This window comes from Thalassophryne amazonica, chromosome 19, assembly GCF_902500255.1.
Source record: "Thalassophryne amazonica chromosome 19, fThaAma1.1, whole genome shotgun sequence".
In the NCBI taxonomy this organism is placed as follows: Eukaryota; Metazoa; Chordata; class Actinopteri; order Batrachoidiformes; family Batrachoididae; genus Thalassophryne; species Thalassophryne amazonica.
The window spans coordinates 2,601,202-2,720,946 of NC_047121.1; the positions used below are offsets into that span (position 1 = coordinate 2,601,202).

The window sequence follows — 119,745 nt, forward strand, 5'->3', positions numbered from 1 at the left end:
AGGTGTGGTTATCAACGAAGGACATCCCCCTCCAAGTGGACTCTCCTAAGTTGAAAGACAGGTACATTGGACCATTTAAAATCCTCAAGATCCTCAGCCCTGCCGCAGTGAAGCTCCAACTTCCAGCTTCACTGCGGATCCACCCTGTTTTCCATGTGTCCAGACTGAAACCACACCACACCTCACCCCTCTGTGCTCCCGGTCTGGCACCGCCTCCTGCCCGGATCATTGACAGGGAGCCGGCTTGGACAGTGCGCCGGCTCCTGGACGTCCGTCGAATGGGCCGGGGGTTCCAGTATTTGGTGGACTGGGAGGGGTATGGACCTGAAGAATGCTCCTGGGTAAAGAGGAGCTTCATCCTGGACCCGGCCCTCCTGGCCGATTTCTACCGCCGTCACCCGGATAAGCCTGGTCGGGCGCCAGGAGGCGCCCGTTGAGGGGGGGGTCCTGTTGTGTGGGCCGCCAGAAAAGGAGGTACTGCTGGCCCACCACCAGAGGGCACCCTGCCTGAAGTGCGGGCTTCAGGCACGAGAGGGCGCTGCTGCCATGGACACAGCCGGGGGTGACAGCTGTCACTCATTATCTCATGACAGCTGTCACCCATCTACACTTCATCATTCCACTCCATAAAAACAGGACATCATCTCCACCTCGTTGCCGAGATATCATCTACCTGTGAAGGTAATATCCTCAGCCAGAATCTAATTGTGTCTTAGTCTGAATTCATATTGCAGCTGCTTTCCTGTGTAGTGCCTTATCAGTGAGGTTGGCGTAATCAGCGACGGCTTCGCTTCACACCCCAACCAGATAAGTGTTTAAGACAGGAGCTGCATGAGTGTGTGTGAGAGGTGGAGGTGGATTCTCCACCTTTGTTGTTACTGGGTGTGCACCAGTAACAACAGCAGTACCAGATCCAACACTCGGAGATGGAGTATTCTCCAGGTTCGGTGGCGGAGGAAATCGTGTGGTTCCGGTTCTTCTCAGGACAGACGTCTTCTATCCTTGAGCCTGCCCACACGTCACCTTTGTGGATTGACTGTTTTCACAAATTCTGTAATCCGCTGTGTTTTGGTTGTGCTCTTTCACAACAGTAAAGTGTTCATTTTCGACTCTTTCATTGTCCGCTCATTTACGCCCCCTGTTGTGGGTCCATGTCACTACACTTTCCCAACAATGGGGGTGTGTTACTGCCCATGACATGGACAACTTACACATCTGTAATGGCAACATCAATGCTGAAAGGTACATCCAGGTTTTGGAGCAACACATGCTGCCATCCAAGCAACGTCTTTTTCAGGGACAACTCTGCTTATTTCAGCAAGACAATGCCAAGCCACATTCTGCACGTGTTACAACAGCGTGGCTTTGTAGTAAAAGAGTGCGGGTACTAGACTGGCCTACCTGCAGTCCAGACCTGTCACCCATTGAAAATGTGTGGCGCATTATGAAGCACAAAATACGAAAATGGAGACCCCAGACTGTTGAACAACTGAAGTCGTACATCAAGCAAGAATGGGAAAGAATTCCACCTACAAAGCTTCAACAATTAGTGTCCTCAGTTCCCAAATGCTTATTGAGTGTTGTTAGAAGGAAAGGTGATGTAACACAGTGGGAAACATACCACTGTCCCAGCTTTTTTGAAACGTGTTGCAGGCATCCATTTCACAGATTTGACAGGATTACAGTCAGCTGAGCCTTTTCCAGTCTGCTCCGTGTCAGCCTGAACCCGTCAGATCTCAGAAACTAAGCAGTACTTGGATGGCAGACCTCTTTGGAACACCAGCGGCTGGGTGTGCTTCTCCGGGTAAAACCGGAGTTGCATCAGGAAGGGCATCCAGCATAAAACTTGTGCCAAATACCAATGCAGATCTGGCTGTATCCGCTGTGGTGACCGCGAATAAACGGGAGCAGCCGAAAGGACGAAAACAACAAAAAAGTCAGCTGAGCCTTTTATCAGCCTCAACAACACAGCTAAAAGTAAATTTGCTGAATTTTGGAGAGAGTAGAGTTTGTCAGGTGCTTAGATCACATCCAGCTCAGGAAGAGAACTGGAGACAAACAGACGACAGGGAGCAGACGTCTGAGGCATGCAACGGTCCGATGACATGCAGGTGGACGAGCTGTTAAGGCAGAGGTGCAGGTCAGAGACAGGCAAAGGGTCCAGCAACCGGCAGCTGGACGACTCGACTCATAACTGGACCAGATGATCTGGTGCTGCAGGAGAGTCTGAGTCAAACAGAGCAGTGGGTGATTATTACACACGTGTCGATGTTGATGGGGGGGTAACCAGAGAGACATGTTGGAGTTGCATTCTTTGAGTTGGCTAATGTTGTGTTTCCTCTCACATTTCTCACATTGAGTTTGGTGTTCCATCACTGATTTTTGGCCCCACTTGATGTCCGGGTTCCAGATACAATGTAATTGGGCCCGACTGCCCAAAACTGTCAGCAGCAATCCTGTGTTAGTCCAATGGAACAGACCACTGCTGAATACAAGTGGCACTGAACGCAGCGCCGTGTGCGTGCACACTAATGGGCCTCTACCGGTGGTTGGCTCTCACTGCGGTATTGTATCACTTCCTGTTCCGGAGCACAGCGGTGTTTTGCTGTATCTGTTAGCTGTTTAATCTGCGCAGTTAGATTGATCTAGTTATCTAGATTACGATTTGTTTCCCAGTGTAATCTTCACGTGCCTTAACTAAAGCACTCCCTCTGCTGAATCACCTCTAAATTATTTACACATTATTCACTTTGCATGTTTTTAGGAGTCCACTAGCTTAGCGTAGCTACTAGCTCTTAGCCGATTTAGCATGGCGGCTTCTCCTGTCTCTCCCACACTTTTCTGCTCTGGGTGTGAAATGTTTAGTTATTCCTCGGCCTCCTTTAGCAGTAATGGTACTTGCAATAAGTGTAGCTTATTCATAGCTTTGGAGGCCAGGCTGGGCGAATTGGAGACTCGGCTCCGCTCCGTGGAAAATTCTACAGCTAGCCAGGCCCCTGTAGTCGGTGCGGACCAAGGTAGCTTAGCCGCCGTTAGTTCCCTTCCAGCAGATCCCGAGCAGCTGGGAAAGCAGGCCGACTGGGTGACTGTGAGGAGGAAGCGTAGTTCTAAACAGAAGCCCCGTGTACACCGCCAACCCGTTCACATTTCTAACCGTTTTTCCCCACTCGACGACACACCCGCCGAGGATCAAACTCTGGTTATTGGCAACTCTGTTTTGAGAAATGTGAAGTTAGCGACACCAGCAACCACAGTCAATTGTCTTCCGGGGGCCAGAGCAGGCGACATTGAAGGAAATTTGAAACTGCTGGCTAAGGCTAAGCGTAAATTTGGTAAGATTGTAATTCACGTCGGCAGTAATGACACCCGGTTACTCCAATCTGAGGTCACTAAAATTAACATTAAATTGGTGTGTAACTTTGCAAAAACAATGTCGGACTCTGTAGTTTTCTCTGGGCCCCTCCCCAATCAGACCGGGAGTGACATGTTTAGCCGCATGTTCTCCTTGAATTGCTGGCTGTCTGAGTGGTGTCCAAAAAATGAGGTGGGCTTCATAGATAATTGGCAAAGCTTCTGGGGAAAACCTGGTCTTGTTAGGAGAGACGGCATCCATCCCACTTTGGATGGAGCAGCTCTCATTTCTAGAAATCTGGCCAATTTTCTTAAATCCTCCAAACCGTGACTATCCAGGGTTGGGACCAGGAAGCAGAGTTGTAGTCTTACACACCTCTCTGCAGCTTCTCTCCCCCTGCCATCCCCTCATTACCCCATCCCCGTAGAGACGGTGTCTGCTCCCAGACCACCAATAACCAGCAAAAATCTATTTAAGCATAAAAATTCAAAAAGAAAAAATAATATAGCACCTTCAACTGCACCACAGACTAAAACAGTTAAATGTGGTCTATTAAACATTAGGTCTCTCTCTTCTAAGTCCCTGTTGGTAAATGATATAATAATTGATCAACATATTGATTTATTCTGCCTTACAGAAACCTGGTTACTGTTGTGTGGGCTGCCAGAAGAGGAGGTACTGCTGGCCCACCACCAGAGGGCGCCCTGTCTGGAGTGCGGGTTCCAGGCACCAGAGGGCGCAGCCGCCTCACAGGAGCAGCCAGGGTGACAGCTGTCACGCATCACCTGCAACAGCTGTTACCAATCACCTGATCAGCAGGGGTACATCAGCAGGACGATGTCTCCACCTCTTTGCCGAGATATCGTTCTACCTGGAAGGTAACGTTCTCAGCTGACCATGAGATCTTTTCGACAGTAACCTTTTGAGACTTTTGTGCATTATATAGCAGACTCTTTCCAACGAGAGGTGGAGGTAGTTTTCCTGCCGTGTGGATTACTGGGTGCAAACGCGCCCACATTTAATTGTTTTTTTGTTCCTCGCCAGCAGTACCAGGTCCGACACGCGGAGGCAGTGGCCACCTGGGAGTTCGGGACTTGGCGGCTCCAGTATTCCCGGGGTCTGGTGGCGGAGGAAATCGTGTGGTTCCGGTTCTGCTTTGGACAGACGTCTTCTATCTTCGAGCCTGCCCACACGACACTTTTGTGATTTGGCTTGTTGTCTATTGTTGTAATCTGTTGTGTTTGTTGTGCCCATTCACAACAGTAAAGTGTTGTTATTTGACTTCCTCCATTGTCCGTTCATTTGCGCCCCCTGTTGTGGGTCTGTGTACCTACACTTTCCCAACAGTTACAGCAGGATGAATATGTTAGTTTAAATGAGTCAACACCCCCAAGTCACACTAACTGCCAGAACGCTCGTAGCACGGGCCGAGGCGGAGGATTAGCAGCAATCTTCCATTCCAGCTTATTAATTAATCAAAAACCCAGACAGAGCTTTAATTCATTTGAAAGCTTGACTCTTAGTCTTGTCCATCCAAATTGGAAGTCCCAAAAACCAGTTTTATTTGTTATTATCTATCGTCCACCTGGTCGTTACTGTGAGTTTCTCTGTGAATTTTCAGACCTTTTGTCTGACTTAGTGCTTAGCTCAGATAAGATAATTATAGTGGGCGATTTTAACATCCACACAGATGCTGAGAATGACAGCATCAACACTGCATTTAATCTATTATTAGACTCTATTGGCTTTGCTCAAAATGTAAATGAGTCCACCCACCACTTTAATCATATCTTAGATCTTGTTCTGACTTATAGTATGGAAATAGAAGACTTAACAGTATTCCCTGAAAACTCCCTTCTGTCTGATCATTTCTTAATAACATTTACATTTACTCTGATGGACTACCCAGCAGTGGGGAATAAGTTTCATTACACTAGAAGTCTTTCAGAAAGCGCTGTAACTAGGTTTAAGGATATGATTCCTTCTTTATGTTCTCTAATGCCATATACCAACACAGTGCAGAGTAGTTACCTAAACTCTGTAAGTGAGATAGAGTATCTCGTCAATAGTTTTACATCCTCATTGAAGACAACTTTGGATGCTGTAGGTCCTCTAAAAAAGAGAGCTTTAAATCAGAAGTGCCTGACTCCGTGGTATAACTCACAAACTCGTAGCTTAAAGCAGATAACCCGTAAGTTGGAGAGGAAATGGCGTCTCACTAATTTAGAAGATCTTCACTTAGCCTGGAAAAAGAGTCTGTTGCTCTATAAAAAAGCCCTCCGTAAAGCTAGGACATCTTTCTACTCATCACTAATTGAAGAAAATAAGAACAACCCCAGGTTTCTTTTCAGCACTGTAGCCAGGCTGACAAAGTGTCAGAGCTCTATTGAGCTGAGTATTCCATTAACTTTAACTAGTAATGACTTCATGACTTTCTTTGCTAACAAAATTTTAACTATTAGAGAAAAAATTACTCATAACCATCCCAAAGACGTATCGTTATCTTTGGCTGCTTTCAGTGATGCCGGTATTTGGTTAGACTCTTTCTCTCCGATTGTTCTGTCTGAGTTATTTTCATTAGTTACTTCATCCAAACCATCAACATGTTTATTAGACCCCATTCCTACCAGGCTGCTCAAGGAAGCCCTACCATTATTTAATGCTTCGATCTTAAATATGATCAATCTATCTTTGTTAGTTGGCTATGTACCACAGGCTTTTAAGGTGGCAGTAATTAAACCATTACTTAAAAAGCCATCACTTGACCCAGCTATCTTAGCTAATTATAGGCCAATCTCCAACCTTCCTTTTCTCTCAAAAATTCTTGGAAGGGTAGTTGTAAAACAGCTAACTGATCATCTGCAGAGGAATGGTCTATTTGAAGAGTTTCAGTCAGGTTTTAGAATTCATCATAGTACAGAAACTGCATTAGTGAAGGTTACAAATGATCTTCTTATGGCCTCAGACAGTGGACTCATCTCTGTGCTTGTTCTGTTAGACCTCAGTGCTGCTTTTGATACTGTTGACCATAAAATTTTATTACAGAGATTAGAGCATGCCATAGGTATTAAAGGCACTGCGCTGCGGTGGTTTGAATCATATTTGTCTAATAGATTACAATTTGTTCATGTAAATGGGGAATCTTCTTCACAGACTAAAGTTAATTATGGAGTTCCACAAGGTTCTGTGCTAGGACCAATTTTATTCACTTTATACATGCTTCCCTTAGGCAGTATTATTAGACGGTATTGCTTAAATTTTCATTGTTACGCAGATGATACCCAGCTTTATCTATCCATGAAGCCAGAGGACACACACCAATTGGCTAAACTGCAGGATTGTCTTACAGACATAAATTTCTAATTTCTAAAAATCTAATTTCCTGCTTTTAAACTCAGATAAAACTGAAGTTATTGTACTTGGCCCCACAAATCTTAGAAACATGGTGTCTAACCAGATCCTTACTCTGGATGACATTACCCTGACCTCTAGTAATACTGTGAGAAATCTTGGAGTCATTTTTGATCAGGATATGTCATTCAAAGCGCATATTAAACAAATATGTAGGACTGCTTTTTTGCATTTACGCAATATCTCTAAAATCAGAAAGGTCTTGTCTCAGAGTGATGCTGAAAAACTAATTCATGCATTTATTTCCTCTAGGCTGGACTATTGTAATTCATTATTATCAGGTTGTCCTAAAAGTTCCCTAAAAAGCCTTCAGTTAATTCAAAATGCTGCAGCTAGAGTACTGACGGGGACTAGAAGGAGAGAGCATATTTCACCCATATTGGCCTCTCTTCATTGGCTTCCTGTTAATTCTAGAATAGAATTTAAAATTCTTCTTCTTACTTATAAGGTTTTGAATAATCAGGTCCCATCTTATCTTAGGGACCTCGTAGTACCATATCACCCCAATAGAGCGCTTCGCTCTCAGACTGCAGGCTTACTTGTAGTTCCTAGGGTTTGTAAGAGTAGAATGGGAGGCAGAGCCTTCAGCTTTCAGGCTCCTCTCCTGTGGAACCAGCTCCCAATTCGGATCAGGGAGACAGACACCCTCTCTACTTTTAAGATTAGGCTTAAAACTTTCCTTTTTGCTAAAGCTTATAGTTAGGGCTGGATCAGGTGACCCTGAACCATCCCTTAGTTATGCTGCTATAGACTTAGACTGCTGGGGGGTTCCCATGATGCACTGAGTGTTTCTTTCTCTTTTTGCTCTGTATGCACCACTCTGCATTTAATCATTAGTGACTGATCTCTGCTCCCCTCCACAGCATATCTTTTTCGTGGTTCTCTCCCTCAGCCCCAACCAGTCCCAGCAGAAGACTGCCCCTCCCTGAGCCTGGTTCTGCTGGAGGTTTCTTCCTGTTAAAAGGGAGTTTTTCCTTCCCACTGTAGCCAAGTGCTTGCTCACAGGGGGTCGTTTTGACCGTTGGGGTTTTACATAATTATTGTATGGCCTTGCCTTACAATATAAAGCGCCTTGGGGCAACTGTTTGTTGTGATTTGGCGCTATATAAAAAAAAAAATTGATTGATTGATTGATTGATAATGTCTGAAGGTCTGAACTGTTTGGAGAAACTCAACTTGGGACTAAGTTCAAATGTCGTCTTTCCATCTTCAGTTCTTTTTGTGTCTAGAGTCTCACTGAGTCCCCACACAGATGCCTGTGGCTGAGCGGATCCTGCTGGAGTGCAGAGGATCTAATTTACAGCCACCAGGAGCTACAAGCTGTGACTGCACAACTCCAGGAAAAGGAAGTTGTTTGTCACAAGGTGTCCACTTCATCACACGCTGACACACTCCGTGTGCACGCCTCATCCCTCAGCCTCACCGCAGAGCCCAACAAACCACAGACACCACTCAGGCATCGCTCCTGCTGCCTTTCTTTGTCTTTATCAACTGTAGTTTAACACTTTTTTACTCTGCTTCTGTGCCTGTTGGTTGTTTTTTTGTCATGTTTGTACTTTCCATCTGTGACTCTTCTGGAATTTACTTACTTGTCCATGAACTTGATTTGTCCTGGAATCTTTGTATGTCTTGCTGTGGAGATGTCAGTAAGTCCCTTCAACTTCTCCCTCACTCAGGGTCACCACAGGAAATCAGAGATGGATCTCCATGTTGATTTGGCAGAAGTTTTATGCCGGATGCCCTTCCTGCAATAAAGCAGTGAAATGGATCGGTTCCGGTGTCGCAGACTGAACAGTCCCCCCTAAAAATCCATCCACCCTGCCGTCGCTGTGCATGTGTCATCAGCTGCGGTTCACTGGTTATCACCTTGTTTCTGCTTCAAATTGCCTCCAGTCATTATCTGTCTCAGCAACAGATATCTGAAGCTTTTCTACAACAATCATTTCCACATAAATTCAGCATTATTTCATCAGAAAAGACAGAGGAAGTGATCAGAGCACCACGGCTACACGTGCTACTAGCTGATGCAGCCGTCATTTCAAAGCATCAGCAGCGACTCAGTGATTATCACCTCGTTTCTGCTTCAAACTGACTTTGGAATGATTTAAGAGGTTTTTTCTTTGTCATCTGATGGTTAATAATCACATTATTCCCTTTGATCGCTTTGGGTGAAGAGAGTCAGACTCAGTCGAGCTGCTGTGGTCCCAAAATGATGCATGCAATGATGAAGGGACACAGCATTTATAGACGACAGGAAATGTCAGCATGTGCACGCAGATGATTCTGCAAAGATCAGCTCAGTTTTTACATCATATAACCATGAACGTTTGGTTTCTAATAAATACGTAATTCAAACATAAAGAGCCGTCGGCGGTTTAACTCCCTTAAAATGCAGCAAGACTGTTATGACATGATAACTATGAAAAACAAAGATGTTTTGTCCTGATGTGGTCCGATGTTGCCTCAGTTTAACGTTTAAAGTGCTGTCAGAATGTCGACTCCATCGTCATCAGAACGGTCGAGTGATACGTGACAGACGGCCTTCACCAAGCACAGTTTGTAAAATCACTGAAAGCTTTTGTAAAATGTGCAATGAAATGAAATATTTTGTGTATTCACACATAAAGATTTGTAAATTTGTTGCAGTGGAAAAATTGGTTTGTGCACAACTGATATTTTGAAAATATGTACAACTTAAAACAACAAAAAGCAGGTTTTGTGCTGCTGTAGTTTTCTGATTGGTTGTTTCATCTCACAAAACTTTATTTGTGTATGTGGCAATCTAATGATGTGGCTACAAATCAATAAGATGCTCGAGACTCTTATTGACACTACAGTTTTTCAATAAGAAGTTGCAGAACTGTTTTATAAACGTGTTCACCAATCAGGAGACAGATCACTGGGATGATTTAATCATACCAAGACAAGAACAAGAAGACAATTCAGAGAGACTATACATAGAAAAGAGTTCAAGATGTTACATTTACTAAAAGCATCACTGTTAGCAACTTGCATTGTTGGAACTATGCACTTGGTTCCAGGATGGAAATGAACCAGGTGGACAACGGGTCCATCCCCACACCTCTAAAACAACCATCCAACTGCCAGTCAGGTGAAACATCTCAGTGTGTGTCCTTGCAAAATGAAATGACATAAGTAGCCCCTTGAAATACAATATGCTGATGACACCCCCCCTCTGGCCTCATGGGGGAGGAGTATGTCAATCTTCATGGTGGCAGTAGTGGGCGCAGGTGCAGTACCTACCTCATGCATGACACAAAAATCCCCCCGGCAAAATAATGAAGCTTGTCCTTTGCCATCTTAAAGACAAATATACAGTATGTATGTATGTAAGCATCACAATGTCACCCCCCCCCCAGCTTCAGGCCTGGAGAATGTTATACAATTACTCTTTGCTGTTGAAAAACAAGGATTCATACACAATAAAAGACCTTAACTCTTGTATCTCAAAGTTGGAGCTGATCTGGGTTGTAATGAACATTTACAGCTTCATATTCTGTTTTTTTGTTTTGTTTTGTTTTTTGCTGTAAGTTGCTGTAACAAACAGTTAAATGATAAATCCACCTGAGTTCCAGCAGCTTTCTGCAGACTCTGTCGGTGAGATAACATGCTGTTTCTGAACTTGGCACATGGGTCTCAAATGCAGCTGCCTTGGACCCTGGTCTCTTGTTTGTGTACCCATTCGCACATGCACGCTTTGGAGTTTTATTTGCAGATCGCTGAGCATCACCGCCGCGTTCGCTGAGCCAGACCACCTGCAACAATTAAAAATCCCTCTGCAGCTTGCTGCTCTCAGCGGGACTCTGAGCAGGATCCCATGAAGACATGTTTTTGTGCCTCTTAAAATGGATTTGGTTTCGACCCCCTGGCTCAGAGTGTTGCTGACGGCCTGCGAACCCCCAGCAGCGTTCCTTCTGACCAAATGTAAACCAACGAGTCCAGTGCGGTGCAGAGGCCAAGTCAGTCCTTTTGTTTTCTTCTTTGTTTATTCATCCACCATGGCAACAGATAAAGCTCAAAGTGACACGATCCAAATGCACATGTGGAACCGAACACAAGCCTCTGAGAGAGGAAAGTACAAACCGCTGTCCCACCACTACATTACAAGGTGACAGTAATGAGTCCAATCCCCACGGTTAAACCCACTCCAATCAATATCAAAATACTTAAAAATATATTTAGTAGATTTGCATAAAATCTCTCAGATAACAACATCTAACGACTTTAGTAGGTTTGATCACAGCACGCGGTGAGTGCAGAAGGTTGCCGGTTCCAGACCACCGAGGCCTGTCCTCCAGGTCGTCATCAGGAAGGACATTCAGCCGCAAACGTGGAGATTTCATATCAAATCTGCTGTTGTAAAAACTCATTAGCATCACATAACAATACTAACAGACTTATGTTAGCATAAAAACTCACTAGCATCACATAACACAATGCTAACAGACTTATGTTAGCATAAAAACGCACTAGCATCACATAACACAATGCTGACAGACTTATGTTAGCATAAAAACGCACTAGCATCACATAACACAATGCTGACAGACTTATGTTAGCATAAAAACGCACTAGCATCACATAACACAATGCTGACAGACTTATGTTAGCATAAAAATGCACTAGCATCACATAACACAATGCTAACAGACTTATGTAAGCATAAAAACTCACTAGCATCACATAACACAATGCAGATAGACTTATGTTAGCATAAAAACTCACTAGCATCACATAAACAGAGTTGTAGTCTTACACACCTCTCTGCAGCTTCTCTCCCCCTGCCATCCCCTCATTACCCCATCCCCGTAGAGACGGTGCCTGCTCCCAGACCACCAACAACCAGTAAAAATCTATTTAAGCATAAAAATTCAAAAAGAAAAAAAAATATAGCACCTTCAACTGCACCACAGACTAAAACAGTTAACTGTGGTCTGTTTGTTGTGTGGGCCGCTGAAGAGCAGGTACTGCTGGCCCACCACCAGAGGGCGCCCTGCCTGAAGTGCGGGCTTCAGGCACGAGAGGGCGCCGGAGCAACCGGGAGTGACAGCTGTCACTCATCAACAGCACCAGCTGTCACTCATCATCACCACAGCACCATAAAAGCCGGGCAGCAACTCCACCTCGCTGCCGAGATATCATCTACCGCTTAGGTAATATTCTCTGCTGTATCCAAACTGTGACTTACGTTTGATCTGTTTTGCAGCCGTTTTTCCTGTGGTGCACTCTCTGCTGGGTTGGCGTCCAGTGAGAGAAGCGACGTCTTCGCCTCTCACTCCATCCAGATAAGTGGTTAACAGGAGCTGCTAGTGTGTTCCTACTTCGGAGGTGGAGGTGCTCCCTCCCGGAGGAACTGTATCAGTGTCTGAGGATTTACTGGGTGTGTATCCACACACCCACCATTAACTGTCTCTGCTTCCCGCCAGCAGTACCAGGTCTGACAGCTGGAGACGGTGGCCACCTGGGGACCCAGGACTTGGCGGCTCCGGTGTTCTTCAGATCCGTTGGGGGTGGAAGCCGTGTGGGGACCCGGCTCTTCTCTGGACAGACGTCTTCTATCCTCGAGCCTGCCCACATGTCACTTTTCGTATAATTGACTGTCATTCTCAAACTGCATTTGTCTGTATTCCGTTGTGCACAATTCGCAACATTTAATTGTTATATTTTGGCTTATCCATTGTCCGTTCATTTACGCCCCCTGTTGTGGGTCCGTGTCACTACACTTTCCCAACAGGATATCTCGGCCAACGTCATGGATCCCGAGGGGCATCAACCATCGGATGAACCACCAATGGAAATGCTAGGTGCACAGGCGCCAGCAGGAGGCGTGTTAGGTGAGCTGCAGCAAATCTTAACCGCTTTCACTGCTCGGTTGGACTTGGTAACCGAGCAGAACGTTATACTCAGTTGGAGGATGGAAGCTCTCACCGCTCGGGTGGAAGCGCACGCACAGGGTGCTGCTGCAGCACCTCCTCCTGCTGACCGAGTGCCAAATACAGGCATTCCAGTGGTCGTTCAACGAACCCCCCCCGTCCTCTGAAGCATACATAAGCCCTCCGGAGCCGTACGGAGGTTGTGTCGAGACGTGCGCAGACTTCTTAATGCAGTGTTCACTCGTCTTTTCACAGCGTCCCGTCATGTACACGTCAGATGCTAGCCGGGTGGCTTATGTTATAAATCTGCTTCGAGGAGAGGCACGCGCCTGGGCTACGGCGCTCTGGGAGCAGAACTCACGGCTCCTAACAACATATGCTGGGTTTGTGCGGGAGTTCAAGCAAGTGTTTGATCACCCCAATAGAGGCGAGACTGCTTCGAACATGCTGCTGTCAATGAGACAGGGGCGTCGGAGTGCAGCCGAGTATGCTGTACTGTTGCACTCCGCGCCACCTTTGTAAACGGACTGTCTCCGGTCCTGAAGGAGCATCTGCTGGCTAAGGACGAACTGCAGGATTTTGACGGGCTTATCGACCCGGTTATACGGTTAGATAACCGATTAGAAGAACATCGTCGGGAGCGGGGCGAAGGGCGTGGCCGGGCACAAGCCGTCCCTCTTCCTTCCGGGTCCGAAAGGGTGCTGCCGTCCCCACGCTCCACAGCCAGAGAGCTCCGTGTGGCAACAGCTCCCCCTGCTGACGAAGCTATGGACACGAGCAGGGCCAAAGTCAAATCAGATAACAGACAACGGAGGCTGGCCCGCAGGGAGTGTTTTTTCTGTGGCTCGAGCGAGCACATACAGAAGAACTGCCCCAAGCGGTTAAAACTACAACGCCCGCCCTTAGAGACTGGGCTAAGGGTGGGCCATAACACTCACGCGGGGAAATCCCGTAGATCCGCACGCATCCCAGTCACGATCCTGAGTGGGGATCTAACCCTTCACGCCCCAGCACTGGTGGACACGGGGTCAGAAGGGAATCTGCTGGATAGCAGATGGGCAAAGGAAGTTGGGCTCCCTCTAGTGGCCCTACCTTCACCATTGAAGGTAGGGGCACTAGATGGCACCCTTCTCCCATTAATCACACACCAGACACAGCCTGTAACATTGGTTGTGTCTGGAAATCACAGGGTTGAGATTGCGTTTTATGTAACACCTTCTACCTCCCGAGTGATTTTGGGATTTCCATGGATGGTAAAACACAATCCCCGGATAGATTGGCCGTCTGGGGGTGTGACGCAGTGGAGCAAAACCTGCCACCGGGAATGTTTAGGATCCTCGGTTCCACCCGGTGTGACAGCTAATGAGGAGGTCAAAGTTCCGCCCAATCTGACGGCGGTGCCTGAGGAGTACCACGATCTTGCTGATGTCTTCAGCAAAGATCTGGCACTCACTCTCCCCCCGCACCGTCCGTACGATTGCGCCATTGATTTGATCCCGGGCGTTGAGTACCCGTCCAGCAGGCTGTACAACCTCTCACGTCCAGAGCGCGAATCAATGGAGACCTACATCCGGGACTCTTTAGCTGCCGGGTTGATCTGGAACTCCACCTCCCCGATGGGTGCAGGTTTCTTTTTTGTGGGCAAGTAAGACGGCGGACTCCGTCCATGCATCGATTACAGAGGGCTGAACGAAATTACGGTTCGCAACCGATACCCATTACCTCAGTTGGATTCGGTGTTCACGCCCCTGCATGGAGCCCAAATATTCACTAAATTGGATCTTAGGAATGCGTACCACCTAGTTCGGATCCGGAAGGGAGACGAGTGGAAGACAGCATTTAACACCCCCTTAGGTCATTTTGAGTACCTGGTCAAGCCGTTCGGCCTCACCAATGCGCCCGCGACGTTCCAAGCCAGGTTAATGACGTCTTGCGGGACTTCCTGCATCGGTTCGTCTTCGTATATCTGGACGATATACTCATCTTTTCCCTGGATCCTGAGACCCATGTCCAGCATGTACGTCAGGTCCTGCAGCGGTTGTTGGAGAACCGGCTGTTTGTGAAGAGCGAGAAGTGCGAATTCCACCACACTTCTTTGTCCTTCCTGGGGTTCATAATCTCCTCCAACTCCGTCACCCCTGATCCGGCCAAGGTTGCGGCAGTGAGAGACTGGCCCCAACCAACAAGCCGTAGGAAGCTGCAACAGTTCCTCGGCTTTGCAAACTTCTACAGGAGGTTTATTAAGGATTACAGTCAGGTGGTTAGTCCCTTGACAGCCCTGACCTCCTCCAAAGTCCCCTTCACCTGGTCGGATCGGTGCGAAGCCGCGTTTAGGGAGTTGAAACGCCGGTTCTCGACTGCGCCAGTCCTGGTGCAGCCCGATCCTAACCGCCAGTTTGTTGTTGAAGTGGATGCCTCTGACTCAGGGATAGGAGCCGTGCTGTCCCAGAGCAGGGAGTCTGATAAGGTCCTCCACCCCTGTGCCTATTTTTCCCGCAGGTTGACCCCAGCTGAGCGAAACTATGACGTGGACAATCGAGAACTCCTTGCGGTGAAAGAGGCTCTTGAGGAGTGGAGACACCTGTTGGAGGGAGCTGAGGTTCCATTCAGGGTTTTCACGGACCATCGGAACCTGGAGTACATCCGGACCGCCAAGCGTCTGAACCCCAGGCAAGCCCGCTGGTCACTGTTCTTCGGGTGTTTTGACTTCCAAATCACCTACCGCCCCGGGACCAAGAACCAAAGATCTGACGCCTTGTCCTGGGTTCACGAAGAGGAAGTCAAAGCCGAGCTGTCAGGTCCCACGGAAACCATCATTCCCGAGTCCACTGTCGTGGCCACCCTCACCTGGGACGTGGAGAAGACCGTCCGGGAGGCCCTGGCATGGAAACCTGACCCGGGAACTGGCCCGAAGGACAAGTTATACGTCCCACTAGAAGCCAGAGCTGCGGTCTTGGACTTCTGGCACGGTTCCAAGCTCTCCTGTCACCCAGGGGTGCGAAGGACCGTGGCAGTGGTCCGGCAGCGCTTCTGGTGGGCATCTATGGAATCAATCAATCAATCAATCAACTTTTTTCTTATATAGCGCCAAATCACAACAAACAGTTGCCCCAAGGCGCTCCATATTGTAAGGCAAGGCCATACAATAATTATGAAAAACCCCAACGGTCAAAACGACCCCCTATGAGCAAGCACTTGGCAACAGTGGGAAGGAAAAACTCCCTTTTAACAGGAAGAAACCTCCAGCAGAACCAGGCTCAGGGAGGGGCAGTCTTCTGCTGAGACTGGTTGGGGCTGAGGGAAAAAACCAGGAAAAAGACATGCCGTGAAGGGGGGCAGAGATCGATCACTAATGATTAAATGCAGAGTGATGCATACGGAGCAAAAAGAGAAAGAAACAGTGCATCATGGGAACCCCCCCACAATCTACGTCTAAAGCAGCATAACCAAGGGATGGTCCAGGGTCACCCGATCCAGCCCTAACTATAAGCCTTAGCGAAAAGGAAAGTTTTAAGCCTAATCTTAAAAGTAGAGAGGGTATCTGTCTCCCTGATCTGAATTGGGAGCTGGTTCCACAGGAGAGGAGCCTGAAAGCTGAAGGCTCTGCCTCCCATTCTACTCTTACAAACCCTAGGAACTACAAGTAAGCCCGCAGTCTGAGAGCGAAGCGCTCTAATGGGGTAATATGGTACTACGAGGTCCCTAAGATAAGATGGGACCTGATTATTCAAAACCTTATAAGTAAGAAGAATTTTAAATTCTATTCTAGAATTAACAGGAAGCCAATGAAGAGAGGCCAACACGGGTGAGATATGCTCTCTCCTGCTAGTCCCCGTCAGTACTCTAGCTGCAGCATTCTGAACCAACTGAAGGCTTTTTAGGGAACTTTTAGGACAACCCGATAATAATGAATTACAATAGTCCAGCCTAGAGGAAATAAATGCATGAATTAGTTTTTCAGCATCACTCTGAGACAAGACCTTTCTGATTTTAGAGATATTGCGAAAATGCAAAAAGGCAGTCCTACATAATTGTTTAATATGCGCTTTGAATGACATATCCTGATCAAAAATGACTCCAAGATTTCTCACAGTATTACTAGAGATCAGGGAAATGCCATCCAGAGTAACGATCTGGTTAGACACCATGCTTCTAAGATTTGTGGGGCCAAGTACAGTAACTTCAGTTTTATCTGAGTTTAAAAGCAGGAAATTAGAGGTCATCCATGTCTTTATGTCTGTAAGACAATCCTGCAGTTTAGCTAATTGGTGTGTATCCTCTGGCTTCATGGATAGATAAAGCTGGGTATCATCTGCGTAACAATGAAAATTTAAGCAATACCGTCTAATAATACTGCCTAAGGGAAGCATGTATAAAGTGAATAAAATTGGTCCTAGCACAGAACCTTGTGGAACTCCATAATTAACTTTAGTCTGTGAAGAAGATTCCCCATTTACATGAACAAACTGTAATCTATTAGACAAATATGATTCAAACCACCGCAGCGCAGTGCCTTTAATACCTATGACATGCTCTAATCTCTGTAATAAAATTTTATGGTCAACAGTATCAAAAGCAGCACTGAGGTCCAACAGAACAAGCACAGAGATAAGTCCACTGTCCGAAGCCATAAGAAGATCATTTGTAACCTTCACTAATGCTGTTTCTGTACTATGATGAATTCTAAAACCTGACTGAAACTCTTCAAATAGACCATTCCTCTGCAGGTGATCAGTTAACTGTTTTACAACTACCCTCTCAAGAATCTTTGAGAGAAAAGGAAGGTTGGAAATTGGCCTATAATTAGCTAAGATAGCTGGGTCAAGTGATGGCTTTTTAAGTAATGGTTTAATTACTGCCACCTTAAAGGCCTGTGGTACATAACCAACTAACAAAGATAGATTGATCATATTTAAGATTGAAGCATTAAATAATGGTAGGACTTCCTTGAGCAGCCTGGCAGGAATGGGGTCTAATAAACATGCCGATGGTTTGGACGAAGCAACCAATGAAAATAACTCAGACAGAACAACCGGAGAGAAAGAGTCTAACCAAATACCGGCATCACTGAAAGCAGCCAAAGATAACGATACATCTTTGGGATGGTTATGAGTAATTTTTTCTCTAATAGTCAAAATTTTGTTAGCAAAGAAAGTCATGAAGTCATTACTAGTTAAAGTTAATGGAATACTCAGCTCAATAGAGCTCTGACTCTTTGTCAGCCTAGCTACAGTGCTGAAAAGAAACCTGAGGTTATTCTTATTTTCTTCAATTAGTGATGAGTAGAAAGATGTCCTAGCTTTACGGAGGGCTTTTTTATAGAGCAACAAACTCTTTTTCCAGGCTAAGTGAAGATCTTCTAAGTTAGTGAGACGCCATTTCCTCTCCAACTTACGGGTTATCTGCTTTAAGCTACGAGTTTGTGAGTTATACCATGGAGTCAGACACTTCTGATTTAAAGCTCTCTTTTTCAGAGGAGCTACAGCATCCAAAGTTGTCTTCAAAGAGGATGTAAAACTATTGACGAGATACTCTATCTCCCTTACAGAGTTTAGGTAGCTACTCTGCTCTGTGTTGGTATATGACATTAGAGAAAATAAAGAAGGAATCATATCCTTAAACCTAGTTACAGCGCTTTCTGAAAGACTTCTAGTGTAATGAAACTTATTCCCCACTGCTGGGTAGTCCATCAGGGTAAATGTAAATGTTATTAAAAAATGATCAGACAGAAGGGAGTTTTCAGGGAATACTGTTAAATCTTCTATTTCCATACCATAAGTCAGAACAAGATCTAAGATATGATTAAAGTGGTGGGTGGACTCATTTACTTTTTGAGCAAAGCCGATAGAGTCTAATAATAGATTAAATGCAGTGTTGAGGCTGTCATTCTCAGCATCTGTGTGGATATTAAAATCGCCCACTATAATTATCTTATCTGAGCTAAGCACTAAGTCAGACAAAAGGTCTGAAAATTCACAGAGAAACTCACAGTAACGACCAGGTGGACGATAGATAATAACAAATAAAACTGTTTTTTGGGACTTCCAATTTGGATGGACAAGACTAAGAGACAAGCTTTCAAATGAATTAAAGCTCTGTCTAGGTTTTTGATTAATTAATAAGCTGGAATGGAAGATTGCTGCTAATCCTCCGCCCCGGCCCGTGCTACGAGCATTCTGACAGTTAGTGTGACTCGGGGGTGTTGACTCATTTAAACTAACATATTCATCCTGCTGTAACCAGGTTTCTGTTAGGCAGAATAAATCAATATGTTGATCAATTATTATATCATTTACCAACAGGGACTTAGAAGAGAGAGACCTAATGTTTAATAGACCACATTTAACTGTTTTAGTCTGTGGTGCAATTGAAGGTGCTATATTATTTTTTCTTTTTGAATTTTTATGCTTAAATAGATTTTTGCTGGTTATTGGTGGTCTGGGAGCAGGCACCGTCTCTACGGGGATGGGGTAATGAGGGGATGGCAGGGGGAGAGAAGCTGCAGAGAGGTGTATAAGACCACAGCCCTGCCTCCTGGTCCCAACGCTGGACAGTCACAGTTTGGAGGATCCAAGAAAATTGGCCAGATTTCTAGAAATGAGAACTGCTCCATCTAAAGTGGGATGGATGCCGTCTCTCCTAACAAGACCAGGTTTTCCCCAGAAGCTTTGCCAATTATCAATGAAGCCCACCTCATTTTTTGGACACCACTCAGACAGCCAGCAATTCAAGGAGAACATGCGGCTAAACATGTCACTCCCGGTCTGATTGGGGAGGGGCCCAGAGAAAACAACAGAGTCCGACATTGTTTTTGCAAAGTTACACACCGATTTAATGTTAATTTTAGTGACCTCCGATTGGCGTAACCGAGTGTCATTACTGCCGACGTGAATTACAATCTTACCAAATTTACGCTTAGCCTTAGCCAGCAATTTCAAATGTCCTTCGATGTCGCCTGCTCTGGCCCCCGGAAGACAATTGACAATGGTTGCTGGTGTCGCTAACTTCACATTTCTCAAAACAGAGTCGCCAATAACCAGAGTTTGATCCTCGGCGAGTGTATCGTCGAGTGGGGAAAAACGGTTAGAGATGTGAACGGGTTGACGGTGTACACGGGGCTTCTGTTTAGGGCTACGCTTCCTCCTCACAGTCACCCAGTCAGCCTGCTTTCCCGACTGCCCGGGATCTGCCAGGGGGGAACTAGCGGCGGCTAAGCTACCTTGGTCCGCACCGACTACAGGGGCCTGGCTAGCTGTAGAATTTTCCACGGTGCGGAGCCGAGTCTCCAATTCGCCCAGCCAAGGCTCCAAAGCTACGAATAAGCTGCACTTATTACAAGTACCGTTACTGCTAAAGGAGGCCGAGGAATAACTAAACATTTCACACCCAGAGCAGAAAAGTGCGGGAGAGACAGGAGAAGCCGCCATGCTAAATCGGCTAAGAGCTAGTAGCTACGCAACCTAGCGGATTCCTAAAAACACACAAAGTGAATAATGTGTAAATAATTTAAAGGTGATTCAGCAGAAGGAGTGCCCCAATCAAGGCACCAAACAGGCCATGAAGCAGCACAGGCAACGCACGACAACAGTGCTAAAAGAGAAAATAAAAAAAAATAAAATAAATAAAAATGAAAGCGTTAGCAAGCTAGTTAGCTTGCCAACGCTGATGAAAGTTAGCTGATAAAAGTGCTCCGTCGCGATGTTTCGACTGTTAGAGGTCTTCCTTAGGCGTTGGAGCACAGTAAAAAAGTAAAAAAATAAATAAATAAAAAAGTAAAAAGTAAAAAAGTCTTGAAAAAGACTGTTAATTCAAGTCCAAAGCAGCAGGTAGCAGTCTCAGTGTAAACAGTCCCAACAGAGAGCCAAAATTCTGATGTGCAGCAGCAGGAAAGAGGAAGTCATCAATGACTGTGGAAATTTACTTGTGGTTCTTTGATGATGGAAGCCGGCGTCCGGGAGTACGTCCAGGCCTGCACCACCTGCGCCAGGGGAAAAGCTGACCACCAACGGGCACAAGGACTCCTCCAGCCGTTACCTGTGCCTCGCCGCCCCTGGTCCCACATCGGCCCGGACTTCGTCACGGGCCTTCCGCCGTCCCAGGGCATGACCACCATCTTCACGATAGTGGACCGGTTCTCCAAGGCGGCCCACTTCGTGGCCCTCCCGAAGCTCCCGACGGCCTAGGAAACAGCAGACCTCCTGGTCCACCATGTCGTACGTCTGCATGGGATTCCATCTGACGTTTTCACACTGGCCGTGGTCCCCAGTTCTCCTCGCAAGTCTGGAGGAGTTTCTGTAGGGAACTGGGGGCCACCGTAAGCCTCTCGTCCGGGTACCATCCCCAGACGAACGGACAGGCAGAGCAGACCAACCAGGATTTGGAGCAGGCTCTCCGCTGCGTGACCTCCGCGCACCGGACGGCCTGGAGCAACCATCTGGCCTGGATCGAGTACGCTCACAATAGCCAAGTTTCATCTGCCACCGGCCTCTTCCCATTTGAGGTATGTTTGGGGTACCAGCCCCCATTGTTTCCGCTCGTGGAGGGAGAGGTCGGGGTGCCCTCGGTCCAGGCCCACCTCAGGAGGTGCCGTCAGGTGTGGCGTACTGCCCGCTCTGCCCTGCTGAAAGCCCGGATGAGGGCCAAGGCCCATGCAGACCGCCGGCATTCCCCGGCCCCTGTATACCAGCCCGGGCAGGAGGTTTGGCTATTCACCAAAGACATCCCACTGCAAGTGGAATCCCAAAAACTTAAGGACAGATTTATTGGACCGTTCCCCATCCTCAAAGTCCTCAGTCCGGCCGCAGTGAAGCTACCAGCAGATCCATCCTGTCTTTCATGTGTCACGGATTAAGCCCTACCACACTTCACCACTCTGCACCCCTGGACCGGCGCCGCCTCCTGCCCGGATCATCGACGAAGAGCCGGCATGGACAGTACGCCAGCTCCTGGACATCTGTCGGATGGGCCGGGGGTTCCAGTACTTGGTGGACTGGGAGGGGTATGGACCTGAGGAACGCTACTGGGTGAAGAGGAGCTTCATCCTGGACCCGGCCCTCCTGGCCGACTTCTACACACGACACCCCAACAAGCCTGGTCGGGCGCCAGGAGGCGCCCGTTGGGGGGGGTCCTGTTGTGTGGGCCGCTGAAGAGGAGGTACTGCTGGCCCACCACCAGAGGGCGCCCTGCCTGAAGTGCGGGCTTCAGGCACGAGAGGGCGCCGGAGCAACCGGGAGTGACAGCTGTCACTCATCAACAGCACCAGCTGTCACTCATAATCACCACAGCACCATAAAAGCCGGGCAGCAACTCCACCTCACTGCAGAGATATCATCTACCGCTTAGGTAATATTCTCTGCTGTATCCAAACTGTGACTTACGTCTGATCTGTTTTGCAGCCGTTTTTCCTGTGGTGCACTCTCTGCTGGGTTGGCGTTCAGTGAGAGAAGCGATGTCTTCGCCTCTCACTCCATCCAGATAAGTGGTTAACAGGAGCTGCTAGTGTGTTCCTACTTCGGAGGTGAAGGTGCTCCCTCCCGGAGGAACTGTATCAGTGTCTGAGGATTTACTGGGTGTGTATCCACACACCCACCATTAACTGTCTCTGCTTCCTGCCAGCAGTACCAGGTCTGACAGCTGGAGACGGTGGCCACCTGGGGACCCAGGACTTGGCGGCTCCGGTGTTCTTCAGATCCGTTGGCAGTGGAAGCCGTGTGGGGACCCGGCTCTTCTCTGGACACACATCTTCTATCCTCGAGCCTGCCCACACGTCACTTTTCGTATAATTGACTGTCATTCTCAAACTGCATTTGTCTGTATTCCGTTGTGCACAATTCGCAACATTAAATTATTATATTTTGGCTTATCCATTGTCCGTTCATTTACGCCCCATGTTGTGGGTCCGTGTCACTACACTTTCCCAACACTATTAAACATTAGATCTCTCTCTTCTAAGTCCCTGTTAGTAAATGATATAATAATTGATCAACATATTGATTTATTCTGCCTTACAGAAACGTGGTTACAGCAGGATTTAAATGAGTCAACACCCCCGAGTCACACTAACTGTCAGAATGCTCGAAGCACGGGCTGAGGGGGAGGATTAGCAGCAATCTTCCACTCCAGCTTAACAAAAACCCAGACAGAGCTTTAATTCATTTGAAAGCTTGACTCTTAGTCTTGTCCATCCAAATTGGAAGTCTCAAAAACCAGTTTTATTTATTATCTGTCGTCCACCTGGTCGTTACTGTGAGTTTCTTTGTGATTTTTCAGACCTTTTGTCTGACTTAGTGCTTAGCTCAGATAAGATAATTATAGTGGGTGATTTTAACATCCACATAGATGCTGAGAATGACAGCCTCAACACTGCATTTAATCTGTTATTAGACTCAGTTGGCTTCGCTCAAAATGTAAATGAGTCCACCCACCATTTTAACCGCACTTTAGATCTTGTTCTGACATATGGCATAGAAATTGAAGACTTAACAGTTTTCCCTGAAAACCCCCTGTTGTCTGATCATTTCTTAATAACATTTACATTTACTTTAATGGACTACCCAGCAGTGGGGAATTAGTTTCATTACAGTAGAAGTCTTTCTGAAAGCGCTGTAACTAGGTTTAAGGATATGATTCCTTCTTTGTTATGTTCTCCAATGCCATATACAAACAGTGCAGAGTAGCTACCTAAACTCTGTGAGTGAGATAGATTATCTCGTCAGTAGCTTTACATCCTCACTGGGCACAACTTTGGATGCTGTAGCTCCTCTGAAAAAGAGAGCCTTAAATCAGAAGTGCCTGACTCTGTGGTATAACTCACAAACTCGCAGCTTAAAGCAGATAACCCGTAAGTTGGAGAGGAAATGGCGTCTCACTAATTTAAAAGATCTTCACTTAGCCTGGAAAAAGAGTCTGTTGCTCTATAAAAAAGCCCTCCGTAAAGCTAGGACATCTTACTATTCATCACTAATTGAAGAAAATAAGAACAACCCCAGGTTTCTTTTCAGCACTGTAGCCAGGCTGACAAAGAGTCAGAGCTCTACTGAGCCGAGTATTCCTTTAACTTTAACTAGTAATGACTTCATGACTTTCTTTGCAAAATTATTCATAACCATCCCAAACACATCTTTATGTTCGGCTACCTTCAGTAATGCTGGTATTTGGTTAGACTCTTTCTCTCCGATTGTTCTGTCTGAGTTATTTTAATTAGTTACTTCCTCCAAACCATCAACATGTCTATTAGACCCCATTCCTACCAGGCTGCTCAAGGAAGCCCTACCATTATTTAATGCTTCGATCTTAAATATGATCAATCTATCTTTATTAGTTGGCTATGTACCACAGGCTTTTAAGGTGGCAGTAATTAAACCATTACTTAAAAAGCCATCACTTGACCCAGCTATCTTAGCTAATTATAGGCCAATCTCCAACCTTCCTTTTCTCTCAAAAATTGTTGAAAGGGTAGTTGTAAAACAGCTAACTGATCATCTGCAGAGGAATGGTCTATTTGAAGAGTTTCAGTCAGGTTTCAGAATTCATCATAGTACAGAAACAGCATTAGTGAAGGTTACAAATGATCTTCTTATGGCCTCAGACAGTGGACTCATCTCTGTGCTTGTCCTGTTAGACCTCAGTGCTGCTTTTGATACTGATGACCATAAAATTTTATTACAGAGATTAGAGCATGCCATAGGTATTAAAGGCACTGCGCTGCGGTGGTTTGAATCATATTTATCTAATAGATTACAATTTGTTCATGTAAATGGGGAATCTTCTTCACAGACTAAGGTTAATTATGGAGTTCCACAAGGTTCTGTGCTAGGACCAATTTTATTCACTTTATACATGCTTCCCTTAGGCAGTGTTATTAGAAAGCATTGCTTAAATTTTCATTGTTACGCAGATGATACCCAGCTTTATCTATCCATGAAGCCAGAGGACACACACCAATTAGTTAAACTGCAGGATTGTCTTACAGACATAAAGACATGGATGACCTCTAATTTCCTGCTTTTAAATTCACATAAAACTGAAGTTATTGTATTTGGCCCCACGAATCTTAGAAACCAGATCCTTACTCTGGATGGCATTACCCTGACCTCCAGTAATACTGTGAGAAATCTTGGAGTCATTTTTGATCAGGATATGTCCTTCAAAGCGCATATTAAGCAAATATGTAGGACTGTTTTTTTTTGTATTTGCGCAATATCTCTAAAATTAGAAATGTGTCTCAGAATGATGCTGAAAAGCTAATTCATGCATTTATTTCTTCTAGGCTGGACTATTGTAATTCATTATTATCAGGTTGTCCTAAAAGTTCCCTGAAAAGCCTTCAGTTTATTCAAAATACTGCAGCTAGAGTACTAACGGGACTAGAAGGAGAGAGCATATATCATCCATATTGGCCTCTCTTCATTGGCTCCCTGTTAATTCCAGAATAGAATTTAAAATTCTTCTTCTTACTTTTGGTAAGGTTTTGAATAATCAGGTCCCATCTTATCTTAGGGACCTCATAGTACCATATCACCCCAATAGAGCGCTTCGCTCTCAGACTGCAGGCTTACTTGTAGTTCCTAGGGTTTGTAAGAGTAGAATGGGAGGCAGAGCCTTCAGCTTTCAGGCTCCTCTCCTGTGGAACCAGCTCCCAATTCAGATCAGGGAGACAGACACCCTCTCTACTTTTAAGATTAGGCTTAAAACTTTCCTTTTTGAAAAAGCTTATAGTTAGGGCTGGATCAGGTGACCCTGAACCATCCCTTAGTTATGCTGCTATAGACTTAGACTGCTGGGTTCCCATGATGCACTGTTTCTTTTTATTCACCTCTTTTTGCTCTGTATGCACCACTCTGCATTTAATCATTAGTGATTGATCTCTGCTCCCCTCCACAGCATGTCTTTTTCCTGGTTCTCTCCCTCAGCCCCTACCAGTCCCAGCAGAAGACTGCCCCTCCCTGAGCCTGGTTCTGCTGGAGGTTTCTTCCTGTTAAAAGGGAGTTTTTTCTTCCCACTGTAGCCAAGTGCTTGCTCACAGGGGGTCGTTTTGACCGTTGGGGTTTTTCTGTAATTATTGTATGGCTTTGCCTTACAATATAAAGCGCCTTGGGGCAACTGTTTGTTGTGATTTGGCGCTATATAAATAAAATTGATTTGATTTGATTTGATAACACAATGCAGACAGACTTATGTTAGCATAAAAACTCACTAGCATCACATACTGTGATGCTAACTAGTGTCACATAACAGAATACTAATGGGCTAATGTTAGCATAAGTTGAATGCTTAAAACAGGATGTGCTTTTAAAAAAACATTTCTTAGCAAAATCCAGAGGTGGATCTTTGAGCTGAAGAGTTGAACTGATTACAATTAGCCGGTTTAGTGGGTCGATGGAACATATGTGGTCGTATTTTTCCTCGCTGAAGTCGGGATTCATCACCTCTGGAAAAATGTGTCTGCACGTCTTCAGGTAATTTTACGTTACCTGAAAAAAATGACAATCTGTGTGGTTTTTGAATATTTTTCTGGACAGAGTAACTAACATCCAAGAGAAGTCAGACGAGTTGAATGGGGAGATGTTTCTTGGCACAGCTCTTTCTACTGAGTTTGGTGGCTCCTTTAGCAGGGAAGTTGTTCATCTAGCCCGTCCTTTAAATGTATCACTGCTGCATACTCGGTTGTCCCGTGTCCTCTTGCAGATCAGAATCAACCCCACAGCCAGAAACCTTTCTTTTCTTCCTTCTTCCACCAGTTTTGTGCACTCTTTCAATAACTGCTGACCACCTTCATCAGTAACATCAGCTGTGTTCCTGTGCTTCAATATTCTGTCCATCTTTCTTTCCTCACTGTCCTACATGTACAGAGTTAAACAACATAACTTAGCTGGTGTTGGCTTCTTCAACAGATGACCAGCGAGACCTCCTGCTTCTCTTTCCTGCTCTCACCTGCTCATGCTCATCTAGGGCTTCAGAAACCAGGGACTCCTTCCCCTTATTCTGGAGCTCCTTAGCCTCTGTATTCAGACTCAACAATCCAGCTACATGTCTTTTGTGGTCAATCATCATTTCTGCTAACTTTATTTGGAGTTTGTTACCTTTGAATTACCACCTGAGACGTCTCCTGCAGCTTTAGCTGCAAGACATTTCGGACTGCACCGTCAAACTCCTCAGGTGCTGGTTGTCCTTTTTCCGTACAGCCTATATGCCATAACAATGTTGATGACTTTCTTTCCATTTTTGGGTACTCGAGAAAATGTGTCCATGTTGAAAACTATGCTAGATCAGTGCAGCAATACCACAATATATATATATATATATATATATATATATATATATATATATATATATATATATATATATATATATACGAGGTCTATTAGAAAAGTATCTGACCTTATTAATTTTTTCAAAAACCATATGGATTTGAATCACGTGTGATTGCGTCAGACAAGCTTGAACCCTCGTGCGCATGCGTGAGTTTTTCCACGACTGTCAGTTGCGTCATTCGCCTGTGAGCAGGCTTTGAGTGAGGAGTGGTCCAGCCCCCTCATCGGATTTTCATTGTCAGGAAATGGCGGAATGATTTGGGCTTTTTTTCCATCAGAATTTTTTCAGAAACTGTTAGAGACTTGCAGCTGAAAACCATTAGAAAAATGTATCTGGCTTTCGGTGAAAATGTTACAGGCTTGGTAGAGAATAAGGAGTGTTACTGTCGCTTTAAGGACGGCCCCCAGCGGCTGTGGGGCTTGCTGCGCTCCGAAGCCGCCATCGACAGGCTGAACGACCATTTCATTTCTAAACGGATGGCTGTCTGGATCCGTGACCATCGTGTGCCATTTCTCTGGTTATCACAAGAGCTGGGCATCAACGATTTTCCGGCATATTTCACTTTTAACAAGAGATTTTGTCATGGAAAGCCGAGCGGAGGGTTCGCATGTCACGATAGATTCGCTAGACAAAACCACCTCCGTTTTGGTCTCACAGGACGGCTTTGAGATGGCGTTCAGACAGCTGTCGGTGGTTTTTCCCTTGAGTGATTATCCGAGAAATTGTGGATGTGCCTGGACATGCCAGAACATGTCCCGTGAGGCTTCATCACGGCGTTGCTTTGCGTCATGCGGCACCGCCGCGACGCATGAAGCCTCCGCTCCTCTATTCATGACAAAAACTCCTGTAACAGTGGAATGTGCCGTTCATTTCCAAACTGGACGCTGTGTTTTATCCGGGACGTCGTCTGACTAGCACAGGACTTGTGAAAAGACGTGGACATCAGCACTTTTTCGGCACATTGAGACAGACGTGCGGAGGAATTCCGCGTGTCGCTGCGGTATATATATATATATATATATATATATATATATATATATATATATATATATATATATATATAGATAGATAGATAGATAGATAGATAAAAACACTCCATTTCAGAGCGAACCAAAGTGGTGGGTGGATAATGGCATGATTGTCCCGCCTTTGGCAAACCGTTTCAGAGTAATGGCATACATGCAGTGTTGCCACAGTTACTTTGGAAAAGTAATCCAATTACTGATTACTCCTTGAAAAAGTAACTTAGTTACTTTACTGATTACTCAATTGTAAAAGTAACTAAGTTAGATTACTAGTTACTTTTTTAGTTACTTTCCCCAGCTGCCTACAACAACCCACCTCAACATGACAATGATACCTGTTTTGCCAAAACTTACTTTATAGTCACCCTTTCTTGACTTCAATGAAAATAAATACTTGTTTTATAAAAAGTAAAATAAAGACCTCTTTGTTGACCTCATATTTAACTGTTGACAGCACTGTAACAGTAAAACTTGCAATTTTGAACCTACATTGTTTATAAATGTAACTATTAAATTCATTCTAGTATTTTTCTAACATTTAAATTCTCTCTAAATATTTTACTTGTCAAAATTAATATTATTTTAAGTAGTATTAGTAGTTGTAGCAAAAAAAGGCTTCAAATCTGGACCTTTAATCTAGGGGTGTTGTGGGGGGGGGCACATCCTTGCCCCACGCCCCCATTCCATCTGGATTCGCCCCTGCTTTGGCGTTTGAGCACAAAGAATGGATAACATTTATTTATGCAGAAAACAGGACCAGATTTACACGTAAGAAAATTTTATTGCGTTTTCACATCATGTGGTCCTCAGAAAGAGAGTTTAGGTGCATTTGAGTGGAAAATAGTGTTAGTTGTTGACGCGTCGCGGAGGATCAGCTGTTTTTAACGAGACGATACGGAGCAGCTCAGCTCAGAATTCTAAATAAAGGAGGAAAAATAAAGTATAAAAATGACTTTGTAAAGCTCAGTGCAGGTGTGCTGATCACCGCGCTTTAAGAGGTGAGGACGAGTCGAGCAGCTGCAAAAACCGTGGATGAAAAGCTCACAGCTCACTGAAAGTGGGCAGTTCAGTCGAACCCCGACCTCCTGCCCACAGACCAAGTTTAATGCTGTTATCGACCCACAATGAAAAATAATAGTAACACACAGTGACATGGAGAAGTAACTTTAATCTGATTACTGATTTGGAAGGATTAACGCGTTAGATTACTCGTTACTTAAAAAAGTGGTCAGATTAGACTAAGTAACGCGTTACCGGCATCACTGTATACATGTAATAATTGTTGTTAGTGGTGGTAAACAAAAAAAGAAAAAATACTAACATTTCACTCACTGGAAATACTAATACATAAATAAAAAGAGGACACTTACTGCATTACCAGGGCCCAGTCGCACACTGGTGCATTATTTATCCTAAAATAATCATCATTCTTAATTAAAATGTTATCTAACCAGGCTGTTAACTGGTTCTCTAATTATTCATCAGCTAGAACACAGGATTTTCTTCCTCTTTCCTCCCTGTTCTAAAGGGCATGCCTCAAGGCTTTATATTAGGGCCTCAATTTATGTGAATAATCTGTGTGATAATTTTCTCAGGACATCATACAGTTGCAGGTCCTGAGAGTCAGAACCAAACTGGGCAAAAAGGCCTTTAAATTTTCTGAACGTCTTCCTGGAATGATGTGCAGAAGGACTTGAAATTTAAAAATTTAGAGCCCTCAATGGCCCCAGTGTATCTTTCTGAGTTTCTTTTTCCTTACACCCCAAACAGAGTCTTCAGGTCTTCTGACCAACTGTTGCTGGAGGTCCCTAAAACCAGATTAAAGACTAGAGGCGGCCCCCAGACTCTGGAGCAGTCTCCCCTTCAATATTAGCTCAATCCTCTTTAAAAACCTACCTCTGTCGTTTCCAAAATGACCAATTGCATCTTTATTTTAATCTTTATTTTATTTTGTCTTTTATTCATTTTATTGCCTCGTGCAATTTTACTGTTATTTTGAATGTATTTATTTATGATTGGGGTAACTTGGTGGCCATATTTTGTATAGCACTTTGGTAGAAATAAAGGTTGAGTTGAAGTTGACACATCTTGTATCTCTGGGGAAATTTAAGACCATTATAAAGACAGAGACATGAGCTCTGTTGGATCTTGTGGCTGCACTGTGTATTTCCACTCTTGTTCTTCTGTAATATGTGAAGCTGAGACTGGATTTTATTTGTGTTCTGTGTGTTTGCTGTAATCTGATTTGTGCTGCCCTTTTGGCCAGGTCACTCTTGAAAAAGGTTTTAAATCTCAGTTAGTTTTTTTGTTTTCCTGGTTAAACAAAGGACACTGATTGATTGAAATGTCATTACAACTCCATGTAATGTGGAATTGCATCTGGCATAAAACGTGCCAAATCAACATGCAGATCCACCTCAGATCTGCTGTGGGGACCACAAGTGAAAAAAAGGAGCAGCCGAAGGGTCTCACTTCATTAAAATGGGATAAACACGAGGTTCCCTCCAGGTGTCTTTGTGAGAAACATCCTTCACTGAAGTCCAAGTGAGACAATGTGATGAAATGTCCTTAAAGCAACATACAGCAAAAACTCCAGTGAAGAAAAGATGAAATGCAGTGACCGCACCAATGCGCCCTCTAGTGGCATTAGTGTAGGCTGCCAGGAAATACTGTGATAAGGTTTGGAATTTACCTCTTCAACCTTTACTTACTTTCAAAACACATTTTTTTGGCCACTAACTAATCTTTTCTTAGTTTTGGTAACACATGTAAGTTAGGATTTGGTTAAATTATGGAAGGTGATACAGCAAGTTGTTTTAACGTTAAATCAGCCGTGGAGATCACATCTGATCAGATCCGCTAGGATTCTTTTCAAACCAGGAATTCAGGGATAAAGATTCAGGAACAGATCCAGGATTTTGTAAAGGGGTGGTGGATTTGGTAGGGAGTAAGGTGTGACTAAGGCGGTGGAGGGCAGTCTGAGGGGCATCAGGGAATTTTCTTTGGTGCCATTTCCTGCAATTTTGCACATATTTTACCACAAAATACACCACAGAAAAAACAAAACTATGACCTGTTTTTATTAATTTGAACTTGTACAATCATGAATGTGATGCTGTGGCGTTACGTTGACAAAGTAACAGAGAATGTATGAAATGTCGGTGAATTATAAAAGTGAACACCTCACTGGTCTCTTTTCTGTGCTCTCCTCAGGAAATAAGTTATACGAGTATTTTCGTGACACGTTTTTTACTTTAATTTTTCTATTGCTAACACTAACCTAAACTCCCTCCCCACGTGTCACCACGCATTTCGTGCTTTTGTCATAACGTTTTTCATGACAGGAGCACAAACCAATAGATTAATGTACTTTGTGATCACGAAATGCTGTGAGACAGAGTTGGGTTTAAAAGTAGCTGAGTCACTTGTTGCTGAACAGAGGGTTCCGAACCAGGGTGTTTTATTTTTTTGGTCCATGAAAGGTGGGGGTCGGGGTGGGGGGGATTGGGAGCATGTGCGCCCCTGGATTTGGCCCTGAAATTTTTGTAGAGTGTGTGTGTGTGTGTGTGTGTGTTTGCGTGCTGAACTCGAACTTCAGTGGGCTGGCCCGTGGGCTGGTTCTCTGACGCGCCTCTGCAAAACGCAATAAAGACCGGGAGCCGCGGAGCCGACACTGGGACTGCACAGGATCTTGGTCCACGGAGGGACCAGGGCTTCAGACGATCCGGATCTGCAGAGGATCCCGGTGGAACCCGGTGAATCCTGTCGGAACGTATCTTCTCTTTGGCGTTAGTTCGACCTACGAAGGGGATTTAAAGCGCGTTCTCGGTGAGTCAACACGTGTTACGTTTTAAGCAGCTGAACGAATTATTTCATTTTTATGTCAGACTTTTCAAATTAAAATGACTGACCATTTAATACATTACAATTATTATTACTGCAAAGAAAATCACCTCAAGTCTTCCTCTTATTTCAGCCGCTGCATTTTCTGTTAAACTCAGGTTTTGACAGACACATTTTTGGGGTTTGTATTATAAACTAGCACTGATAAAAATAATGTCAATTAATTTTTAAATTACAAATTCTTACATACGCTTTTTTGTGGTCAATAAAATGGAAATACCTGTTTAAATTAAGCACTACATCCTGCTAAATTACACATTAAATCTTGTTTAAATTATCCAGTAAATCCTGCTTAAATTACACATGAAATCATGTTTAATTTAGACATTAAAAACTTTTGAATTACACAATTACACATGTTTGAGTTGCACATTAAATCCTGCTTACACATGAAATCATATTAAATTACACATCAAATCATGTTTAATATATGCACTAAATCCTTAAATTACACATTAAATTCTGCTAAAAATTACACATTAAATCATATTAAATTATGCATCAAAACATGTTTGAATTGCACAATAAATCCTGCTTGAATTACACATCAAATCATTTTGAATTACACATTAAATCATCTTTAAATTACACATAAACCATGCTTGAATTATGCACTAAATCCTGCTTAAATTACACATTAATTCATGTTTGAATTACACATTAAATCCTGCTTAAATTGCACATTAAATACTGCTTAAATTACACATCAAATCATATTTAATTTAGAGAATAAATAATACTTAAAATACAAATTAAATTGTGTTTAAATTACACATAAAATCACGTTTAGACAGTAAATAATCTTTGAATTGGAAATTAAATCATACTTAAATTACACATTAATACATTAAATCATATTTAGATTAGACATTATGTCATGTTTAAATTGGACATTCAATCACATTTAAGTGACACATTAACTCATGTTTCAAATGGACATTAAATCACGTTTAAATTACACATGAAATCATATTTAATTTAGACATTAAATCATCTTTGAATTGGACATTAAATCATACATAAATTACACATTAATTGATATTTGAACACATCTCATTTTTAAATTAGATATTAAATTATGCTTAAATCGGACATTAAATATATTTGAATTTGATATGAAAGGTCTTGAACGCTGCTGGAAGGACACATGTTGGCTTTAAAACGGTTTCTGACTTTACCTATGTGAAGTGTTTTGGGGTGACTTTACTGTGATTTGTTGTGATATAATAAAATTAATCGAATTGCTTTTATTCAATCAATCAATCAATTTTTTTATATAGCGCCAAATCACAACAAACAGTTGCCCCAAGGCGCTTTATATTGTAAGGCAAGGCCATACAATAATTATGTAAAACCCCAATGGTCAAAACGACCCCCTGTGAGCAAGCACTTGGCTACAGTGGGAAGGAAAAACTCCCTTTTAACAGGAAGAAACCTCCAGCAGAACCAGGCTCAGGGAGGGGCAGCCTTCTGCTGGGACTGGTTGGGGCTGAGGGAGAGAACCAGGAAAAAGACATGTTGTGGAGGGGAGCAGAGATCGATCACTAATGATTAAATGCAGAGTGGTGCATACAGAGCAAAAAGAGAAAGAAACAGTGCATCATGGGAACCCCCCAGCAGTCTACGTCTATAGCAGCATAACTAAGGGATGGTTCAGGGTCACCTGATCCAGCCCTAACTATAAGCTTTAGCAAAAAGGAAAGTTTTAAGCCTAATCTTAAAAGTAGAGAGGGTGTCTGTCTCCCTGATCTGAATTGGGAGCTGGTTCCACAGGAGAGGAGCCTGAAAGCTGAAGGCTCTGCCTCCCATTCTACTCTTACAAACCCTAGGAACTACAAGTAAGCCTGCAGTCTGAGAGCGAAGCGCTCTATTGGGGTGATATGGTACTACGAGGTCCCTAAGATAAGATGGGACCTGATTATTCAAAACCTTATAAGTAAGAAGAAGACTTTTAAATTCTATTCTAGAATTAACAGGAAGCCAATGAAGAGAGGCCAATATGGGTGAGATATGCTCTCTCCTTCTAGTCCCCGTCAGTACTCTAGCTGCAGCATTTTGAATTAACTGAAGGCTTTTTAGGGAACTTTTAGGACAACCTGATAATAATCAATTACAACAGTCCAGCCTAGAGGAAATAAATGCATGAATTAGTTTTTCAGCATCACTCTGAGACAAGACCTTTCTGATTTTAGAGATATTGCGTAAATGCAAAAAAGCAGTCCTACATATTTGTTTAATATGCGCTTTGAATGACATATCCTGATCAAAAATGACTCCAAGATTTCTCACAGTATTACTAGAGGTCAGGGTAATGCCATCCAGAGTAAGGATCTGGTTAGACACCATGTTTCTAAGATTTGTGGGGCCAAGTACAATAACTTCAGTTTTATCTGAGTTTAAAAGCAGGAAATTAGAGGTCATCCATGTCTTTATGTCTGTAAGACAATCCTGCAGTTTAGCTAATTGGTGTGTGTCCTCTGGCTTCATGGATAGATAAAGCTGGGTATCATCTGCGTAACAATGAAAATTTAAGCAATACCGTCTAATAATACTGCCTAAGGGAAGCATGTATAAAGTAATAAAATTGGTCCTAGCACAGAACCTTGTGGAACTCCATAATTAACTTTAGTCTGTGAAGAAGATTCCCCATTTACATGAACAAATTGTAATCTATTAGACAAATATGATTCAAACCACCGCAGCGCAGTGCCTTTAATACCTATGGCATGCTCTAATCTCTGTAATAAAATTTTATGGTCAACAGTATCAAAAGCAGCACTGAGGTCTAACAGAACAAGCACAGAGATGAGTCCACTGTCCGAGGCCATAAGAAGATCATTTGTAACCTTCACTAATGCTGTTTCTGTACTATAATGAATTCTAAAACCTGACTGAAACTCTTCAAATAGACCATTCCTCTGCAGATGATCAGTTAGCTGTTTTACAACTACCCTTTCAAGAAGTTTTTGGTGACATTCAGTGATGTCACCAAGTCCGTCCTTGGAATTAAACATCTCTGCGCAGTTTGAACGTTTGCTTTGGAATTAGGAGTTCTGAATAAATCCACTTCCCTGGAAGTTCATATGAAGTTCTGTCATGTGGAAGTATGAGTCCTGTGGAACTGTTTGGGTTCCAGTTAAGACAGAATGAGATGAGGATGCGTGCATTTCTAAGTGGATATGTGACAGTGATCAGCATTCTGTTTGTAATCACACAAACTCTGAGACAAACCTGTGTGTCCATCACACAAAGTTTAATCACGTTTTTACACCCAACCGGTGTTGGATCAGTTCTGGTTTTGAAGCCGGGTTTGGGAGCCGTGGTCGGCACTTATTAAAGAGGTAAAGGTGAGACAGGGCTCAGAGGCCACAAGAAGTCACAGTGCTGCTCAGGCCGCTCAGTCCGTCAGCCCGCTCAGTCCGTCAGCCCGCTCAGTCCATCAGCCTGCTCAGTCCGTCAGCCCGCTCAGTCCGTCAGCCCGCTCAGTCCATCAGCCCGCTCAGTCCGTCAGCCTGCTCAGTCCGTCAGCCCGCTCAGTCCGTCAGCCCGCTCAGTCCGTCAGCCTGCTCAGCCCGCTCAGTCCGTCCCAAGAATTCAGCTCCACCTGAAGAAACTGTCAAAAAGTCTTCAGAGACACAAAGCTGCCGTTGTTCCTCAGACTTCAGGCTTTTAATTCCAGCTGTCACTTTTAGTTCCATCGAATTCGCCTTCTTGAATGACGAATTCTAACCACTTTTTTTTTTTACCTCCTCTGTGTTCATTGTTTTCTTTCATGCACCAGTTTCTTTTTCTGTCACTTTGTCTCAATACAAACACTTCGTGTTCACCACGTTGTCAGTGGATACTTGAGTCTGCACCTCACACTGACGTTTGCACCGCTTTTGTTTTGTTTTCTGTCTTTTTTTTAAATGTTGATGGACACTGATCAGATGTGCGATTGTGACCACTGACAGGTGAGTAACACGGATTGTCTCGTTATGTCAGCGGGTATCAGGAAGCACATTAACATTTAGGCCGCACGGTTGATGTTTCAGAAGCAGGAAACATGGGGACACATGAAGACTTCAGAGACTGTGACAGAGACCGCACTGTGCTGACGGGACGACCCGAGCATGTCCAAACCTGCCGCTCTTGTCTGACATTTCCAGGTTTGGAAAAAGAGTTGAACCAATTTAAATGAATTGTTTCAGTGGGTTACATCTAAATGAATTAAGTTGTCTGAACTTACGTTTGTAAGTTACAAACGTAAGTTCAGACAACATAATTCATTCAGGTGTTAACAATTGAAATAACTTTTTAAGTTGGTTCTATTTTTCAGAGAACCTACCACATGTGGTACACGGAAGGAAAACAGGTGAGCCACATGACCACATGGTGCCTGCATCATCACCAGCCTTGACATAGATACTGTGAGCACTGTACAAAGTGGAGGCAGAGACTCTGAGGTTTACTTTGTGAAAATTGGTGTTCCTCAGGGATGTGTTCTTGTTCCTTCACTGTTCAGTGCTTGTATGGACTGGGTGTTGGTTCAGGTTGTGGAAACAAGTGACTAAGGTGCTTTTGTTGTTGTTTACTGACCTTGACTTCACAGATGATGCTGTGAGAAGCTGAGTGAGGAATCAGAGTGTCTGGGTTTGTGTTTGTCCTGGATTCAGACTAAGATCCAGGCTTTCGGTGAGTTCTTGGACTCTGCTATCAGAAGTGTATCTGTATGAGGTGAAAGTGTTGAACTTGTAGAGACATTCACTGATCTCAGCAGTGACATTCATCTCTCTGCACTCCAGCTCTATGCTGGATCTCAGACACAGAGAGCATCTGAGGTCTAGAGATGTCTGTGAAGGACGTATGAAGAGGTGTTTAGTGATGCTGATGTCTTTATGGAACAAAGATCCAAGTTTTTGATACTGTCTGTAGAGGAGAACTGGAAAAGTCTAAGGGCATGCCCACGTTTCACTTGGGTGTGGCTGATGGATGCACTTTTTGATCTACATCTGAGAGATAGAGATGGACCGATTGTCTGCCTGAGTGGTTGGCATCCAGAATAAAGGTGGTCCCATTATGTGATGGATGTGACAACGTGCAGCATCAATCCACGTTAACCAGGCCTGACTGAGAACTGTCAGGTTTTCTGGTGAAGTAACCACTATGTGTGGATGGTGTGCAGTGGTGGCCACCATGTGGTGCTGTGCAGTCAGTAAACCTCACTTTTCAATCCGAAAAGACGACTTAGCGACAGAGGCCTTGGCTTTTAGTGTTATGTTGAGGTTCAGACACCTGCCTGTGGTGCTGCTGGTTGTGAGTTTGAGCCCAGTGAGGGACACAGATCAGGTCACATGCAGCAGGCAAACAGAACACAGGAAGTGAACTCACTCCTCTGACCACCTCACTGGAGCATCCACTGCTGCGTATGAAGATATGTTCACTGGCAAAGGTGCAGCTGTTTCGAGGTTTGACATGAACTTCACACACAAATTCCTCAGTGAAGCAAAGAACTTTCATTCCCTTTTTAAGGAAAGTGGAAAACTTTTCCATCTAACTTCAACTGAACACTTAATAACGTGTGCTAATGTGCGGGCTTTTGTGTGTGCTACCCTGCGTGCTGTCGTGCACACACTGCAGTGTGCGCTGTCATGTGAACTGTTGTGTGTGCTGTTGTGTGCACTGAGCATCTTGTGTTGGGTTGTGTGATTTGTGTTTTAATCTCCATTATCAGCAGTATGTTTTGGTTTAAAACCATGTTTAGTCCAGACCTCCTATGGTTATATGGTTTCATATGATTGGTGGATCATATGTCATGTGACATATGATCAGAGCAGCAGAGGCTCTTGCTTGCCTCTACTGGTGGTTGGCTCTCACTGCGGTATTGTATCACTTCCTGTTCCGGACCACAGCGGTGTTTTTCTGTATCTGTTAGCTGTTTAATCTGCGCAGTTAGATTGATCTAGTTATCTAGATTACGATTTGTTTCCCAGTGTAATCTTTACGTGCCTTAACTAAAGCACTCCTTCTGCTGAATCACCTCTAAATTATTTACACATTATTCACTTTGCGTGTTTTTAGGAATCCGCTAACTTAGCGTAGCTACTAGCTCTTAGCCGGTTTAGCATGGCGGCTTCTCCTGTCTCTCCCACACTTTTCTGCTCTGGGTGTGAAATGTTTAGTTATTCCTCGGCCTCCTTTAGCAGTAACGGTACTTGTAATAAGTGTAGCTTATTCATAGCTTTGGAGGCCAGGCTGGGCGAATTGGAGACTCGGCTCCGCACCGTGGAAAATTCTACAGCTAGCCAGGCCCCTGTAGTCGGTGCGGACCAAGGTAGCTTAGCCGCAGTTAGTTACCCTCTGGCAGATCCCGAGCAGCCGGGAAAGCAGGCCAACTGGGTGACTGTGAGGAGGAACCGTAGTTCTAAACAGAAGCCCCGTGTACACCGCCAACTCGTTCACATTTCTAACCGTTTTTCCCCACTCGACGACACACCCGCCGAGGAACAAACTCTGGTTATTGGCGACTCTGTTTTGAGAAATGTGAAGTTAGCGACACCAGCAACCATAGTCAATTGTCTTCCGGGGGCCAGAGCAGGCGACATTGAAGGAAATTTGAAACTGCTGGCTAAGGCTAAGCGTAAATTTGGTAAGATTGTAATTCACGTCGGCAGTAATGACACCCGGTTACGCCAATCGGAGGTCACTAAAATTAACATTAAATCGGTGTGTAACTTTGCAAAAACAATGTCGGACTCTGTAGTTTTCTCTGGGCCCCTCCCCAATCGGACCGGGAGTGACATGTTTAGCCGCATGTTCTCCTTGAATTGCTGGCTGTCTGAGTGGTGCCAAAAAATGAGGTGGGCTTCATAGATAATTGGCAAAGCTTCTGGGGAAAACCTGGTCTTGTTAGGAGAGACGGCATCCATCCCACTTTGGATGGAGCAGCTCTCATTTCTAGAAATCTGGCCAATTTTCTTAAATCCTCCAAACCGGGACTATCCAGGGTTGGGACCAGGAAGCAGAGTTGTAGTTTTTCACACCTCTCTGCAGCTTCTCTCCCCCTGCCATCCCCTCATTACCCCATCCCTGTAGAGACGGTGTCTGCTCCCAGACCACCAATAACCAGCAAAAATCTATTTAAGCATAAAAATTCAAAAGAAAAAATAATATAGCACCTTCAACTGCACCACAGACTAAAACAGTTAAATGTGGTCTATTAAACATTAGGTCTCTCTCTTCTAAGTCCCTGTTGGTAAATGATATAATAATTGATCAACATATTGATTTATTCTGCCTTACAGAAACCTGGTTACAGCAGGATGAATATGTTAGTTTAAATGAGTCAACACCCCCGAGTCACACTAACTGTCAGAATGCTCGTAGCACGGGCCGAGGTGGAGGATTAGCAGCAATCTTCCATTCCAGCTTATTAATTAATCAAAAACCCAGACAGAGCTTTAATTCATTTGAAAGCTTGACTCTTAGTCTTGTCCATCCAAATTGGAAGTCCCAAAAACCAGTTTTATTTGTTATTATCTATCGTCCTCCTGGTCGTTACTGTGAGTTTCTCTGTGAATTTTCTGACCTTTTGTCTGACTTAGTGCTTAGCTCAGATAAGATAATTATAGTGGGCGATTTTAACATCCACACAGATGCTGAGAATGACAGCCTCAACACTGCATTTAATCTATTATTAGACTCTACTGGCTTTGCTCAAAAAGTAAATGAGTCCACCCACCACTTTAATCATATCTTAGATCTTGTTCTGACTTATGGTATGGAAATAGAAGACTTAACAGTATTCCCTGAAAACTCCCTTCTGTCTGATCATTTCTTAATAACATTTACATTTACTCTGATGGACTACCCAGCAGTGGGGAATAAGTTTCATTACACTAGAAGTCTTTCAGAAAGTGCTGTAACTAGGTTTAAGGATGTGATTCCTTCTTTATGTTCTCTAATGCCATATACCAACACAGTGCAGAGTAGCTACCTAAACTCACAAACAAAATTTTAACTATTAGAGAAAAAATTACTCATAACCATCCCAAAGACGTATCGTTATCTTTGGCTGCTTTCAGTGATGCCGGTATTTGGTTAGACTCTTTCTGTTATGTGTCGACGCGGGTTGAGGAGCGGACCTGCGTCAGACGGAACCCAGCGCTACAAATAACCAGAAAAGCGGTTCCAAAAACAATATATTTATTTCACCCGCTGTGCATAAAAAGTGTAAAAACAAAAATAGCGTCCTTCTGGTGGAGTGAAGGCTGGCACGCTCTCCAGCGCCCAAAAGGATCGAAGCCCGGCGCTCCTGGACCCACTACCACCGCCAAACAGCCCCCAGGTGGACACGACAAACCGACTCTCTGCAAAGCATAGAAGAGGTGAGGTAAGTTAGCAGTTACAACTAATATCCTTCAAAAGACACACACTATCAGCAACACATGCAGGTCTGTATTTCAACCTTTATGCAAATGAGCAGCTTCTCACAACAGGTGGAGGACCACTTGTCCGCATGCCACAGCAGTGAGAAGCGAGCTGCACAATCCTCATCACAATTCAAGTATACTGCATAACAAAATACCAAGTTACTATCAACAATTAGTCAAACACTTAATCACCTTTGATGTGTGCTGACAGCATGTGTCCCTCACCCTTCCTTGCTTCACGGGCTCGATGTGTCAAACCCAGGCGCGGCCCTCAGCGTCTCACAAACGAACATCACAAGGTCGAGTTCCCGGCAGTTCTGCTTGAATCACACATGACTTAAATGCAGAACGCCATCCAATTATCTGCTTCAGCTGAAAGTCTTTAAGGTTGCATGTGCAGCACCATTCACAGGTGCTGCACATGATGTTGATGAGGGTGAAGGATTCTTCAGCCAGCACCTTCTCCACAGACAAATCAGTTCTCATGCCACCTGGAGAGCAAAGAAAAGAAAAGAACACCAAAATATCCAGCCACACCCCCAACACACAACACTTTCTCTCCGATTGTTCTGTCTGAGTTATTTTCATTAGTTACTTCATCCAAACCATCAACATGTTTATTAGACCCCATTCCTACCAGGCTGCTCAAGGAAGCCCTACCATTATTTAATGCTTCGATCTTAAATATGATCAATCTATCTTTGTTAGTTGGCTATGTACCACAGGCTTTTAAGGTGGCAGTAATTAAACCATTACTTAAAAAGCCATCACTTGACCCGGCTATCTTAGCTAATTATAGGCCAATCTCCAACCTTCCTTTTCTCTCAAAACTTCTTGAAAGGGTAGTTGTAAAACAGCTAACTGATCACCTGCAGAGGAATGGTCTATTTGAAGAGTTTCAGTCAGGTTTTAGAATTCATCATAGTACAGAAACAGCATTAGTGAAGGTTACAAATGATCTTCTTATGGCCTCGGACAGTGGACTCATCTCTGTGCTTGTTCTGTTACACCTCAGTGCTGCTTTTGATACTGTTGACCATAAAATTTTATTACAGAGATTAGAGCATGCCATAGGTATTAAAGGCACTGCGCTGCGGTGGTTTGAATCATATTTGTCTAATAGATTACAATTTGTTCATGTAAATGGGGAATCTTCTTCACAGACTAAAGTTAATTATGGAGTTCCACAAGGTTCTGTGCTAGGACCAATTTTATTCACTTTATACATGCTTCCCTTAGGCAGTATTATTAGACGGTATTGCTTAAATTTTCATTGTTACGCAGATGATACCCAGCTTTATCTATCCATGAAGCCAGAGGACACACACCAATTAGCTAAACTGCAGGATTGTCTTACAGACATAAAGACATGGATGACCTCTAATTTCCTGCTTTTAAACTCAGATAAAACTGAAGTTATTGTACTTGGCCCCACAAATCTTAGAAACATGGTGTCTAACCAGATCCTTACTCTGGATGGCATTACCCTGACCTCTAGTAATACTGTGAGAAATCTTGGAGTCATTTTTGATCAGGATATGTCATTCAAAGCGCATATTAAACAAATATGTAGGACTGCTTTTTTGCATTTACGCAATATCTCTAAAATCAGAAAGGTCTTGTCTCAGAGTGATGCTGAAAAACTAATTCATGCATTTATTTCCTCTAGGCTGGACTATTGTAATTCATTATTATCAGGTTGTCCTAAAAGTTCCCTAAAAAGCCTTCAGTTAATTCAAAATGCTGCAGCTAGAGTACTGACGGGGACTAGAAGGAGAGAGCATATCTCACCCATATTGGCCTCTCTTCATTGGCTTCCTGTTAATTCTAGAATAGAATTTAAAATTCTTCTTCTTACTTATAAGGTTTTGAATAATCAGGTCCCATCTTATCTTAGGGACCTCGTAGTACCATATCACCCCAATAGAGCGCTTCGCTCTCAGACTGCAGGCTTACTTGTAGTTCCTAGGGTTTGTAAGAGTAGAATGGGAGGCAGAGCCTTCAGCTTTCAGGCTCCTCTCCTGTGGAACCAGCTCCCAATTCAGATCAGGGAGACAGACACCCTCTCTACTTTTAAGATTAGGCTTAAAACTTTCCTTTTTGCTAAAGCTTATAGTTAGGGCTGGATCAGGTGGCCCTGAACCATCCCTTAGTTATGCTGCTATAGACGTAGACTGCTGGGGGGTTCCCATGATGCACTGTTTCTTTCTCTTTTTGCTCTGTATGCACCACTCTGCATTTAATCATTAGTGATTGATCTCTGCTCCCCTCCACAGCATGTCTTTTTCCTGGTTCTCTCCCTCAGCCCCAACCAGTCCCAGCAGAAGACTGCCCCTCCCTGAGCCTGGTTCTGCTGGAGGTTTCTTCCTGTTAAAAGGGAGTTTTTCCTTCCCACTGTAGCCAAGTGCTTGCTCACAGGGGGTCGTTTTGACCGTTGGGGTTTTACATAATTATTGTATGGCCTTGCCTTACAATATAAAGCGCCTTGGGGCAACTGTTTGTTGTGATTTGGCGCTATATAAAAAAAATTGATTGATTGATTGATGTAAAATATGGATGTGTCTGTGTCCAGGTGAAGCATGGATGTGTCCTTGGCCAGGTGAAACATGGACATGTTCTTGATTGTGTGAAACATGGACATGTCCTTGGCCAGGTGAAACATGGATGTGTCCTTGATCTTGTGAAACATGGATGTGTCCTTGATCTTGTGAAACATGGATGTGTCCTTGGCCAGGTGAAACATGGACATGTTCTTGATTGTGTGAAACATGGACGTGTCCTTGATTGTGTGAAACATGGACATGTCCTTGGCCAGGTGAAACATAGATGTGTCCTTGATCTTGTGAAATATGGACATGTCCTTGACCATGTGAAATATGGATGTGTCTGTGTCCAGGTGAAGCATGGACGTGTCCTTGGCCAGGTGAAACATGGACATGTTCGTGATTGTGTGAAACATGGACGTGTCCTTGATTGTGTGAAACATGGACATGTCCTTGGCCAGGTGAAACATGGATGTGTCCTTGGCCAGGTGAAACATGGATGTGTCCTTGATCTTGTGAAACATGGACATGTCTTTGACCAGGTGAAACATGGAAGTGTCCTTGATCTTGTGAAACATGGATGTGTCCTTGGCCAGGTGAAACATGGACATGTTCTTGATTGTGTGAAACATGGACGTGTCCTTGATTGTGTGAAACATGGACATGTCCTTGGCCAGGTGAAACATAGATGTGTCCTTGATCTTGTGAAATATGGACATGTCCTTGACCATGTGAAATATGGATGTGTCTGTGTCCAGGTGAAGCATGGACGTGTCCTTGGCCAGGTGAAACATGGACATGTTCTTGATTGTGTGAAACATGGACGTGTCCTTAATTGTGTGAAACATGGACATGTCCTTGGCCAGGTGAAACATGGATGTGTCCTTGGCCAGGTGAAACATGGATGTGTCCTTGATCTTGTGAAACATGGACATGTCTTTGACCATGTGAAATATGGACATGTTCTTGACCATGTGAAATATGGACATGTCCTTGACCATGTGAAATATGGATGTGTCTGTGTTCAGGTGAAGCATGGATGTGTCCTTGGCCAGGTGAAACATGGATGTGTCCTTGATCTTGTGAAACATGGATGTGTCCTTGATCTTGTGAAACATGGACATGTCTTTGACCATGTGAAATATGGACATGTTCTTGACCATGTGAAATATGGACATGTCCTTGACCATGTGAAATATGGATGTGTCTGTGTCCAGGTGAAGCATGGATGTGTCCTTGGCCAGGTGAAACATGGACATGTTATTGATTGTGTGAAACATGGACGTGTCCTTGATTGTGTGAAACATGGACGTGTCCTTGGCCAGGTGAAATATGGACATGTTGTTGATTGTGTGAAACATGGACGTGTCCTTGGCCAGGTGAAACATGGATGTGTCCTTGATCTTGTGAAACATGGATGTGTCCTTGACCAGTGAAATATGGATGTGTCTGTGTCCAGGTGAAGCATGGATGTGTCCTTGGCCAGGTGAAACATGGACATGTTCTTGATTGTGTGAAACATGGATGTGTCCTTGATTGTGTGAAACATGGACGTGTCCTTGGCCAGGTGAAACATGGATGTGTGTTATATGGCTGGGGGGGCCTGGCTGCCGGTTTGTTTGTCTTTTTGTTTTCCTCCCAGGTGGCGTGCATTTGGCATTGAGTGGCTGTGTTGCTGAGGCTGTCAGGACCTCACCCTGATCACCTGCGACTCGTCAGGACTCACAGCGGAGGTGCATCTGGATGGATTGGAGCATGTTGGCATTTAAGACTGGAGTGCACAGTGTGTATTTGCCAGAGACTCGACCTTGTGACCAGACGGGTGAGATCGTCGTCTCGGGAGCCATCTCATCAACAGCGGATGCTGAGAAACGTCCAGGTTTGATGCACAGTCTGTGAAAGAGGAGGGGGTGAGGTCTCACGCTCGTCAGCACACTTCCTGAGGTACGTTAGATTTTGTGACTAACAGTTATACAGTCAGTAAATGTGGTGTCCCTCACACCTTATTGTATTGAGCTGTTTGTTAGTCATGTATCAGCTTCCACTGCGGTGGAGTTTTGTGAACTGGATGTTCCATGCCTGCAGGTTGGAAGCTGATCAGCAATCAAGCCAGGAAGTGTTTGCTGTTTGTACACCTTTAAGTGTTCTGTGTGTAGAGTGTGGACTCACATAATGGTTCCTTCTTTCACAGACTCGGTTGTTGCGGCCACCTGGGGGGTGTCGGCGGGGTCCTTGGGTCCGAAACAGCTTCTGGCTCCGGACCGTTAGCGCTGCTGGGAGCGCACCACGCCAGACCGCACCTTTCTGTATTATCACTGTTATGTATTAAATTCAGTTAGCCTTTGTACCGTGCTCTGCTTATTTCATACTGGGTCCTTCAAACGCTGGTCGGTTCTCCGAGCTGCGTCCGACACATAACAATGTGTCCTTGATCTTGTGAAACATGGATGTGTCCTTGATCTTGTGAAACATGGACGTGTCTTTGACCATGTGAAATATGGACATGTCCTTGACCATGTGAAATATGGATGTGTCTGTGTCCAGGTGAAGCATGGATGTGTCCTTGGCCAGGTGAAACATGGACATGTTCTTGATTGTGTGAAACATGGACGTGTCCTTGATTGTGTGAAACATGGACGTGTCCTTGGCCAGGTGAAACATGGATGTGTCCTTGATCTTGTGAAACATGGATATGTCCTTGACCAGTGAAATATGGATGTGTCCATGAGCAGGTGAAACAGGGACGTTTCCTTGGCCAGACGAAATATGATGTGTCCATGACCAGGTGAAACATGGATGGCTCCTAGGCCAGGTGAAATGTGGGCATCTCCTTTGCCACCATTGTGGCTCTCAGACACTGAGGTACTGTACCTGTGTGCTGGATCATCCAGAGAAATGAACCAGTGACCCATGGAATTGTTTTCAGTCCTGTGTGTGTGTGTGTGTGTGTGTGTGTGTGTGTGTGTGTGTGTGTGTGTGTGTGTGTGTGTGTGTGTGTGTGTGTGTGTGTGTGTGTGTGTGTGTGGTTTTCTGAAGCTGTTTCAGATGACGTTTGCAAGTTGGACAGAATCCTTGGTTCAGTTTCTTGTTAGACCCAAACGTCATGAACCTTCACGCTGGAGCACGCTGACATCACTGAGAGTGAGTGTGAAAGGGTGAATTCAAGAAATCACTGAAAAGTGCTTCAGATCATTTATTTGTGGGCATGTTAGTGTTAAAACAGGGTGGGGTTAGAGAGTTTTTCTGCTGTCGCAATATTGAGAATAAAAGTAAAAACTAATGGAAACATAGAAAACATGAATGACTCTAGTGTTACGTGTGTCTTCCTGCCTGGGCTTGAAGGCACAGAGCAGCAAGATGAGACGGGTGTAGGCAAGGTCCAGGAGCAGCAGCAAGGTGTGACTGATGAGATACATGTCTGATGGACAGAGCTGGAGGAGACCAGGCAGATCTCCTAGTACAGACCAGGTTCCACCTCAGACAAGGTGCCAGCTCAGACCAGGTTCCACCTCAGACCGGGTTCCACCTCAAACCAGGTGCCAGCTCAGACCAGGTTCCACCTTAGACCAGGTGCCATTTCAGACAAGGCTCCAGCTCAGACCAGGTTCCACCTCAGAGCAGGTTCCACCTCAAACCAGGTGCCAGCTCAGACCAGGTTCGACCTTAGACAAGGTGCGTGCTCAGACCAGGTTCCACCTTAGACAAGGTGCCAGCTCAGACCAGGCTCCACCTCAGACCAGGTTCCACTTTAGACCAGGCTCCAGCTCAGACCAGGTTCCACCTCAGACCAGGTTCCACCTCAAACCAGGTGCCATCTCAGACCAGGCTCCACCTCAGACCAGGTTCCACCTCAGACCAGGTTCCACCTTAGACCAAGTCCCATTTCAGACCAGGCTCCAGCTCAGACCAGGTTCCACCTCAGACCAGGTTCCAGCTCAGACAAGGTGCCAGCTCAGACCAGGCTCCAGCTCAGACCAGGCTCCAGCTCAGACCAGGTTCCACCTTAGACCAGGCTCCAGCTCAGACCAGGCTCCAGCTCAGACCAGGTTCCACCTCAGACCAGGTTCCAGCTCAGACAAGGTGCCAGCTCAGACCAGGCTCCAGCTCAGACCAGGCTCCAGCTCAGACCAGGTTCCACCTTAGACCAGGCTCCAGCTCAGACCAGGCTCCAGCTCAGACCAGGTTCCACCTCAGACCAGGTTCCACCTCAGACCAGGCTCCAGCTCAGACCAGGCTCCACCTCAGACCAGGCTCCAGCTCAGACCAGGCTCCAGCTCAGACCAGGTTGTTGTAGTAAATGACAGATGACCTCTGATTGGTGTAATTTGTGTGTCATTCAACACACTAAATCAGACTCCATTGTGCCGTACTTTGGACTCAGTAATTGGACACGCCAGACTGTGGACTGTCCTGAAGATAGCACGAGTCAGCCCTGTGTGTTTTATGGAGGTCTTATGATGAGGTCACTGGATGTGATGAGTTTGTCTGGGATCCAGCCTTCAGGTGTCTGAGCAGCAGGAGAAGGTCAAGGCCACACCAACATTACACCTGGCTGCTTCAGAACTTGGGAGAGGTGGGATGGACCGCGTGTCTGGATGGACAGCATGTCTGGATGGACAGCGTGTCTGGATGTGCCGCGTGTCTGGATGTGCCGCGTGTCTGGATGGACAGCGTGTCTGGATGGACAGCGTGTCTGGATGTGCCGCGTGTCTGGATGGACAGCGTGTCTGGATGTGCCGCGTGTCTGGATGGACAGCGTGTCTGGATGGACAGCGTGTCTGGATGTGCCGCATGTCTGGATGGACAGCGTGTCTGGATGGACAGCGTGTCTGGATGTGCCGCGTGTCTGGATGGACAGCGTGTCTGGATGTGCCGCGTGTCTGGATGGACAGCGTGTCTGGATGGACAGCGTGTCTGGATGTGCCGCGTGTCTGGATGGACAGCGTGTCTGGATGTGCCGCATGTCTGGATGGACAGCGTGTCTCGATGTGCCGCGTGTCTCGATGGACAGCGTGTCTGGATGTGCCGCGTGTCTGGATGGACAGCATGTCTGGATGGACAGCGTGTCTCGATGTGCCGCGTGTCTGGATGGACAGCGTGTCTGGATGTGCCGCGTGTCTGGATGGACAGCATGTCTGGATGGACAGCGTGTCTCGATGTGCCGCGTGTCTGGATGGACAGCATGTCTGGATGGACAGCGTGTCTCGATGTGCCGCGTGTCTGGATGGACAGCGTGTCTGGATGTGCCGCGTGTCTGGATGGACAGCATGTCTGGATGGACAGCGTGTCTCGATGTGCCGCGTGTCTGGATGGACAGCGTGTCTGGATGTGCCGCGTGTCTGGATGGACAGCATGTCTGGACGGACCGCGTGTCTGGATGGCACAGACGCTCCACCTGACTGGACTTTATATGTTGTGATATTTGTGGAATGGCGGTTTTGAGGAATTCTTTACACTCGTGGTTATGATGAAACACTAATGTGAGCTCACGTTACCTATATTTTGGTCACATGACTGCTGCTGTTAAAGTGATCAGTGTCTGTCTCTCTGCCTGTCTGGTTGTCTGCCTGGCTGTCTGTCTCTGTCTGTCTGTCTGTCTGTCACCTTGATGTTGGTCACATGACTGCTGCTGTTGAAGCGATCAGTGTCTGTCTTTCATGATTTTTAAATTTCGGTTTAATTGAGCTGATGTCAGGAAACGTGGACTTTGTGTTCTGAAACATACAAAGATGAGGGGGCGGAGTCAGACCTGGAGCTGCTGTCAATCACAGCCTTCCTCACACAAAGACATGTTATTGTCTTTTGTTGGCATCTCTCACACAGCTCACAGGTATGTGGGCAGATCACTGCCACAACCGCCCCGGGCACCTTTCAGGAGCAGGAAGAACGGCCTGTCTGTCTGTGTGCGTGACTGTCTGTGTGTGTCTGTCTGTCTGTCTGTGCGTGACTGTGTGTGTCTGTGTGTGTGACTGTGTGTGTGTGTGTGTGTGTGTGTCTGTCTGTCTGTGTGCGTGACTGTCTGTCTGTGTGTGTGTGTCTGTCTGTGTGTGTGTGTCTGTCTGTCTGTGTGTGACTGTGTGTGTGTGTCTGTGTGTGTGTGTCTGTCTGTGTGTGACTGTGTGTGTGTGTCTGTGTGTGTGACTGTGTGTGTCTGTCTGTCTGTGTGCGTGTGTGTGTGTCAGCTCTACATAAGCTCACGTACACACGAACTCACATTCATTGACACATTCACCATCTTGCTTTTAAGGCCTGAAACACATTCCAAAAACATTGGGATGTTAAACATTTTCCACTTTGTAATGTTTGAATTCCTTCTCACCACACAAGGTGTTATTTTGTCCCGTTGTTCTTACAAACATGTCTTATGGTCTGCAGCAGCACAGGTTGCATTTTTCATTCCAAAATTCTCCACAAATTCTCTGTTTGGGACAGATGAGGACTACAGGCAGGCTAGTCCAGTACCCATTTTTGGACTTTTGGACTTTTAGCTCATAGCAATCTGAGTGGTCCTTTTTAGTCTTTGGTCCAGAGTGCATGGCATCCATTTCTGGAATACTGATTCTTCTGACAACACGTTTCCACTGTGTGATGGACCAACCGAAACCCTTTAGAGCCCATAGAAGATGAGGCTTCTATTTTGCACAGTAAAGTTTTACGTTGTATTCGTTACGGTAACTCTGTATTGTCGTGCTTCACAAAGATTTCCTCTGTGGTTATATCAGCTATCGATGAATGTCCTTCAGATTCCTTCAGTCATATCATTGATATCATGAACTGTAGAGGGAGAAATATGCAAATCCCTTCCAATCTTTTTTAGAGGAACATTGTTTTTCAACATTTCAGTCATTTTGTCACACATTTCTGGATGTCCTCGACTCATCTTTGATCCCCAGAGACTCAGACTTTCATGGATACTGTTTTGTACTAAATCATGATTACAATCAACTGTTTGTCACAACATTATTGTTATTTTATTTTTTAACCTCATTATTAACCCTAAATTGCCTAATCACAATTTTCTTTGGGGGGGGGGGGGGGGTGTTACAGGCCTGAAAGGCAGGAAGTGAATGTGAAATGAAGCTGAACAGAAAACATGAAATATCTTTATCTGCAATGACAGAAGTCAAATCAGTGAAGGAATCACTGTTGTTGTTGTTGTTGTTGTTGCATTTTCCAAATCATCCCAGCTTTTTCTGATTTAATCAGAGGTTAATTTCCTGAACACCTGCTCTCAAAAGTACAACAACAGCAAAAAAACAAATCTACTGAAGTACAACTATAGTGCATCACTATGAACTTCTGTGTCCATGTTGGTAAACAGTCTGTAGCTGCATCCTTCTTTAAGCTTTACTTCTTTATGCTGTCACGAATGCCATGAAATACACATTCTTGGCCGCTGATCACGAATGTAATGATTTGAGGCAGAGGTGTCAGGTGTCCTCAGGAACTGTTGCAACCTGTTGCCACATGTTATGATTAATGGCACGTGTTACTGGCGAATTATTCAGGAACCATTATGCACGGTCAAGAATAATGTTCCGCGCTGTTCCACGCTAATGCGCGTAACAGCGCAGCGTTACGTTCTGTCACGTTGTGAATAAGGTGAATTGTATCCACACACACACTCATATTCATCCATCAGCTGCTGAACAATTCAGATCACTCCAGTTTGCTCCTCAAAATCCACAGCAGAAGAACTTTGTGACTGCATGCTTAGTTGGGCTCTGTGCCATGGAGTGGCGCAGAGAGGAGGAGGAGACGGAGAATGGCTCCACGCGGCTCTCATCTCACTCGTTTTCCCAAACATCAGGCGCAGCAGCAGCAGGTTGAACACCTGCAGGAGCGCACTGAGGAGCATTAGAACAAGACTTTTAGCTGACTTGACATCATTGTCCTTCTTAAACATACTGCAGCAATGAAACTGAATGCGGTGCAGCAGGGTTTAATTGTGCCCACGTCAGAGACGAACGCTGTCACACTCTATTAAGGATCACCACTAATCAAGATGGATCAACACACTCAGTTGAGACCTCTACAACATGAAACGAAATGAGGGTGGTGCGTGACATTCGTGGAAGATTTTTTTGACAGCCAAAAACATGCTCCACAAAAACCACAAATATCACACACTATTAAAAAAACCTATTCAGATGCGTTAAGTCACGTTAAGAATGTCAGGAATGTGCCAAGAATGATGCAAATATGACATTCGTAATGCGTCCTGCCTATGTTTAAACGCACCATTACTCTTTAAACTCATGTGCTGATGTTCTCTCTGTCTTCCAGACGACACCTTGGATCTCAGTGGAGCAGCCATGGGCAGTAAGACTCTGCTCGCACCCATTCCTCTCCATCCTTCACTGCAGCTGGCTAACTGTGCCTTTGTCCAAAGCTCCACGGGCCTTCAGGTGCCAGCCGATCACTTCCAGAGCATCTACAGCTTCAGTGCTCTGCACGCCGTACATCTCCACCAGTGGACACTGGGGTACCCGCCTCTTGCCCTGCCACGCTGCACCCTGTCCAAGCTGCCTGCCCACTTCTCCACCATGGCCTCTATCCCCATTTTCCCTCACTTCTTCCAGTCCAAACAGGACTCCGCAGGGTTACTGCAGACCTCCAAGAACAAGCCCCGCTTTGATTTTGCTAACCTGGCAACAGCAGCCACCCAGGATGACCATGTGAAGGCGGAAGACCTGAGCAGGATGGGTGCTGCTAACATTCAGGGTTCATCTCACCGCGCAAGCACAGCCAACCTGGGATGTCTCCTGGATGTGACCAAACTCTCCTCACCAGAGCGCAAGTCTGGTCGAGGCCGGCTGCCATCAAAAACCAAGAAAGAGTTTGTTTGCAAGTTCTGTGGTCGCCATTTTACCAAATCCTACAACCTGCTGATCCACGAACGGACGCACACCGACGAGAGGCCGTACACCTGTGACATCTGCCACAAAGCCTTCAGGAGGCAGGACCACCTCCGGGACCACAGGTGAGAAAAACCAACAGGCTACCCCTTCAATCAAACAGACTACACTGACAAATACTTTGAAGGTGGAGGCTAAAAGTTCATGAAACAGCAGCACGGTCACGACGATCTGACCAACGGCCTGCCGGCGGTACAATGATTGAAAGTCCAATGTCAGAATTTAAATGTCAGCCAATAACCTTGTAATCTGCACTTTCTTAATGTAGTATGATATTTATGGTGTGCAGTGTGGTCCTGCAGGCCTGTAGATGGTGCTAACACAGTGACATTGAGCTGCTTCCTGGACAGTTCAGTGGGTTTGACTAAACAGAACACACATGACCAAAGTCCCTCATCACATATGCACGCAGTCATAGGGAAAGAGGCAAAGTCCACCCTGGACAGGACGCCAGTCTATCGCAGGTCCACCTTCAGACAGACAAACACATTCAGACCTACAGCCAGTTTAGACCAGTGGTGTCGAAAGTATTCCAGAAAGGGCAGAGAGGGGGCAGGTTTTCTTTGCAGCCACTGACTCCAGCAGGTGACTTCACTGATTAACATCACTTTGTGCAGAAGGGACGAGTTCATCAGTGACGGGACAAGTTCATCAGTGATGCTTCTGAGCTTTCATTCAAAAGGGATGGCTCAGATTTATGGAGGATGTACAGAAAGGAGACGACAGACTTCTTCACCCTGATACTCTTAATTTTTTAAGTTTTTTAGATTTTGGATCCTAACATGTGCTGACTCTGATGTCTGCTGCAGGACACTATTTTACTGCCGGTGCGTACACGCATGTGGAGCATCTCCACAGTGCTGTTTTTACAGGCTGCCTGTACATGCAGATTTATTTATGTTGAAAAAGTTGGAATGCGTTACTTTCAGGAGATAATGGACTTTCTAGGTAATGTGCCAGAATCATGAGAGAACTTTGTGAAGAGCTGCCAGTCGGGACGTCTTTGATGGAGTGAAAGTGGACATTATTCTCCGGCTGGTGATCATGTGTGATCCGCACATGACAACTTTTTTGATGGTGTGGACTTTATATATTTAATCTTGGAAATCATTCTACAAGTAGGTGAGTGCCCTGTTCCATTTTTTTTCCTTTTGTATTTTGTTCTCCTCAGTGGAGCTGGTAGGCTTTGTATATTGGTGACAACACTTATAAGCATGCACAAAGCTGAGCATCTAGCAAACGGGCTGATGATGATGAATGTGCACGTGCACTAAATCTTCTCACAGTGGCGAGTGGCTGCTGCCTTTACCGTGCCTGCATCAAAATTGTTATCTCTTAAAAACGTGTCATCATAACACAACACCACACTTATGTAAACTTTGCAATTGACCTGTGGCTCCATTCTTAATTTTAGCAGCTACATTCTGTTCAACTGCGCACTGGGACATTTTCCTCAAAGCTACGTAAACGCTATCAGAAACACGGAAAAATGAGTACTCACAAGTACTTTGTTTTCGGCAGTCTCCATAACTGTTTGTTGCCAATGCTGTATACTTTGACTCACATTGGGCCACCTACTTTGAGTTGTTGTATTGGGTCTTGCTGGGATGTTAGAAATTTCTGGCACCAAGGTTCTTGGAGCTGATTCTCCAGTCATCTCTGAACCACCAACTCTTGGTGAGATCACAAAGGTTGTGAAACAACTTAGGGTGGCATTGGAGCTGAGCTCCTCCAAGTGAGTGGAGATGCTGTTCTCCGGGCATTGCAAACAGTTTTTGTTTCAATCCCTTGGAGACTCAACTCAGGTCAACTCAAACTTTATTCTAGAGCACATTTAAAATGACAGCAGTTGAGCAAAGTGCTTTACAGAATTGGGCACCGGGTTATGCCCAATAAGTAAATAAACAAATACAGTAATAATAATAATAATGACAATAATAAAATGATAGCAATCAGTACAGCAATAAAGCACTTTTGCATTTGCTCATTTATGAAACACCAGGGAGAAGAAGTGGGTTTTTAGGGAGGATTTAAAAGTCTCTAGGGTCTGGGACAATCTAATATAGAAGGGATGACTGTTACAAAGCCTGGGGGCAGCCGCCACAAAGACCCAGTTACCTGTAGACTTCAGTTTTTGGCACTGCCAACAACAGTTGTCAGAAAACCTTAAGGCTCTGGTTGGGGTGCAGGAAAGCAGACGTTTGGAGAGGTACACAGGGGTCAGACCATTAAGGGCTTTAAAAACAATTAGTAGAAGTTTAAAATCAACGCAATATCAGACAGGGAGCCAGTGGAGGGAGGCCAAGACTGACATGACGTGCTGGCGCTTTTTCTGGCCTGAGAGAAGACGAGCAGCTGCATTCTGAATGAGCTGAAGGTGGTTGAGAGAGGTCTGGTCCAAGTCAACATACACGGAGTTACAATAATCCATCCTGCTTGTAAGGAAGGCATGGATAACCTTCTCCAGGTCGATTTTAGAAAAATAGCACTTGGTCTTGGCTAAAAGACAGAGTTGGAAAAACCTCGTTTTAACAACAGCACCAGTCTGCTTATCAAATTTAAAATGGTTGTCAAAAATCACCCAAGGTTCCTCGCACAGGAATGAATGTTGGAACACAGGAGGCCCAGGATATCAGCAGAGCAGCCTGTGGAAGTGTTTCCACCAAACAGGATAATCTCCATCTTGGGTTCATTAAGATTTAGAAAAGTAGTGCTCATCCATGATTTGACATCACTCAAACCATCAAATAATGGCACATTGAGTCACTGCCTATCGACCTTAGTGGCAAGTAATTCTGGACATCATCTGCAAGTCAATGAAGATGAATTTGATGAGACAGGTGTCATCCCTTCAGATTATAGGAGAGGACTTGCTGTCCCAATCTGGAAAGAAAAGGGAGATCTCTGTGCCAGGGAAGGTGCTTGCAAGGATCATTCTTAATAGGATTCAGTACCAGCTACTTTCTGCTCAACTACCAGAGCAGTCTGGCTTCACACCCAAGAAGTCAACTACTGACTACATTTTAGTCCTGTGGGGACTCACGGAATGCAAGCATGAGTGTTGTATTCTGGCAGTGCTTCTATGCAGCCTTTGTGGATTTTCACTAAGCGTTTGATTCAGTTGACCAAACTGCTTTCTGGGACATTCATGGGATCCTCAAGAAGCTGCTGGACATCATAGCCAGCCTAGATACAGATACTGTGAGTCCTGTGTGAACTGGAGGTAGAGACTCTGAGTGTTACCCAGTAAAAACTGTTGTTCATCAGGGATGTGTTCTGGCTCAAACACTGTTCAGTTCTTGGATGGACTGAGTGCTGGGCGGGGGTGGAAACCAGTGACTTGGATGCTTTTGTTGGTCGAGGAAAGGCTTACTGACCTTGACTTCACAGATGATGATGGTGTGATCTTTGCTGAATTAGTGGATAATCTGATTGCAGCACTTGAGAAGCTGAGTGAGGAATCAGAGTGTTTGGGTTTGAGATTGCCCTCGGCCAAGACTAAGATTCAGGCATTTAACATCTTCCTGGACTCAGTCATCAGAAGTGTATCTGTATGTGGTGAAAGTGTTGAACTTGTAGTGGCCTTCACTTATCTCAGCGTCAGCGTTCATGCCTCTGGGTCATCTGCCTTTAAGATCAAGATGAGCCCGGGAAGAACTTGTGGAGTCATGAGTTCACTGGACAGAGGTGTTTGGCGATGCTGGTGTCTTTGCAGAGTCTTTAGGGTCCTAGTGCTTCTCTTGTTGTATGGTTGTGAGACTTGGATGCTAACCTGTGACCTCACGTGATGAGGTCACATGACCTGATGTGACTTACTAAGACAGACTAAGAGGAGGAGGATCACTGGCATTGTGAGGGAGACAATTTGGCCATGTGGCCGTTTCTTTGTGCATGATCCTGCATGCAGGTGCCTGAGTGCTGAGGACCCCAGTGGCTGGAGAGGTTCAAGGACACGTTCACCTGGCTGCAGCACATAGATTGTTATTTTAGAGACGTGTGAATAGACCCAAGACAGTTCTGTGGTGATGTGGATACGACAAACCGCAGCACCACCACGTGCTCCCAGACAGGGGCGTAGCAACTTCAGCACAGGGCCCAGTAATATATTGATGGGCCCTACGCACATGTTACTAGTTATTAGACGTATGTATGCAATCACACACATCCATACACGTGCCCACCCACACTATGAGGTCTGATTTTTACCAACAGCGTGTTGAATTGAACAGTAAAATAAATGACTTGTATTATTGTATTAGAAATTTTTTTAAGAGGTCAAGGATCTAGATTTAACACCCAGCTCTGAATCATGTACACAACAGTCAACAGACCTCATCATGACATCAGACAGCAGGGGAGGAGTTGTCTAATTCATGGCGGTGCTGAAATGACTGCAAAATCATTGTTCATTGCTCTTGCTGCACTGTCCATCCCCATGTCATTGCTCCCAGACTTGAATTGCTGTCAGCAGAATTGTCAACATGGATATTGTAGAAAATATATGCACTGAAAACTCCAATTTTTTATCAAAATTTATTTTTTGATGTTATCAAAATATCATAATGAGTAGAATATGTCATTCTGACCTATTAGTTCACATGTTCTTCTAATTACCTCTGCCAAGGAGGTTATGTTTTCAGTCGCATTTGTTTGTCTGTTTGTCAGCAGGATAACTCAAAAAGGTTTGAACAGATTTTGATTAAATTTTGTGGAGTGGTTGGAAATGACAAGAGGAACAAGTGATTAAATTTTAGTGGTGATCCGGATCCCGATGCTAACGCGTTAGCATGTCTATGGCATTTACAATGTTAAAAGTTAGCATTAAGCAGTTGCAGCTGTCATCACATTCGGGTGCATTTGTTTTCAAATTGTAATATTTCTTAAATTTAATTTTGTTTATATATTAATAATCTAATGATTATTATGTACAATTTTAGAGAAAGAGACAAAAAGAAATAGATCACTGTGCCAAGGAGGGAATCTCTTTAGGGTCAGTGAACCTATGGCCTTGTTTAGAGAAGTGTTTCATAAATGTTAAAAAAAAATTAATATATTTGCAGTTTAGTTGAATAATAAATTGAATTTTGTCTCTTATTTGTTTTTGTCTATAAGCGCATGCAATATCAATATCAGATGACAGTAGCTTCTGGGAAAGGTGCAAGTTGCAATAAACTGTGATGCCGAGCACTAAGGATACATGCTATCCAGTCACAGCAGATGGAACTTTTTTTACTACTGAGCAAACATCATTGTTAGACTTTTTTAGGTTCAATGATTCCACGGCGTGTAGATGTTATGGCGTCAGTGACCCCATGGCCTTGGCGGAGGTTTGCACTCTCTGAGTGCTTCTAGTTTTTATATTTTGGTAGGAGAATATGTGAGTCAGACCACAAAAAAGCAGTTCAACTGAAATGGTGCTGTGAGTGGATATATTTTCCACAATATGCATGTTGACAGTTGTCACCATGTGCAGGTCCATCATCTAAAACCACGAGCATAGCCCCCCCGCCATGTGACAGTGGCCGTGACCGGTCTCAGGTGCTGCTGATTCAGGCGCGTCCTTAAAGACGCTGAGTAGCCTGTGTGTGTCGACCTCGAACCCTTTCTTGCACTACTTCCTTCTGAGTTAAATCCGAGTTTTGTTGTGAGCATTCTTAGCTGAAGATTACCAAGTGATTCCTGAAGCCATGTTTGATCTCTGTTTGCTCTTTGACCTTAATTCATCCTTCAGTCTGGGTCACTGTATTTTGGACTGATGCTGTTATTGAAACTCAGAGCTTTTCAGACATTTTCCTCCTCCTCTGTTTCCTTCAGATGACTTACAGCTGCTGACTGCTTTCTGTTTTTGAAACTTCAAATCTAATGCACAGTTAGATGTTTTGGAGAAGCAACTCTAACCCTAAACCAGTTTCCATGATTGTATTATCTGCTTAGAATTATTTCAACAAGGTAGTTTGTTTGAGTTGTTTGCATGCTTTATTCTCACCTCACTCACTCACTCACTCACTCACTCACTCACTCACTCACTCACTCACTCACTCACTCACTCACTCACTCACTCACTCACTCACACCCACCCACCATTTGACTCCTTCTTTCTGTACACATTAGCTCATGGCAGTTTTTTTTTTTAACAACAAAATATGCAAGAATAATTCAGTCATAAGTGAAAGGATCAGAATTCTACAGTGTCACAAAAAACATGGATGCAGCTCAGGATGCAAAACAAAACATGTTCCAACTCTAACAACTGTCAGTAAACACACACCTCAACCTTTTAGTCCAATTAAGGGTCGCGGGGGGCTGGAGCGTATCCCAGCAATCATAGAGCGTGAGGCGGGGTACACCCAGGACAGGACGCCAGTCTGTCTCAGGGCCACAAACAGACAAACAAACACATTCACACCCACTCACACACCTACGGACAATTTAAATATTCCATTCCACCTAGCCCGCATGTCTTTGGATGTGGGAGGAAACCAGAGCACCCAGAGGAAACCCACACAAACATGGGGAGAACATGCAAACTCCACAGAAAGGCCACAGGCAGGAATTGAACCCATGACCCTCTCGCTGTGAGGCAACAGTGCTACCCACTAATCCACCGTTCTGCCCCTGTCAGTAAACACTGCAACTGATTTATCACAACCATTTTACAGCATACTGAGTAAAACATCATGTCCTGAATGTGACCTGTAATGAATGTGACATGTAACCTGCAGTCCGTCACCCACAGGTCGGGCGGCAGTTCCTACTGAGTGATTAACATTTTACATATGTATTACAGGCTCTCTAAATGGCATACAGCAGGCTAAAATGTGATCATTTCCATCTTCTCTTGTTCTCTCCCTCAGACACACATGGGTCAGAGAGTGCGCTCTATGCTGCTTGATATTATCTGGATTAAGTAGTTTAACCTACAGCTATGGTGGAAATCCTTCTGGTTTGTATCAGTGTCTATCCTTTTTAAAATGTGGATCAAAGAAGAAAACTGTTGTGATCCACAGATTGTCCTCTTGTTGTTCTTGTCTTCTGTTTTTGGAGGGGGTTTGTTTTTTTGTTAAATGCTGTTGCTTCTGGGGGTTTTGTTGCCATTTTTCCTTTGATTTATACTTTAGCCATTTTTGAGTTCCAGTTTAGTCCCTCTGCACTGGTTTTGTGTCAGATATTTCTTTATGATTTGTATTCAGTTATACTGACTCCAGGTTCGTTGTAGCTGTGTGTTGGTCTGTTTCTGTTTGTGGGCGTGGCCTATCACCTGGTGGACGTCACAGCTGATTCACGTCACAGTCACCACACCTGTCGCTGTTTTCCTGGTTACGTGTCACTTTTGAACTTTGCCTGTGAGTGATGTACGGGGAGGGCGAACAATTTCTGAATTTTTGGCGTTTATCAGGAATGTATTCTGGTTCTTACACAGCTCAATGCTGAGTGAACAAGGAACAGTGGCCTCTAGTGGCCACCAGGACCCTACAGCTACTAACAAGGCTTCATAAATATAAATCACATGCAAACAAAAGGCTTTCTTTACGCATGCCTGCATGAACAAGCCCACACGTTCTTCTTCATGTTTTAAGTCATTTATAAAATAACGGTGAATTATCCTCATAAATGCCAAATACGTAACAAAACTGGAGGTTCACTGGAATCCAAACTTTTGTCGTGGCTCGTCTTTAGTCTTCTCGGGATGTCGTCTTTTAAATAACACAAACTAATTGCAAGTGATATGCTAGAAAAGGACACAACACTTTAGAATAATTCAGCCTTAAGCAAGATAAAATGCACAGTTTTTAAGTTTATTTAAGCCTTCGACACAGAGCTTAGACAAACTGAGTCCTCTAGAGAGACTGAATAAGTGACAACCGCGCTCATCTATTTATTGGAGACCCGCGGGCATCGCTCCTCCTTCGACTTTTTTATTTATTTCATTCCCAAGACATGGTTTTCTATTGGAAGCGTCCTCTAGTGAACCCTAAGCAGGTGTTAGGCCATTATTTCAATGTGACAAACGCTCCCATTAAAACGTGAAGGATTTACAACTGATTTTTTTAAAAGACCTTCAGCCACAGGTGCAGCTGGCCTGATGCCCCCCCCCCCCCCCCCCCGCACGTGGCCTCAGCCGCAGGTGCAGCTGGCCCGAGGCCCCTGCACGTGGCCTGCGGGAAAGCACCTAAAAGGCCTTGGAAAGCCCCTGACAGACTAAATGACTAATAGAGCCCTTTTTTTGGGTTGAACACCTGCTAGTTCAACCAGAGGACATACAGTTCGGATCAGGACACTTGATAGTTCATCATAGTTCAAATAAGGACCTAAAAATTCTTCTACAGTCCCTCCTCTGGGACTCGAAAGAGTCCCATTACTTCAACTATACTCTTGGGTTGTTTACTGACAAGACATCTTCATTTGTGCATTGCAATAATAAAAAAGAAAAACACATCACTCGACTTACTGATAACTCTGGTGCGGATATGAATATCAGTGATATTTCACACGGTAAATATATTGAAGTGCAGGTGAACCTACATACTAAGGCACAAGGTGAGCAATTAGCTGGATTATATCAACGCAAGGTGACATTCAAACATTGAGTTTTGGTGTAATTCAAGGCACTTAAAATGGCCACATAAAACAAGTTACAGCAACCTCTTAATCATGGCAAAGTAAAGGCTTTACATTGACATCAGTGCAACCAATCATCTTCTGGCATCTATTGTCTCACTCAACCAGAGGCTCCAACCCATTATACTTGGTTCTACATATTATTTTGTTAAAGAGTCACACATTTATTACTTAAATGCATCAAATAACCCCTACGTTACCACTATTTAGTCAACCAATCAAGAAACTATTCTAAGGTTAGCGCAGCTATGTCTAGTTAAATGATAAACACAATAAATGGTTTCCCTTCATGTCCGTCCTTAAGTCATTTGCCTTAGTCAATCATATAATGGTTTTCATTATAGGCCATTTCTCAACATTTTCCACTTTGTTTTTCTTCTTTTTCAGCTTGTTTTCTAATGCCCTTTTTGGCCAGACGCCAAATTTAGGCGATGCATGTCTCTTGAGGCATGCTATAATTTAAGAAAAAGGGGTCCCTATGGTGCATCTTTACTACTAAATCTACAAACACGCCGTGTAAGGGTCCCCTTTTTATAACTTTGCAATGTGATATCTATGTGTATGCATTTAGCTTTATCTGTGTTACGCAGATGATGGTAAGGACAGACATTTACCCAACCTTCGTTACTAACATATATCCTTCTTTGTTTTATTTACACTCAGATTTCTGAAACCAGTCCGCAATTCAAACTCAAGAACCAAGATCATAGTCCGTGTTCAGTGCCATTACGTCAGTCCGCGCTCCTCAGCATTTACTCAGCGTCTGAAGTTTTGGGAGAAGTTGGGGAATATGGGGAGGTTGGCCTTTCAGGGGTAGTGGGGGAAGGATCAGGAATTCTGGCTTTCAGACAGTCGTGCAGTTCTCTGATGGATCTTTCCAGCTCCTTGTGCTGCAAGGCCAGGTTGTACAGGGCCCCCAGAGAATTCTTGCCCACATTCAGGGTGGTGGTGGCCAGCCCTAGCTGTTCCCTTTCCATATGCTCCATCATGCTGGCTAGCATGTCCATACTAGACTGAAGACCACACAGTTGAGTATGGAGGCCCTCCTGAGCACAAGAGATGTTGGCATTGTCACGGTGTATCCTTAACAGGTATGCAGCTGTCTGACTCAGTTGTGGCATGATTTCCTCAAATAGCTCATGGGGAATGTGATTTGTGAGGGGCAGGAGCTGCTCCAAGGTTTTTGGAACAGACTCTTGTGGAAGACGAAGCTCTCGAACCAAGATTGCCATGTCCAGTGGGGTGACCATGACCAGATTAAGGTTGTGCAGTCCAGGGGACAGGAAGTACAAGGGGGAAGGCATTTCGTGTGTGGGGGGAGTATTGTTGATGTCGCACAGGCAAGTGGTTGGGACACTCTGGGCATTTAGCAGCCTGTACAAAGCTCCCCTCTGCCCTGGTGGGTGAGTTCGACTAAGGTCCACCCCTGCTGATCCTCCTCCAGAGGCACTGGGCTGATCAGAATATCTCTCCTGCCTTGGGGGTGGAAAGCTGGGGACAGGTCCTAGCAGTGAATTGGGTCTAGGATGCACTCGGGCAGTTGCTGCATATGGCCGACCTTGGCTGCCTCCCCTGGAGGGTATCGTTGCCACTGGCACATGTGACTGTCTCCATGGCATCTGCGGAAGGGGTGTGTTCCTGAGTCCAAAGGGTCCTTCAGGTGATGGTGGAGTCCTTGGGCCGACTCTTGCTGCAGGCAGATTCTGTGAAGCCGTCATCGCCAGGTGCTGGAACGATGAAGATCCTTCTGTTGCCAACTGGTTTAGCTGCTGGATGGATGGCGGCTGTGGTGACCAATCATGTCTCGACCATCCCTCCTGTATATCCTCTTCTCCAAACAGTTCTGAGAGTCCAATCAGACTTGATAGAGGCAGATCAGGCATAGGTCCCTGATCAGGGGAGTCTGGTCTCTCAGCCATACTCCTGTGTCCTAGTAATATACATATACATTCATTATTACAGCTCCATGTCATTCTTTCAGATATTGTCTATCCTATCCCTCATTTTTGTGGGTGCATGTGTGTGAATGTAAATGTGCGTGCATGTCTTCTTCCTCGTCTACAATATCACCAAGCACGGTCCGTCCCAGTCCTCCCTATCTGGGGTATACGCCACAATATTAGGGAGCTGGGGGCTGTCGGGGAGGATAATTGGTATTTCATCCATTTCCATATATTCTGGTTCTCTGTCTGTTTCGTTTGTGCTTTCTTCCAGGGCTCGGATGGCTAACAGTGGGAGCTGTCCTACTGTGGATGAAATCAATTTATTGACCAGAAATTTTATCAAGGGAATACCACAACATATTACCAGCAAGACCGCCACCACTGTTAGTGCCAAGATTACACCTATCTGATATAACCAGTCTTTCCATGATATCCACCCTCTCCTTAGAGTCCCAAACAGTGAAAACAGTGGGCCAATATTCATTCCATTCCCTACAATGTATCCAGAATCGTCAGTTTCATTTCTCCCTCCTATGGAGTTACTTAACAGTTCCTGTTGCATCTCTTCAAGTGTGATTAAGAGCTCTGTCAAATTTCCGTCTTCCCCTGTACGCATGGGAATAGCTGTGCAACATTCGGTAGCTTTGATCATAATACAAACTCCTTGTTCATCAGCCATCATCATCTCGATAGCTAATCTATTTTGCATTGTCATTAGCGAGGTGGCGTGCAGTTGTTCGGTTAAGGCTCCTACTGCTGCCAATGTCCAGTTCAGGTATCTTTGCTGATTATACCACAAGTAATTAATCCACTGCACCTCCTGGAACCTAGAACGGATTTTTGGAGTAACCCCGAACAGAGCCAATGCCCATCCCCATTTATCTGCGTCTTCATCTGCTTTAACTCTGCTACTGTCTATGGCTTCTAACTGTCGGGGTATTCCTTCTGGTATCCCGTTTCTTACTGTGATGTTGTAGTCTGTTTTAAACGTCATTATTCCTCTTTTCTTATGAAGTTTCTGTGGCATGGGTTGTATTGCATTTGGCATTTCAATTACTGTTATAGCTCCTGTGAGCATCACAGGAGCACAAAGGCCTTTCCAATTAGGGGACAGCGATGACAGGAGTTTCCTTCTTTGTCCGCATATCCAAAAGATGTCAGCTAAGGGTACCGTTCCCTTAGCTAAATTTGGAGTAGATACCCATGAAGCATGGGTGAGATTCAGTCCAATTACAGACCCCCCTGTGGCCGGTACTATTTGTTCACACTGTATGCCTGCTGCTGGCAGGGTGTGACAGACGGTAATGTTCCATGCTGTTTTGGCCGGTTTGTATTCTTGCTGCTTTTGCATACACTGTATGTGGTGTTTTGGCTGGGTCGTCCCTACCTGCCAATCGCTTATGTATTGTGCTACTAAGCCTTTAGCTATACAGAATGGGTGTATCATCCCTTTCTCTATTTTAATCATAGGTGGAACGGTTCCTTCTGTACTTAGAGGCACTGGACAAAGTTTACTGTCGGCAGCATATTTTTCATCACCTACTGCCATTTTCATTTTCATTTCTCCCTAAGTGACTGCTTGTTTCTAGGCTTCTAATTGTCCTCTTTTTCCTTGGTTTGATTTTTACCCATTTTGTGGCTTCATGTACTGTAACAGTTACGTCTTGCTTGGTTTCCCTGCATCCTCTTTTATCACAAATTACCTCTATGTTGAGTGTTCCCTCCTCTTCACATTTGATGCTAATGGCTTCGCCTAATATGTAATCCCCCAGCTTTCCCTGTATTCCTATGTTCTTGTAGGCTTTTGATTTAATGTATACCAAATTATATGTTTTTCCTGTGTTTAGAATGCCTTGTTTAGCTGCTATTGCGGCCATGGCCACGGCACAGTCCGTTGTATGTTTTGGATGTCTATTTTCTCCCATACTGACCACCAGTAGTATTGCCAATCCCTTGAATAATTCCTTAATCATTGCTCTGATGACTGTTGAGATGTGCTACTAGATGTGCTACTGAGTGAGCCGTCACTAGATGAGCTGTCACTAGGGATGTGTGGTGTATCTGTGCTTTGTCTGGGTTGTACTTCCTGCGGTTCTTCTGTCGGTAAATCTACTGAGTTGCTGTCCGAGTCTGATGTCTCCTGTGGCCTGTCTATCTGTCGGTCTGTATTTCTGTCTGTCTGTTGGCCTGCGTCTCCAGTTGTTTCTGAGTCTGCATCTGAGTCTGTCACTGCTCTATCTGGCAGGGATCCACTACTCTCTGAAGCTGTGCGTCGTCTTTGTTCAATCAGTCTCTGTGAGCGCCTTGGCCGGTGTTCGTCTGGCTGCAGGGAGGCGTGGCCTTCCCTCGGTGCTTCTTCTGGCTGCAGGGAGGCGTGGCCGTCCCTCGGTGCTGCTGTAGGGTCTCTGGCTTCTCTTGCTTCCCCCCTTGGCCCGGCGGCTCTGCCAAGACGAGCTTGCCGAGGCCGCAGGGGCGCTGGGCCACCAACCCTACAGCAGTGGTTTAAATGAAACCAAGTGTCCTTACCGTCTACTTTGACTGCTGTACGTGAGGCAAGAATAACTTTAAAAGGACCTTCTCGGCGGGGCCTGTCCCACTTCTTTTTGAACACCTTGACGTAAACCAGATCACCAGGCTGGATGCTCTGATTTTCGAGTGGAATCTCTGCTTCTCTGTCTTCTGTAGCACCTTTGACCTGCAAAAAGATAGTTTTGTGTATTTGGGTTAACTGTCTCAGATAATTATGCCATTCGACTTGTAGCTGCTCCAGCGATGGTCCTTCGTAGGGTCCTCTCAGGTATGGAATAGGCATCGGCCGACCTGTAAGAGCTTCAAATGGTGTCAAATGGGTTAGTCGGTTAGTTTGTGAGCGCATTGACAATAAAGCAAGCGGCAACGCATCCAGCCAGGTTAGTTTGCCATTGCTGTCTGCTATGATTTTTGCTAGTTTGTTCTTTAAAATGCCATTAGCCCGTTCCACCGCCCCATTTGATTGAGGGTGATAAACACACCCAAACTTCTGTTTGATACCCAATTGTTTGAATGTTTCTTGCGTAACCTTGGCTACAAAAGCCCTACCGTTGTCAGATGAGATAGTATCTGGAATGCCAAATCTTGGAAAGACATCTCGGCACAAGAATTTGGCTACCGTTTTATGGTCTTGATTTGCAGAGGCTACTGCCTCAATCCATCGGCTGAATCTGCATATCACTACCAAAACATATCTCATTCGTTTAACTCGGTTTTCAGCTCCCATGTCTATGAAATCCATCATAAGATGTCTGAATGGCCCATCAGGGACCGGAATGTGGGCTAAAGGGGCTGTGAATGATTTCCGGACATTGTACTGTGCACATACCTCACACTCATTCAACAAACGGTCCACTGTAGCTGCCATATATGGTGACCACCAGACAGCTTTTAGTTTGTTCATAATTTGGACTTGCGAACAATGATCGGGTCCGTGGGCCCAAATGATTGCATGTCGTAATAAATTGGTGGGTAACACAAAATGTCCATGACTACTGCGCCACAGCTTGTCTGCTGGCCCCTGACTGCGTGTCTCAATAGCGCCTCGTTTAACCCACATTCGTTTTTCTTCTCCACTGGCCCTACTTTGAGCCACTATCAGTGCGTCAAGTGAAACCAGTGGGGCACAATCTTGGATGGTTAGCAGGGGAAACATATTTTCTCCTTGTGCTCCTTTGTGAGCTGCGTCATCTGCTAGGTTGTTACCTTGAGCTATGATGTTATTATTCTTTTGATGACCTGCACATTTAATGATGGCTACCTCAGACGGTAATTGGAGAGCTTGTAACAGTTGGGAAATCGCTTCTCCATGAGTGACAGGGGTGCCATCTGCTCTCAGGAATCCCCTTTGTTTCCAAATGTTTGCATGTACATGACATACGCCATAAGCGTAGGCTGAGTCTGTGTAGATATTAACACGTTGATCTTTAGCTATCTGGCAAGCCATAGTTAAGGCTTTGATTTCTGCCAGTTGGGCGGAACAAGGCTGATCAATTCCTTGGGACTCCAGTAATTCAAAGGTCTCGCCATCCGTGTTTAGTTTAACTATCCCCATACCCGCATGCAATCCCGCGGCATCCCGAAAGCATGAGCCGTCCACGAACAGGGTTAGATCTGCATCTATGGCGTGATTATACAAATGTTCTCTGGCTCTCAAAAATTTCTCTGTCTCTGCCACACAGTTATGTGGAGTACCATCTAACGGTGTGGTCAATTTGGTGGCGGGATTCACCGTGTGACAACGTTGTATTGTTATTTCTGGAGCGGACAACACAACTTCATATCCAGTGCGTCTAGCTTGTGTTAAGACAAAACGTTGACTGGTTAGCAGGGCATGTAACTGATGCGACGTGTACAACGTTACTGCATGTCCCATGATTATGGATGATGCTTTTTGAAATGCAAAGGCAGCTGCTGCTAGACCCTGATAGCATGGTGGCAATCCTGTTTCAATGTTGTCAAGCTTTGTACTATAATAGGCCAATGGTTGTTTTCCTTCATTTGTTTCCTGCATTAGTACAGCACAAGCATAACCAGCTTTTTCAGTAACATACAAATGGAAAGGTTTCCCATAATCTGGGTTACCTAACGCAGGAGCAGATTGCATGTCTGTTTTTAGGGCCTCAAAAGCTCCCGTTGCCTGATCTGTCCAGACGAGGAGAGCTGCATTGCTTGTTTGCCCCACTGCTCTAATCATGGCACGCAAAGGTGCAGTTTTTATAGCATAATCACAAATCCACGGCCGACTGTACCCTGCCATCCCAAGGAATGAAAGCATCTGTCCCACTGTTTGGGGTTTGGGAGCCTTGATTATAGCCTCCACTTGGCTTGGGGCTATACATCGCGTGGTCCCACACAACTGTCTTCCCAAGTATTCTACTTGTTGTTTGCAGAACTGCAATTTGTCCTTACTGACTTTATGACCTCCATCTGCCAATGCATGCAATACAATTAATGAATCTTTTTCACACTGTTCTTGAGTCTCTGATGCAATAAGGAGATCATCCATATATTGCACCAATGTACTGGGTATGTCAAGGTGTTGTAAATCTTCAGCCAGGACTTTGTTAAAGATGGCTGGGGACAGGTTCAGTCCCTGAGGTAGCCGTGTATACGTTAGCTGTTGTCCCAGAAATGTGAATGCAAACAAATGTTGTGAGTCTGGGTGCACAGGCACACTGAAATAGGCTGAACACAGATCGATTACTGTGTACCATTTTGCTCCAGCAGGGATGCTTGATAGTATAGTATGCGGATCAGGTACTATAGGTGCATCCATTTCTATTATTGCATTGATAGGACGCAGATCATGTACCAGCCGATACTCTTTGGTATTGTTTTTAGGGATAGGATAGATAGGAGTATTGCATGGGCTTGCAGTTTTTATTAAAACTCCAGCTGCCATTAGTCCCTTAATTACTGGTTTTATGCCTTCAATAGCCTGAGGTTTTAATGGATACTGCCTTTGGTGAGGCAGTTTTGCTCCCGGTTTTACTTTTATTTTTACTGGTAAGGCTGTTTTTACTAGTCCTACATCCGTTTTGCTTTTGGACCACACCACTGGTGGTATTTGCTCTAACAATTTCTCTTGTTGGGCCGATAACACCATCTGTCCCTCTGGTCTAGGATTGAGCTCCACTTTTTGAGCTATAGCCTCATCATTTACTTTTAAATTAATTCGTATAAACTGCTGGTCTTTTGACAGATGTACTTGTGGACTTTCCATGTTTTGCCATTCTTCAACTTCTGAGGCTGTCTTTACCATTGGACCTAGGTCATGGGATTCGTACTTTTCTGAGACTAAAAGGGTCACATGAGGCGTGGCATTCGGCACTTGATACCATTGTTGTTCAGCCGAAGTTAGCTTGACAGAAGCTGCGGCCCCTTGGGGGCCTAAATAAATTTCTGTGGTGGTTATGTGAAACAGCCGTTGATTCATCAATACATCCCAGCAGCATGCATAGTCAGTTTGTTCTTGTTTGGCATCGAACATCAGAGTGACATGTAAAGGTAAACTAGGTGTATATACTGCTGCATAGTGTTGTTCTGCCCAGGGCTTCCATTTTTCCCATTCCAGTTGAAGATTTGAATTTTCTGGTTGTAACTTCAGCCAGTATACCATGGGTTGCACAGGTCGGACCTTGTTTTCCATGTCCATAAGCACCATAATGTTGGCGAGTGCTTCGTCAGGAAAGTGTATTTGCAGTCCTTGATGGGTACACATTATCTGGGTTTGTAGCTTACATAAAATGTCTCTTCCCAGCAAATTCACAGGTGTATTTTGTGAGTATAACAGGGGTGCTTCAATTGTTTTTCCTGCAATCGTTACAGGAAGTGGGCGTGTAAAAGGTATTATTTGAGGTTTCCCAGAGAAGCCGATGGTCTTAATTACAGACCCAGAGAGGGGGAGATGAGCGCCCATTTTCCCTATGCAAGAGTATGTTGCCCCTGTATCCACCATGAAAGGGAAATCTCTGTTTTGTATATTAACGGTGACGGTTGGCTCTTCCTTAGGTATCATCGAAATAGCCAATGCCACCGTTTCCCCCTCTGTCTTCTCTAGGCCTCCCTATTGCCAATAGGCAGAGGGTCCAACCCAAGGTCGGGCCGGACAATTTCTCATTCGATGTCCAGGTTGTCCACAGCTCCAACACTCATTAGAGGGTTGATCCCCTATTGGGGGTGTTGATCCCATAGGCGGTCCCGCTTGACTGTTCCTGGGAGCTGAGTTCTGGAATCTGCTTCCAAATGAAGGTTGGCGAGATCCTCTTCGCCACCCTCCTCTTTGACCTTGAAAGTTCCGTGACTCTCCTCTCCACCCATGACTGTAGGTGGGTCCATTTCCGGGTGTGCCAGTGCTATGGTAGTGATAGTGATGCTCCACTGGTGCTGAGACTTCTCCTGTAGGAGTGCTTCCTGCTGCTCCTTGGGGGCTCTGTGTGGCTGTTACCACAGGTGCCTGTATGGTGGCAGCAGTGTTTGCCGTAGGGCCTAGGCTTGCCGGCTCAGAAGGAACAGGGGTCATCATTGGTGCCTGGGTCTTTGTTTTTTCTTTCTTGACTTTGGTTAGCTCTCCCAACTGCATCTGCACCAATTTTTTCGTCAGGGATTTTGCTGCATCTTCTTCTTTTTGTTTTTCTTTCTTGTAGATTTCAAGATGGTGACAAATATGCTCAGAGTATAAAGCCCAATTCATTTTTGATAGTCCCACGACTCCATCTAGGGCTTTCTGAACCTCATCTGGTAGAGCCTTTTTTACAGTTATTTTAAACAGGATTTCAGTTGCTGGAGAATGGTTCCATGCATTTCCTGTTTCCTCCGCCCATCTCTTCTGGAATCGGTGCAGGAACTTCTTTGGGCACTCTTCAGGTGTCCACTCCTCATCATCCAGTTTAGAGGGATCCAAGACCTCAGGGTACTTTCTTCTCAGTCCTTCCCACATGGAGTTTCTATAGCGATTAAAGGGGACTTCATCATGTTGATTAGTGCCCATCATTTGTGTTAGTCCAACCTTTCCTGCTAATTCTTCAGTGTCATGTTTTCCCATGGCATGCATTAGCAAGGCTTTTATGTCACCTAAAGACAAGGTTACCCCTGCAGTGCCCTCTTCTAAGGCAGTTATCCATCTCCCAGCTCCTTGGGTGATGTCTGGCAGCCTGTTGGCCAGCCCCACCATGTCTGTCCAGCTCCATGGGGTATACACATGATGACCATTTCTAACCACCAATGGGCATATGAGGTCTTCGTCCTCCTCTTCTTCTGTGGGGGCTCCATACTGTCTTCCAGATCGAGTGCGACTGACTGGTTCCAGGCAGTCCATCCAGTTGGTTATATTCTGTTCTAAAGTCGCTATGTCTTTGGCTACACATTGTTGTCTTTGCCTGAGTCGGGCCTCTTTTGCACTCTCAATGATGATCTCACCAGAAATCTTTCGGGTGGGTGGCTCTATAATGTGATTCCCTTGATTGGGCGTCAATTGTTGTAATATTCTTTTTTCCTCGGCGTCCCTATGTCTTTGTATTCTTTCCTTCGCTAGCCGAAGTTGCTCAGCTAGTTCTTCATTATCTCTTCTGGCCAGATCCAGTGTGTCACAGAAGCTCTTGTGCCACTCTTCGGAGCCTCTATAGCCTGTGAAGGTCCAGTCGGCTGACTTATGGTGGGAGGGGACGGTTTTCAGTGGACCTCGATGTGCAGGCGGAGCCTTCAGGTCTCTCTCTTTATCCTCGTCTGCCTCCGTGTCACTGTTATTTGTGGCCCCCCCTGCTGGTCGTGGTGAGCGACCACTTACTTTCGGACTTGGAGACCTTGTATGATCCATTTGACAGACTGAGGACCTGTCTCCTTGTGGTTCTCGAGCTTTTAGTGTCAGTGTGAATTTGCCCTCCACATCCATGCCTTGGTCCTCTTCACGAGTTCCTAATACAAATTGTCCAGCTGTCTTTCCCATATCATGACGTTTATATGGGGGTGGCTCTGCTTCCCAGCTCGGTGCACTGGCTTTAGTCTCTTTGGATCTTTCCTCTGTCATTTTTTCTCTTTTCTGCTGTAGCCTCTGTGCTTCCTGCTTGAACAAGGCCAAAACTTCTTTTTCTTCAGTGCGTTTTTTGTTGTTATTTACGTTCTTCTGCTGATCTTTAATTTCTTTTTTCTGTATTTCTACTGCAACTGCTTCACACATCACCGGATCAAATGATCCCTCCAAAGGCCATTGCCTGCCCCCATGTGACTTTTTGTGCCACTTTCTCATACATTGGTTGGCCTTAGTGCGTTTTCCTGGATATTTTCTTAGTACTAAGTCTAGTGGGGTACTTTCCCGACCTTGACCTTGAGAGTTACCCATGTAACCCTGACAAACGCTATGTGAGGTGTTTCTATGGTGTTCTGGTAGTCCCTCAGGGGCTGTCCTGATCCAGACCAATAACTTGCTGGCTGTAACACCTGTTTTGTATTTTAAACCCTTAAAAGGATTAAATTTCCAACTGTTATGCCCGTCTTCTTTTTCTTTAACTAAATACGAAAATTTACCTGTTTCCCACCGAACCTTCCTTGGGACCACAGTCAGAGTCAACCTAGGAAACAGTTCTTCACCTGGATCGGTTGGCAGTGTTATTAAATGATTTAATGGTATGCTAAGTTCTTTATTAGGATCAGCACAAAGCAGCTCCAGCCACGGGGTTAAACCCTGATGCCACAGACGTCTTATCAGCAGCTCCCAATTAATTAGAGGGAATTGTTCTTTCTTTTGCTTCAGATTGATTACCTTAGTAATCTGCCATAATTTCTGATTGATCTCTTGTTCGTCCTGCCAGTGTTCTGCTCCTACCCTGTCAAAATAGGTCCTTTCCAGCCAAAAATGTGTCCTGATTCCCTGGGTTTCGATGTCTCCGTCAGTCAAGTAATGTTCTGGGAGTATTATTTCATCATCACTTAAGTCTCCCATCAAAGACTGTCCCAAGCATTGATCAGTCTGTCAGCTTTTCACTATAATCTAAGCTTTAACTCTTTTGATTTATAACCAACTTTATTTCTTTACTCCTCTTACAACCCTAACACTTCCTAATGTCTTTGCTCCCGACTTTCTATTTTCCTTCTAATTTTTTAACTTTCTGCTTCTCGTCTTTTTCTGCTATGTTTGTTTATTAGTTTTCTTTCTTTGAAATAATATCTACCTTCTCTGTATTTACATAGCACTCTTCTCCTGTCTTTTTATTCACTGTCTCTGTTTCACACTTTCCTCTCTGCCTGTCATGCACCTCCCAAGTCCTCCTGTTGGGTCTAAACACCTCCTCCTTATACCTACTCTTCACATTAATCTTGTATGTCAGCCAGCCTGCAAGCCCTCACAGTTTTGCCTGCAACTCTCCACTCTCCCACACACCAATCTTCAAAAGCTTTATACACAAAAATTATTAAAAACAACTTTCTATATATCTCTATCTAGTCTTCTGCCACCCTTTACTCCGCGGCTTTAAACAACCTTTTTAATCACTTAACACCAATGTGTTCTGTTTAAATATGTATCTCTTCTTCACGTTAGACAGCTTCTCCGGCGCTGCCAGCAACTTCATATATTATTTTTTTCAAGCCCTCTTTGAGCGTACAATATTTCATTTACTTCTACGCCTTACCGCGCCTCGCGTGCGTATCCTGTGCTTAATATATTTTTTCACAAGCTCTTCTCTGAGCATACAATATTTCATTTATTTCTACGCCTTACCGCGCCTCGCGTGCGTATCCTGTGCCTTTCTGCACTTTCTTCTACTTTTTTTTTTCACTTACTGAGCTCCTCGTGAGCTTAATGTGCCTTTGCACTGAAAATACTCTCTTTTTCTTTTCTTATAAAAAAAACTCATATTACTGTGTACTTAATTACTTATTCTTCTCCCACGCCCCACAAGCATGTATTTGGTGCCTTACTGCACTATTTTCTGCTTCATTAATTCTCATGTATTCTGCACTAACTCTTCATTCATTTTTTAATTTTTTTATAGTTTTTTCTCTTTTCTTAAAAAATGACGTCCTTTATTGAGCTCTTTTACTTACTGTCAGCTGTGCTACTTTGCACTTTTCTCTTTAAATCTCTTTATCACGTACGGTATTTCTACTGCGCCCCCTCAGGCGCTTATCTTGTGCATCCTCTGCACGTATTCTCTGTTAAACTCTTTTTCTCACTTATTTCACTTCAGTCTCTGTTAAACTCTTTAAATAACCTTGTATTACCTTGTATCTATTTGTCAGTATACTCCCCTAAATTAACCCCTACAGCGCATGCTATCAGCCGGCACATTAGTAATGAATTTCAACACCAATTATTCCCCAAGCATCCAGGTTAATTCTCCACGCACTCTTTTCTGCACCAGAGTTCATGAACATTCCTGACCTTTCACTCACACAGACATTCTTTTTCCCGGGAACACACACACCTTCTGAGCATTTTATCTACAAGGCCTGATAATTTTCAATCTTATCTTTTTTTAGTCTCTTATCAATTTTCTTAGTCCAGGTTCTTTTGGGTAAGAGGCAATTAAAAAATATCACCTGTCAACTTGGGCGGAAATCCCGACTCACTCCTCCAGATCGTGCAGAAGTTATAAAAGGTTTCTGCTTACCTTTTAGTCGTGATCACTGTTATTTACGGTCTGGAGGGATGAGCTGGACCGCCCCAGGCTGCCGGAATGCCCCTGGACCCTCCTGAAGCTGGCTCGCCAAGTTCTGTCGTGGCTCGTCTTTAGTCTTCTCGGGATGTCGTCTTTTAGATAACACAAACTAATTGCAAGTGATATGCTAGAAAAGGACACAACACTTTAGAATAATTCAGCCTTAAGCAAGATAAAATGCACAGAGTTTTTAAGTTTATTTAAGCCTTCGACACAGAGCTTAGACAAACTGAGTCCTCTAGAGAGACTGAATAAGTGACAACCGCGCTCATCTATTTATTGGAGACCCGCGGGCATCGCTCCTCCTTCGACTTTTTTATTTATTTCATTCCCAAGACATGGTTTTCTATTGGAAGCGTCCTCTAGTGAACCCTAAGCAGGTGTTAGGCCATTATTTCAATGTGACAAACGCTCCCATTAAAACGTGAAGGATTTACAACTGATTTTTTTAAAAGACCTTCAGCCACAGGTGCAGCTGGCCTGAGGCCCCCCCCGCACGTGGCCTCAGCCGCAGGTGCAGCTGGCCCGAGGCCCCTGCACGTGGCCTGCGGGAAAGCACCTAAAAGGCCTTGGAAAGCCCCTGACAGACTAAATGACTAATAGAGCCCTTTTTTTGGGTTGAACACCTGCTAGTTCAACCAGAGGACATACAGTTCGGATCAGGACACTTGATAGTTCATCATAGTTCAAATAAGGACCTAAAAATTCTTCTACACTTTCAACTCTCAGTATGCTGCGATGTTTATGGATCTACTGACAGAAAGTTTGCAGACCCACTGACTGACTCACTGACTCGCTGATGGACTGACTCACTGACTGATCAGTGCACTGACTCACTGAATGACTGGGTCATTGACTGAATCTGAATAACTGACGTACTGAGTGTCTGATTCATTCACTCTGTCTGACTAACTGACAGACTCAGTGACTTATTGACTGACTGGTGCATTCACTGAATGAACGACTAACCGATCAACTGGCTGACTCACTGATCATTGACTTACTCGCTGATAGACTCACTGATGGACTCACTAACTGACTGACTCACAGACGGACCCACTCACTGACTGACTAACTGATGGATTCAGTCACTCACAAACTGACTGACTCCGTGATGCCATGTCGTGCTTATCACAGAGAAAAATAAATGTAATTTCCCTGAAGGTCTAACTGGATGCCATTCTGTGTCCTCTACAGGTACATTCACTCCAAAGAAAAACCCTTCAAGTGTCAGGAGTGTGGGAAGGGATTCTGTCAGTCAAGGACTCTGGCGGTACACAAAACATTGCACATGCAGGTGAAGGATCTGAAGCCAGCAAAGATCAAGTGATGGATTCCACCAGCAGAGAAGAGCCACACGCTGGGACCACATGACCAAAGACTTTGTCCTCCGCCAGGGGACGCGTGACGCCCTGACTCAACAATGAACTACTTCGCCAGCAGGTTCACAGCTGCAGTCCAACCCAAAGGAGGGCTTTGAGATGATGCTGTGTGGATCTGTGGGAAAGAACCAGAAGATCAGGATGCAGAGACACGACACGTTTTATAATCACATTAGACTGATCAAAGCCATTTAAGATGTTTTCTATGATATTCCTCCACAGATAACACTATAGCTACATGTATGTTTGCACTTTAACTTGATTATTGATTATTGACATGTACCACTGGATTTCTAAAACGTATTTTCAAATCAAATAATCATTTCTAAATAAAATAGTTTACCGCTGCAGCCGGTTGTCCGAGTGATGTAATTATAACGTCCAGTCTGACCCAAAAACATCATTTGTGAAGGAAAAATAATCATCTGCTGAGGAAGTGTCAAATCTCTGGTCTCCTAAAAAATATTAACATTACTGAAGGATTATATAGTACATTCAGGACCATATGTATTTGGACAGTGACTGCTCTGTTTCCTCTGTACTGTAACTATCCAATTGAGTGAAACAATCCAGACATTGTGTTTCTTCTTTAAATAGCAAAAATATCACATTAGGCATATTTATTCCCCCTGATATGAAATACTGGGAGATATAGCGACCAGTATGTCCGTCCATCCATTTTCGCTTGTTAGCATGATATCTCAGGAACCACTTGATCAATTTCTTTCATGTTACGCATAAAGGTGTACTTGGGTGATTCCCAACACTTTGTATTACTGAGTTGTGAGGCTTTGTGGGGGAGGGGGGCCTGTACTGTACAGTAAATGTCTCTGGAGGAGGCATTTATGGAGGAGAGTGGCTGTCCAATGAGGACACTAGTGAGGGAAGTCACCAAAACACCGAGACAGCTCTGAAGGAGTTACAGGCTTTAGTATGTGGAAGGAACAAAGGAATATGTTGTTTAAATGATTTTCAAAGGTTGCCATACTTGGCTGACAGCCAAAGGGGCTCATGCAAACATGCAAACTCCACACAGAAAGGCCATAGATGGGAATCAATCCCATGACAGCACCGTGGATTAGAAGGTTGTGGGTTCTGTGTGCAGTTCTCCCCGTTTGTGTGAGTTCCCTCTGGGTGCTCCAGCTTCTAACCACATCCAAAGACATACAGCTTAGGTGGACTGGAAAGTTTATAATTATCCATGTCTCCCTTCTGAAAGAGATCTTGATCTCAACGGGACTAACCTGGTTAAATAAAGGTTAAATTAGCATGGCTAAAGGTCAGTTCACAAATTTGATCTGGTGTTATTGGTGCATAAACAAAAAGAAAAGAAAAAAACACTTCTGTAAGAAGTAAAAGTGTCAAATTCACTGTTGAATAAATATAATGTGGAATGAGACTGTGCAAAAACAGGTGAATGGGGTACAGATGTAGAGTACCTTTCAGTGCAGGAATGATCAATCTGTACTTTGTCATAGGAGGAGACAGGGCAAGTGGGGGTTTCTGCTGTTATTTATTAGTCTAGCTGCAGATGGAAAGAAGCTGTTTTTGTGTCTGGAGGTTTTGGTGGACCTCACCCGTCTTCCAGAGGGGAGGGTGACAAACAATTTGTGTCCTGGGTGAGAGAGATCGGCCGCTATCTTCCCTGCTCGCCCCGTGGCCCTGGAGGTGTTCAAGTCCTGTAGGGATGGCAGACTGCAGTCGATCACCTTCTCTAATGTGTGGATGATACACTGCAGCCTGCTCCTGCCCTTAGCAGTGGCATCAGTGTACCAGACAGTGATGGAGGAGGAGATGATGGACTCAATGATGGCAGTGTATAAGTTCACCATCATTATCTTTGGCAGGTTGAACGTCCTCTGCTGCCGTAGAAGGTACATCCTCTGTTGTGCTCTCTTGATGACAGAGCTGCCGTTCAGCTCCCACTTCAGGTCCTGGATGATGGTGATCCCCAGGTAACGGTAGGACTCCACAATGGTGACTGGGAAGTCACACAGGGTGATGGGGTTGGCCAAGACTGGGTTCTTTCTGAAGTCAACAACCATCTCCACTGTCTTGAGGCCAGTGAGCTCCAGACTGTACTGTTTCAACCAGGACACCAGGTGATTAATCTGGGCGAAGACGACGAAGAAGAGGAGGAGAACGTTTCCACAAACAGCGGGAGAAGAAGAAAACTAGAAGGGTGGAGAGTAGGGACTTTGAATGTTAGTAGTATGACTGGTAATGGGAGAGAGCTGGCTGATATGATGGAGAGGAGAAAGGTAGACATATTGTGTGTGCAAGAGACCAAGTGGAAGGGAAGTAAGAGCAGGAGCATCGGTGGTGGGTACAAGTTGTACCATGGTGAGGACAGGAAGAGAAAAGTGTTGGGGTCATTTTAAAGGAAGAGTATGTTAAAAGTGTGTTGGAGGTTAAGCGAGTGTCTGACAGGGTGATGAGTGTGAAGTTGGAAATTGAAGGGGTGATGATGAATATCATCAGTGCATATGCCCCACAGGTAGGTTGTGAGATGAAGGAGAAAGAAGATTTCTGGAGTGTGCTAGATGAGATGGTGGAGAGTGAACCCAAGCATGAAAGAGTGGTGATAGGAGCAGACTTCAATGGCCATGTTGGTGAAGGGTAGATATGGTATCAAGGATAGGAATGGGGAAGGACAGATGGTAGTTGATTTTGCAAAAAGGATGGAAATGGCTGTGGTGAATACCTACTTTAAGAAAAGGGAGGAGCACAGGGTAACATATAAGAGTGGAGGAAGGTGCACACAGGTGGACTACATTCTTTATAGGAGATGCAAGCTAAAAGAAATCAGAGACTGTAAGGTGGTGGCAGGAGAGAGTGTCACTAGACAGCACAGGACGGTTGTTTGTAGGATGAATCTAGAGATGAAGAAGAAGAGAGTGAAAGCTCAACAAAGGATCAGATAGTGGAAGCTGAAGGAGGAAGACTGTTGTGTGAAATTTAGCGAGCAGGTGAGAGAAGCACTGGTTGGAGGGGAAGCAATTTTGGACAACTGGAAAAGTACTGCAGATGTGGTGAGGGAGACAGCTAGGACAGTACTGGGTATGACATCTGGACAGTGGAAGGAAGACAAGGAGACTTGGTGGTGGAATGAAGAGGTCCAGGAAAGCATAAGGAGAAAGAGGTTGGCGAAAAAGTTTTGGGATAGTCGGAGAGATGAAGAAAGTAGACAGGAGTACAAGGAGATGCGGCGTAAGACGAAAAGAAGTGGCAAAAGCGAAGGAAAAGGCATATTGCGAGCTGTACAAGAAGTTGAATAGTAAGGAAGGAGAAAAGGACTTGTACCGATTGGCCAGACAAAGGGACAGAGCTGGAAAGGATGTGCAGCAGGTTAGGGTGGTAAAGATGCAGATGGTAATGTGCTGACAAGCAGTGATGCCGGTAACGCGTTACTTAGTAACGCGTTACTCTAATCTGACCACTTTTTTTAGTAACGAGTAATCTAACGCGTTAATCTTTCCAAATCAGTAATCAGATTAAAGTTACTTCTCCATGTCACTGTGCGTTACTATTATTTTTCATTGTGGGTCGATAACAGCATTAAACTTGGTCTGTGGGCAGGAGGTCGGGGTTCGACTGAACTGCCCACTTTCAGTGAGCTGTGAGCTTTTCATCTGCGGTTTTTTTGCAGCTGCTCGACTCGTCCTCACCTCTTAAAGCGCGGTGATCAGCACACCTGCACTGAGCTTTACAAAGACATTTTTATACTTTATTTTTCTCCTTTATTTAGAATTCTGAGCTGAGCCGCTCCGTATCTGCTCGTTAAAAACAGCTGATCCTCCGCGACGCGTCAACAACTAACACTATTTTCCACTCAAATGCACCTAAACTCTCTTTCTGAGGACCACATGATGTGAAAACACAATAAAACTTTCTTACCTGTAAATCTGGTCATGTTTTCTGCATAAATAAATGTTATCCATTCTTTGTGCTCAAACGCCAAAGCAGGGGCGAATCCAGATGGAATGGGGGCGTGGGGCAGGGATGTGCCCCCCCAACACCCCTAGATTAAAGGTGCAATTTTGAAGCCGTTTTTTACTACAACTAATATTGCTTAAAATAATAATTTCGACAAGTAAAATGTTTAGAGAGAATTTAAATGTTAGAAAAATGTTAGAATTTAATAGTTACCTTTATAAACAATGTAGGCTCGAAATTGCAAGTTTTACTGTTACAGTGCTGTCAACAGTTAAATATGAGGTCAAGAAAGACATCTTTATTTTACTTTTTATAAAACAAGTATTTATTTTCATTGAAGTCAAGAAAGGGTGACTATAAAGTAAGTTTTGGCAAAACAGGTATCATTGTCATGTTGAGGTGGCAGAGGGTTGTTGTCGGCAGCTGGGAAAAGTAACTAAAAAAGTAACTAGTAATCTAACTTAGTTACTTTTACAATTGAGTAATCAGTAAAGTAACTAAGTTACTTTTACAATTGAGTAATCAGTAAAGTAACTAAGTTACTTTTTCAAAGTAACTGTGGCAACACTGCTGACAAGTGAGGAGTGTGTGCTGAGGGGAATGAAAGTCAGTAGAAGCAAGACTGAGTACATGTGTGTGAATGGGAGGGAGCCCAGTGGAACAGTGCAGTTACAAGGAGTAGAAGTGGTGAAAGTAGATGAGTTTAAATATTTGGGGTCAACTGTTCAAAGTAATGGAGAGTGTGGTAGAGAGGTGAAGAAGAGAGTGCAGGCAGGGTGGAGTGGGTGGAGAAAGGTGGCAGGAGTGATTTGCAACCGAAGAATATCAGCAAGAGTGAAGGGGAAAGTTTACAAGACAGTAGTGAGACCAGCTATGTTGTACGGCTTAGAGACGGTGGCACTAACAAAAAGACAGGAGGCAGAGCTGGAGGTGGCAGAGCTGAAGATGTTGAGATTCTCTTTGGGAGTGACAAGAATGGACAAGATTAGGAATGAACATATCAGAGGGACAGCTCAGGTGGGACGGTTTGGAGACAAAGTCAGAGAGGCCCGATTGAGATGGTTTGGACATGTGCAGAACTCCTGTGGGTTCACCACCTGCAGAGGGGGCCATGGGGGTCGGGTGCAGAGAGGATTGGGTGGTGGTCGAGGGCGGGTGGCCCGGCGGCCCGGTCCATGCTCACAGCCCCTGGCTGTTGGGACGTGGAATGTCACCTCGCTAGGGGGGAAGGAGCCTGAGCTTTTGCGGGAGGTTGAGAGATACCGACTAGAGATAGTCGGGCTCACCTCCACGCACAGCTTGGGCTCTGGTACCCAACTTCTGGAGAGGGGCTGGATACTTCATTTTTCTGGTGTCGCCGGCGGGGAGAGGCAGAGAGCTGGGGTCGCATTGCTTATTGCTCCCCAGCTCAGTCGCCAAGTGTTGGAGTTCACTCCGGTGAACGAGAGGGTCGCGTCCCTACGCCTTCGGGTCGGGGACAGGTCTCTCACCGTTGTCTCGGCCTACGGGCCGAGCAGCAGTGCAGAGTACCCGACCTTCCTGGAGTCCTTGGGAGGGGTACTAGATAGCGCTCCGAGTGGGGACTCCATTGTTCTCCTGGGGGATTTCAACGCCCACGTGGGCAGCGACAGTGAGACCTGGAGGGGGGTGATCGGGAAGCACGGCCTCCCCGATCTGAATCCGAGTGGTGTTCAGTTGTTGGACTTCTGTGCTAGTCACAGTTTGTCCATCACGAACACCATGTTTGAGCACAAGGGTGTCCATAAGTGCACGTGGCACCAGGACACCCTGAGCCGGAGGTCGATGATCGACTTTGTAGTCGTATCATCTGACCTTCGGCCAAGTGTCTCGGACACTCGAGTGAAGAGAGGGGCAGAGCTGTCGACTGATCACCACCTGGTGGTGAGTTGGATCCGCTGGGAGGGGAGGAAGCCGGTCAGTCCTGGCAGGCCCAAACGTATCGTGAGGGTCTGCTGGGAACGACTGGCAGAACCCTCTGTCAGCGAGGTCTTCAACTCCCACCTCCGGGAGAGCTTCTCCCAGATCCCGGGGGAGGTTGGAGACATGGAGTCCGAGTGGACCGTGTTCTCCACCTCCATTGTTGATGCGGCTGCTCGTAGCTGTGGTCGCAAGGTCTCTGGTGCCTGTCACGGCGGTAATCCCTGAACCCAGTGGTGGACACCAGAAGTAAGGGATGCCGTCAAGCTGAAGAAGGAGTCCTACTTATCTTTGTTGGTAGGTGGGACCCCAGAGGCAGCTGACAGGTACCGGCAGGCCAAGCGTGCCGCAGCCCGTGCGGTCGCAGAGGCAAAAACTCAGGTCTGGGAGGAGTTCGGGGAGGCTATGGAGGAGGACTATCGGTCGGCCTCGAAGAGATTCTGGCAAACCGTCCGACGCCTCAGGAGGGGGAAGCAGCTGCTCCCCACCCGCACCGTAAACAGTGCTGGTGGGGAGCTGTTGACCCTGAATGGGGATGTTGTCGGGCGGTGGAAGGAGTACTTCGAGGATCTCCTCAATCCCATCGTCACGTCTTCTGAAGAGGAAGCAGAGACTGGGGACTCAGAGGTGGACTCATCCATTACCCAGGCCGAAGTCACCGAGGTGGTTAGAAAGCTCCTCGGTGGCAAGGCTCCTGGGGTGGATGAAATCCATCCTGAGTACCTTAAGTCTCTGGATGTTGTGAGGCTGTCTTGGCTGACACGCCTCTGCAACATCGCGTGGCGATCGGGTACAGTGCCTCTGGATTGGCAGACTGGGGTGGTGGTCCCTCTGTTTAAGAAGGGGGACCGGAGGGTGTGTTCCAACTATAGGGGGATCACACTCCTCAGCCTCCCCGGTAAGGTCTATTCCAGAGTACTGGAGAGGAGAATTCGACCGATGGTCGAACCTCGGATTCAGGAGGAGCAGTGTGGTTTTCATCCTGGTCGCGGCACACTGGACCAGCTCTACACGCTCCATCGGGTGCTCGAGGGTTCATGGGAGTTCGCCCAACCAGTCCACATGTGTTTTGTGGATCTGGAGAAGGCGTTAGACCGTGTCCCTCGGGGCACCCTGTGGGGAGTGCTACGGGAGTACGGGGTCCAGAGTCCTTTGCTAAGGGCTATCCGGTCCCTGTACGACCGCAGCAGGAGCTTGGTTCGCATTGCCGGTAGTAAGTCAAACCTGTTTCCAGTGCACGTTGGCCTCCGCCAGGGCTGCCCTTTGTCACCGGTTCTGTTCCTTATTTTTATGGACAGAATTTCTAGGCGCGGCCAGGGTGTAGAGGGGGTCTGGTTTGGGAACCACAGAATCTCGTCTCTGCTGTTTGCAGATGATGTGGTTCTGTTGGCTTCATCAAATCAGGACCTTCAGGGTGCACTGGGGCGGTTTGCAGCCGAGTGTGAAGCGTCCGGGATGAAAATCAGCACCTCCAAATCCAAGGCCATGGTTCTCGACCGGAAAAAGGTGCTTTGCCCTCTTCAGGTCGGTGGAGTGTCCTTGCCTCAAGTGGAGGAGTTTAAGTATCTCTGGGTCTTGTTCACGAGTGAGGGACGGATGGAGCGTGAGATCGATAGACAGATCGGTGCAGCATCTGCAGTGATGCGGTCACTGTATTGGACCGTCGTGGTGAAGGGAGAGCTGAGTAGGGGAAAGCTAGTAGGCAAAGCTCTCGATTTACTGATTGATCCTCAATCCTCGATCCTCAATCAATCAATCAATCAATTTTTTTATATAGCGCCAAATCACAACAAACAGTTGCCCCAAGGCGCTTTATATTGTAAGGCAAGGCCATACAATAATTATGTAAAACCCCAACGGTCAAAACGACCCCCTGTGAGCAAGCACTTGGCTACAGTGGGAAGGAAAAACTCCCTTTTAACAGGAAGAAACCTCCAGCAGAACCAGGCTCAGGGAGGGGCAGTCTTCTGCTGGGACTGGTTGGGGCTGAGGGAGAGAACCACGAAAAAGATATGCTGTGGAGGGGAGCAGAGATCGATCACTAATGATTAAATGCAGAGTGGTGCATACAGAGCAAAAAGAGAAAGAAACAGTGCATCATGGGAACCCCCCAGCAGTCTACGTCTATAGCAGCATAACTAAGGGATGGTTTAGGGTCACCTGATCCAGCCCTAACTATAAGCTTTAGCAAAAAGGAAAGTTTTAAGCCTAATCTTAAAAGTAGAGAGGGTGTCTGTCTCCCTGATCTGAATTGGGAGCTGGTTCCACAGGAGAGGAGCCTGAAAGCTGAAGGCTCTGCCTCCCATTCTACTCTTACAAACCCTAGGAACTACAAGTAAGCCTGCAGTCTGAGAGCGAAGCGCTCTATTGGGGTGATATGGTACTACGAGGTCCCTAAGATAAGATGGGACCTGATTATTCAAAACCTTATAAGTAAGAAGAAGAATTTTAAATTCTATTCTAGAATTAACAGGAAGCCAATGAAGAGAGGCCAATATGGGTGAGATATGCTCTCTCCTTCTAGTCCCCGTCAGTACTCTAGCTGCAGCATTTTGAATTAACTGAAGGCTTTTTAGGGAACTTTTAGGACAACCTGATAATAATGAATTACAATAGTCCAGCCTAGAGGAAATAAATGCATGAATTAGTTTTTCAGCATCACTCTGAGACAAGACCTTTCTGATTTTAGAGATATTGCGTAAATGCAAAAAAGCAGTCCTACATATTTGTTTAATATGCGCTTTGAATGACATATCCTGATCAAAAATGACTCCAAGATTTCTCACAGTATTACTAGAGGTCAGGGTAATGCCATCCAGAGTAAGGATCTGGTTAGACACCATGTTTCTAAGATTTGTGGGGCCAAGTACAATAACTTCAGATTTATCTGAGTTTAAAAGCAGGAAATTAGAGGTCATCCATGTCTTTATGTCTGTAAGACAATCCTGCAGTTTAGCTAATTGGTGTGTGTCCTCTGGCTTCATGGATAGATAAAGCTGGGTATCATCTGCGTAACAATGAAAATTTAAGCAATACCGTCTAATAATACTGCCTAAGGGAAGCATGTATAAAGTGAATAAAATTGGTCCTAGCACAGAACCTTGTGGAACTCCATAATTAACTTTAGTCTGTGAAGAAGATTCCCCATTTACATGAACAAATTGTAATCTATTAGACAAATATGATTCAAACCACCGCAGCGCAGTGCCTTTAATACCTATGGCATGCTCTAATCTCTGTAATAAAATTTTATGGTCAACAGTATCAAAAGCAGCACTGAGGTCTAACAGAACAAGCACAGAGATGAGTCCACTGTCCGAGGCCATAAGAAGATCATTTGTAACCTTCACTAATGCTGTTTCTGTACTATGATGAATTCTAAAACCTGACTGAAACGAAGCATTAAATAATGGTAGGGCTTCCTTGAGCAGTCTGGTAGGAATGGGGTCTAATAAACATGTTGATGGTTTGGATGAAGTAACTAATGAAAATAACTCAGACAGAACAATCGGAGAGAAAGAGTCTAACCAAATACCGGCATCACTGAAAGCAGCCAAAGATAACGATACGTCTTTGGGATGGTTATGAGTAATTTTTCTCTAATAGTTAAAATTTTGTTAGCAAAGAAACTCATGAAGTCATTACTAGTTAAAGCTAATGGAATATTCAGCTCAATAGAGCTCTGACTCTTTGTCAGCCTGGCTACAGTGCTGAAAAGAAACCTGGGGTTGTTCTTATTTTCTTCAATTAGTGATGAGTAGAAAGATGTCCTAGCTTTACGGAGGGCTTTTTTATAGAGCAACAGACTCTTTTTCCAGGCTAAGTGAAGATCTTCTAAATTAGTGAGACGCCATTTCCTCTCCAACTTACGGGTTATCTGCTTTAAGCTACGAGTTTGTGAGTTATACCACGGAGTCAGACACTTCTGATTTAAAGCTCTCTTTTTCAGAGGAGCTACAGCATCCAAAGTTGTCTTCAATGAGGATGTAAAACTATTGACGAGATACTCTATCTCCCTTACAGAGTTTAGGTAGCTACTCTGCACTGTGTTGGTATATGGCATTAGAGAACATAAAGAAGGAATCATATCCTTAAACCTAGTTACAGCGCTTTCTGAAAGACTTCTAGTGTAATGAAACTTATTCCCCACTGCTGGGTAGTCCATCAGAGTAAATGTAAATGTTATTAAGAAATGATCAGACAGAAGGGAGTTTTCAGGGAATACTGTTAAGTCTTCTATTTCCATACCATAAGTCAGAACAAGATCTAAGATATGATTAAAGTGGTGGGTGGACTCATTTACTTTTTGAGCAAAGCCAATAGAGTCTAATAATAGATTAAATGCAGTGTTGAGGCTGTCATTCTCAGCATCTGTGTGGATGTTAAAATCGCCCACTATAATTATCTTATCTGAGCTAAGCACTAAGTCAGACAAAAGGTCTGAAAATTCACAGAGAAACTCACAGTAACGACCAGGTGGACGATAGATAATAACAAATAAAACTGGTTTTTGGGACTTCCAATTTGGATGGACAAGACTAAGAGACAAGCTTTCAAATGAATTAAAGCTCTGTCTGGGTTTTTGATTAATTAATAAGCTGGAATGGAAGATTGCTGCTAATCCTCCGCCCCAGCCCGTGCTACGAGCATTCTGACAGTTAGTGTGACTCGGGGGTGTTGACTCATTTAAACTAACATATTCATCCTGCTGTAACCAGGTTTCTGTTAGGCAGAATAAATCAATATGTTGATCAATTATTATATCATTTACTAACAGGGACTTAGAAGAGAGAGACCTAATGTTTAATAGACCACATTTAACTGTTTTAGTCTGTGGTGCAGTTGAAGGTGCTATATTATTTTTTCTTTTTGAATTTTTATGCTTAAATAGATTTTTGCTGGTTATTGGTGGTCTGGGAGCAGGCACCGTCTCTACGGGGATGGGGTAATGAGGGGATGGCAGGGAGAGAGAAGCTGCAGAGAGGTGTAAGACTACAACTCTGCTTCCTGGTCCCAACCCTGGATAGTCACAGTTTGGAGGATTTAAGAAAATTGGCCAGATTTCTAGAAATGAGAGCTGCTCCATCCAAAGTGGGATGGATGCCGTCTCTCCTAACAAGACCAGGTTTTCCCCAGAAGCTTTGCCAATTATCTATGAAGCCCACCTCATTTTTTGGACACCACTCAGACAGCCAGAAATTCAAGGAGAACATGCGGCTAAACATGTCACTCCCGGTCTGATTGGGGAGGGGCCCAGAGAAAACTACAGAGTCCGACATTGTTTTTGCAAAGTTACACACCGATTTAATGTTAATTTTAGTGACCTCCGATTGGCGTAACCGAGTGTCATTACTGCCGACGTGAATTACAATCTTACCAAATTTACGCTTAGCCTTAGCCAGCAGTTTCAAATTTCCTTCAATGTCGCCTGCTCTGGCCCCCGGAAGACAATTGACTATGGTTGCTGGTGTCGCTAACTTCACATTTCTCAAAACAGAGTCGCCAATAACCAGAGTTTGATCCTCAGCGGGTGTGTCGTCGAGTGGGGAAAAACGGTTAGAGATGTGAACGGGTTGGCGGTGTACACGGGGCTTCTGTTTAGGGCTACGCTTCCTCCTCACAGTCACCCAGTCAGCCTGCTTTCCCGACTGCTCGGGATCTGCCAGAGGGAAACTAACGGCGGCTAAGCTACCTTGGTCCGCACCGACTACAGGGGCCTGGCTAGCTGTAGAATTTTCCACGGTGCGGAGACGAGTCTCCAATTCGCCCAGCCTGGCCTCCAAAGCTACGAATAAGCTACACTTATTACAAGTACCGTTTCTGCTAAAGGAGGCCGAGGAATAACTAAACATTTCACACCCAGAGCAGAAAAGTGCAGGAGAGACAGGAGAAGCCGCCATGCTAAATCGGCTAAGAGCTAGTAGCTACGCTAACCTAGCGGATTCCTAAAAACACGCAAAGTGAATAATGTGTAAATAATTTAGAGGTGATTCAGCAGAAGGAGTGCTTTAGTTAAGGCACGTAAAGATTACACTGGGAAACAAATCATAATCTAGATAACTAGATCAATCTAACTGCGCAGATTAAACAGCTAACAGATACAGAAAAACACCGCTGTGCTCCGGAACAGGAAGTGATACAATACCGCTGTGAGAGCCAACCCTCACCTATGGTCATGAGATTTGGCTCAAGAGCAAAAGAACGAAATCGCGAGTACAAGCGGCCGAGATGAGTTTCCTCCACAGGGTAGCTGGGCGCTCCCTTAGAGATAGGGTGAGGAGCTCGGTCACTCGGGAGGAGCTCGGAGTCGAGCCGCTGCTCCTCCACATCGAAAGGAGACAGTTGAGGTGGCTCGAGCATCTTTTCCGGATGTCCCTTGGACGCCTCGCTGGAGAGGTGTTCCGGCCATGTCCCACTGGGAGGAGGCCCCGGGGAAGACCCAGGACACGCTGGAGGGACTACATCTCTCGGCTGGCTTGGGAACGCCTTGGGGTTCCCCCAGATGAGCTGGGGGAGGAGTGTGTGGATCGGGAGGTCTGGGCAGCTTTGCTTGAGCTGCTGCCCCCGCGACCCGACTCCGGATAAAGCAGAACAAAATGGATGGATGGATGGATGTGCAGAGGAGGGACCCAGGGTATATAGGGAGAAGGATGCTGAGGATGGAGCCACCAGGCAGGAGGAGAAGAGGGAGGCCAAAGAGGAGGTTTATGGATGTGTTGAAGGAGGACATGCAGGTGGTTGGTGTAACAGAGGAAGATACAGAGGACAGGGTGAGATGGAAACAATTGATCTGCTGTGGCGACCCCTAACGGGAACAGCCGAAAGGCAAAGAAGAAGACCAGGTGATTAATCTCTCATCTGTAGGCAGACTCGCCCCCTTCAGAGATGCATCAGATGAGGGTTTTATCGTTTGTGAACTTCAGGAGCTTCACAGACTGGTGACTGGTGGAGGTGCAGCTGTTGGTTAACAGGTTGAAGACTAGAGGAGAAAGAATGCAGCCTTGGGGTGATCCGGCACTGAAGGACCGTGTGTTGGAGATGTGCCCTCCCAGCTTCACATGCTGCCTCCTGTTGGACAGGAAGTCAGTGATCCACCTACAAATGGACTCAGGCACGCCAAGCTGACAGAGCATGTCCTGCAGCAGGGCCAGGATGATTGTATTGAAAGCAGAGCTGAACTCCACAAACACAATCCTGGAATAGATTCTTGGGAGTCAAGATGCTGGAGGATGAGGTAGAGGGCCACGTTGACAGTGTCGTCTACCGACCTGTTGGCTCTGTAGGCAAACTGCAGGGGATCCAGGTGAGGGTCAGAGATGGCCTTGAGGTATGTGAGGACAAGGTGCTTGAAGGTCTTCATCACTACAGAGGTCAAGGTGATGTGTCTGTAGTCATTAAGTCCTGTAGTTCTTTGTTTTTTGTGGATGCTGGCACCTGGCATGTCTCCAGTGAGGTGTTGAAGGTGTGTGTGAACACTGGGGACGGTTGGTCTGCACAGTTCTTCAGTATGGATGGGGACACAGAGTCAGGTCTGGCTGCTTTGCATGGGTGCTGTTTCTTGAGGAGCTTGTTGACATCCCTCTCATGAATAGAGAGGGGCATGGGGGGCCTTGCTGCAAGCAGTTGCGTGGGGGGTGAGCAGGCCCCAGTTGGGGAGGAGGAGGTGCTGGTGGGTTGGAGCTGATGTTCATTGTTGGGCATGGTAATAGGACTGTTCCCTTGTCTTACAAATCTGCAGCAAAACACGTTCAGGTGGTTTGCCAGATGAGGACTCTTGGCAGACTGAGGGTCGGGGAGAGTTGGTTTGTAGTTGGTGATCTGTTTTGAGTTCTTTCCAGACAGAAATAGAGTCATTGGTTGAGAACTGATGTTAGAGTTTCTCAGAGTACAGCTGTTTTGTTTCCTTGACTGCCTTCCCAAACCTGTACTTTGACTCTTTAAACCTGTTTTTGTCACCACTCGTGAAAGCCTCCTCCTTCTGCAGCCTCAACTCTCTGAGTTCATAGTAGAGAAGCTTGAATCTTCGACTGGACTGGGTTGCTTGACGCGAGGACGTTTCGCTTCAAATCGCAGAAGCTTCCTCAGCTAAAATTCTTGCTCTGGTGGTCTGACTTCTGTCTTGACTCTTGTAGAGAAGAATAATCAAGAAGTCACAAAAGCTGGAGTTTTAAACCTAACCAGACCCCTCCTACCGAGAGGCAGACTGCTATAGGCCAGTGACTAAACAATAGCTCTAATTAGCACCTATTGTGCTCTAGTTAGCACCTTCCTAATGACAGGGCAGCTGTCCTTCCTAATGATGGGACGGACCCTCTCTTGATGGCTCCCTTGACGACTCTGCTGATGACATGAATGACTCATTAGCATGAACAAAAGACTGAAACTGCTTTGACCTGAGTACCCCATTGTAAACAGGGGATAAAGCGTGTCTCAGACCCCCTCCCCGGTTAAGGCTGGGTTTCAACTGTTTCATATAGAATGCCTCCTTGACCCCTCTCTCAAACCATTCCTTCTCTCTGGCTAATATTTTAACTTCCTTGTTCGCAAACGTGTGGTTAGTGTCTTTAAGGTGGAGATGAACTGCAGACTGAGGTCCACTGGCGGTGCTGGTATAGCCTTTTGTGTAAAGGTTGCTTAGTCTCACCTATGTAGTGTTCGTTACAGTTTTCCTGACATCTGATAGAATACACTACATTGCTCTGTTTGTAACTCGGGATCCTGTCCTTAGGGTGAACTAATTTCTGTCTCAAGGTGTTAACCAGTTTAAAGTAAACTGGTATTTTGTGCTGTCTGAAGATCCTCTGTAGTTTTTCCCCTACTCCTGCTAAATAAGGGAGAGACACTCCTCTTCTTCTTGTCTCTGTCTCCTGTCTATCTGGTCTCTTTGTTCTCTGGGACTTCTGCACTTTGTCCAGGGACCATCGTGGGTACCCACACACTGTGAGTGCTTTCCTGACAAGTTGTTGTTCTTTAGCCCTTCCCTCTGCAGTTGTGGGCACCTGTAGGGCTCTGTGTTGAAGTGTCCTGATCAACCCGAGCTTGTGTTCAAGGGGGTGGTTTGAGCCAAAGAGCAGATATTGGTCAGTGTGAGTTGGTTTTTTGTAAACCCCTGTCTGGAGCTGCCTGTTCTCTCCAATCGTAACATCACAGTCCAAGAAGGCTAAATGGTTGTTTCTGGCATCCTCACGTGTGAACTTGATATTGGCGTCCACCAAGTTGATGTGTTCTGTAAAGTCCTCAACTTCCTGTTGCTTGATTTTAACTCATGTGTCATCAACATATCTGAACCAGTGACTGGGAGAGATGCCCGTGAAAGATGTCAAGGCTGTCTTCTCCACTCGCTCCATGTACAGATTGGCCACAGTGGGGGATACTGGCGACCCCATCGCACAACCATGAATCTGCCTGTAGTAATTCCCCCTAAACAGGAAATATGTGGTGTTAAGACAGATCTTCAAGAGTTGGCAGATGTGGTCTGGTGTATGTTTGATCCTTTCAAGTAGAGACACATCCTTCAGCAGTCTCTGCCTCACAGCTGAGATGGCCTCAGCGGTGGGGATGCAGGTGAACAACGAAGACACATCAAATGACACGATTGTTTCATCTGCCTCCAGCTGCAGGTCCTTGATCTTGTTCTCTGAGTTCAGGACTAAACGAGGGTTTGTCATTGTTATACCTCACAGAAGCTGATATATGAGGTCACAGTATCTGTGTACTCATGGAGACTGTTGGTGACAGTCTTGAACACATCCCAGTCTGTGTTTTCCAAATATGCCTGAAGATCCTCCACAACTTCACTGCCCCACAGTTTAGATGTCTTCACTACAGGTTTGCAGAGTTTTAGTTTCTGCCTGTATGTAGGAATCAGGTGGACCGTGGTGTGGTCAGAGTGGCCCAGCGCAGCACGTGGGATGGCATGATAAGTATTGTTCATAGCTGTGGAACAGTGATCCAGAGTTCTGTCCTCTCTGGTCGGACATTTCATGAAATGTCTGTATTTGGGAAGCTTGTGGGAGAGAGTACCTTTGTTAAAGTCACCAAGGACAATAACTAAAGAGAATGGGTTAGTCCGCTGCACATGCAGTATGTTGTTGGTGAGTGTGCATTGTGCCTTGTGCACAATAGCCTGCAGTGGGATGTACACACCGACCAGAATGAATGAGCTGAACTTACGGGGTGAGTAGAATGGTTGCAGTTAATAAAAAAAGTTTCCAGATCAGGACAGCAGTGCTGTTGGATCACTGTCACGTTATTACACCAGCCTCTGTTTATGTAAAAACACATTCCACCAGCCTTAGTGTTGCCGGTGAGTGTTGCATCTCGGTCCACTCTGAAAAGTTGGAAGCCTGCCAGCTGTGGCGCAGAGTCCGGAATCAAATCAAATCAATTTTATTTATATAGCGCCAAATCACAACAAACAGTTGCCCCAAGGCGCTTTATATTGCAAGGCAAAGCCATACAATAATTATGTAAAACCCCAACGGTCAAAACGACCCCCTGTGAGCAAGCACTTGGCGACAGTGGGAAGGAAAAACCCCCTTTTAACAGGAAGAAACCTCCAGCAGAACCAGGCTCAGGGAGGGGCAGTCTTCTGCTGGGACTGGTTGGGGCTGAGGGAGAGAACCAGGAAAAAGACATGCTGTGGAGGGGAGCAGAGATCAATCACTAATGATTAAATGCAGAGTGGTGCATACAGAGCAAAAAGAGAAAGAAACAGTCAGTGCATCATGGGAACCCCCCAGCAGTCTAAGTCTATAGCAGCATAACTAAGGGATGGTTCAGGGTCACCTGATCCAGCCCTAACTATAAGCTTTAGCAAAAAGGAAAGTTTTAAGCCTAATCTTAAAAGTATAGAGGGTGTCTGTCTCCCTGATCCGAATTGGGAGCTGGTTCCAGAGGAGCGGAGCCTGAAAGCTGAAGGCTCTGCCTCCCATTCTACTCTTAAAAACCCTAGGAACTACAAGTAAGCCTGCAGTCTGAGAGCGAAGCGCTCTATTGGGGTGATATGGTACTATGAGGTCCCTAAGATAAGATGGGACCTGATTATTCAAAACCTTATAAGTGAGAAGAAGAATTTTAAATTCTATTCTAGAATTGGGTGAGATATGCTCTCTCCTTCTAGTCCCTGTCAGTACTCTAGCTGCAGCATTTTGAATTAACTGAAGGCTTTTCAGGGAACTTTTAGGGCAACCTGATAATAATGAATTACAATAGTCCAGCCTAGAGGAAATAAATGCATGAATTCGTTTTTCTGCATCACTCTGAGACAAGACCTTTCTAATTTTAGAGATATTGCGCAAATGCAAAAAAGCAGTCCTACATATTTGTTTAATATGCGCATTGAATGACATATCCTGATCAAAAATGACTCCAAGATTTCTCACAGTATTACTAGAGGTCAGGGTAATGCCAATTGGAAGCAACCAATCGATTGTATGAGCGCACCAGCACATGTCCCCCTTCTCCAGAATTTCACTGCACGGGCCAAGGTGAGGGCAGTGGATTTACTGGGCATCTTTGGCCAAGATGCCCAGTAAATCCACTGAGGGTTCAAGAAAAACGAGAAACAAATCTGCTGTCATTGGTCCTCATGAGCTCTGTACAGGGGAAAGAGGTCTGGGAACCACTGCAAATCAAATCAGTAACACACAAAAACACAAAAAAAATGCACACCAAAACATTGAGGTGGCCGTACGCAGCACCACCTTGAATTTTATGACCATAGGTGAGGATAGGAGCATAAATCGACTGGAAATTGAGAGTCTCACCTTCTGGCTCAGCTCTTTCTTCACCACGACAGTCTGGTATAGCGTCTGTAAAACATCAGAATTTTTCCCAATCTGACTATTGATCTCACGTTCCAACTTACCCCCACTTGTGATCAAGACCCTGAGAAACTTAAACTCCTCCACTTGGAGGAGTAATTCTCCTCTAACCCACAGTGGACAGTCCACTCTTTCCCATTGGTCTCAGAGTGCCAGTAGGTGCTGATCCAGCCTTTGCAGCCCAAAGTGCTCTTTGTCCTTTGATTGTACTTACAGCCCTTATTTCTTTTCTTCGTATTCAGTCCTCCTGCATTCTTGTCTCTTTGCACATCATCCACCCGAGGCTGAGACTTAAACTGGGTCTTTCTCCCTCTCAGGGGACCATGACCAGAGCAGGAGGACAGGAAGCATGAAGCAGTAATCTGCTTGTTGGTCAGAGGTCAAACAATTGCTGAGGTGGACTGGCTGGTGTGACCTTACTCTGAGTGGACCAAACCTTCCACAGGGATGTTCCTGAGCTCTGACGGTCACAGTAAAACAAACACTATGGATATATGATCTCAGAAAGCAGAAACATTAAAACTGAGCAGTGAAACAAGATGAGCAGGACGGCCACACACTGCCGAATTACACCAAACCATCTGAATTAACCGTTCAGTTCAGGGGGACTTCACACATCCACAGACAGACCTGAAATCACAGCTGGTCTTCATCAAGGTGGAACAAAATGTTAAGCAAAAACAAGAAGAAAAAAATCATTTCTGTTTTTAATGAGACAGATGGTGTGTGTGTGTGTGTGTGTGTGTGTGTGTGTGTGTGTGTGTGTGTGTGTGTGTGTGTGTGTGTGTGTGTGTGTGTGTGTGTGTGTGTGTGTGTGTGTATATATATATACAGTGAACACCCTGTGATTTTGCAAGTTCTCCCACTTAGAAATCATGGAGGGGTCTGAAATTTTCATCTTAGGTACATGTCCACTGTGAGAGACATAATCTAAAAAAAAAAAATCCGGAAATCACAATGTATTGTTGTGTGGGCTGCCAGAAGAGGAGGTACTGCTGGCCCACCACCAGAAGGCGCCCTGCCTGAAGTGCGGGCTTCAGGCACGAGAGGGCGCTGCCGCCTCAGGAACAAGCCGTGGTGACAGCTGTCACCCATCATCCGTGACAGCTGTCACTAATCAACACATCTGGTATAAAAGCAGGAAGACACCTCCACCAAACTGCCGAGATATCATCTTCATCTGGAGGTAATATCCTCAGCCTTTTGTAAATCTGTTTATTGTGAGTGTTTGCAGGAGAACCGGTCATTTTTGAGGAGGCTGTGCAAGACGGCGCTCCTTTTCAGCTGAGACCGCTGCAACGCCCTGAGTGAGAGGTGGAGGTGGCATTCCCACCAGTGTTACTGGGTGTTCACACACCCACCCTTTGACTGTCTTTTGCTTTCTGCCAGCAGTACCAGATCCGACACGCCGGGAAGGTGGCCACCTGGGGACTCCGGGACTTGGCGGCTCCAGTATTCCTCGGGTTCAGGTGGCGGTGGAAATCGTGTGGTTCCGGTTCGTTTCCAGACGGGCATCTCCTATCGTCGAACCTGCCCACACGACACCTTTTATTAATTGACTGTTGCACATTCTGATTCTGCTGTGTTTGGTTGTGACATTCACACCAGTAAAGTGTTATAATTTGACTCCTTCCATTGTCCATTCATTTACGCCCCCTGTTGTGGGTCCGTGTCACTACACTTTCCTAACAGGATATCTCGGCCAGCGTCATGGACTCCGAGGGGCGTCACCAGGTTGTTGAACAACCAATGGGAGAGCAGGGAGCGCAGGCATCTGCAGGAGGCGTGATTGGTGAGCTACAGCATATTCTCACCGCCTTTACGGCTCGAATGGATCAAATAGCCGAGCAAAACATCCTCCTGAACCGCAGGGTGGAGGCTCTCTCCGCGCAAGTGGCGGCGAGCGCTCAGGGCGCTGCTGCAGCTCCTCCTCCTGTCGATCCTGTGCTAGATATTAATGTTCCAGTGGTGGTCCAACAACCCCTCCCACCATCCCCTGAAGCATACATAAGCCCTCCTGAGCTGTACGGAGGTTGTGTGGAGACGTGCGCGGACTTTCTTATGCAGTGTTCGCTCGTCTTCGCACAACGTCCCGTCATGTACGCGTCAGACGCAAGCAAAATAGCTTATGTGATCACTCTGCTTCGGGGAGAGGCACGCGCTTGGGCTACAGCGCTTTGGGAGCAAAATTCACGGCTCCTTCACACGTACACTGGGTTTGTGACGGAGTTCAGAACTGTGTTTGATCACCCTAACAGGGGAGAGACCGCTTCAACTGTGCTGCTGTCGATGAGACAGGGACGCTGGAGCGCAGCCGCTTATGCAGTCGACTTCCGCATCGCGGCTGCGAGGTCCGGCTGGAATAACGCTGCGCTCCGCGCCGCCTTTGTAAACGGACTGTCGTCAGTCCTAAAGGAGCACCTAGTGGCCAAGGATGAACCGCGGGAATTAGATGGGCTTATTGATCTCGTTATACGGTTAGACAATCGGTTGGAGGAACGCCATCGGGAACGAGACGAAGGACGTGGCCGGGCGCGCGCCGTCCCTCTTCCTTCCGGGTCCGAGAAGGGTCCGCCCTTCCCACGCTCCCTGGCCTCTACGTCCCGTGGGGCGACAGCTCCCCCTGCTGACGAAGCTATGGACACGAGCAGGGCCACATTTAGACCACCTAATAGACAGAGGAGGTTTCCACGCGGGGCATGTTTTGTTTGTGGCTCAATGGAGCATCAATTGAGCGATTGCCCCGAACGGTTAAACACCAACGCCCGCCCCTAGAGACTGGGCTTAGGGTGGGCCAAAAACTTCACGTGGGACACACACATATTGCCGCACGACTCCCAGTTACAATCCTTAGTGGGGATTTAACCCTTCAGGCCCCAGCACTGGTAGACACAGGGTCAGAAGGGAATCTGCTGGACAGCAGATGGGCCAGGGAGGTAGGGCTCTCTCTGGTGGCGCTACCTACACCATTGCAGGTGCGAGCACTAGATGGCACCCTACTCCCTTTACTTACACACAAGACACCACCAGTAACTCTGGTAGTGTCAGGGAATCATAGGGAGGAGATTGAGTTTTTTGTGACTCCTTCTACCTCCCGTGTGATTCTGGGGTTCCCCTGGATGTTGAAACACAATCCCCGGATTGATTGGCCATCCGGGGTGGTGGTACAGTGGAGCGAAACCTGCCATCGGAGGTGTTTGGGATCCTCGGTTCCTCCCGGTTCCCAGGCGAAGGAGCAGGTCCAAGTACCCCCCAATCTGTCGGCAGTGCCGGTTGAGTACCACGATCTTGCTGACGTTTTTAGCAAGGATCGGGCACTCACTCTTCCCCCGCACCATCCATATGATTGTGCCATCGATTTGTTGCCAGGCGTGGAGTTCCCGTCCAGCAGGCTGTACAACCTCTCCCGACCTGAGCGCGAATCGATGGAGACCTACATCCGAGACTCCTTAGCTGCCGGGCTGATCTGTAACTCCACCTCTCCGATGGGAGCGGGTTTCTTTTTGGTGGGAAAAAAAGATGGCGGTCTTCATCCATGCAATTGATTATCGGGGGCTGAACGAGATCACGGTTCGCAACCGATACCCGTTGCCTTTGTTGGATTCAGTGTTCACCCCCCTGCATGGAGCCAAAATCTTCACAAAGTTGGATCTTAGGAACGCATACCACCTAGTTCGAATCTGGAAGGGAGACGAATGGAAGACGGCATTTAACACCCCGTTAGGTCATTTTGAGTACCTGGTCATGCCGTTCGGCCTCACTAACACCCCCGCGATGTTCCAAGCTTTGGTTAATGACGTCTTGCGGGACTTCCTGCACCGATTCGTCTTCGTATATCTGGATGATATACTCATCTTTTCTTCGGACCCTGAGACCCATGTGCGGCATGTACGTCAGGTCCTGCAGCGGTTGTTGGAGAACCGGTTGTTTGTGAAGGGGGAGAAGTGTGAGTTTCACCGCACTTCTTTGTCCTTCCTGGGGTTTATCATCTCCTCCAACTCCGTCGCCCCGGATCCGGCCAAGGTCGCAGCGGTGAGAGACTGGCCCCAACCGACAAGCCGTAGGAAGCTGCAACAGTTCCTCGGCTTCGCAAATTTCTACAGGAGGTTCATTAAGGGGTATAGTCAGGTTGTTAGCCCCCTGACGGCCCTGACCTCACCAAAAGTTCCCTTCACCTGGTCGGATCGGTGCGAAGCCGCGTTTAGGGAGTTGAAACGCCGGTTCTCGACTGCACCGGTCTTGGTGCAGCCCGATCCTGGTCGCCAGTTCGTGGTTGAAGTGGACGCCTCTGACTCGGGGATAGGAGCCGTGCTATCCCAGAGCGGAGAAACCGATAAGGTTCTTCACCCGTGTGCCTATTTTTCCCGCAGGTTGACCCCAGCAGAGCGGAACTATGACGTGGGCAATCGAGAGCTCCTTGCGGTGAAAGAGGCCCTTGAGGAGTGGAGACACCTGCTGGAGGGAGCGTCAGTGCCTTTCACGGTTTTCACTGACCACCGGAACCTGGAGTATATCAGGACCGCCAAGCGACTGAACCCCAGGCAAGCCCGCTGGTCACTGTTTTTCGGCCATTTTGACTTCCGGATCACCTACCGCCCCGGGACCAAAAACCAAAGATCGGATGCCCTGTCCCGGGTGCATGAACAGGAAGTCAAGACCGAGCTGTCGGATCCACCGGAACCCATTCTCCCGGAGTCCACTATCGTGGCTGCTCTGACCTGGGACGTGGAGAAGACCGTCTGGGAGGCCCTGGCACGGAGCCCGGATCCCGGAACAGGACCGACGAACAGATTATATGTCCCACCAGAGGCCAGGGCTGCCGTCCTGGACTTCTGTCACGGGTCCAAACTCTCCTGCCACCCAGGGGTGCGTAGGACCGTGGCAGTGGTCCGGCAGCGCTTCTGGTGGGCGTCCCTGGAGACTGATGTCTGGGCTTACATCCAGGCCTGCACCACCTGTGCCAGGGGCAAGGCTGACCACCTGAAGGCACAGGGACTTCTACAGCCACTTCCTGTGCCTCACCACCCCTGGTCCCACATCGGTCTGGATTTTGTCACGGGCCTCCCGCCGTCCCGGGGGCACACCACCATCCTCACGATAGTGGACCGTTTCTCCAAGGCGGCCCACTTCGTGGCCCTCCCGAAGCTCCCGTCGGCCCAGGAGACGGCGGATCTCCTCGTCCACCATGTTGTCCGGCTGCATGGGATACCAACAGACATCGTTTCGGATCGCGGTCCCCAGTTCTCCTCGCAGGTGTGGAGAAGTTTCTGCCGGGAACTGGGGGCCACTGTAAGCCTCTCGTCTGGGTATCACCCGCAGACTAACGGACAGGTCGAACGGGCCAACCAAGAGTTGGAGCAGGCCCTCAGGTGCACGACCTCCGCACACCCGACGGCTTGGAGTGAACATCTGGCCTGGATCGAGTACGCTCATAACAGCCAGGTGTCCTCTGCCACCGGCCTCTCCCCATTCGAGGTGTGTCTGGGGTACCAGCCCCCTTTGTTTCCTGTGGTGGAGGGAGAGGTCGGTGTGCCCTCGGTCCAGGCCCACCTGCGGAGATGCCGTCGGGTGTGGCGCACCGCCCGTTCGGCCTTGTTGAGGGCCCGGACGAGGGCTAAAGCCCATGCAGACCGTCGACGGTCCCCGGCCCCTACTTACCAGCCCGGGCAGGAGGTGTGGCTTTCCACCAAGGACATTCCTCTCCAGGTCAAGTCCCCCAAATTGAAGGACCGCTTCATTGGACCCTTCCCCATCCTCAAGGTCCTCAGTCCTACCGCAGTGAGGCTCCAACTCCCGGCCTCACTGCGGATCCATCCGGTCTTTCATGTCTCCAGGGTAAAACCGCATCACACCTCACCCCTCTGTGCACCCAGTCCGGCGCCGCCTCCTGCCCGTATTATCGACGGGGAGCCGGCTTGGACAGTTCGCCGGCTTTTGGACGTCCGTCGAATGGGCCGGGGTTTCCAGTATTTGGTGGACTGGGAGGGGTATGGACCCGAAGAACGCCCCTTGGCGGCTCCAGTATTCCTCGGGTTCAGGTGGCGGTGGAAATCGTGTGGTTCCGGTTCGTTTCCAGACGGGCGTCTCCTATCGTCGAGCCTGCCCACACGACACCTTTTATTAATTGACTGTTGTACATTCTGATTCTGCTGTGTTTGGTTGTGACATTCACACCAGTAAAGTGTTATAATTTGACTCCTTCCATTGTCCGTTCATTTACGCCCCCTGTTGTGGGTCCGTGTCACTACACTTTCCCAACATGTATGATTTTTTTTTAATAATTTATTTGTATGTTACTGCTGCAAATAAGTATTTGACCCCCTACCAACCAGCAAGAATTCTGTCTCTCACAGACCTGTTAATTTTTCTTTAAGAAGCCCTCTTATTCTGCACTCTTTACCTGTATTAATTGCACCTGTTTGAACTTGTTACCTGTATAAAAGACACCTGCTCACACACTCTATCATTCACACTCCAACCTGTCCACCATAGCTAAGACCAAAGAGCTGTCTAAGGACACCAGGGACAAAACTGTAGACCTGCACAAGGCTGGGATGGACTACAGGACAACAGGCAAGCAGCTTGGTAGAAGACAACAACTGTTATGATTATTTATTAGAAAGTGGAAGAAACACAAGATGACTGTCAGTCTCCCTCGGTCTGGGATTCCATGCAAGATCTCACTTTGTGGGGTAAGGATGATTCTGAGAAAGCTCAGAATTACACAGGAGGACCTGGTCAATGACCTGAAGAGAGCTGGGACCACAGTCACAAAGATTACATTAGTAACACATGATGCTGTCATGGTTTAAAATCCTGCAGGGCAGCAAGGTCCCCCTGCTAAAGCCAGCACATGTCCAGGCCCATTTGAAGTTCACCAGTGACCATCTGGATGATCCAGAGGAGGCATGGGAGAAGGTCACGTGGTCAGATGAGACCAGAATAGAGCTTTTTGGAATCAACTCCACTTACCATGTTTAGAGGATGAGAATAACCCCAAGAAAACATCCCAATCGTGAAGCATGGGGGTGGAAACATCATACTCTGGGGGTGCTCTTCTGAAAAGGGGACAGGACGACTGCACCGTATTGAAGGGGAACTAATGAGGGGCTCCGTAAGAAGCATTTGAAGGTCCTGGAGTGGCCTGGCCAGTCTCCAGACCTGAACTCAATAGAAAATCTTTGGAGGGAGCTGAAACTCCAAACCTGAAAGATTTGGAGAAGATCTGTATGGAGGAGTGGACCAAAATCCCTGCTGCAGTGTGCAAACCTGGTGAAAAACTACAGGAAACGTTTGACCTCTGTAATTGCAAACAAAGGCTACTGTACCAAATATTAACATTGATTTTCACAGGTGTTCAAATACTTATTTGCAGCAGTAACATACAAATAAATTATTTAAAAAAATCATACATTGTGATTTCTGGATTTTTTTTTTTAGATTATGTCTCTCACAGTGGACATGCACCTAAGATGAAAATTTCAGATCCCTCCATGATTTCTAAGTGCGAGAACTTGCAAAATCGCAGGTTGTTCAAATACTTATTTTGCTCACTGTGTGTGTGTCTGTGTGTGTGTGTGTGTGTGTGTGTGTCTGTGTCTGACTGTGTGTGCTTTTCTGTCTGACTCTGTGTGTGTGTGTCTGTGTGTGTGTGTGTGTGTGTGTGTGTCTGTGTCTGACTGTGTGTGCTTTTCTGTCTGACTCTGTGTGTGTGTGTGTGTGTGTGTGTGTGTGTGTGTGTGTGTGTGTGTGTGTGTGTGTGTGTGTGTGTGTCTGTGTCTGACTGTGTGTGCTTTTCTGTCTGACTCTGTGTGTGTGTGTGTGTGTGTGTGTGTGTGTGTGTGTGTGTGTGTGTGTGTGTGTGTGTGTGTGTGTGTGTGTGTGTGTGTGTGTGTGTGTGTGTTATTCCAAGTTCTTGGTTAGATCGTTAGTTGACTGTTATTTCCTCCAGATTTGTCTGCATATGAGGAATCATATAATCTCAAGATATTTTCTTTGAAATATTGAATAACTCAGGGGTTTTCAAAGTGTGGGTGAGCCCCCCTCAGAGAACAAATGAATAGCTGCCCCCCACTGACACACATACACACAATTTCAAAATCTTTGTGTGTTTCTTTTTATTCTTTTACACGTTAAACACATTTTAAACATATTTAATTAAAATTTAAATGGTCCGTCTTCGGCCCGCTACTTTTATCCCTTTATATAGCACCCCTTGGGCACATATTGTGGCGTTTTGGGATTACCTTTCACTGCTATGCTGATGATACTCAGTTATACATGCTGATAACTGCTGGTAATCTCGTTCACATAAAATCCTTAGAAGATTGTCTTGCATCAGTGAGAAGTTGGATGTCTAGAAACTTCCTACTTTTAAACTCTGATAAGACTGAAATGACGGTTCTTGGTCCAGTGAGACATCAGCATCAATTTGACCAGTTAACACTCAGCCTAGGCTTGTATGTCATACATCACACTGACAAAGTGAGGAACCTTGGGGTAATTTTTGATCCTTTGTTGTCCTTTGACCTCCACATCAGAGAAACCACAAGGACTGTTTTCTTCTATCTTCATAACACAATGAAGATTCATCCCATCCTGTCTATGGCTGATGCTGAGACCCTGATCCATGCGTTTATCTCTTCTAGATTGGACTACTGTAATTTTCTATTTTCTGGTTTACTGCAGTCTAGCATTAGGGCTCTCCAATTGGTTCAAAATGCTGCAGCCAGACGTTTGACAGGAAGCAGAAAATTTGACCACATTACACCCATTTTGGTGTCTCTTCACTGGCTTTCTGTCCCAGTGAGATCAGATTTTAAGGTTCTACTTCTCGTCTATAAAATTGTTCATGGACTGGCACCTCCCTACCTAGCTGACCTAATTAAACCTTACGTACCGGCCCGGGCTTTGCATTCGCAGAGTGCAGGACTACTTTGTGTCCCTCGGGTGAATAAAAAGTCTGTGGGTCACAGATCTTTCTCTTATCGTGTCCCTGTTCTGTGGAATGATCTCCCTGCGTCAATAAAACAGTCAGATTCTGTGGAGACTTTCAAGTCCAGACTTAAGACGCACTTATTTTCCCTTTCATATGGCTAGCATACTGGCATAGTATGTTACTATGCTTATTACCCTTTTTAATTCATTTTATTAGTAAACAGAGCGTGCCGCGGCCTCAACTTTATCTAAAGTCTGGGTCTCTTAGTGAAGCTTAGGCCACTTTAGTATTTATTCTGTTTTTCTTGTTGTTTGATGCTGACAAATTATACTGTTTTTCTTGTCTTTCTGATGCCTGATTCTGTTTTTTCTCTCTGTTTAAGGTGCAGCTCCATCCAGAGGTGGGTCTGGTGTCTGTTTCTGTAACCCTCCTGTCTTATAACTGGCAACATCTCCTGTATAATCATTTTTTTTAAAATATTTATTTCATTCATTTAAAAGAAAAACAGAAAAGCAAAAAACAAAAGCACCACAACACCAGAATGAAAAGGAGCAGAAAGAAGAACAAGTCTTATGATTTCTGCCCCTTTTAACAATACAATCTTTCAATATCCAGCATCATAGTCAACATTATTTAACAGATTGCATTTCTTTAACTTGTCACATACCACTGACCCATTTCATAATTATGACTATTAATTAATAGATTACATCACTGACAGGTTACATTTAAACTTAAGACACTCCAAACATTATTAACAGTTTACTTTTTTTTTTTTTACTTTCTTGCAGCCCACTGACTTACTTCATAGTTTCATACTTACTTAATACATCTAATTTAATATGTTTTTAAAATAATTTAAGCGACCTTAATTCTTTAATTTCTTTATTAAGATTGTTCCATAATTTGACACCATTTACTGCAATACTCCTTTCCTTTACTTTGGTTCTAAATCTTGGTTTTTTAAAGACTTCTATTCCTTTCAATTTATAACTACTTACTCTTTTTTCAAACATATTTTGAATGTTTGTTGGTAAAGTATTTTTATTAACTTGGTACATCGTTTGTAATATTTTCAAATCGACTAAATCATGAAATTTAAGTACCCTATACTTAATAAACAATGGATTAGATGGATCTCTAAAACCACTGTTACTAATCACTTTTAAAGCTCTTTTCTGCAAAATAAATAAAGGTTGTATATAGGTTGTATATGTTGATCCCCAGATTTCTACACAGTAAGTTAAATATGGGACAATCAATGAATTGTACAATGTTAATAAACCATAACTATTTAATGAATATTTTACTTTATGCAAAACAGCAATGGCTTTCGCTATTTTTCCTTTTATGTAATTTATGTGTGACTTCCATGTAAGATCTTCATCAATCATGACTCCTAAAAATTTCATTTCTTTTACCCTTTGTATATCCATTCCATCTATTTGTAATGACACATTATTTTTTTTCGCTCTATCATTAAACAATATGAAATTTGTCTTATTAATATTTAGTGACAATCTGTTTATATCAAACCAATGTTTAACTTTTTCCAACTCTGTATTTATCACTTGTGCTACTTCCTGTATATCTGATCCAGAGTAAAACAGCGTTGTATCATCAGCAAATAAAATGCTGCCAAGCACATTGGATACATTCACAAAATCATTGATATACAAAATAAACAGTTTGGGTCCAAGTACCGATCCTTGTGGTACTCCATAAATAATGTTACACAATTCTGATTTGGTATTATTTATCTGAACAAACTGTTTTCTATTTTCTAAGTAGCTTTTTACCCACTGATATGCAACACCTCTTATTCCATATTGTTGTAACTTGTGGAGCAATCTTGAGTGGTCTATAACATCAAAAGCCTTTTTCAGGTCAATAAAAATACTTACAAAATAATCCTTATTATCTATTGTTGTTGATATTTTCTCTATTAGTTCCATAATTGCCATAGCTGTCGAATGTTTTGTTCTGAATCCATACTGAGCATTATTTAAAATATGATGTTTCTCAATAAATTTATCCAATCTTGTTACAAAAACTTTTTCCATAATTTTAGAAAACTGTGGAAGCAATGATACTGGCCTGTAATTAAATTAAAAATTATGTTTGTCTCCATTTTTATATAATGGGACTACCTTAGCAATTTTCATTTCATCTGGAAAAACCCCAGTTGACAGAGACAGATTACAAATATAAGTAAATGGTTCAATAACAGTTTCTATTATACTTTTTCCAGTCATCATGTCTAAATCTTCATGGTCAGTTGATCTTTTGCTTACACAGTTTTTTACAATATTTCTTATTTCATCTTTTTCCACATTGTCCAGGAAAATACTATTGACCGTATTTACCAATGTACATAATTTATCTTCTATTATTGGTTTATTTCCCACCAGACTTGACCCTACATTTGAAAAATAATCATTAAATCCATTTGCAACTTCTTTTATATCATATATCTCTTTATTTTCCTTAACAAAGTAATTTGGAATAGTTTCTTTCGTTCCATCACTATCAATCACACTTTTTATAATTCCCCATGTTACCCTCATATTATCTTTACTCTTATTTAGTTTTTCACTGTAATAATCTTTTTTTTTGTTTCCTAATTATTGTTAATAGTTTATTTTTATATTTTTTGTATTTATGTTCTGATTCCTTTGTTTGCAATTTTAAAAAGCACCTGTATAAATAGTTTTTCTTTGCACAAGCATTTTTTATTCCCTTTGTCAGCCATGGTTTATTTACTCTTTTCTTACTAATTTCAATTAATTTACAATTTTTATTGTATGATTTCATCAATATTTTCATAAATGAGTTATATGCTACATTAACATCACTGACATAAACTTCTTCCCAGTTTTGATTTTTAAGGTCATATTTTAATGCCTCTAAGGCTTTTACTGACTTGTCTCTTTTAAAGTTTATATCAGTTTTTTTGTTGTACCTATTTTTAGATTTAAATATTGAAAAAATTGGTAAATGGTCGCTAATATCTGTCATGAAGATCCCATTCTTGATAATTTCATCTGTTCTGTTTGTAAATATATTATCAATTACCGTTGCACTTTGCGATGTAATTCTGGTTGGTTTTGTTATCAAGGGGAATAACCCCAAACTATACATTGAATTCACAAAATCACTTGATCTTTGGCAGCTGGAGCTTTCTATGTTAATATTAAAGTCCCCACACATAAAAAGCATTTTGTTTTTAATTTGATGGAATAATTCAATTATTTTATCTGTAAATTTCACAACACAAGAATCTGGTGCTCTGTATACACAACTGATTAAAATATTCTTAGATGTTTCATGTACAAGTTCCACTGTTACAATTTCTATGACATCATTCATAATTGTCATTTCTTCAACAATTGTACACATCAGATCTGTTTTTGTATACAGAGCAATACCACCGCCTTTTTTATATCTTCTGTTTACAAAATACAGCTCATATCCCTCCATTTGAACTTCATCCATGAGATCATCTTTAAGCCAAGATTCAGTGATTGCAACAATACTAAATCTATTTTTAAACTGATTTAAATAATCTTTTATTTGTGACATTTTACAATACAAGCTTCGACTGTTTATATGTAAGAGTGACAGGGTATCTTCTGCAATTTTTTCACTATTCAGCTGTTCTACTGTATAATACTCACAACCAATCGTTTTTAAGTCAAATATACTTTCATCAATATTAGTGTCTATGTCATATATTTTATCCTCTGTTTCCATGTTTGATCTGATTTTTTGTTGGTCCAATTACCAACAGATGTTATATTTGATTGTCTATTCAGGTCTGTATTTCGTAAGGTCCTCCATGTTTTTGATTTGTATACTGTTTGTTCCTTCTTTCACTCTAATCCACACCCTACAATTCCAGACCCATGTAGCAACAATATGTTTCTGTTTTCTTAGTAGTCTTGCTTCCCTAGCAATATCTGCATTTTTTTTTGTTAGATGCTCATTTATATAGACACTCGTTCCTTTCAAATTCTTTGCCTGTCTTAATAACTCATTTTTATATTTTCTGCTTGTAAATCGTATAACAATGTTAGATAGTTTATTTTTTCTATCTTTAGTTGGAATAGTATAACAGTCTGATATTGTGTCTTGATGGATGACAACACCTTTTTGATATAAAAAGTTTGTAACTTCTTGTTCCAATGATTGTCTTTCTTCAGGTGGTGCATCCTCCCCACTGGCTACACCAGAATCCACCACCCTTGCATATGTCCGATGCCTTGTTTCTAGTCCAGATATTATAACGTCATCTTTTCTAGTAAATTGTTCAAGTTCATCTACACGTTGCTCAAGTTTCTTAATGATCTTGTCCTTCTCTTTAACCAGATTTTGGAGTTCTTTAATTTCCACCATCAGTTTGTCTAGATTAGACATGTCTTTTGATATATGGTTTAATGAGGTCTTTATCTCCTCTATATCTTCCTCGAGTTTATCTGTTTTCCTGGGTGGTGCCATGCCGACTGTCGTGGCTCAGTATGGCCACTATTGATTACAAAAACAATTCTCACCAGTAGCCTCCACCACCACAGGTCCGGTAGCCGCACCCCAACCCTCCCCGTTGCTAACCTCGTTCACAGCCGCCCCAGCCACGGTCGTAGCCGCCGCCAGCCCCGGATGTAGCCGCTGCTAGCCGCGGATGTAGCCGACACCTCGGGCCTGGATGTATCGCCGCCACCGATGCCTCGGGCCTGAATGAACCGCCTCCACCGATGCCTCCGCCGCCAGCCACGGATGTAGCCGCTGCTAGCCTCGGACGTAGCCGCTGTTAGCCTCAGATGTAGCCGACGCCTCGGGCCTGGATGAACCGCCTCCACCGATGCCTCCGCCTGGATGAACCGCCTCCACCGATGCCTCGACACGGATGTGCGCAACTTGCTCGTCAGTACACTACACTTCATTTTGTGAATTGTTCTGTAATTTATGTTTGTAGCATGGCCCAAGCAGAGGGTCGCCCCTTTGAGTCTGGTCTGCTTGAGGTTTCTTCCTCAGAGGGAGTTTTTTCTTATCACTGTCGCCTGTGTTCTTGCTCTGGGGGTTGGTAATGTTAGACCTTACTTGTGTGAAGCACCTTGAGGCAACTTTGTTGTGATTTGCTGCTATATAAATGAAAATAAATTGGACTTGAAAATTTATGTGGTTTGTGCGCTTGGTTTCAGTACGTAAGGTTCCTGGTTCAAACCCCACCTCTGGCACATGTAATGTGGAGTTGTGTCAGGAAGGACATCCGGTGTAAAACTTCTGCTAAATCAACATGCAGATCTGCTGTGTTTTTTTTACAACTTCTGAAGGTCCTCCAGCTTATAGTCTGGTGCAATTTACAGACTCACACATTTGTTTTTGATAATAAGAATTATAACGACTACCGCGACTTTCCGAAGAATCAAAGCACCAAACAACATAAGCTCTAATGATAAAAGAACAGTCAAAAGTACACAACGACAAAACGCAAATATCCCAAAATAAAGAGCTGATAATACAGAAATAAAGCTGTGATTTATGTACAGGTTTTCCTCTTCAAGAGGAATTTTTATCCTGGAAAATACTGTATATTTATTCCAGTTGATAATTAAATGTTGTCACTGTGTTACAGCCCTGTTTCCTTATTTTAGTAAACTTACTGTCTGTGTATATATATATATATATATTCCGTAATTATTGTATGGCTTTGCCTTACAATATAAGGCGCCTTGGGGCAACTGTTTGTTGTGATTTGGTGCTATATAAATAAAATTGATTTGATTTGATTTGATTTGATATAATATGCTGTATAATTAGCTTGGTGTTAGCTTAACGTTAGGTGTGATGTCAAGGCGCTGATGTCACACTTAACATTAGCAAGAGCTGAGTGTTTCAACTGTGAGCAACGGGATTTATAATGTGCTGAAAAAATACAGACCTGAGCCGAATGCAATGCTAACAGGCTAACATTAGCGTGAAAATTTGCTAACTTCACATAACATGATACCAATGGGCGCCACATAGCACTGTTTAGGTAAATGAGAGGATTATTTTCACTGATCTGTCACTCCAAATTGATCACAATAGAGACAAAACAGTCATCTGTGATGTCAGACTGAACAGACGTGGTCTTTGTTCCACGTAAACATACGTTTTATCGCTGTATATTATAAGCTAGCTGTCAGCTGTTTATTATTGTCATAGAAACATGTCATGACTATGGCTTTTTGTTCCACACTGAAACTGCTGGAAGAAAATGTTTGTGGGTATTTAGTTGGAAAAAAAAACATGATATGGACAAGAGGAAAAGTTCTTTAGGTCATTTTACGTTGTGTGTTTTTGAGTTTTTCACTGGACAAACAGATACAGATTCGGGCCTGAGACAATGATGACAAAGATAAAAAAAATTGACATTTCGGTTTAACCGTCCTGTACGTGTATATTTCTGTTGTGTACTGTTGCATCCTGGGAATGTTCCAGTGATGCGTAACTGTGGATGTAGGACCTTCCTGAACCACACCAGGTTCTGCTCGGAATCAGCACACAAGGACTCGCTGCTTCTTGCAGCGGATGTTTGCTGCAGAGAGCAGAAGGACTGTCCCCCCCTGACTTTGGTGTTACCTCTGGGCCTGGGGGACATGTCCTTCACTGCTACTGTCCTGCCGGAGTGATTTAGGCCGAGCTGGCAGAGGGTACGGGCAGGCTAAGATGGTGTCTCGGTGCCGCTGACACATTTATCTTTTCCGACCGGCAGGGTGAGCTTGAGGTGGCAGGATGGACACATGACAGACAGAAAGCCGGCGGGGACCAGCTGTTCCACCTCAGGCTTCCTCCAGCGAGGACGAACTCCAGCCGCCCCCCTGCTCTTGCGTCCCAGCAGAGCACCGAGCAGCACGCGGAAGGAAAGTGAAAGCAGCTTTTGATGAAAATCACTTCCATGTGGCTGACGGCCTCCTCACCCCGGACCAGCACGCTTAACGAGGCGTAATGGCTCACGGCCTGCAGAACTCACAAGGTGATGTGATCTGCACCGCCATTAGCTAACAGCACCAGACGTTAGTTGCTAAGGAATTAGTGTGTCAACAAAGGGCTTTGTTTGTCAGACACGAGTGGACTTAACGATGAGGTCAGCTCGTCTGCATGTCCTTTAAACGCTTCAGAACTGAGGTCACAGTACTCACTGACCCGGTCAGGAACTTTTCTGATTACCACTTTCCCACAGCCGCCGTGAGGTCACACATCCCATGGTGGCTAACACACAGATCCACGACAGACTGAAACGGTTCCACATTAACATGATGGCTGAAGATGAAGAGAATCCACAGACTCCAAAACGAACACAATCCAAACAACTGACACACAACTCAACAACATCACAACAGAGGGTGTATGTGTATTTCTGTGTGTATGTGTGTGTATGTGTCTGTCTGTGTATATGTGTGTGTATGTGTCTACCTGTGTGTGTACGTGTCTGTGTTTATATGTGTGTATATGTCTGTGTGTATGTGTCTGTGTGTGTGTATATGTCTGTGTTTATGTGTGTGTATATGTCTGTGTGTGTATGTGTCTGTGTGTGTGTGTGTGTATATGTCTGTGTGTATATGTGTCTGTGTGTGTGTGTGTGTGTGTGTGTGTGTATATGTGTCTGTGTGTATATGTGTCTGTGTGTATATGTGTCTGTGTGTGTGTGTGTATATCTCTGTGTGTATATGTGTGTGTGTGTGTGTGTGTGTGTGTGTGTGTGTGTGTGTGTGTGTGTATATGTGTCTGTGTGTATATGTGTCTGTGTGTGTGTGTGTGTGTGTGTGTGTGTGTGTGTGTGTGTGTGTGTGTGTGTGTGTGTGTGTGTGTGTGTGTATATGTCTGTGTGTATCTGTGTGTGTGTGTGTGTGTGTATATGTCTGTGTTTACATGTGTGTATGTGTCTGTGTGTGTGTATATGTCTGTGTTTATATCAAAAATCAAATCAATTTTATTTATATAGCGCCAAATCACAACAAACAGTTGCCCCAAGGCGCTTTATATTGTAAGGCAAAGCCATACAATAATTACAGAAAAACCCCAACGGTCAAAACGACCCCCTGTGAGCAAGCACTTGGCTACAGTGGGAAGGAAAAACTCCCTTTTAACAGGTCTAACAGAACAAGCACAGAGATGAGTCCACTGTCTGAGGCCATAAGAAGATCATTTGTAACCTTCACTAATGCTGTTTCTGTACTATGATGAATTCTAAAACCTGACTGAAACTCTTCAAATAGACCATTCCTCTGCAGATGATCAGTTAGCTGTTTTACAACTACCCTTTCAAGAATTTTTGAGAGAAAAGGAAGGTTGGAGATTGGCCTATAATTAGCTAAGATAGCTGGGTCAAGTGATGGCTTTTTAAGTAATGGTTTAATTACTGCCACCTTAAAAGCTTAAACACAGACATATACACACATACACACACAGACACATACACATAAACACACACAGACACACACACACAGACATATACACATATATAAACACAGACATAAACACATATATAAACACAGACATATACACATATACACACACAGACACACACACACAGACATATACACACACAGACACATACACACACAGACACACACACACAGACATATACACACACAGACACATACACACACAGACATATACACACACAGACACATACACACACAGACACACACACACAGACATATACACACACAGACACATACACACACAGACATATACACACACAGACACATACACACACAGACATATACACATATATACACACAGACACATACACATATATAAACACAGACATAAACACATATATAAACACAGACATATACACATATACACACACAGACACACACACACAGACACATACACACACAGACACATACACATATATAAACACAGACATAAACACATATATAAACACAGACATATACACATATACACACACACAGACATATACACATATATAAACACAGACATAAACACATATATAAACACAGACATATACACATATACACACACAGACACACACACACAGACACATACACACACAGACACATACACATATATAAACACAGACATATACACATATATACACACAGACATATACACACATACACATATATACACACAGACATATACACATACACACACAGACACACACACACAGACATATACACACACAGACACATACACACACAGACATATACACACACAGACACATACACACACAGACATATACACATATATAAACACAGACATATACACATATATACACACAGACATATACACATATACACACAGACATATACACACATACACATATATACACACAGACATATACACATACACACACAGACACACACACACAGACATATACACACACAGACACATACACACACAGACATATACACACACAGACACATACACACACAGACACATACACATATATAAACACAGACATATACACATATATACACACAGACATATACACACATACACATATATACACACAGACATATACACATACACACACAGACATATACACATATATACACACAGACATATACACACATACACACACAGACACACACACAGACACATACACACACAGACATATACACATATATACACACAGACACATACACATATATAAACACAGACATATACACACATACACATATATACACACAGACATATACACATACACACACAGACATATACACATATATACACACAGACATACACACACAGACACACACACACACACAGACATATACACACACAGACACATACACACACAGACATATACACATATACACACACAGACACATACACACACAGACATATACACATATATACACACAGACACATACACATATATAAACACAGACATATACACATATATAAACACAGACATAAACACATATAAACACAGACATATACACACATACACACACAGACATATACACATATATACACACAGACATATACACACATACACACACAGACACACACACAGACACATACACACACAGACATATACACATATATACACACAGACACATACACATATATAAACACAGACATATACACACATACACATATATACACACAGACATATACACATACACACACAGACATATACACATATATACACACAGACATACACACACAGACACACACACACACACAGACATATACACACACAGACACATACACACACAGACATATACACATATACACACACAGACACATACACACACAGACATATACACATATATACACACAGACACATACACATATATAAACACAGACATATACACATATATAAACACAGACATAAACACATATAAACACAGACATATACACACATACACACACAGACATATACACATATACACACACAGACATATACACACATACACACACAGACATATACACATATACACACACAGACACATACACACACAGACATATACACACACAGACATATACACATATACACACAGACATATACACACACAGACATATACACATATACACACACAGACACATACACACACAGACATATACACATATATTCACACAGACACATACACACACAGACATATACACATATATACACACAGACACATACACATATACACACATACACACACAGACACACACACACACAGACACATACACACACAGACACATACACACACAGACATATACACATATACACACACAGACACATACACACACAGACATATACACATATATACACACAGACATATACACATATACACACATACACACACAGACACACACACACACAGACATATACACACACAGACACATACACACACAGACATATACACATATACACACACAGACACATACACACACAGACATATACACATATATACACACAGACACATACACATATATAAACACAGACATATACACATATATACACACAGACATATACACACATACACATATATACACACAGACATATACACATACACACACAGACATATACACATATATACACACAGACATATACACACATACACACACAGACACACACACACACACAGACATATACACACACAGACACATACACACACAGACATATACACATATACACACACAGACACATACACACACAGACATATACACATATATACACACAGACACATACACATATATAAACACAGACATATACACATATATAAACACAGACATAAACACATATATAAACACAGACATATACACACATACACACACAGACATATACACATATATACACACAGACACATACACATATATAAACACAGACATAAACACATATAAACACAGACATATACACATATATAAACACAGACATAAACACATATAAACACAGACATATACACACATACACACACAGACATATACACATATACACACACAGACATATACACACATACACACACAGACATATACACATATACACACACAGACATATACACACACAGACACATACACACACAGACATATACACATATACACACAGACAGACACATACACACACAGACATAAACACATATATAAACACAGACATAAACACATATATAAACACACATATACACACATCCACACACAGACATATACACATACACACACACAGACACATACACATATATATAAACACAGACATATACACATATACCTCTACTGGCCTCTACTGGTGGTTGGCTCTCACTGCGGTATTGTATCACTTCCTGTTCCGGAGCACAGCGGTGTTTTTCTGTATCTGTTAGCTGTTTAATCTGCGCAGTTAGATTGATCTAGTTATCTAGATTACGATTTGTTTCCCAGTGTAATCTTCACGTGCCTTAACTAAAGCACTCCCTCTGCTGAATCACCTCTAAATTATTTACACATTATTCACTTTGTGTGTTTTTAGGATTCCGCTAGCTTAGCGCAGCTACTAGCTCTTAGCCGGTTTAGCATGGCGGCTTCTCCTGTCTCTCCTGCACTTTTCTGCTCTGGGTGTGAAATGTTTAGTTATTCCTCGGCCTCCCTTAGCAGTAATGGTACTTGTAATAAGTGTAGCTTATTCGTAGCTTTGGAGGCCAGGCTGGGCGAATTGGAGACTCGGCTCCGCACCGTGGAAAATTCTACAGCTAGCCAGGCCCCTGTAGTCGGTGCGGACCAAGGTAGCTTAGCCGCCGTTAGTTCCCTTCCAGCAGATCCCGAGCAGCCGGGAAAGCAGGCAGACTGGGTGACTGTGAGGAGGAAGCGTAGCCCTAAACAGAAGCCCCGTGTACACCGCCAACCCGTTCACATTTCTAACTGTTTTTCCCCACTCGGCGACACACCCGCCGAGGATCAAACTCTGGTTATTGGCGACTCTGTTTTGAGAAATGTGAAGTTAGCGACACCAGCAACCATAGAAGAAAAAAAAAACCTGTGTCAAGATGGCGGCGCGTGCATACGCTGCGGCTTCTCTCTCTCCCGAGACCACAGGAGTTTTTCCTTGTTTTTGTTTGTCTTGGTCGTCAACTTCACTGGGTCGTGTCTCACACCATCTGAGGCATACATACAGCCGTGAGTTTCTACTCAGGAACTCGTCATTTATCTCCAATCTACACCCAGCGGTCACGGAAACGCTATGGAGCTATGGTCTGCTACAGAGGCCCAGACTATCACCGACCCCCACCCCTACACCTCGCCCAGAGTGGAGGCACCACAAGCGGCGTGAGAGGAAACAGAAGAGGGGGAAGCGCGGAGGCATCCGAGCGAGGTTAGCAGCTAGCCCACATAAGCCGACGATCCCCACCATCGTGCTGGCTAACGTTCGCTCCCTGGACAACAAACTGGACCACATACGGCTCCTGAGGAATACCCAGAGGAGTGTGAGAGACTGTTGTGTTTTTGTGTTCACGGAAACATGGCTTAACAACAACGTAGCGGACCACGCCATTCAGCTCGAGCGGCTAACTTGCTACCGGGCGGACAGAGCCCTCATCGAAGGAGGTAAAACGCGAGGGGGGGGGCTTTGTGTTTACATCAATGACGCTTGGTGTCGGGACGCTGCGGTGGTTACTAAACTCTGCTTGCCGCTTGTGGAGCTTATGATCGTGAAGTGTCGGCCATTCTACCTACCGAGGGAATTCAGTGCCGTAATGATAGCTGCGGTGTACATTCCCCCTAGCTCCAACAATAACACCAGGAAGGAGGCACTGAACGAACTGCACCACCACATTAGTGAGCAGCAGACAGCCCACCCAGATGCCTTCCTCATCTTGGCTGGGGATTTCAATCAGGCTAACCCCAAGACAGTGTTTCCCAAACTACAACAACACATAGACTTTCCAACTTGGGGCAACAACACTCTGGACCATGTTTACACCTTCCAGAGAGGAGCCTATAAAGCTTTCCCCCTTCCCCACCTTGGCGCCTCTGACCACATCACCATCATGCTGCTGCCTGCTTACAGACCACGGGTGAAAGTAGTTAAACCAGTTCGGAAGCAGGTCAGAGTGTGGCCAGAGGGAGCTGTAGAGGCACTCCAGGATTGCTTCAACACCACAGACTGGGCGGTGTTCAAGCAAGCTGCCTTACACAACTCCACCACCATTGACCTCCAGGAGTACACAGACTAGGTTACAGCATACATCTCCAAATGTGTGGACGATGTAACAGTCTTAAAGACCATCACCATCCGAGCCAACCGGAAGCCGTGGCTGACAGGTGAAGTCTACAGGCTTTTGAAGGCCCGGAATGTGGCCTTCAAAGCGAGAAATCAAGTTGGCCTGAGGACAGCTAGAGCCAACCTGTCACACGGCATCAGGGTGGCGAAGAAGGAGTACTTCAGGAGAATAGCCCACCGCTTCAGTGACAGCAGGGACGCACGCAGCATGTGGCAAGGACTGCAGTCTTTGACCGACTACAAGCCACCGCCACAGACCTGCGGCAACTCCACCTCCCTGCTGAATGACCTTAAGGGTGTTAAGGGCCCGCTTTGAGGCCCTTAACACCACACCGGCGCACAAGTCCCCCCCCCCCTCTGGGTGACCAGGTGATCACACTGACTGCAGACAGTGTGAGGAGAACATTCAGCAGGATCAATGCCCGGAAAGCATCTGGTCCTGACAACATTGCTGGCCGCGTACTGAGGGATTGCGCGGGGGAACTCGCAGATGTCTTTTCGGACATCTTTAACACCTCGTTGCGCCAGTCGGTCGTTCCCACGTGCCTCAAAGCCACCATCATCATCCCGGTGCCGAAGAAGTCCACACCATCTAGCTTCAATGACTACCGTCCTGTCGCACTCACCTCCATCATCATGAAGTGCTTCGAACGGTTATTCATGAAACACATCAAGTCTGCACTCCCCCCCTCCCTAGACCCTTTCCAGTTTGCATACCGGTCCAACCGCTCAACAGAGGATGCCATCAGTGCTGTCCTCCATCCAGTCCTCACACACTTGGACAATAAAGAGTCATATGTTAGGATGCTGTTCATTGATTTCAGTTCAGCATTCAACACCATCATCCCTCAGCAGCTGGTCATCAAACTCGACCAACTGGGTCTGAACACCTCACTGTGCAACTGGCTGCTGGACTTCCTGACCGGGAGACCTCAGGCAGTGCGGGTCGGCAGCAACACATCCCACACCATCACTCTGAACACGGGGGCCCCCCAGGGATGTGTGTTGAGCCCCCTCCTCTTCACACTGCTGACCCACGACTGCACACCACTTCACAGCTCAAATCTCATCATCAAGTTTGCGGATGACACAACCGTGGTGGGTCTCATCAGGAACAACGACGAGACCCACTACAGGAGCGAGATCAGCCGGCTGACCATGTGGTGCGAGAACAACAATCTCCTTTTGAATGTGGAGAAGACGAAGGAGATTGTTGTGGACTTCAGGAGAGTGCACACCCAACACTCCCCTCTGACCATCGATGGTGCTGCTGTGGAGAGGGTGAGCAGCACCAAGTTCCTGGGTGTGCATGTGTCGGAGGATCTCTCCTGGACCACTAACACCGCATCACTGGCCAAGAGGGCTCATCAATGCCTCTACTTTCTCCGCAAGCTTCGAAGAGTCGGAGCAACACCACACATCATGTGCATGTTCTACAGGGGTACGATCGAGAGTGTCCTGTCATGCTGCATCACGGTGTGGTACGGCGCCTGCACAGCGACTTGCCGTAGGTCCCTTCAACGCATCGTGAGAGCAGCGGAGAAGATCATGGGCACCTCTCTCCCACCCCTCCAAGAACTGTACAACACCCGCCTCACCCGGAAAGCCACTAAGATCGTAAGTGACCCCACTCATCCATTACGTAGTCTCTTCAGCCTGCTGCCGTCGGGGAGGAGACTGCGCAGTCTCCAGGCCAAGACCAGCCGGCTGAGAGACAGCTTTTTCCACCAGGCTGTCAGGACACTCAACTCCCTCCCTGCTTTGCCCCCTTTCCCCCTGTTGCCCTCCACTCACACATAAACACAAACTGGACTGTTTCACTTTCCACTCCCGTCTATTCCCTAACCTCCCTAACCTAAGCTGCTGTGAAGATATTGCACTTTATACATACAATACTCTCTGCACAATGATCAACAACTGTATATATTCTTGCTCTGGTCTTGGAATTTGCACATATCCATTACTGCTGAATGTTGTCCTGCCACTTTGCACTACAAGTATTTGTTTGTTTACAATTCTACACTTGATACTTATACTTTGTTATTATATTTCTACACTTGATACTTATACTTATACTTTGTTATTATATTTCTACACTTGATACTTATACTTATACTTTGTTATTATATTTCTTTAATACCTTCTTTTGTGAGGTCAGGGAGTCCAGAGATCAGGTATTTCAGTTCTCAATATGTCTGTGATGTATTGTAGAAATGACAATAAAGCTGACTAAGACTAAGACTAGTCAATTGTCTTCCGGGGGCCAGAGCAGGCGACATTGAAGGAAATTTGAAACTGCTGGCTAAGGCTAAGCATAAATTTGCTAAGATTGTAATTCACGTCGGCAGTAATGACACCCGGTTACGCCAATCGGAGGTCACTAAAATTAACATTGAATCGGTGTGTAACTTTGCAAAAACAATGTCGGACTCTGTAGTTTTCTCTGGGCCCCTCCCCAATCGGACCGGGAGTGACATGTTTAGCCGCATGTTCTCCCTGAATTGCTGGCTGTCTGAGTGGTGTCCAAAAAATGAGGTGGGCTTCATAGATAATTGGCAAAGCTTCTTGTTAGGAGAGACGGCATCCATCCCACTTTGATGGAGCAGCTCTCATTTCTAGAAATCTGGCCAATTTTCTTAAATCCTCCAAACCGTGACTATCCAGGGTTGGGAACAGGAAGCAGAGTTGTAGTCTTACACACCTCTCTGCAGCTTCTCTCCCCCTGCCATCCCCTCATTACCCCATCCCCGTAGAGACGGTGCCTGCTCCCAGACCACCAATAACCAGGAAAAATCTATATAAGCATAAAAATTCAAAAAGAAAAAATAATATAGCACCTTCAACTGCACCACAGACTAAAACAGTTAAATCTGGTCTATTAAACATTAGTTCTATCTCTTCTAAGTCCCTGTTAGTAAATGATATAATAATTGATCAACATATTGATTTATTCTGCCTTACAGAAACCTGGTTACAGCAGGATGAATATGTTAGTTTAAATGAGTCAACACCCTCGAGTCACACTAACTGCCAGAATGCTCGTAGCACGGGCCGAGGCGGAGGATTAGCAGCAATCTTCCATTACAGCTTATTAATTAATCAAAAACCCAGACAGAGCTTTAATTCATTTGAAAGCTTGACTCTTAGTCTTGTCCATCCAAATTGGAAGTCCCAAAAAACAGTTTTATTTGTTATTATCTATCGTCCACCTGGTCGTTAATGTGAGTTTCTCTGTGAATTTTCAGACCTTTTGTCTGACTTAGTGCTTAGCTCAGATAAGATAATTATAGTGGGCGATTTTAACATCCACACAGATGCTGAGAATGACGGCCTCAACACTGCATTTAATCTATTGTTAGACTCGATTGGCTTTGCTCAAAATGTAAATGAGTCCACCCACCACTTTAATCATACTTTAGATCTTGTTCTGACTTATGGTATGGAAATTTAAAACTTAACAGTATTCCCTGAAAATTCCCTTCTGTCTGATCATTTCTTAATAACATTTACATTTACTCTGATGGACTACCCAGCAGTGGGGAATAAGTTTCATTACACTAGAAGTCTTTCAGAAAGCGCTGTAACTAGGTTTAAGGATATGATTCCTTCTTTATGTTCTCTAATGCCACATACCAACACAGTGCAGAGTAGCTACCTAAACTCTGTAAGTGAGATAGAGTATCTCGTCAATAGTTTTACATCCTCATTGAAGACAACTTTGGATGCTGTAGCTCCTCTGAAAAAGAGAGCTTTAAATCAGAAGTGCCTGACTCCGTGGTATAACTCACAAACTCGCAGCTTAAAGCAGATAACCTGTAAGTTGGAGAGGAAATGGCGTCTCACTAATTTAGAAGAGCTTCACTTAGCCTGGAAAAAGAGTCTGTTGCTCTATAAAAAAAGCCCTCCGTAAAGCTAGAACATCTTACTACTCATCACTAATTGAAGAAAATAAGAACAACCCAAGGTTTCTTTTCAATCTTAGAAACATGGTGTCTAACCAGATCCTTACTCTGGATGGCATTACCCTGACCTCTAGTAATACTGTGAGAAATCTTGGAGTCATTTTTGATCAGGATATGTCATTCAATGCGCATATTAAACAAATATGTAGGACTGCTTTTTTGCATTTGTGCAATATCTCTAAAATTAGAAAGGTCTTGTCTCAGAGTGATGCTGAAAAACTAATTCATGGATTTATTTCCTCTAGGCTGGACTATTGTAATTCATTATTATCAGGTTGTCCTAAAAGTTCCCTGAAAAGCCTTCAGTTAATTCAAAATGCTGCAGCTAGAGTACTGACAGGGACTAGAAGGAGAGAGCATATCTCACCCATATTGGCCTCTCTTCATTGGCTTCCTGTTAATTCTAGAATAGAATTTAAAATTCTTCTTCTTACTTATAAGGTTTTGAATAATCAGGTCCCATCTTATCTTGGGGACCTCATAGTACCATATCACCCCAATAGAGCGCTTCGCTCTCAGACTGCAGGCTTACTTGTAGTTCCTTGGG

General features: G+C 44.8%; 1 protein-coding gene across 1 annotated transcript; it reads left to right on the forward strand.

Moving 5' to 3' along the window:
- The first annotated feature begins 31,706 nt into the window (after positions 1-31,706).
- osr1 (odd-skipped related transcription factor 1) lies at positions 31,707-75,250 on the forward strand. Its single transcript, XM_034159825.1, has 3 exons — positions 31,707-31,823; positions 51,139-51,835; positions 74,716-75,250. Exons 2-3 carry the CDS (start codon positions 51,168-51,170, stop codon positions 74,846-74,848), a joined length of 801 nt encoding a protein of 266 aa, XP_034015716.1. The 5' UTR covers positions 31,707-31,823; positions 51,139-51,167; the 3' UTR covers positions 74,849-75,250.
- Positions 75,251-119,745: the final 44,495 nt, after the last annotated feature.

Coding starts and splice junctions, on each gene's coding strand:
- osr1 (XM_034159825.1), top strand. CDS start 51,168: ATGGGCAGTAAGACTCTGCTCGCACCCATTCCTCTCCATCCTTCACTG. Junction 51,836..74,715: donor GACCACCTCCGGGACCACAG/GTGAGAAAAACC, acceptor TGTCCTCTACAG/GTACATTCACTCCAAAGAAA.